The 121,896-nt window shown below is 37.2% G+C and overlaps 1 long non-coding RNA gene across 1 annotated transcript; it reads left to right on the forward strand.

Moving 5' to 3' along the window:
• The first annotated feature begins 61,758 nt into the window (after positions 1-61,758).
• LOC308620001 lies at positions 61,759-118,051 on the forward strand. The gene is made up of 3 exons (XR_014016286.1): positions 61,759-62,186; positions 114,776-114,823; positions 117,989-118,051. It is a non-coding gene; the product is annotated as an uncharacterized lncRNA (long non-coding RNA).
• The last annotated feature ends 3,845 nt before the right edge of the window (positions 118,052-121,896 follow it).

Genomic DNA, 121,896 nt, shown 5'->3' on the forward strand with positions numbered 1-121,896 from the left:
CAATATTGAGATTAAAAAAAAAAACACCTGTTTCACAATGTTCAAATAAATTCATATAATATATCAAGGAAATGATTTTTGGTGAAAATGGATTAATTTGAAATGTGCCTCCTAAAATTGTCATTAATGGAAATTAATTTATAGTCTGCTTATATAAGCTTGTTGAAATATTTTTATCTTACTTTCCCAATATGATGAATACTGATTAAAAATATAATATATAAAAATTACAAATAATTTATGCTGTCTCCATTACTCATTTCTTACAAACAGATTGACTGAGCAGACCTTGATAAGTAGTCCTTTTTATTAATAATTGCATATACAGGTTACACAGCAGTTGAAGTCAGTGATACTTTCCATAGGGTCCCAGGTACTTAAGCTCTCTGTGGGCCTTGGTTTTCTCTTTCATAATAACTGATGTTTTTCTCATTGAGCTGCTTTAAGGGTTAAATAAAGCAGTACATGGAAAGTTTAGGCTCTGGCACACACTAAATACTCAATAAATAATGTTCATTATTATCTTCATTATTTGTACTATTGCTTGCTCCGTTCAAGTTCACCTCTGCACTGACCTCATGTAGATTGTGCTTATGCTTCCACACCTTGCATCTTCCTCTCTTGTCTTTGGAACAGTATCTTCATTTCAAGGTTCTTCCCTGAGTCCTGAAACCTTCCCTGAGCCAAGGTTCCCCTCTTATGGTTCTGCAGGTTTCACTTTACACAATTCTAGGTGGCTCCCTTTACATTGTGTTCATCATATTTGGAGAATTACTATGACAGTATTCAAGCAAATATCACAAAGTGTCTTGAGGAAAGCTGTTTATGCCAATTTGTACAAAGTCAACATTTGGGCTAATGGAGTTACAATTTATTATTCATCATTAAGTTTTATTAGTTTCCAAATATAGTGCAGCAGCTGGAAAGTTAGACTTGGCATGTATGCTCCTTGAGAACGGGGAATGTAGGTGGCCAAGAAATGTTTGTTGAGTGGTTAAGATTAACTGAGCCTTAATATAAGATCCAAGTTGCATCAATTTTAGTATGAATTTTAGGATAGAAGACCGTAAATCTTATTGGTTGTCTTGCTCAAAGCTATGCCTGAGCACTTGGTCTGCAGTCACAGGAATTAAATGGCTCCCACAAAACATTGAAACCTATGCCACTTCTGAGTGTCAGCTTTCTTATTTTAAAATTGGGCTAAGAGCACTTGTCTCACCTGCCTAATTCTGAAAATCAAAAAATATCTTGTTTGGGAAAGTGATGCATAAACGTAAAAATATTATATTTTGTTCCACATGTCTTGGCAGAAAATTTTCCAATTTCTTTTTCTTATCATGACCTGCTTTGCCTCTGCCCTCCTTCCACTTCTTTCTTGAACTCCTACATGGAGCACAAGTTGGGCAGGTAACAGCTCTTGCTTGCTGTTCATGGTGATAAAGAGGCTGTTACTAAAAAGCTGCATCTTGGGAAGGGCTTGATCAAATTTTCAGTCTATTGGAAACCCCCACTGAGAGGACGTTTGGGGTAGGTGAGGCCTCCAAACAAATAGAACAGAGAAGCCCAATGTGAAAGCAGGTTTTATCTATGAAACAGAAACAGACTAACAGACATAGAGAACAGACCTGTGGTTGACAAGGGGGAAGGGTCATGGGGGAGGGATGGATTGGGAGTTTGGGGTTAGCAGATGTAAACTATTGTATATAGAATTGGTAAACAACAAGGTCTTACTGCATAGCACAGGGAACAATATTCAATATCCTATGATGAATCATAATGGGAAAGAATATAAAAAGAATGTATATATATGTATAACTGAATCACTTTGCTGTACAGCAGAAATTAACATAACATTGTAAATCAGCTATACTTCAATTTAAAAAAAGTAAAGCAGGTTTGAGGAGGTCAGTGGGAAGTGGGCCCTGGAGTTATCAGAAGAAGCCACCCTTGTTGGGGCCATTTTTCTGGTTATCTGGCCTTTCTCATGACCATAGACTTGTACTGGGAGTTCCTGGAGGCATAGCCCTGAGCAGAGACAATCCATGCAATTTAAAATCATGAACACTACAATTCAAACTGGCACTTGAGGAATCTTAACACTTGGCTCTTGGATTAAAAGAGACAGCTTGTTCTTTTCACAAACACATGGTTTCCTAGACTGAAGACTGAGCAGCTCTGGATTTGGTAGGCAAGGCCAAAGTGGAACATAAGCTGATGCTTTAATAGAATGAGAACGGATGCTCCCAGTTCCCAGAAACATTCAGTTTTTTCCAGCTCATGTGCACCTTTTCTTGGGGATGAAATCAATCTTTTTGAAATGAGGAAATGAACTGTGTTACTAGCCCTCAGAGTTATGAGTGAAAAATATGGTAGATGTTCAGCCTTTCACAGGGACAGAGAATAATTCAGCACACTGAAGATGTCATGTCTATTCCTCAGATGATTTTAGCCAACATTTACCAAAAATCTAGTAAATCTGAATTCTTTAAAAGTTTTTAGATTATCCTGCCTGTTTTTTCTTTTTAAAAATGTGGGAATAGTTAGTGATTACTATGCTTTTTCTTTTTTAAATAAAAACAAAATCATAGATCTTTATAGCCAGAAGGATCCTTAGACACCCTGTAGTTAAATCTTTTCAACTTAAAGATGAGATACTGAGGCTCAGAGTGGTGAAATGATTGCCCAAGGTCACAGAGCAGAAAGTTGTAGAGCTGGGACTCAACTCAAGCTTTCCTCCTTCTCCTTCCTCTACACTGTGAAAAGAAAAAGAATAAATAGGCATTTTCTTCTCATCAATGACAACCTAAAGGTTGGGTTAAAAACCTTTTGGTTGGAACTCAGCTACAAATAACAATAGTTAAGGGGGTGGGTTGATATCTGACTTATCTCCATTGTGGCTCTTTCATCTCTGGGACTTTGGGGAAATTAGTTAATCTTTCTAAGTTTTAGTTTCCTCCTTCCTAAAAAGTGGAAAATGACAGTACATAATCACTTAATCCCCACAATTATATGATGAAGTAATTCATGTAAAGTGTGCAACATCGAGCCAGACACAGGGTGAATGCTTAATAAATATTAGCTATTATTTTTTTGGTTACATCTGACAAAATTTTTTGAGGATGCTTTTTGTGGTTAGATCCTTCTGCAATGGAAAAATGTTACAGTCAATGTTCCTTGGACTCTAAGTAATATTGGAATCCTGATGAGCAAATTGAAGTATTTAAAAGTCCAACACTCCTTTTGCATATTCAGTATCCTTCAGAAAGATCTGCCCTCCCAGGATTTTTGACATCAGACAATCAATTTCAGTTATTTTCCAAGTGAATAGCAAGTGTAAGAGCTTTACCAAAGAGGAGAAAATAGTTAAGTCAGCTTCCTTGCCTTTGTCTGTGGTGTTCCCTCAGCTTGGATTGCTGTTCTCTTTTCCTCCTGTCCAAATTCTACTAATCCTTCGTAGTCTTGCCTCATATGTAGCAGAGATCGTGCACTAGCTTCACGTGCTTGCTTCTTGAAAAGAATTTATCACTGTTATTTACAAGTTTCAAAATAGATGTTGCTTTTTCCATGTAGCTTTTGGCATGCCTTCCACCCCTCGGTTAGATCTCATCTTTGCACCACAGCACCCTGCCTTTTCCCATCCCAGAACTTGGAGAGGTGATGTGACACCTTAGAGCACTAGTTCTGCTGCCAGATCACCTGGGTTCAAATTCTGGCTCTGCCATTTCCTTAAATTTGATTTTGAATAGGCTACACACCTTCTCTGTACTTGTTCTCCCCTTTCTAAGATGAGGCTTAAACAGTGCCTATCTCAGGAGTTCAGAATGAGGATTAAATGAGCTAATTCATTTAAGCACATAGTCAAAGTTAGTTAGCCATTATTATTATCTCATATTATCACCATCGTCCACTTACTTGTCAATATGTCCTTCCAGATTATAAATTCCATGAAATCTGTACTACTGTTGGTCTCACCATTATATTCTCTAAGGCCAAGGAAAAATATTCATTGATGATGGAAATGAAGCTGTGTGATCTTGAAAGGCAGGGATTATATTTTATTCACCTGTATATAGTCAGTGTCTAATACTGGCCTAATATATTGATAGTCAACAAATGTTTGATGAACGAATGAATAAATGAATGAGTGCATATTAGCCTCTCCAACATCTCTCTGCCAAGCTTGGAATTAATTGCTAATTCCTTTGTGCCCCTGGATTCTCACAGCACTTAGCTGGTTCCTTTCCTATACCACTTGTGCATGACCTCCCTGCATTATACTGTTTGTACTTCCGTTTCCCTGACTCAGTTTTGAACTCTTTCAAGATGAGGCCCTGTGTTCATATGAATTCTTTCAGCACTTATCATGGTGTAGGTGCCCAAGGCATGTTTGCTTCAAAATGAAACTAAACAACAGTGACTTTGGTCAAAGGTGATTTGAAACATGTTGAGAATCTTATTCATTGCTGAGTCCCTGGTTCCATCATGATTTCCCTCCAAAAAGTTTTTTAAGATGAATTTCCTAAAAAAAAAAAAAAAAAGAACTTATTTTTAAAAAGTGCCAAGTAGTCATTCTCAGAAAACATTCCAGGAGAAGTTGTTTTTTATTTACTCCTAACTCTGAATTCAATTATTCAGAACTACATATTGTATCTGTTTTTTCAAAAATTGTCTTCTTTACACTGTGTTATGCTTTGGATCTTATTTAAAAGACAACATGTACTTCATCTTAATTTAAGCTACTGAAATCTCATAGTATTCTCTGGAGGCAAGAGGCCAGCTCTTTATAATATGGACATTGAGATCAAGTTGAATCAGCAACATCTCAGAAATGCATGTTGTAGCTGAACACAGCATCCGGTGTTGTCTGTGTTTTTATTTCAATAGCACTCACGTCAGGATTAGAGCACACATTCTTTCCCTGGTTTGTTAATTCTGCCAAAATGTCATTCTTGTCAAAGTGCCTACAGAGGCCCACAACAGATGTTAAAAATGTAACCTTGTGGAAAATTGCTGTTAATATGATTTAGCTTTTGAAGTCAAGATGCTTTTCTATATAAGTATTTTGGTTTTTGTCGTACCTCAGCATGAATACGTCTATGTTTGTTTGACTTTCATAAAGGAACCAATTTGTTGAAGTATAGTCACATAACTGGTAATTAGGCATTAGGATTATCCCCAAATTCTGCCAGGGCACTGAGGGTCATATAGGCTTGTAGATGTCTAGCTGATGAGTTGGACCCATTTAAAAAAAAATCATTTGTCATGCTTATTAGAATTAACTTATATTCCTTTATTACCCAGTACAAATTCCTTCCATATCAAGCCCAGAGCATAAAATTAAAATTGCATGAAACATTGATCTCTTTCTTCATTAATCACACTAGTTAATTATATACAGGTGTCAGTCTCTATCTAATGGCAGATGCTTTCTGACCACCAATATAATGCTGAATATTTGCTGTGTACATTTTAAAGGGAACTGAGATGTGTATAATACAAACCATTCTCCTTTCATTATACCATGAGTTGAGAATTTTACCCGCGTTATACTTAGGGATAACTTTAATTAGGAATATCTGACAGCTAATCCAAGGATAATGAATTTGAGGGCTTAAATGAAGAAAAGGATAAAATAGTGTAAAAGTAGGTCAAATTAATTTTTACAAAATTAAATATTCATTTCGATAGCATTTTGAGAACATTTTTTGAATTTCTTTGTTTAGCTTACTTAATATGTTACCTGAAATAAGTAACCAAATGATCACTCCATAATTCTATAATCACATGGTACAGCATCTAGAAAAACATGCAGCATGCAGTGCCCTTTGAAAAGTGTTATACAGTGACCATTAACAACGTCTTGTGCAATTGAGGATAGTGTGATAGAATAAGTCTTCAATCTATTGACATCCTTTCGTTATAACTTTAAATGTCTATTCTCATTTAACTTTCAATCAGCTGCCCCTCAAAGGGTAAGATTATATTAAGTTACAGAGTAACATATAAATTATATCTATACGCATTTCTTACTCTGTTTTTTTTTTTTCTAGGAACACCAAAAAATAGAACCTTGTTACTTATATCAGAGATGAATCAAGAACTCCAGGTATTAGGCTAATATGAGAGCATTTTTCTTAGGGAAAAAAAAAATCAAATGTTAACCTAGTCAGTGAGTTTAGAATTGGTCAGCAAAGCTTATTATTATTATTTTAATTTACTTGACACAGCTATCCAGTGTGCTAGATATTTAATGTTGAAATGAGCCTTATCTTATTAGCATAAATTGTATGATTACTCAGTAGTTCAAGAATTGTTTTCTGAACATTAACTATCTGTACATCACTGTGCTAGGTCCGGGGGATACAGAGGTGAAAGAATTCCTGATTTCATGGAGCTCACAGACTATTGGGAAAGAGAGATTAGCAAACCAACGATTATAATAATGTGGTTTATATGGAGTGTTATAGGTACTCAGGGAAGAGGTTCCTAATCACAGAGAGGGAGGTCAAGAAACTCCCTGGGAGAGTGATCCCAGAGGACAGTCTGAAAGGAAAGTTAGTTCCACATGAGAAGACTGGAGGGAATGGAGTCCAGAAAAAGAGAACAGCATGGACAACAGCAGGAAGACTTGGAAGAGAACAGCATATTCTAGCCTGGTTATGGCTCTGGGGTTCAGTATGTACTGAGGAACAGCAAGAGATGAGGCTGGAGAAGCAAGGACCACATCATGAAGTCTCCCATGACATGCTCAGGCATTTGGATTAATTCTTGAAAGCAACCCAGAGACTCTGAACCATTTCCAAAATGCTTAGTGACATGGTAAGATTTGATGTTTATATTACCAAACCCACGCTGGTAACAGTGAGGAAGTTAGACCAGGGAGGCTGGGCTAGGTGGTTTTTACAGTATTTCAAATGAGAAATGATAATGTCCTGGGCCAACATAGTGACAAGGGAATGAAAAGGAGGGAAGAGATGAGACACAGGAAGACTCAACAGAACTTGGTTATATGTACACATATTAATAGGAAATTTGACCAAAGTCAGTTTGGGTCAATATGTGAGATGTTTTCTCCCTGTTTCTCATTATCCTTTTCCCTTGTTTCTTATCAAGCAGGTTTTGTTATGTCCTAGTTGCCTCAGGGAGGTATGAGGCAAAGAGAGTAGAAGTAGCCAACATATTTTTGGTTATTGTTTTTCAAAAGCCTAAGGTTTAGGAGAGTGAAGGGGAGTTTGCAGAGTCTATAGAAAGAAGTAGAATGCATGGGAGCAATGATTTGTTATTTGCAAAATATAAAGAAATCCTCTGGATTAAAAAGAGATTCCCTTGTCACTAGAAGGGAGAGATCAGAAGAGATCAGTGGCTCTGGCTCTGGATCCTTTGTGATGTGGCATCAGTCATATGATGGCTTGACTGAAGTGGAGGATCGGCTTCTCATGGCAGTGGCGAGACCAGAGACAGAAGTGGTTACAGGATTCATTCTGGCATGTGGAACTGAGAACAGTTTTGAGACAAGAAGTTTGTGCCTCGGGGTGGCCCAGAAGCAGCAGAGATCCATAGGCTCTGAGGGGATCACGTGACAGGATCAGCAAATGCTCTAGCAGAAACGGTTAAACAGGTGCCCCAATAATTAGAGAGTATCTACCACCATGTTGTTTAACAATGCTTAAGCCCTTAGGAACCTTGAGAGGATCTTGAGGGAAACCTCCAAAATGAATAAGGTTAAGTTTAACACTTGCTCTGAGAAGCAGGTATGGAAGCTCCAATTACAGACTGGATTGCTTTCTAGAAAATAAAGGGAAGTTTTGTTTCTTCCACATCTGAGTTAGTAAACTGGGCTTTATATTTACTACACATATTCTGGGGCTTTGAAAAATTATACTCCTCACATTCTTTTTTGGATTCCTCTGGAAAAGAAAGTAGCAAGAAACTTGAGTAAATGGAGAAAAGAGTAGACAATATTAGTAAAATATAAGAACAATGAGAAGGAAATAAGATTATTAAAAAGATTCTTTAGCAAGGACCAAGGGTATTATAAGAAAGTTTTCTCATCTGGCAATTTTTTTTGGGTCTTTCTCTGAAGAATCCACCAGATCTGTAAAATGCTTTGTGTTTTATCTGCTCCAGAGGTTTTTGAAATAATAGCACTTTTTGTGTGTGTATGTCTCTGTCTGGAACTTTTTCTTTGAAAGTGAACACTTTATGATAAAAAGAAAAGCTTATTGTCTATCTGTCTTCTTTCTTAAAGATGCTCTCTGCTCTGGGTGGGGCCATCTGTCACTAAGTGGGCACAGGGAAGGAGGTAGCACTCCCATTACCTAGCAGTGACTAGAGCTTCCTGGGATAGCTGAAACTGTGGGGTCACAAGCAGTGCTTTGGGGGATCCTATTACATGTTTTTTGGTGTTATCATTGCCTTCTCACAGTCTGACTTTGCTGCAAATGATAACCCCAGATTTGCATAAACCCTTTAAAACAGAACTCTTGTCATCTCTTTCTCCCCAGTTTTTCTTTAAAGGTAGGTTCTTTACCATCAAAATCACTTATGAAGATTTCATTTTGTCTGTGATACTCCCAAAGGCACTGTGGAAGGCACTATCACAGTTCTGGAATGCCTATAAGCTTGTGGCTTTGGTTGTATTCTTCATAGAGAAGGTCTGGGAGACAGCCAGGTTTGTTGACATCCACATATACTGAGCATCTTATTTGCAAGAACTGTGGGCATAGGGGGTGCTTCTTCAATCAATTTCCAGAAAGCTTTTCATACTGAAATGCAGTTCTTCTGTCCACTGTTGTTACATGACCCTGGTTTCTCATTACATACTTGATTATCTTTGTTTAAGAACTCTCCTTTTACCCACCTAGGAGCATATGATAAACAACAATAAAAACATTTTTCAGTTAGTTTGAAGTGTAAATTCACTATTGATTCAGATCTTACAGTTGATGAAAAACTTTTACAGCTTTATAGACTTTAAAAAATATATAATTTAAAACCTATTTGTGTCTTCAGCATCTTCAATGGTTATACATATTTCTCTCTAGAATCCTGAAGTTCCTTCTGGAGACCCCAAGTACCAAGTTCAAAGAAGGAGATGGTCGTTCATTCATTCATTCTGAGAATGAATATTTATTGAGCACCTTCTGTGTGCCAGGTGCTGTGGTAGGAACCTAGGATACATGTTGGTGCTGAACAGACCCTCCCTCTGAGAACTCCCCCCTTGGAACTTGTGAGGGAGTTAGATAATGTGCAGTGGGATTAAGTGATATAACATGCAAAAAGCACTTACCACAGGGCCTAGCGTGTAGTTAAGTACTACTCAATAAACATTATTACTATTTATTATTACTTCTATTATCATCTGATGGGTGCCGTTGGACTAACTCTTTAAGCTTCACTGTCTGGGGTTGGGCTTCCGATAGTTGTTGCACTAAGGTCACTAAGTTCATCAACCACAGAAACTATCTTTGTGTCTGACATTAGGAGAGAATCTGTTTTGAAGGAAGTGCTGGCCTGCTTGTGTGCCTTGAGTCTAAATTGAAGGAGATATAGCCAGTAACCACTTCCCATTGCCCTGAAGCCACATTTCCAACTTCTAGAATGTATGATTAAAACTTTTTCCTTCACTCTTTCCCTCCATCATTAGTGTGATATGTCAAAACAAGATGCAGCATATCAATCATTTCTTGGAGGAATTCAATAGCAGTTTTTGTGAGTAATGAAAATGATTACCAGGTTGTTAGGGAATTTACTATTGACAATCTGTTATAATAGTTGTCTCACATAGTAGAAAGTGTCAAACAAAGCGGAAAAGAAAACCGAGATACCAGTAGAAGTAACAAAGATGAGATAGAGTTTACTCAGAAAACTATAACTTATGATTAAACATTTCTCACCATGGTTAAGGATCTAGATGGGAAATTATCGATTAAGAATTTCTAGAACACAGACTAGAACCCATAGCCTAATCTCTAGTCATGGATATTCACATTAAGGTAAGATAACTTGTAGACTTTATCTGATATCTCAACTTTCATCTCTATTTTGTATTTAATTTAATTTAGTTGTTTGTTCAATGAATAAGATCTTTAAATTTAAAAACAAGTGTGGACTTCCTAACACCATATACAAAAATAAACTCAAAATGGATTAAAAACCTAAATATAAAGCCAGATACTATAAAACTCTTAGAGGAAAACATAGGCAGGATACTCTATGACATAAATCACAGCAAGATCCTTTTTGACCCACATCCTAGAGTAATGGAAATAAAAACATAAATAAACAAATGGGACCTAATGAAACTTAAAAGCTTTTGCACAGCAAAGGAAACCATAAACAAGATGGAAAGACAACCCTCAGAATGGGAGAAAATACTTGCAAATGAAGCAACTGACAAAAGATTAATGTCCAAAATATACAAGCAGCTCATGCAGCTCAATATCAAAAAGACAAAAAAACCCAGTCCAAAAATGAGTGGAAGACCTAAATAGACATTTCTCTAAAGAAGACATACAAATTGCCAATAAACACATGAAAAAATGCTCAACATCATTAATCATTAGAGAAATACACATCAAAACCACAATGAGGTATCACCTCACACCAGTCAGAATGGCCATCATCAAAAAATCTAGAAACAATAAATGCTGGAGAGGGTGTGGAGTAAAGAGAACCCTCCTGCACTCTTGGTGGGAATGTAAATTGATACAGCAACTATGGAGAACAGTATGGAGATTCCTTAAAAAACTAAAAATAGAACTACCATATGACCCAGCAATCCCACTACTGTGCATATACCCCGAGGAAACCATAATTCAAAAAGAGATATGTACCACAATGTCCATTGCAGCACTATTTACAATAGCCAGGATGTGGAAGCAACCTAAATGTCCATCAAAAGATGAATGGATAAAGAAGATGTGGCACATATATACGATGGAATATTACTCAGCATAAAAAGGAACAAAATTGAGTTATTTGTAGTGAGGTAGATGGACCTAGAGTCTGTCATACAGAGTGAAGTAAGTCAGAAAGAGAAAAACAAATACCGTATGCTAACACATATATATGGAATCTAAAAAAATGGTACAGTTGAACCAAGTGATAGGGCAGGAATAAAGACACAGACGTACAGAACAGACTTGAGGACATGGAGAAGGGGTAGGGGAAGGTGGGATGAAATGAGAGAGTAGCAATGACATATATACACTACCAAATGTAAAATAGATGGCTAGTGAGAACCTGCTGCATAGCACAGGGAGATCATCTCCATGCTTTATGATGACCTAGAAGGGTGGGAGAGAGGTTCCAGAGGGAGGGGATATGGGGATCTATATATACATATAGCTGATTCATTTTGTTGTACAGCAGAAACTAATACAACATTGTAAATCAATTATACTCCAATAAAGCTGTAAATAAAATAAAATAAAATGCCATGTGAAGAATGGGAAAAAATAGAAAATAAAAATAATAAAAACAAGTGTGGAGATCATTGTAAGTTTGCTACTTTTATATAGTCAAGAAGGAACATTTAAAAATATTTTTATCTATTATCACTTAATAAAAGAAAAGGTATTTTAAATACCAAAAGTGTAAGAAGGGCATAATCTCAGAATAAAGAATAGTTCTACAAATGAATAAATTAATTTAATAAAAAAATCTGTACACTGTCTTTAATTTTCTCATTTTCTAAAGCACAGTAGGACAAGGTGTCACAGACTGATACTATTCAACTATTATTCTTTAGTGATTTTGTTTGAACCTGTTGTGCTTTCCTAGCATGCTTCATTAGGGCCAATACTACAGCAAACCCTTCTCATTCTCCCTGAGAGCACCCACCTGCACTGGACTCAGAATAAAGTCTCAGTGAGATTGTAATAGATTAGCTCACTGTAAGAATATTCTACTTATGAGGGCTATGTGAAACTGGAAAGGATTATTTGTGTGTCAATAAGTTGTATGTCATTTGAGGTCATCAAGCAGAGGCTGAAAGACTTGTCTGGGAGAGTTATAAAGGGCAGTTTTTCTTAATCTGAATATTCTAGAAAAAGATCCTGAGGCAAGATATAAAGTGCTAATGATTTATTTGGGAGATGCCAAACCTAGGGCAGAGAGTGAGTAAAAAGGCAAGTGAAGAAGGCAGGCTGTGAAACAATGAGAAATCAGGTACTATTTCACAACAGACTACGAAAAGACATAGGAGGGCGCTTAGTAAGTGACTCTTTTTTGCATAAGGACATTTTCAGGATGGGCTTTAAAGAGAAATTTTGCCTAGATTCATTTGTGGAAGCAAAAAATAGGGGAATTATAGTCAACATTTGCTTTGTGGATTAACTCCTCTGCACTTCCGAGTTTTATCATCTGACACCTTCATAAGCTGCTCTCTGTCACATCCCATGCCTTGTATGTGTAGTGTTTTGTCTAATCTGGAAGTGATGGGAAGAGCCAGAAACTCCATGTGAGGGATTTGTCAGCCACATTGCTTTGAGGTGGCCAAAGGTGAGAAGGAGCTGGACCTAGTGCAGGTAGCTTATTGGTCTCAGGGGGAGGAACACTGTGGGCAAAGTGTTGATGGCTGAGGTGGACAGAGCAGTTGAGGGTCCAGGGAACAGCTGCCTCTAAGGAAACCTGAGAAGTATATAAAATTTGTTTCCAAGATAGTATTCATATATAGAAAGTTGAACTAGACCACTGTTCCCAATATCTATTACAAGTACCACTTGTGATACACAAGATGATTTTAGGTGGACTGTGAGTAAATAAATTTTAAATATGTGTCTGTTTTAATGTGTATCAGGATAAAATAACTAGTACTTTAATATAATACTGTTATATACTATAACATATTCAAAACAACAGCATAAGTTTTCTCTTGAGCATAAATGTTTTAAAACAAAAATGAGTTAATTTAAAGAATAGTAAGTAAATCTGAATATAGATTGTATGCATATGTGACAGAAGTTGCTGTATAATAACTGAAGTTTAGAAATACCAGACCAGATGATTCTTCCACCTCAAGTGTCCATGATGTGATGAATGAACAACTACATAAACTTTGTCCTCATGATAATAAAAGCTGCTAAGATGTTGAAAAGCCAGGGGCCCTCTTCTCCAGTGTGTGAATTGCTTTGGCTTGGATTTGATTTTAGGATCCTATGCTTTTTCTCAATAAAGTTCTGCTAAGCCTCCCAGTTTGGTTTTATAGAGTCCTATTTTTTCTTTCATTAAATATTTATTTATTCCAGTGCCTTAAAGTGGGAAAAAAAGTAAACCTAATAGTCATTTGTAGGGGTACTTATTCTCTCTCGTCACGCTGAAGCATTAGCACTAACCAAGACGATTCATCTTCATCCTTCATTAGAGTGTGTTACTCCCTGAAGTGGTTTATGGTCAAATAGAGTTGCTGGCCTTGCAGATTTTCTTTGGGGTGGTACTGAATCAAATGTGTTCTTCATGTATAGATAACTCATTCCTTAGTTTTTCTTGGTTGAATTTGTGTTAATTTCCAAAACTAACTGGCAAAACTGATAAAACCTTACTAAAAAGCATTCTAGTGTGTGGACACTCTAATTCAAATGGTTTCTCATGCAATGCACCTTATCTTAAATACATACTTAAATGAATAATTAAGATATTTTGTATTTTCCAATGAAACTAAAATCTAAAATATATGAAAAGATGAGGGCACATTTTTGATGACAGCACATATAAAACTTTTTATAGGAGAGCAAAATAAAGGCAGAGCAGCACTGCCAGGATAGACCTGTTAAAAATCAACAGGAACTGGATCTGGGACCTTTTTTGTCAAGATGAACACTTCTCTACAGACTATAGCAAGTGCTTCTCTTTTTTTTTTTTTTTTTTTTTTTTTTTTGCGGTATGCGGGCCTCTCACTGTTGTGGCCTCTCCCGTTGCGGAGCACAGGCTCCGGATGCGCAGGCCCAGCGGCCATGGCTCACGGGTCCAGCCGCTCCGCAGCATGTGGGATCCTCCCGGACCGGGGCACAAACCCGCATCCCCTGCATCGGCAAGCGGACTCTCAACCACTGCACCACCAGGGAAGCCCAGAAAGTGCTTCCTGATGGAACATAAAAAATGATTACAGGGATCCTGTCCCTGTAACTTCTTTACAGGTGATTCTCACTTATTCCTTATTGAAATTTTGACAAAAAGTTCTTTTGATGACAATGCTGTAAGGCTATCAATAATAATAGCTGCTATATTAAAACACCATATAATAATCGCCAATACATTATATTCATTATTTCATTTAGTTCTCATGACCCCATGAAATGGAAATTAGTATTTCCATTTTACCATTAGTATTAATATTAGTACTTCCATTTTAAGTGGAAAAAAAAAAGTAATTAACTTGTCCAAGATGGCACAATTGGGATTTGAATTTGGTTTGTCTGTTTGTAAAGTCTGCATTTTTAACCATTAGTCTGTTCCTACAAAGGCTACAGCCAGAGAAAAGCAAAAGCAGAATAGATCAACTTGAGATGTATCACCCCGGTTATTGCCAAATTAAGAGATTGGAATGGTGAATAATGAATAAATAAAATTATAAGAAATGGATGTCCAGGGTGAACTTCTCTTTGAAAAATGACCTGGACAAGGGTTCTGTGGTCTGAACTCTTGTAATAACCTTTCTCTTTCTGCTCATCTTGAATTGGAAAAAGTATTTAAGAAATCACTAATAATGCACCCATAGATACTTTCTATTTATAAATAGCCAAATCTGTCATGCTGGATAAAATGTTAGGAAGATACAGCCCTGAAAAAAACATGGATCTGGAAATTAATGATGAAGCTCATTTTTCTCCACCTCTTTGCCCAGGAATGTATGAATAACTTGAAGTACTAAGATTTCTTGAGAATGAATGGAGATTATTTCAATTTGATGAAAGATATAGGATGAGAGTCTTAAGGAGGAGAGATGGAAGAAACAGTTACTCTGATAATGAATCCTGAGAAAAGATAGTGACATTAATAGACTCAAATTAAGATCAGGAGACCCTGATTTTTTAGCACTTTAGTTGTAATAATGGGAAAGGTAAATGGAAGTAATTACTGCTCAGGATGAAACTGGAAAAACTGAGGTATTTTGGTAAAAGTGAATTAGAAAGATGAAATGCAGGAATATATAATCATCACTTTGTTTCTATACCTTGGGTTAGTTGGCTTATCTGAAGCTCTGAGCACACTAGCTTATGAATGGATATAGAGGAGACCAACAATAAGTAATAATGTGCAAATTTTGATGCTGGAATTCTTCCATGTGAGAAGGTGGCTCTGTTATTGGACCAGAAGAAACATGGTTATAGAAGGCAGAGGAAATATGGGATTAGTCTGATGCTCAAGCAGACCACATTCTTCTGGGAAAGTGATGGGCTGAATCAACACCACAACTAGGACTTCACCGCACTTTTCTCCTGGAGGATGAATGCAAAGGTATGGAGGAAGCTCCATGGATTCTGGTGACAGAATTCCAGATACTTTCCTTTTGCAATACTAGGTTATAGCTCATCCATGTCTTGGGCTTACTGAATGCACTGTTTCTCAAAGTATGGTCCTTGACTCTACTGTATCAGAATCTCCTTTGGTGTTTATTAAAATTATAGATTTCTTGGTCTCACCTTTGGAGGTTTGGCCAGAAATTTGCAGTTGTAGGAGTGTCTTAGGTCAGATTCCTCAGCAAACAGACTCTGAAGCAGAGTTTTGTATTAGAATATTTACTGGGAGATTGCTCTCAGGTACAACATTTGTAAGGGAGTGAGAGAAGTAGAATTGGCTATTGTAACAGAAAGCTCAGCCAATCCTACAGGGGATTTTGGAGCTAGGGCCTTCAGATTTGTCATGAACTGAGGCAAATTGACCAGGCCTTTGTGTTTTTGCATTGAACAATTATTTATTATAGGCATGGAGGGAGTGTAACTTTGGGTGATGCAGTTGCCCTTAGCTAAGCACAGCTGTAATCATCCATATCAGTAGCCAACACTCTGGGTTTCTGGAGGAATGAGTGCCTCCGTCTACAGAAGCCACTATCGTCCATTCGTTCCACCACTTGGGTATATTTGTAGCATTTAGTAAGTTCATCCCGTTTGGTAAAACTTGCCCCAGGATTCCAGTTGGTCTGTTTTCTGGGGAAACATAAGAAGAAAGTTAGTGAGGTGAAGTATAGCTTCAGCTACTGAAACTAATCTTGAGACTGCAATGAGTACTCATTGTCTCCATTCTCAACATCCATTCTAGATTCCTCTCACCTTGACTAACATCTCTGTTGCTCTAGGAGAATAACTTGGTGGAGTGACTTAGACTCTCATCTCAGAGAGGTCTGAGTCTCTGATCACTGTGCTCTTCTAGGGCTGTGATTGCCGCACTTGTCCATTTACCATCAACATTAAGAAGGAAAGTGCCACAAGATGCACTGATGGATCATCTGGGTATCAAATAATTCTTCCCTGCCAGCACTGTGTATGAGCAGTCCTACTTTTTCCTGAGGATCAGGGTCAATTATACCTGCAGATATGGCGACTCATTTCTATGTTACTCATTTCTATGCCCAATTCATGTATATTCTTAACTTGGTCATTTTTATTCCAACAAAGTGGTTGACTAGGTACATCCTCAGATCCTCAAAGCTTTACCCATTGAGAGGATTCCCCTTACTGCTATCTTTCAGACCACTCCTGAGTGGGGCTGTAATGAAGCATCCATCTTCATCTTGTACACACATACTGACAGACCCATGTGTAAAACAAACTCAGGCTTTCCTTCTCCATCAGCTGGTCATAAAGGCACCTCTTCCACATTCCCTCCACAGCGATGGGTGTGAGCTGATGGAGAGGTACAAATAAAATATTGATAAATGACACGGAAGTCTGGACCACCTGCCTATGCCATTTACTTTCACCCTGTGGCCTTACTCATGATCAGTATGCTCCCTAAATGTATTGTTCCCTCTTATAATATATTACTGTTTCTTCCACCTGTGACTTGGTGGAAGTGATGGGTAGTGATGGGTAGCTCTAGCTACATGTTCTCTTGAACTTTCAAGGTCAGATACTACATTTCTACTAAAGTTTAGTAACATGCCAGAGTTTTTGAAAACTGTGTAGTTCCTTGCTGAAAATGGTATGGCCTTGCACCAGATCTCTAGAGGATGTACGCTATTATTCTTCTATCTGAACTTGCCATAAGCTTTACAAAGCATCTTCTCCCACTGTAGATACTTTTAGTGCCATAGGATCTGCCATGAATTGTGCACCACATCCTGAACCTGACACAGAGCTATGTGTCACTTGGAAAATAGGTCAGAACAGTATTCCCAAGTGTGAAATATGTTGTCTCTGGAACATGCAGAGACCTGCCAGATGGTTGTGTTTCCCGCCTGGTGATGGGAGTTCTGAGGTATAATGATTTTTTCTTTATTCTTGAGGCAATGTCTCAGCATCCCCCAGACTACTGGATCTCTGAAAATTTCACAGATGTATGCCCGTAGATCTTCACAGAGTTTATTTTCCATACCTTACTTTATGATTCTTACCAAGGCCTCTATCATATTTGCTGCTTCTTGTTCATCTGGTCTGATTATCATGATATCATCAACAGAATGCACTATTTAAATATTCTATGGAATGTTCAAATGATCCAGATCCCTTTGAACTGTACTATGACAGAAGGTGGGAGAGTTACCATAGCTTAGGCACCACCATAAAGGTATTTTGTTGTTCATCTCATAAGAATATGAAGTGCCTCTGATCCTTCTTCTTGATGAGAATGGAGAAAATGGCATTGGCCAAATTAAGGGCAACATACAATGTCACAGGGGCTATGCTGATCTTCCAAAGCAGAAATACCACAGTTGGCAGAGCAGCTGCAATTGAGACTAAAGTTTTTGAGTTTATATTAGTTTACTGCCATTTGCTAGCATTGAAGGATATAACCTTGGGTCAGGCAACTCCCTTTGGCTTAGGGAAATGCCTGGAGAGGAACTCGGCTGTGAGTCATCAGCAGCCAATAATCCTAGCAGCTGGAAGAGAGAGTGCATCAGTCCAGAAGGTGGGGTCTGGGCAGCACACCACAACATGCAAAACAGACTCTTTTAGTGAATCTTATACACAATGACATTTGAGTACACTCTTCAGGGAAAGCACCCTATATTCCTCAGCTATGAATTTTAAATGTTCCCTTTGGACCATTGGAAAATACCCAATTTTGATTTATATTCCCCTTTCAGTTTATTTTAGCCATTAGTTTATGTCTTTGTGTTTTTTGAAAAAGTATTAAATTGTCACTTTAGAATTACTTTCTATTTTTCAAACTTCAATCATAAAATTCACTAAAATTAATCCAGGCATTAAGAGTACAATTGAAATAGACAAATTGGTATTTCCTATTTTCAGAAGAGATATAGTGATTCTCACCCTTAAAACACACACAGGCCACACTTACACACTTACCAGATACACACATACACACACATACCAGTTTTGGGTGATTATGAGTAAACTTGCTATAAACATTTGTGTATGGCATTTTGTGTGAACATAAGTTTTTATTTACTTAGGTGTATACTAAGGGATGGGCTTGTAGGATCATACGGTAAGTGAAGACTTAACTTTATAAAAAACTGCCCAACTGTTTTGCAAAGTGACTATATCATTTTGCACTCTGTCCCTGGCTCCAGCAGTGTATGAGAATTATAGCTGTTTTGTGTCCTTGCCATCATTTGGTAGATTTTTTATTTTACAATTTTTTCATTCTAATAGGTGTGTAGAGGTGTCTAACTTTGGTTTTCATTTGCATTTTTTCTAACAGCTAATAATGTTTGAGAATCTGACTCAGAAACCCTGTTCTGCCACTTTTCTGGTTGAGTCACCATCCATATGTTACACAAACTCTCTAAGCTTCAGTTTCCTCAGATAGGCAAAAATGCTCTTATCTCATAGGACTGAAATACAGTTAAATGTGAGAATGTATGTAAAGGACAATAAACTGTGAGGTTTATAATAGATGTTCAATAAATGCGAATACTCACGAGTCTTCTCAACTTGTTTCATTGTTCTCAAAATTCCATGCTTAAAAAAAACCCTTCAGATATTGAAAAATACACTTGGACCTAGGTAGGCCCAGCCAGCCATGTGTAATCATGCCCTGATGAGTTTTCCAGGCCACTAGTTACACAGGTACATGTTGCCTAATAGACTTCCAAAATTTCAAGCTTAAAAGAAGGCACTTGTAGCCAGTATGAGTGCATTTATGTTTTACCTGAAGCATTGCGTGTTCTCTGTTCTTGCCTTGCTAGATAATGAAAGATGCATTAATGGTCCCGATTACAAAATATGAATTTGATTTATAGCTCTTTGCTACTTTCTCTGGCAATAAGCATGCAGTAGGAAAATCCACACACAGCAATCTAAAGACTGAAATTGTTCTTTGCAATTTAGGCATTTAATTAGGGGTTTTAAAGCTTAATTAAAAAGTTAAATCATTTGTCTTTATTTCTGAAACAATGCTATTGTGGATGGTTCAATTATGTAAGATAAAACATAACAAGATAGGTATGTCCATGTCTGAAGTTATAGCATCATTCACACATACAGCACAGTCCCATAAAATGTATTTGAGAAGATAGAACAAAATTGAAATACAGAGTCATTAAATAGGTATTAAAAGTAACTTCTGGTCTATGAAGTTGTTTTTCTCTCTTTTGTTTCATGGTCTTAGCAAAATATGACTTCTTTTTCTAAAAATGTAAATGATGAGAAAAAAGATTTTATGTGTATTACCTATAATTCCATCCAAAATGTGCACACACAGAAAAAACTAGAATGAAACTTCTCATCAATCTTCAGTTATTTAGCATTAGGAAAGAAACTGCATGGTTTGTTTCTGAGTAATCAGAAATATTCCTTAGGTGTATAAATGTACTTTCTAATTTTTAAGGAACTATATCTAGGCCTCCACTAACCTAGCTCCTGAACCTCTCCATTTTTGGAAGATTCTTGGTGCCTCCCTACATTTCCACATGTTCTAGGAATTCAGTCTCTTGTTCTTTCTTCTATAACTGCCTTGATTTTGTGGAGTGATGTCTTTTGCTTCAAGATAGGCTGTGAAGTATGTGAAAATGCACATGAGATTATATACCTGGGTTATAAGACTCTTGCTATTGTATAAAATTAGGATATATTAGATTTGTGGTATTTAAATGTTCTTGAATTTGGTGGCTCATATGATAAGGAATGATTATATCATGTTATTCCTGGATAAGACCAAGATAGCAGATAACAGCTGACAGTCTACTGGAGAAGGGCTGGATGCAGCCAGTAGTGAGGAGAGTGTTCTGAGATGACTTAGATTCTATATGTGTGGTCTGCACCTATGCTCCTAGGATATTCACCCTCAACCTTGTCTGTACATGTTGGGGGCTAATGGAGCAAGAATATAAAGAAAATGCTTTGTAAATCTTTCTTATTGGGTTACTTTGATATTAGGATTTCAGGAATGATATAGAAAATATCTGTGAATTGTGGAAGTCGATTTTGATGGGAATAAACAGGGATACTGCAACTTGATAAGACTAGCCCCACCTTATGGCTGTGGAAGAGGTTGGTTCCTACAGTGATGTGAATGTCCTCAGGTAAATTAAAGTGATCACAATCTAAGATTGTGTTGACTGGCTTACAATAGATGTTACCTGGGCCTTAGTGTCTGCACTATAGAGCGGGAGTGCCTGGGGGAGGGCTAATGGTAAAGCATAGTTTCTTTACCTTACCATTTCTAAGGAACCCTGAAAACAGGCACTGTGTGTTTGTAGTGGATCCTACGGTGAGCCATGCAGAGTCCTTCAGGACCGAGCCACTCATCCTCCCAGCTTTTGAGATTGTAAGTGGCTGATGTGTCTCAGCTGACTCCAAACTGGGTCTTGCTGTCAGTGGAATAGATCCCCCTCACTCAAGGTCACAGCCCTCCTGGGGGACAATCTGCATCCAAAGACTGGTCAACGCAGGGTATACAGTCCTGTTCTCCCGTCTCCATTCATGACAACCATGAAGGATCATCCCAACTTTAGAGTGCCCATGGTATCGGCTGAGGTTACACAATTTGGGGTTTGGTAAATTTTGCTAAAGAATGGAGTCTTAAGTAAGAATAAGAATATGACACCTACTAGCTCTAATAAGGCCTTGAGCTAGTGTCCACCTTTTGGACATAGAGAACTATTTCAGAATAATAATACACACCTTTTTTTTGAGTACTTATGATTGCTTGTCATGTATTAATTCATGTAATCTCATAATATCACTATAAAATAGGTACTAGTATTTAAGTATGAAGTGATTTCTGCTCTACTGTGTTTATCTTCTTATCTTTGGTGATACCTATTATCAAAACTGTTTTAAAAAAAATCTTAGAATGTGAAAGTAGAATTATAAGAATTATACCAAAATAAGTGTTAATCTACATTTTTGGTTTGGTAATCATTCATAATTACAAAGCTAGAAAGTAACAGAATCACAATAAAATATTATCTGGTTGTTTTAGGGAAAATCCCCATGACCTGGTTATTCTTAGTCATAGTCTGAAATGGATAATGCTTCTTCAAGGCTGGTCTGGCCAAATATCCCACCAGTGCTATATCCCATCAGTGCTATTATGCTAGACACCCTGCAGGTATCCTCCTTTTGGTGCAGACATTCTTAAAGTTTTTCTTGAGACATTCCTTCAAATGGAATTCATAAATTTATTGTTGTGGATGTTTGCTGAACAATGATTTCTCTCTTGCTTTTAATATTGTGCTCCTTTCTACTTTCTCTTTCCTCCTTTCCTTCTTCATCATCCTCACTTTCTGTTCTCACCTCCTTCCCGTCTTACATGCAATGGTACTATCTTCATCTTGGCCTCCTTCAGCTTACCTTTTCTGATTTTTCATGTTTTTCTACAAATTTTCTTTTTTTACTTGCTTTGATCATTTCATCATGCATTCATTTTAATTTTTAAAATTAAAAATATTTTAATTTTCAGTATCACTGTCCTCCAAGTCAACCTGGAAAGAAAACGCAGAACTGTTGCTGATCCCTTTCTTTCCTTTGTACTGAGAGATAAGACTTTGTAATCAGTTCTGGATTCAAATGTCAATTCTGATCCTTCTACTGATTCTTATAGCAAGTGCTTTATTAAGAGATCAAGTTAGAGAGACAGAGCTAATATCAATGGCCTCAAATGCCCAAACGAAGACTAAAAACTTTAGTTTGCAAGTATAATTAATTTGGTCATCAAAGCACTAATTTCCTTACCAATACAAATTCTTTGAGGATATAGTCAGTATCCTATTCCCTTTGTGTAATTGTACCTCCAGTGCCCTGCACTCTGCCTAATAAATATTTGCTGAATGAAAGTAGTAGGAATCCATTGGGAATTTTTAAATAAAGGGGTGACATGATCAGATGTATACTTGGAAAGTTAATCTGTGGGTTGTATTTAGGTTGGAGTGGGGTAGGAAGAGTCTGAAGTTTAGGTTAGAGAAGCCACAAAGTGGAGAAAATGGGCACAAATTATTTTATTAGAGAACTTATTAATTCTGAATAATGGATGACAAAAATGTAATGTTGCTGTTGTTGACTTGTTGATGGTAGCAGAAATTTTATAAAATAGAAGAGACATATATATTTGAAAGCAGTGGGGAGATTGTTTAAACATGCACAACAGTGTAATTGAAGATATGAAAGAGTGTGGAAAAAGGTATCAAGTTCTTAGAGGAGGTAGGATGCAGTGGAGTCAAGGTTAGTCTTGAAAATGAATAGGCATATTTCTTCTGTGAAAGAAGAAAGTTTAAATTAGGTTAGAAAAAAATGTTAGCATATGTGTGTGTGTTTGTGTGTGTGTGTAGAGGATGGGGTGGTCCTGTTGGAAGTTGAGATTATTGGTGTCAAATGACCAGATCAGTGGTTTTTACCATTGGCTGCAGGTTAGAATCACTTGGGGAGTTTTTTTAAGAAAAATAATACTGCTGTGTAGATTTCATGCCAGTCCAATTAAATCATAGTCTCTAGGGGTGGACCCCAGACCCCAGAATTTTTAAACACTCCCTAGGTGAGTCTATTGTGCAGCCACAGTTGAAAGCTGCTGGCCTATATCTTCTTAGTAACATGGCGACAATGCTTCCTCCTGGGAGAAAATTGGAGTGAGAATAAGACAAAGTTTAGACAAGAGATAATAATAATGACTGGGGAAACTCAATGAAAAGTCAATAAACTATACTAAAAATGTTCTGAGCACTTGGGGGGGCTCAAATGATATTAAGTCATTTGAAATTTACAGCAAACAACCAGTGTGGCACTGTGATGTTATCTAGCAATGTATGACAACAAAGGAGTGGGGAAAACAAACATTAAGGTCATTCACAGTAGAGAACTGGCATTGTTAATTGTTTCCAAATCATGCTGAGCATCAGAATAATCCAAAAACATTTAGAAAAAAAAGCAAACTCCAGGACCTCACCTCCAATGATCTTCTTTCAATAGATCACTGCATCTGGATTGGGGCTGGCAATCTGTGTGTGTGTGTTTTTTTTTTTTTTTTTTTTTTTTTTTTGCAGTACGCAGGCCTCTCACTGTTGTGGCCTCTTCCGTTGTGGAGCACAGGCTCTGGACGTGCAAGCTCAGCGGCCATGGCTCATGGGCCCAGCTGCTCTGCGGCATGTGGGATCCTCCTGGGCCAGTGCACGAACCCGTGTCCCCTGCATTAGCAGGCGTACTCTCAACCACTGCGCCACCAGGAAAGCCCCACTCTGTGTTTTTAAGCAGCACCCTTAGTAAGTGGGGCAACCAGTGCAGACTGGAATGTGGTAACCACTGAAATAAAGGGTAGAAAGAATGTCAAGGAAGAGGCAGGGGTGATTCTCTGATTACAGTGAAAGCATGACTAAAATATTAGACCCTGAGATTTAGCTGGGTAGGAAGGCAAATAGAATCATAAAGTCATGGAAGAATAAAAAGCTGAGGAGGAGGTAAAATGGTAAGTTACAATGGGGCACTGCCATGGACTGAATGTTTTGTGTCCTCCCAAAATTTGTATGTTGAAACCTTAACCCTAATGTAATGGTATTAGGAGGTCGAGAATTTGGGAGGCTATTAGGTCATGAAGATGGATCTCCCATGAATGGGATTAGCGCCCATATAAAAGGGACCCCAGAGAGCTCTCTCATCCTCTCTGTCATGAGCATACCATGAGAAGTGAGCAGTCTGCAATCTGGATGATGGTCCTTATCAGAACCTGGCCATGCTGGCACCCTGTTCTCAGACTTCCAGCCTCCAGAATTGTGAGAAATACATTTCTGTGCTTTGTAAGCCACTCAGTCTATAGTATTTTGTTGTAGCAGCCAGAACTGACTGAGAAAGGCATAGAACAGGATTTCTGGCAGAGGGGAAGGGAAGATTTAGAAGTAATGAGGTATTCTGGCAAAAATAGTGTATTGAAATTATGGTCAGAGAGGAAAATCTCAAAGTGTCTCATCTTGGATTTTATCTTGTATCTCCTTATTTCAAAACTTCCCCCTCCTGCCTGAGACAGAAAAGGGAACTGAAGAAAACAGAGGAGGGCACTGTGTTAGTTTTCTAGAGCTGTTGTAACACATACCACAGACTGGATACCACAGAAATTTATTTCTGCACAATTGTGGAGGGTGGATGTCCAAGATCAAGGCGTCAGCAGGGTTGGTTTCTTATAAGGTCTCTCTCCTTGGTTTGTAGATGCCTATCTTCTCTCTATGTTTTTGCACAGTCTTCTATCTGTGTGTGTCTGTATCCTAATTTCCTCTTCTTATAAGGACACAGTCTTATTGGATTGGAGCCCACACATATGACCTCATTCTCAATTACCTGTTCAAAGGCCTTATATCCAAATATAGTCACATTTTGAAGTACTGGCGGTTAGGACTTCAACATATGGATTTTGTGATTTATTAGTCTGCTGGGGATGCTATAACAAAATACCACATATTTGGAGGCTTAAACAATAGAAATTTTATTTCTCACAGTCCTGGAGGCTGGGAAGTTCAAGATCAAGGTGTCTAATTTTGTTTCTGGTGAGAACTCTCCTCCTGGCTTGTAGACAGCTACCTTCCTGCTGTATCCTCACATGGTTGGTGGGAGGGGAGAGAGAGAGTGCTCCTTGGTGTCTTTTCTTATAAGGACACTAATCCTATCAAATCAGGGCCCCATGCTTATGATCTCATTAACCGTAGTTACTTCCTTAGAAGCTCCAAATATGGTCATCTGGGGATTAGGACTTCAACATGTAAATTTTAGGGGTACAAACATTCAGTCCATGACATGGGTTGTGTGGGGGGACACAATTCAGCCCATAGTAGGCATGAAAGCTAGTCATATGGTGCTAAAATTCTGCTGAAAGAAAAGAAAAACACAAATATATTTTTCTGTTGGTTGTTTAGAAATCAAGACAACTCTTTGAAGAATAATCTCATGGCTCAATCCTAGGTTAAAGATGTTGTGAGTGTGTACTAAATAAGATTTCCCAAATAGTTCTGTCATCATTGCTGGTTCTTGGTCTAAGGTACTAGGTCCTTCTCAAGCATGGGCTGCTGTCTGTGCACACTGCCTCTTAACTGCATTAGGAATGATGGGCCTGGCTTGATAATACAAAACAATTTCCATTTTGAACCTGTATGGGGAAATAAATTTGGGTCATTAACATCATGTTTAGAATCAAAATGGGAATTTTTCTTTCTTTTTTTTTTTTTTTTTTTTTTTTTTAAATGGGAATTTTTATAGAGAAATTCTAACGTGTTACCTATTGATTATATATTCATATAAAAACTGCTTAACAATCAATGTAAGAGATTTCAGGGGTCTGAGCTGTTGATGGTATTTTAGTGATTTGGGTTTGGTGTTAGTTATTCTCTTGTTTCCTGAATACCACAGGAAAGGAACATTCTTATTATCACCTTGCAGAGTTTATCTCAGAAACATCCTGGAACCACAGTGTGTGGAAATTTGATGTAGGCCCAGAGGTGCCATGGTTTTATCTTAAAAGTTTTCTTTAAACAAACAAAAAACCCCAAAAAACTCTGTTGAGGTTTAATCTGCTTGCCATAAAATTCACTCATTTTAATTGTAAAATTTAGTGATTATTAGTAATTTTACTGAGTTGTGCAACCATCATCACGATGCAGTTTTAGAACATATCCATCAACCCAATAAGATCCCTCCTGCCCTTTTATAGTTAATCCCCATTCCGGTCCCCAGCCCTAGGCAACCACTAATCTATTTTGTGTCTCTACAGATTTACCTAAAGGCTTTTGTTGTTGTTCCTCTCCAGGTCCTTAGTTGCAGCTCTAATGACTGAAGGCTAAATTTTCCTAGAATTGTTTTTCAGCCTGAGACATTTGTCTCTTAATCTCTCTATGTGTCTTCTATTCCAAGCAAGGTGCCATGGAGGATACATGTGGTACAGAGATCCCTCTCGATTGGAATCTAAACTGTTTTCCACTGGGATTCAGACAAATCTGATGGGTACAGGCCTGCCAGGCATCTTCTATAAGAAATGCATATTTATCCTCAGAAAAAAGAGATTCTGTGACCATCACAATGTCTGCCTCTCACATTTGTCTCTTGTCTCAGTTTTCCCATGCACCCTCCTGAAAATAGTTTACCTCAATTATTTGAATAACATAAGAGGAGTATTAAAATATAAAATTATGAACATTCTACATATTCCATCTAACCCCCCAGTCCCCTTATCTTGCCACGTGCCGTGCAATCCAAAAGTTCTTTTTCTGAGATATACTACAGTAAAATAAAAGCTATGGTGATTTTTCTTCAAATCTCATAAGTTAGGTTTCTAGGTTAATTCTAATTGTAGTAGTATTTAAAGTGACTTCAGTCATCAGGCCAATATAATAATATTGGAAGAAAGTCTAATAGTCAACTTTGTTCTGATATACTCCTCCTTTTGCTAAAGGTTGTCATGCTTTTACTTAACTTTCTGGTTTGTCCATTGTTTTATAGATAATTATTACTTTATAGATCCTCAATGCAGTCAAGACCATCAAATGTAAAGAAAGTGTGGCAAGTCTATTTGTTAAAAGTGAATTATCACTTCTTATTTCTAAGGATTGACAACCATTTATTATTTCTAACATTTACAACGGGACAAATGTGTTTTCTAAGAAAATTGATTTTATTACTTTGGAAATGGAAGCCTATTATTTTCATTTCAGTAATTTCACCAAACGGCCATCACATTTATATATTTCTTTCTAAGTGAGACTTTTCTGTCTATCCCTTTATGTTCTTCACTGAAAGAGAAAGATGTAGTTTATTGCAAATATGATATGTGAGAAGGCAGAGATAATGCTGTGGTTCAAAAGGACATGAGTTTTTCCTTACTGTATAATTAAAACATGAAATAGTAAACATGAATCATATGTTGAATTGTGTGCTGTCAAAATGAGACTGAAAATGTTATTTAAAATATTCCTTCATCTATGCTCAAAGTACTTCTAAGGGACTGAGGCAAACACAGTTTATAATATGTCCTTTTTCTTTTGCTACTTTACATACAGGTTAATTACATTCATGTACCTTTTCTACATTATTTATTAGACTGTTTCTGATTATACCATCCACATAGCATTCATAACTCACAAGGTCAAGATAAGTACAATACTTACAGGTGGGAGAAAGAAGAAACCTCATGGGACGATGAATGCGGATATTGGGGTAATGCATCTACAAGCCAAGGAATGCCAAAGATTGCCAGAAAATGATCAGAAGCTAGGAGAGAGGTGTCGAACAATCCTCCCTTGTAGCTCTCAGAAAGAGCCAGTCCTGCTGACACCTTGATCTCAAACTTTTAGCCTCCAGAACTGTGAGACACTAAAATTCTGTTAAGCCACTCAGTCGCGGTACTTTGTTATGGCAGCCCTAAAAAAATAATAATACACAATACTTTTATTTATCTCTCTGTGCCACAGTTTTCTCATATACAAAGTGATAGTGATAATAATATTTACCTTCTAGGGTTTTGTGAAGATTAAGTGAGTTAATGAATATAAAGTACTTAGAATTGTGTCTGCCACATAGAGGCATAGGGCCGACATTTCTTGGTTGAATCGACAACGATTCTTGTTTCCTTCTCTTTTGCTAAATGCTAAATGGCATCCTATTGGTAAGAGGGATTTTCTACTTACTTGAGGATCAATAATCTCCTACTGATACAAGGGAACAGAAAACAGATTTTTGTTTTGTTTCATTTTGTTTTGTTTAGCATGGTGGAAGTCACAGGTTATAAGAAAGAAGATAGAGCAAATCAAAGTGGCTAGTTTCAGAGGGTTAAAGTTTTTGTTTTTTCCCCAGGAAGTTAAGAGTTTTAAAAGAAATAATAATGATTCAAATGGTGTAAGAAGCCAAATGTCAATATTTTTAGAAAAAGTGAGCAGAATTGTTAGTCTGTTAGACACATAGATGTGAGCCAAAGGATGGAATAATTTAGATACCTTCCTTCATCCGCTATGATCACGGTGCCGTTGATCAAGGCATTTGTCTTAATAAAGCTGTTTTAAAGTGAAAATGTTACATTAATGTGCTTTAACTCTTTTTGAATTATCATAGAAGTTTGTCTTATTGACAGAAAGTTGAGCAAGCCTTGGGGAATAAAATGTTCATTTTTTAAAAATATTTTATTTGTTTATTTTTTATTGGGGTATAGTTGTTTTACAATGCTGTGTTAGTTTCTACTGTACAGTGAAGTGGAGTTCCCTGTGCTATACAGCAGGTTCTCACTAGTTATCTGTTTTATACATATTAGTGTATATATGTCAATCCCAATCTTCCAATTTATCCCACCCCCCTTACCCCCCTTGGTGTCCATACATTTGTTCTCTACATTTGTGTCTCTATTTCTGCCTTGCAAACCAGTTTATGTGTACCATTTTTCTAGATTCCACAAATATGTATTAATATATGATATTTGTTTTTCTCTTTCTGATTTACTTCACTCTGTATGACAGTTTCTAGGTCCATCCACATCTCTATGAATGACCCAATTTCATTTCTTTTTATGGCTGAGTGATATTCCATTGTATATATGTACCACATCTTCTTTATCCACTGCAACGTCATTTGGGACTTGTTCCTCCTGTAATCTTGACTGCTAACCTCCCTCTTGTCAAAATGAACATTTTAGGTCATGGCAGCAACTAGGAGGGAGATTAGCAGTCAAGATTATGGGAGGAACAAGTCCCAAATGATGTTGCAGTTGGTAGAAATAGGGGAAGGGTTAGGCAACCTGGGGAAAAACTAGAAGGTTAGGGATTGGAGGTAGAGTGAGGTCATGAAGGTTGGAAGAAAACGAAAGGAGAGAAAACATTATTTAATATAGTATATGCTTCTTAGAGTTCTGTTATCTAGGCTAACTTAATATCTCTGAGCCTTGGTGTATTAGGTTCTATAGGGCTGCTGTAGCAAATTAACACACACTAGGTGGCTTAAAACAACAGAAATTTATGCTTTTACAATTCTGGAGGCCAGAAGTCCAAAATCAAGGTGTTAGCAGGGCCATGCTCTCTGTAAAGACTCTAGGGAGGATTCCTTCTTGCCTCTACCTAGCTTCTGGTGGTTGCTGGCAATCCTTGGCATTCCTTGGCTTGTAGACACATTACTCCAATCTTGACCCTCATTGTCACATGGCATTCTCCCTCTCAGTGTGTCTGAATGCAAATTTCCTTCTCTTTGTAAGCACACCAATCATTGGGTTATAGTTCCCTTTAATCCAGTAAGATGTCATCTTAACATGATTATATCTGTGAAGACCTTATTTCCAAATAAGGTCACATTCACATATTCTGGATACATATGAGTTTTGGGGGAAGACAACATTCAACAGAGTACAGTCATCTTCTTTACTATAAAAGTAAGGATTATATCATGCCTCAGTTTCCTCATCTGTAAAATGGGAAGTTAATATTATCTACTCTGAAGGTTGTTGTGAGATGTTTGTTGTTCTTTGACTTCCCATTTTATCTTCCTTGCAATACCCTGACTTCCTTTGGAGAAATTGTTGTTTCCTCTGTGAATTGAGTTTAGTGGCCTGGTAATCATGGGTTCACTTTTCCCTAGCTGATGGGCATATATATGACCCAACAAATACCAAATGGATGAATTCTTTGGAGGTCTAATCTTGACCACTAGAATGAAAGGACTAAAAATGGATGAAATCTGTATGTTGGTTAAGGGCACAGTTTCTAGAGACAGGCCATATGTATTTGAATCCTAACCCCATCACTCACCAACTGTATGACTTTGAGGTATATTTAGCTTCCCTGTGGCTCAGTTTCCTCATGTATAAAATGAGAATAATAGTACCTATTTCATCCAGTGCCAACTACTGTCCTTGGCATTAGATATGTATCCGTGAATAAAACACACATGGTTTCTGCTTACACAAGGCTTGCAAACTTTGAGAGAGATAGGTACCAAACCAAGAAAATAAATATTTATTACAAATTTTGATATGCATATATATTAAGTAAAATGCTTAAAATAGCACCTAGCACAGAGTCAGTAACATGTAAGTGTGAGCATTTATTCAGTTATTTTAGTAGCAGTGTTCTGACCACACATTATCCATGTAGTTTCTGATTCTTAGCTCTGTGGAGATAGCTTAGATCCTGCTCATTTCTGAGCTTGGTTTTCTTCCTTTCACAATGATGCTGAGAACTCCAAGATACTTCCACTAAATTTCCTTTCACTTAATTTAGTGGGAGTTGGTTTCCATTGCTTGCAACCTGAGAACTCTGATACAGTACTTCACAGGGTAGTTGTAAGGATTAAATAAGATTGTGTATATTAAGTGTGTACAGGCTCAATCAACATTAATTCTGGGAGGGGCAACCTAGGTATATTGAAAGTGGAAAGGACAGAGTCAGAAAAAAACATTAACAAATGAATTTAGTAGAAGGGAGACACAGAAGACTGTCATGGTGATAAAGGAGGGCTAGCTTTCATTTCTAGGGCCAAAAGTCTGAGAGTGGTTGACAGGTCAATCAGAGAAACTCACAGAATTGAGGAATTGAATGGATTACACTAAAGGTATTGTTTTACTGTTGATAATATTGTTCCAGAAGATTTCACCTAGTTTATGCTGTCCTATACGGAAACAAAACCTTTCTTCTTTTTTAGTATCATCTGAGAAAGCATTCTATAAAAACAACCTTTGAAGAAAGTGGTCTTTGTTTTTGGCATAAAGGACTACAAAAGGAAAACTAGTAAAGAATGGTAGAGTCATTTGTTTGACACCAACCCATGCAGACGCATTATTCTAAGGTGCAGAGTTATACATTCTAAATCCAGGAGGAAGGGTAATATTGTGCTGATGGATGCAATATCATAAATATGCACGTGCATATTCATATGATGCCAATTATTCTTTTGAAACTGTATAAGTAAAACTCTTGAAAACTCAGAACTGAAAATATAATACATATGGAAAACTCATCAGCATTCTAATATAAAAACTGAATGAAAGAGGATTACTGTAAAAGCTCTTTTCCTGTCAAGTTCCTTCTATTCCATTTGTAATCACCAAATCCTACTCAGTCTTTTTAACTACACACATAACACAATTATCCTTTAGGCATCAGGATACAGGAAGTGTTCCAACCTTTATTTGTTCCCAGTACCAAGCTCAAACTTAGCTTTTGAAGATAAGCTCCTATCTTGAATCAAAGGACCAAGCCAAAACAATGGTCAGCTCCAATCCTTTCCAGCATGTCATTAGCTAAAATATTCATTCATTCACTCCACAAGTCTTTATGAAGTCTATAGAACTTGATACTGGGTAAATATGGTAAATAAATACTGTTATTGTCCATACAGAGCTTTTAAGCTCATGAGGAAGATAGACAGTAAAAAGAGAAAAAAGGGAATATATATTTTCAAGTAGTGGTGTGTGCTATGAAGAAAATGAACAGGAGGTGAGGAGAGATGTTGAACAAAGGGTGGGATCATGCTGGAGAGGGTAGACCTGTTTAGAGGTAAGACCTTGTTTATAAAGTGAAGAATGCAACTATGAGTGAGACCTGGTCCCAGGCCTCAGGAAGATTATTCTCTGGTGTTGAAAAGGCAACTAGGGTGATGTGGCAGGGGTGCTGAGGTTGGAGTGTCTGCATGTGTGGGGGCTGCTTTTGTGGCACCTGCTGCTAGAGCTGGAGCATTTCCCAGCTTGTTGGCTCCTGCATTTTTTTTTTTTTTTTTTTTTTACAATTATCAGTCCTCCTATTTCAATGAGGAGATGACTTGAGGCTAGCAGAGTCAGGAGAGGGTTGGTGCTTAGTTTCTCTCGTCCTTGAATGACTATGTTTCTTGGGGTAGCCCCCATCCTGAGTGGAGTCCCTGTGGCCAATTTTTCAGATTCTCTAAGGGCTTTGACACCTTGCTCATCTTCCCTTTTTAGTGTCATTAGTCTTCTGGCTTCTTCTCACCCCGTCCTGGGCTCCAGAGATTAAAAAAAAAAAATTCCTGTGGATTTTTCTTACCTGTGCCAGGCACCATCTTATTCCCTGTGCTCACACATCCAATTAATCTCTTTCCCATGCCAGGGCACTGTTGGCCTTATTTTTCCCTGTTAGGAAAAAAAAGGCAATTATCATTAGATAGAAAGTGCCAACTTAGTTATTAATGAAAAATTATGGCAGAGAACACAGAAAGCACCTCCAGTAATGGAGTCAAGGCTATAATGTACAATTCTTGCACCTGGGGGCAAAAGCATCAAGAAGCATTCTCTTCAGTGCACTCCCACCATCTGCACCTTGAATGAGGGATCCTACCTGATAGGCCCCTTATGCTTGATCTTGGGCCTCTGATTTGATTCCACAGGCTAGCAGTGAACTTATTTAGGGTAAACAACAAGACTACAGGTGATGCTGATGGGTGGCAGGAAGAGGAGTGGGGACACGGTTATGAAATATCTTTGGTTGCATGCCATAGAAGCAGAGGTTCAGGTGTGGGACTTATTGTTGGGGAGCTCTTCAAGAAGGACCTGTTGGCTGTGGAGTGCATGAATGGACAGCGAATCATCCCAAATTGAGGAAGTGGACTTTGAGGACAAGATTTAAGACTTTCCCCCCTTTTCCTCTTTTTACAACGAATTATCCCAAATTAAGGAGGTGGACTTAGAGATCAAGATTTCAGACTTCTCGCCCTTTTCCTTTTTTTACAACGAATTATCCCAAATTGAGGAGGTGGACTTGGAGAGCAAGATTTTTGATTTTTCCCCCTGCTCTCTTTTTGTGAATGTGTATGTGTAATCTTCTGTGTAAGACTCTCTCTGTATAGCTTTGCTTCCAGCATATGTCCCAGGGTTCTATCGGTCCGTTTTTTTTTTTCAATAATTACTTTTTAATTTTAATAACATTACTATATTTCATACTTTATTCTATTTTACTTTACCTGCTCTATCTTTTTTTCCTACCTTCCCTTCCTCCCTCCCTCCCTCCGCTCCTCCTTTCCTTCTTTCTTTTTCCTTCCTCCCTCCCTCCCTCCTACCCTTCTTCTTTCCACTTTCTTTTTCTTTCCTTCCTCCCTCCCTCCCTCCTGTCTTTCTATCCTTCCACCCTCCCTCCCTCCCTTCTTCCATTCACTCTTCCTTTTGCTTTCATTCCTCCCTCCCTTCCTCCCTCCTTTCTTTCCTTCTTTCTTTCCATCCTTCCTCCCTCCCTCCATCCTTTCTTTCTTTCTTCCTTCCTTTCTTCCCTTCTTCCTTTCTTTCCTTCTCTCTTTCTTTCTTCCACTAATTCTTTCTTTCTGCTTTTTCTCCCTGTTATTCTGAGCCGGGTGGATGAAAGGTTCTTGGTGCTACAGCCAGGAGTCAGTGCTGTGCCTCTGAAGTGGGAGAGCCAACTTCAGGACACGGGTCCACAAGAGACCTCCCAGCTCCACATAATATCAGGCAGCGAAAATCTCCCAGAGATCTCCATCTCAACACCAGCACCCAGCTTCAGTCAACAACCAACAAGCTACAGTGCTGGTCACCCTATGCCAAGCAACTAGCAAGACAGGAACACAAACCCACCCATTAGCAGAGAGGCTACCTAAAAACATAATAAGACCATAGGCACCCCAAATCAAACCACCAGACGTGGACCTCTCCACCAGAAAGACAAGATCGAGCCTCAACCACCAGAACACAGGCATTAGTCCCCCCCACCAGGAAGCCTACACAACCTACTGAAACAACCTTAGCCACTGGGGACAGACACCAAAAACAACGGGAACTACAAATCTGCAGCCTGCAAAAAGAAGACCCCAAACACAGTAAGATAAGCAAAATGAGAAGACAGAAAAACACACAGCAGGTGAAGGAGCAAGATAAAAACCTACCAGACCTAACAAATGAAGAGGTAATAGGCAGTCTACCTGAAAAAGAATTCAGAATAATGATGGTAAAGATGATCCAAGATTCTATTTCCAAGATCCAAAATCTTGGAAATAGAATAGACAGAATGCAAGAAACAGTTAACAAGGACCTAGAAGAACTAAAGATGAATGAAGCATCGATTAAAAACACAATAAAAAATAAAAAATACTCTAGATGGGATCAATAGCAAAATAACTGAGGCAGAAGAACGGATAAGTGAGGTGGAAGATAAAATAGTGGAAATAACTGCTGCAGAGCAAAATAAAGAAAAAAGAATGAAAAGAACAGAGGACAGTTTCAGAGACTTCTGGGACAACATTAAACGCACCAACATTCGAATTATAGGGGTTCCAGAAGAAGAAGAGAAAAAGAAAGGGACTGAGAAAATATTTGAAGAGATTATAGTTGAAAACTTCCCTAATATGGGAAAGGAAATAGTTAATCAAGTCCAGGAGGCACAGAGAGTCCCATACAGAATAAATCCAAGGAGAAATATGCCAAGACACATATTAATCAAACTGTCAAAAATTAAACACAAAGAAATCATATTAAAAGCAGCAAGGGAAAAACAACAAATAACACACAAGGGAATCCCCATCAGGATAACAGCTGATGTCTCAGAAGAAACTCTACAAGCCAGAAGGGAGTGGCAGGACATAATTAAAGTGATGAAGGAGAAAAACCTGGAACCAAGATTACTCTACCCAGCAAGGATCTCATTCAGATTTGATGGAGAAATTAAAACATTTACAGACAAGCAAAAGCTGAGAGAGATCAGCACCACCAAACCAGCCTTACAACAAATGCTAAAGGAACTTCTCTAGGCAAGAAACACAACAGAAGTAAAAGACCGACAATAATTGACCCAAAGCAATTAAGGAAATGGGAATGGGAACATACATATCAATAATAACCTTAAATGTAAATGGACTAAATGCTCCCACCAAAAGACACAGGTAGGCTGAATGGATACAAAAACAAGACCCATATATATGCTGTCTACAAGAGACCCACTTCAGACCTAGAGACACATACAGATTGAAAGTAAGGGGATGGAAAAAGATATTCCATGCAAATGGAAATCAAAAGAAAGCTGGAGTAGCAATTCTTATATCAGACAAAATAGACTTTAAAATAAAGACTATTAGAAGAGACAAAGAAGGACACTACATAACGATAAAGGGATCGATCTAAGAAGAAGATATAACAATTGTAAGTATTTATGCACCCAACATAGGAGCACCTCAATACATAAGGCAAATACTAACAGCCATAAAAGGGGAAATCGACAGTAACACAATGATAGTAGGGGACTTTAACACCCCACTTTCACCAATGGACAGATCATCCAAAATGAAAATAAATAAGGAAACACAAGCTTTAAATGATACATTAAACAAGATGGACTTAGTTGATATTTATAGGACATTCCATCCAAAAACAACAGAATACACATTTTTCTCAAGTGCTCATGGAACATTCTCCAGGATAGATCATATCTTGGGTCACAAATCAAGCCTTGGTAAATTTAAGAAAATTGAAATTGTATCAAGTATCTTTTCTGACCACAATGCTATGAGACTAGACATCAATTACAGGAAAAGAGCTGTAAAAAATACAAACACATGGAGGCTAAACAATACACTACTCAATAACGAAGTGATCACTGAAGAAATCAAAGAGGAAATTAAATAATACCTAGAAACAAATGACAATGGAGACACGACGACCCAAAACCTATGGGACGCAGCCAAAGCAGTTCGAAGGGGGAATTTTATAGCAATATAATCCCACCTTAAGAAACAGGAAACATCTCGAGTAAACAAACTGACCCTGCACCTAAAGCAATAAGAGAAAGAAGAACAAAAAAACCCCAAAGTGAGCAGAAGGAAAGAAATCATAAAGATCAGATCAGAAATAAATGAAAAAGAAATGAAGGAAACGATAGCAAAGATCAACCAAACTAAAAGCTGGTTCTTTGAGAAGATAAACAAAATTGGCAAACCATTAGCCAGACTCATCAAGAAAAGAAGGGAGAAGACTCAAATCAATAAAATTAGAAATGAAAAAGGAGAAGTAACACTGACACTGCAGAAATACAAAAGATCATGAGAGGGGCTTCCCTGGTGGCGCAGTGGTTGAGAGTCCGCCTGCCGATGCAGGGGACACGGGTTCGTGCCCCGGTCTGGGAGGAACCCACATGCCGCAGAGCGGCTGGGCCCGTGAGCCATGGCTGCTGAGCCTGCGCGTCCGGAGCCTGTGCTCTGCAGGGGGAGAGGCCACAACAGTGAGAGGCCCGCCTACCGCAAAAAAAAAAAAAAGATCATGAGAGATTACTATAAGCAACTCTATGCCAATAAAATGGACAACCTGGGAGAAATGGACAAATTCTTACAAATGCACAACATGCCAAGACTGACTCAGGAAGAAATAGAAAATATGAGTAGACCAATCACAAGCACTGAAATTGAAACTGTGATTTAAAATCTTCCAAAAAACAAAAGCCCAGGACCACATGGCTTCACAGGCGAATTATATCAAACATTTAGAGAAGAGCTAACACCCATCCTTCTCAAACTCTTCCAAAAAATATCAGAGGAAGGAACACTCCCAAACTCATTCTATGAGGCCACCATCACCTTGATACCAAAACCAGGCAAGGATGTCACAAAGAAAGAAAACTACAAGCCAATATCACTGATGAACATAGATGCAAAAATCCTCAACAAAATACTAGCAAACAGAATCCAACAGCACATTAAAAGGATCATACACCATGATCAAGTGGGGTTTATTCCAGGAATGCAAGGATTCTTCAATATATGCAAATCAATCAATGTGATACACCATATTAACACTTTGAAGGAGAAAAACCATATGATCATCTCAATAGATGCAGAGAAAGCTTTCGACAAAATTCAACACCCATTTATGATAAAAACCCTGCAGAAAGTAGGCATAGAGGGAACTTTCCTCAACATAATAAAGGCCATATATGACAAACCCACAGCCAGCATCGTCCTCAATGGTGAAGAACTGAAACCATTTCCACTAAGATCAGGAACAAGACAAGGCTGCTCACTCTCACCACTCTTATTCAACCTAGTTTTGGAAGTTTTAGCCACAGCAATCAGAGAAGAAAAGGAAATAAAAGGAATCCAAATTGGAAAAGAAGAAGTAAAGCTGTCACTGTTTGCAGATGACATGATACTATACATAGAGAATCCTAAAGATGCTACCGAAAAACTACTAGAGCTAATCAATGAATTTGGTAAAGTAGCAGGATATAAAATTAATGTACAGAAATCTGTGGCATTCCTGTACACTAATGATGAAAAATCTGAAAATGAAATCAAGAAAACACTCCTATTTACCATTGCAACATAAAAATAAAATATCTAGGAATAAACCTACCTAAGGAGACAAAAGACCTGTATGCAGAAAATTATAAGACACTGATGAAAGAAATTAAAGATGATACAAATAGATGGAGAGATATACCATGCTCCTGGGTTGGAAGAATCAATATTGTGAAAATGACTCTACTACCCAAAGCAATCTACAGATTCAATGCAATCCCTATCAAACTACCACTGGCATTTTTCACAGAACTAGAACAAAAAATTTCAAAATTTGTTTGGAAAAACAAAAGACCCCGAATGGCCAAAGCAATCTTGAGAACGAAAAACAGAGCTGGAGGAATCAGGCTCCCTGACTTCAGACTATACTACAAAGCTACAGTAATTAAGACAGTGTGGTAGTGGCATAAAAACAGAAAGATAGATCAGTGGGTCAGGATAGAAAGCCCAGAGATAAACCCACACACATATGGTCAACTTATCTTTGATAAAGGAGGCAGGAATGTACAGTGGAGAAAGGACAGCCTCTTCAATAAGTGGTGCTGGGAAAACTGGACAGGGACATGTAAAAGTTTGAGATTAGATCATTCCCTAACACCATACACAAAAATAAGCTCAAAATGGATAAAGACTTAAATGTAAGGCTAGAAACTATCAGACTCTTAGAGGAAAACATAGGTAGAACATTCTATGACATAAATAACAGCAAGATCCTTTTGGACCCACCTCCTAGAGAAATGGAAATAAAAACAAAGATAAACAAATGGGACCTAATGAAACTTCAAAGCTTTTGCACAGCAAAGGAAACCATAAAGAAGACCAAAAGACAACCCTCAGAATGGGAGAAAATATTTGCAAATGAAGCAACTGACAAAGGATTAATCTCCAAAATTTATAAACAGCTCATGCAGCTCAATAGCAAAAAAAAACAAACAACCCAATCCAAAAATGGGCAGAAGACTTAAATAGGCATTTTTCCAAAGAAGATATACAGACTGCCAACAAACACATGAAAGAATACTCAACATCATTAATCATTAGAGAAATGCAAATCAAAACTACAATGAGATATCATCTCACACCAGTCAGAATGGCCATCATCAAGAAATCTAGAAACAAGAAATGCTGGAGAGGGTGTGGAGAAAAGGGAACACTCTTGCACTGCTGGTGGGAATGTGAATTGGTACAGCCAGTATGGAGAACAGTATGGAGGTTCCTTAAAAAGCTAAAAATAGAACTACCATATGACCCAGCAATCCCACTACTAGGCATATACCCTGAGAAAACCATAATTCAAAAAGAGACATGTACCAAAATGTTCATTGCAGCTCTATTCACAATAGCCCGGAGCTGGAAACAACCTAAGTGTCCATCATCGGATGAATAGATAAAGAAGATGTGGCACATATATACAATGGAATATTACTCAGCCATAAAAAGAAACGAAACTGAGCTATTTGTAATGAGGTGGATGGACCTAGAGTCTGTCATACAGAGTAAAGTAAGTCAGAAAGAGAAAGACAAATACCGTATGCTAACACATATATACGGAATTAAAAAAAAAAATGTCATGAAGAACCTAGGGGTAAAACAGGAATAAAGACACAGACCTACTTGAGAGTGGACTTGAGGATATTGGGAGGGGGAAGCGTAAGCTGTGACAAAGCGAAAGAGAGGCATGGACATATATACACTACCAAACGTAAGGTAGATAGATAGTGGGAAGCAGCCGCAGAGCACAGGGAGATCAGCTCGGTGCTTTGTGACCGCCTGGAGGGGTGGGATGGGGAGGGTGGGAGGGAGGGAGATGCATGAGGGAAGGGATGTGGGAACCGATGTATATGTATGACTGATTCACTTTGTTATAAAGCAGAAACTAATAAAAAAATTAAAAATAAATAAATAAATAAATAAAGTGAGGAATTAAAAAAAAAAAAAAAAAAAGAAGGACCTGTTGGGGGAGAGCAGAGGAGAAAATGTGAGGGTAAAGATTGGAGTAAGGATGAGGTCTCAAGTCAAGTCTAGATTTGAACCAGGGTTTGGGGATGGGGACTGTGGTACATAAACATCACTGAAGTACTGACCTTTTTGAGGCATAGAGCTGGCTTTTGTACTCCCTACATAAGTCAATCATTGGCTGTGGGATAACCCCATATACTGTGGGTTAGGTATGTTAAATTCTTAGTGTGGCAGTTCCATCAGCTGGGGGTGATTACTCAATAATTATATCAGCTAGGGATGGAAATACAGGTCTGGTAAAGGGCTCTGAGGGGAATGGGTCACCCAACATTGCGCTCATGGAGGTTAAAAAGTTGGTACAGGTAGAATCTTTAAAAATAATTGTAGGGCCACAACTTATTTTTGCATTCATCTGTCGATGGACACTTATGTTGCTTCCATGTCCTGGCTACTGTAAACCGAGCTGCAATGAACATTGTGGAACATGATTCTTTTTGAATTATGTTTTTCTCAGGGTATATACCTAGTAGTGGGATTGCTGGGTCATATGGTAGCTCTATTTTTAGATTTTTAAGGAACCTCCATACTGATCTCAAGAGTGGCTGTATCAATTTACATTTTGACCAACAGTGCAGGAGGGTTCCCTTTTCTCCACACCCTCTCCAGCATTTATTGTTTGTAGACTTTTTGATGATGGCCATTCTGACTGGTGTGAGGTAATACCTCATTGTAGTTTGATTAGCATTTGTCTAATGATTAATGACATTGAGCTTCCTTTCATGTGTTTGTTGGCAATCTGTATATCTTCTCTGGAGAAATGTCTATTTAGGTCTTCTGCCCATTTTTGGATTGGGTTTTTTGTTTTTTTGATATTGAGCTGCATGAGCTGCTTGTAAATTTTGAAGATTAAACCTTTGTCAGTTGCTTCATTTGCAAATATTTTCTCCCAATCTGAGGGTTGTTTTTTCATCTTGTTTATGGTTTCCTTTGGTGTGCAAAAGCTTTGAAGTTTCATTAGGTCCCATTTCTTAATTTTTGTTTTTATTTCCCTTTCTCTAGGAGATGGGTCAAAAAGGATCTTGCTGTGATTTATGTCATAGAGTGTTCTGCCTATAATTTCCTCTAAGAGTTTTATAGTGTCCATTCTTACATTTAGGTCTCTAATCCATTTTGAGTTTATTTTTGTGTATGGTGTTAGGGAGTGTTCTAATTTCATTCTTTTACATGGAGCTGTCCAGTTTTCCCAGCACCCCTTATTGAAGAGGCTGTCTTTGCTTCACTGTATATTCTTGCCTCCTTTGTCAAAGATAAGTTGACCATGTGTGCATGGGTTTACCTCTGGGCTTTCTATCCTGTTCCATGAATCTATATTTCTGTTTTTGTGCCAGTACCATACTGTCTTGATTGCTGTAGCTTTGAACTATAGTCCAAATTCAAGGAGCCTGATTTCTGCAACTCCGTTTTTCTTTCTCCAGATTGCTTTGGCTATTCGGGGTCTTTTGTGTTTCCACACAAATTGTGAAATTTTTTGTTCTAGTTCTGTGAAAAATGCCATTGGTACTTTGATAGGGATTGCATTGAATCTGTAGACTGCTTTTCAGTAGTACAGTCGTTTTCACAATGTTGATTCTTCCAATCCAAGAACATGGTATATCTATCCATCTGTTTGTATCATCTTTAATTTCTTTCATCAGTGTCGTTCATCAGTATAGTTTTTAATCTCTTTCATCAGTACAGTTTTCTGCATACAGGTCTTTTGTCTCCTTAGGTAGGTTTATTCCTAGGTATTTTATTCTTTTTTTTGCAATGGTAAATGGGAGTGTTTCCTTAATTTCTCTTTCAGATTTTTTATCATTAGTGTATAGGAAAGCAAGAGATTTCTGTGCATTAATTTTGTATCCTGATACTTTACCAAATTCATTGATTAGCTCTAGTAGTTTTCTGATAGCATCTTAAGGATTCTCTGCGTGTAGTATAATGTCATCTGCAAGCAGTGACAGTTTTACTTCTTCTTTTTCAATTTGGATTCCTTTTATTTCCTTTTCTCCTCTGCTTGCTGTGGCTAAAAGTTCCAAAACTATTTTGAAAAACAGTGGTGAGTGTGGGCAAGTTGTCTTGTTCCTGATCTTAGTGGAAATGGTTTCAGTTTTTCACCATTGAGAATGATGTTGATTGTGGCTTCAACATAGTTTTGGAATAAACTGTTAGGTTAGGTTTTTCATTTGAGATTTTTCTTGTTTCTTGAGGGAATATTGTATTGCTCTAAATTTCCCTTTTAGAACTGCTTTTGCTGCATCCTATAGGTTTTGGGTCATCATGTTTTCATTGTCATTTGTTTCTAGGTATTTTTTGATTTCTTATTTTATTTCTTCAGTGATCTTGGTTATTTAGTAGTATATTGTTTAGCTTCCATGTGTTTGTGTATTTTGCAGTTTTTTTCCTGTAATTGATATCTAGTCTTATAGCATTGTGGTCAGAAAAGATACTTGATACAATTTCAATTTTCTTAAATTTACCAAGGCTTGATTTGTGACCCAAGATATGATCTATCCTGGAGAATGTTCCATGAACACTTGGTAAGAAAGTGAATTATGTTGTTTTTGGATGGAATGTCCTATAAATATCAATTAAGTCCATCTTGTTTAATGTGTCATTTAAAGCTTGTGTTTCCTTTTTTATCTTCATTTTTGTTGATCTGTCCATTGGTGAAAGTGGGGTATTAAAATCTCCTACTATTATTGTGTTACTGTCAATTTCCCCTTTTATGGCTGTTAGTATTTGCCTTATGTATTGAGGTGCTCCTATGTTAGATGCATAAATATTTACAATTGTTATATCTTCTTCTTGAATTATCCCTTGATCATTATGTAGTGTCCTTCTTTGTCTCTCATAATAGTCTTTATTTTAAAGTCTATTTTGTCTGATATGAGAATTGCTACTCCAGCTTTCTTTTGATTTCCATCTGCATCAATATCTTTTTCCATCCCCTCACTTTCAGTCTGTATGTGTCCCTAGGTCTGAAGTAGACAGGATATATATGGGTCTTATTTTTGTATCCATTCAACCAGTCTATGTCTTTTGGTTTGAGCATTTAATTCATTTACATTTAAGGTAATTATCAATATGTATGCTCCTATTACCATTTTCTTAGTTGATTTTGGTTTCCCCTTGTAGGTCTTTTCTTTCTCTTATGTTTCCTGCGTCGAGAAGTTCCTTAAGCATTTGTTTTAAAGCTGGTTTAGTTGTGCTGAATTCTGTTAGCTTTTGCTTGTCTGTAAAGGTTTTAATTTCTCTATCGAATCTGAATGCGATCCTTGCTGGGTAGAGTAATCTTGGCTGTAGCTGTTTCCCTTTCATCCCTTTAAACATGTCCTGGCGCACCCTTCTGGCTTGCAGAGTTTCTGCTGAAAGATCGTCTGTTAACCTTATGGGGATTCCCTTGTATGTCATTTGTTGATTTTCCATTGCTGCTTTCCATAATTTTTCTTTGTATTTAATTTTTGTTAGTTTGATTAATATGTGTTTTGACATGTTTCTCCTTGGATTTATCCTGTATGGGACTCTCTGCCCTTTGGACTTGATTGACTATTTCCTTTCCCATACTAGGGAAGTTTTCATCTATAATCTCTTCAAACATTTTCTGAGACCATTTGTTTTTCTCTTCTTCTTCTGGGACTCCTATAATTCTAATGTTGGTGCATTTAATGTTGTCCCAGAGGTCTCTGAGACTGTCCTAAATTCTTTTCATTCTTTTTTCTTTATTCTGCTCTGTGGTAGTTATTTCTATTATTTTATCTTCCTGGTCACTTATCCATTCTGCCTCAGTTATTCTGCTATTTATTCCTTCTAGAGAATTTTTAATTTAATTTATTGTATTGTTCGTCATTTTTTTTTTTTTTTTTTTTGCTCTTTAGTTCTTCTAGGTCCTTGTTAATTGTTTTTTTTTTTTTTTGTATTTTCTCCATTCTATTTTCAAGATTTTGGATCATCTTTACTATCATTACTCTGAATTTTTTTTCAGGTAGACTGCCTATTTCCTCTTCATTTGTTTTGTCTGGGCGGTTTTACTTTGCTCCTTCATCTGCTGTGTATTTCTCTGTCTTCTCATTTTACTTAAGTTACTGTGTTTGGTGTCTGCTTTTCACAGGCTGCATGTCTGTAGTTTCCATTTTTTTTGGTGTCTGCCTTCAGTGGGGTAGGTTGGTTTAGTCGTCTGTGTAGGCTTCCTGGTGGAAGGGACTCGTGCCTGTGTTCTGATCAATGAGGCTGGATCTTGCCTTTCTGGTGGGCAGGACCATGTCTGGTGGTGTGTCTTGAGGTGTCTGTGAACTTATTATGATTTTATGCAGCCTCTCTGCTAACGGGTGTGTTTGTGTTCCTGTCTTGCTAGTTGTTTGGCATGGGGTGTCCAGGACTGGTGCTTGTTGGTCATTGAGTGGAGCTGGGTCTTAACGTTGAGATGGAGAACTCTTAGAGAGCTCTCACCAATTGATATTATGAGTGGCCGTGATGTGTCTGGTGGACCAATGTCCTGAACTTGGCTCTCCCAACTCCAAGGCTCAGGCCTGACACCTGGCCGGAGCACCAAGACCCTGTCAGCCACACAGCTTCTGTTGATTCATAAGGAGTGCCTAATTTTTTTTCATTCACAAACATGCTGTGCTAGGACCTATGGAAGCCTGAGCTCTGGAATCCTGAGTTTCCACCACTGTCCACCATTACAAACTCTGAGACCTGACATGTTTCGTATCATTCTAAGCTTTGGATTCCTTTTTGACCAATGGTGAATTGCCACCCCCCCACCCATTTTTTGACTGGGTTGTTTGTTTTTATGGTATTGAGCTGCATGAGCTGTTTGTACATTTTGGAGACTAATTCTTTGTCAGTTGCATCATTTGCAAATATTTTCTCCTATTTTTGTGTTGTCTTTTCATTTTTTTATGGTTTCTTTTGCTGTGCAAAAGGTTTTGAATTTAATTAGGTCTCATTTGTTTATTTTTGTTTTTATTTCCATTACTCTGGGAGATATATTGAAAAAGATATTGCTGTGATTTATGTCAGAGAATGTTCTTCTTATGTTTTCCTCTAAGACTTTTATAATATCTCTTCTTACATTAAGGTCTTTAACCGATTTTGAGTTTATTTTTGAAGGTGGTGTTCAAGTCGGTTCCAATTTCATTTTTTTACATGTAGATGTCCAGTTTTCCCAGCACCATTTATTGAAGAGACTGTCTTTCCTCCATTGTATAGTCTTGCCTTCTTTGTTGTAGATTAATTGACCATAGGTGCATGGGTTCATTTCTGGGCTTTCTATCCTGTTTCATTGATCTATATTTCTGTTTTTGTGTCACTGCCATACTGTTTTGGTGACTGTAGCTTTGTAGTATAGTTTGAAGTCAGGGATCCTGATTCCTCCAGCTCTGTTTTTCTTTCTCAATGTTGCTTTAGCTATTCAGGGTCTTTTTTGTCTCCATACAAATTTTAAGACCTTTTGTTCTAGTTCTGTGAAAAATGCCATTGCTAATTTAGTAGGGATTGCATTCAATCTGTAGATATCCTTTGGTAGTATAATCATTTTGACAATATGAATTCTACATCTAAGAACATGGTATATCTTTCCATCTGTTTGTGTCATCTTTGATTTCTTTCATCAGCATCTTATAGTTTTTGGAGTACAGATATTTTGTCTACTTAGGTATGTTTATTCCTAGGTATTTTGTTATTTTTTGATGCAATGATAAATGAGATTGTTTCTTTAATTTTTCTTTCTGAAAAATCTTTTGTTGTTAGTATAGAGAATTGCAACAGTTTTCTGCGTATAAATTTTGAATCCTGCCACTTTACCAAATTCATTGATGTGATTTAGTAGTTTTCTGGTAGCATCTTTAGGATTTTCTATGTATAGTATCATGTAATTTGCAAACAGTGACAGTTTTACTCCTTTTTTTCCAATTTGGATTCCTTTTCTTTCTTTTTCTTCTCTGATTACTGTGGCTAGGACTTCTAAAATTATGTTGAATAAAAGTGGTGAGAGCGGACATCCTTGCCTGTTCCTCATCTTAGAGCAAATACTTTCAGGTTTTCACCATTGAGTATGATCTTTGCTGTAGGTTTGTCATATATAGCATTTATTATATTGAGGTATGTTTCTTCTATGACCACTTTCTGGAGAGTTATTTTCATAAATGAGTGCTGAATTTTGTCAGAAGTTTTTTTCTACATCTGTTGAGATCATCATATTGTTTTTATTCTTCAATTTGTTGATCTGGTGTTTCACACCGATTGATTTGTGTATATTGAAAAATCCTTGCATCCCTGGGATAATTCTTACTTGATCAGGGTGTGTAATACTTTTAATGTATTGTTGGATTTGCATTGCTAGTAATCTGTTGAGGATTTTTTTTGCATCTATGTTCACCAGTGATATTGGCTTGTAATTTTCTTTTTCTCTGGTATCTTTGTTTGGTTCTGGTATCAGGGTGATTGTGGCCCCATAGAATGACTTCAGGTCTATTCCTTCCTCTGCAATTTTTGGGAATATTTTCATAAGGATAGGTGTTAACTCTTTTCTAAATGTTTGATAGAATTCACCTGTGAAGCCATGTGGTCCTGTATTATTTTTTTGTTAGGAGTTTTAAAATTACTGATTCCATTTCAGTGCTTGTGATTGGTCTGTTCATATTTGATTTGAGCCATCTCCCTTTTCTTGTTGATGAGTCTGGATAAAGCTTTATCAATATTTTTTATCTTTTCAAAAAAAACCAGTCTTAAGTTTCATTGATCTTTTCTATTGTTTTCCTTGTTTTTATTTCATTTATTTCTGCTCTCATCTTTATGATTTCTTTCCTTCTGCTAACTTTGGGTTTGTTGTTCTTTCTCTAGTTGCATTAGGTATAAGGTTAGGTTGTTTCTTTGTGATGTTTCTTGTTTCTTGAGGTAAGATTTTATTGGAATAAACTTCCCTCTTAGGACTGCTTTTGCTAAATACAATAGGTTTTGGATCATTGTGCTCTCATTTTCATTTGTCTCTAGCTATTTTTTTTGTTGTTGCTTCCTCTTTGATTTCTTCATTACCCATTTGTTCTTTAGTAGCATATTGCTAAGCCTCCATGAGTTTGTGTTTTTTAGAATTTTTTCTTGTAGTTGATTTCTACTCTCATAGTGTTGTGGTCAGAAAAGATGCTTGGTATGATTTCAATTTTCTTAAATTTACTGAAGCTTGCTGTGTGGCCCAGCATGTGGTCAATCCTGGAGAATGTTCCAGGGGCACAAGAGAAGAATGTGTTTTCTGCTGCTTTTGGATGGGATGTTCTATAAATATCAGTTAAGTTCATCTGATCTAATGTGTAATTTAAGGCCTGTGTTTCCTTATTGATTTTCTGTCTGGATGATCTGTTCATTGACAAAAGTGGGATGTTAAAGTCCCCACTATTATTGTGTTACTGTCAGTTTCTTCCTTTATGGCTGTTAGTATTTGCCTTATATATTGAGGTGCTCCTATGTTGGGTGCATATATATTTATAATTGTTTTATCTTCTTCTTGGATTGATTCCTTGATGATTATTCAGTGTCCTTCTTTGTCTCTGTAACAGTCTTTATTTTAAAGTCTATTTTGCCTGATATGAGTATTTGTTACTACAGTTTTCTTTTGATTTCCATTTGCATGGAATTCCTTTCTCTATCCCCTCACTTTCAGTCTATATGTGTCCTTACGTCTGAAATGGGTCTCTTGTAGACAGCATATATATGGGTCTTGTTTTTGTACCCATTCAGCCAGTCTTTGTCTTTTGGTTAGAGCATTTAATTCATTTATGTTTATGGTAATTATCAATATGTATGTTCCTATTATCATTTTGTCAATGGTTTTGGATTTGTTTTTGTAGGTCTTTTTTCTTCCCTTCCTCTTTTTTTCTCTTCTCTTGTGATTTGATGACTAATTTTAGTGTTGTGTTTGGATTCTTTTTCTTTGTGTGTGTGTGTATCCATTGTAGAATTTCCATTTGTTGTTACCCTGAGGTTTTGATATAGCAGTCTATATATAAGTAAGATTGTTTTAAATTGCTGATCTTTTAATTTCAAATGCATTTCTGATATCCAGCATTGTGTTCTCACAGTTGATGGTTTTGATATCATATTTGTGTGTGGATGACTTCCTACCATTACTGTGTGTTTGCCTTTACCAGTGAGCTTTTTCATTCATAATTTTCTTGTTTCTAGTTGTGACCTTTTCTTTTCCACTTAGAGAAGTTCCTTTAGGATTTGTTTCAAATCTGGTTTGTGGTGCTGAATTCTCTTAGCTTTTGCTTGCCTGTAAATCTTTTGATTTCTCCATCAAATCTGAATGAGAACCTTGCTGGGTAGAGTATTCTTTTTTGTAGGTTCTTCCCTTTCATCACTTTAAATATAGTTCACCACTCCCTTCTGACCTTCAGAGTTTCTGCTGAGAAATCAGTTGATAATTTTATGGGAGTTTCCTTTTATGTTATTTGTTGCTTTTTGCTTGTTGTTTTTAATATTTTTTCTTTGTCTTTAATTTTTGCCATTTTGATGACCATGTGTCTTGGCATGTTCCTCCTTGGGTTTATCCTATCTAAGACTCTTTGTGCTTACTGGAATTGGGTGACTGTTTCCTTTCCCATGTTAGGGAAATTTTCAGCTATTATCTCTTCAAATATTTTCTCAGGTCCTTTCTCTTATCCTTCTGGGACCCCTATAATGCAAATGTTTGTGCATTTAATGTTGTAACAGAGGTCTGTTAGACTGTCTTCATTTCTTTTCATTCTTTATTCTGTTCTGTGGCAGTGATTTCCACCATTCTATCTTCCATACACAGTTCACTTACCTGTTCTTCTGCATCAGTTATTCTGCTATTGATTCCTTCCATTGTATTTTTTACTTCAGATATTTGATTGTTCATCTCTGTTTGTTCTTTAGTTCTTCTAGGTCTTTGTTAAACATTTCTTGCATCTTCTCAATCCTTGCCTCCATTCTTTTTCCGATATCCTGGATCATCTTCACTATCATTACTCAATTCTTTTTCCATAAGGTTGCCTATCTCCACTTCACTTAGTTGCTCTTCTCAGGTTTTATTTGTGTTCCTTCATCTGGGACATATTCCTGTGCTGTTTCATTTTGTCTAACTTTCTGTGATTGTGGTTCCTGTTGTGCAGGCTGCAGGACTGTAGTTCTTCTTGCTTCTGGTGGCTGTCCTCTGACAGATAAGGCCATCAAAGAGGCTTGTGCAGGTTTCCTGATTTGAGAGACTGGTGGTGGGTGGAGCTGTGTCTTATCCCATTGGTGGGCACGGCCGTGCTCAGTAAGACTTTAAGTCACTTGTCTGCTGCTTGGTGGGGTTGCATTCCTGCCCTATTGGTTGTTTGGCCTGAGGCTTCCCAGCACTGGAGCCTATAGGCTGTTGGCTGGAGCTAATGACAGCCTCTAGGAGGGCTCACACCAATGAGTACACACCAGAACTGTTTCTGCCAGTGACTTTGTCCCCATAGTGAACCACAGACCTCCCTGCCTCTGCAAGAGATCCTCCAATAATAGTGGCTAGGTCTGGCCCAGTCTTTTTTTTTTTTTTTTTTTTTTGTGGTATGTGGGCCTCTCACTGTTGTGGCCTCTCCTGTTATGGAGCACAGGCTCCGGACACATAGGCTTAGCAGCCATGGCCCACGGGCCCAGCTGCTCCATGGCACATGGGATCTTCCCAGACTGGGGCACGAACCCATGTCCCCTGCATTGGCAGGTGGACTCTCAACCACTGTGCCACCAGGGAAGCCCTGGCCCAGTCTTTTATGGGATCACTACATTTTCCCTCTGTGTCCTGGTGCACACAAGACTTTGTGCATGCCCTCCAAGCATGGAGTTTCTGTTTTCCCAAGTCCTGTGTAATACCTGTGCTGACCTTCAAAACCAGATTCTCTGGGGGGTCCTCCTTGCATCACTGGACCCCCAGGCTGGGAAGCCTGACATGGGGCTCAGAACTTTCACTCCAGTGGGAAAACTTCTATGGTATAATTGTTTTCCAGTCTGTGGTTCCAGGTATGGGATTTGATTTTATCGTGATTGAGCCCCTCTTGCTGTCTTGTTGTGGTTTCTTCTTTGTCTTTGGATGTAGAGTATCTTCTTTGTCTTTGGATGTAGAGTATCTTGTCTTTGGATGTAGAGTATTTTTTGGTAGGTTCCAGCATTTTTATTGTTGTTGTTGACAGTTGTTAAGCAGTTAATTTTGATTTTGGTGTTTCATAAGAAGGACTGAGCACACATCCTTCTACTCTGCCATCTTGAGGTAATCTCTAGCTTGTTATATTTTTATCAAGAAACTCATTTTAGATCTAAAGACACACACAGATTGAAACTGAATGGTTGGCAAAAGGTATTCCATGCAACTGGAAATTAAAGGAAAACCAGGATAACAATACTTATATGAGACAAAATAGACTTTAAAACAAAGACTGTAACAAGAGACAGAGAAGGACATTACATAATGATCGAGGTATCAAGCCAAGAAGAAGATATAACTTTTATAAATACAGATGCATCCAACATAGAAGCACCTAAATACATAAACCAAATATTAACAGACATGAAATTAAAAAAAATTGACAGTAACACAATAATAGTATGAGACTTTATCAGACCACTTAGATTAATGGGCAGATCATCCAGACAGAAAAGCAATAGAAATGCTTGCTTTAAGTGACACATTAGACCAAATGAACTTAATCAATATGTATAAAACATTCCATCAAAAAGCTACTGAATATTCTTTTCCAGTGCACATGGAGCATTCTCCAGGATAGATCATATGCTAGTATACAAAAGAAGTCTCAGTAAAGAAAATTGAAATCATATCTAGCATCTTTTTCAACCACAACACTACGAGATTAGAAAACATCTACAAGAAAAAGCTGCAAAAAAGGCAAACACATGGAGGCTAAATGATATGCTACTCTTTAGTAGCCAGTGGATCACTGGAGAAATCAAGGAAGAAATTAAAAAAAAAAACCTTCAGACAAATGAAAAAGAAAACACAACATTCCAAAATCTATGGGACACAACAAAAGCAGTTCTAAGACAGATGTTTATTGTGATAAAACCTACCTCAGGAAATAAGAAAAATATCAAAAAAAATAATCCAAACTTACTCCTAAAAGAAGTAGAAAAAGAAAAATAAAGAAAATCCATAGCAGAAGGAAGTAAATCATAAAAATTAGAGCAGAAATAAATGAAATAGAGACTAAAAGAAAAAATCAATGAAATTGGTTCTTTGAAAAGATAAACAAAATTGGTAAACCTTTAGCCAGACTCATCACGAAAAAGGAGAGAGGCTCAAATCAACCAAATCAGAAATGAAAAAGGAGAACTTAAAACCAACACCATAGAAATAGAAAGGATCATAAGAAATTATATGAACAATTATATGCCAATAAAATGGAAAACCTGAAAGAAATGGACATATTTCTAGAAATTTAAAATCTCCCAAGACTGAACCAGGAAGAAATGGAAAATAAAAACAGAAATATTTCCAGTCATGAAATTGAATCAGTAATTAAAAACTCCAAACAAACAAAAGTACAGGACCAGATGGCTTCATAGGTGAATTCTATGAAACATTTAGAGAAGAGTTAAAAACTCTCCTTCTCAAACTATTCCAAAAAAATTCTGAGGAAATAACACTTCTGAACTCATTTATGAGGTCCTGATACCAAAATCAGACAAAGATACCACAAAAAAGAAAATTACAGGCCTATATCAGTGATGAACATCAATGCAAAAATCCTCGAGAAAATACTAGGAAACTGTACTTACCAATACATTGGAATCATCATACATCATGATCAAGTGGTATTTATCCCAAGGATGCAAGGATGGTTCAGTATCTGCAAATCAATCAATGTAATATGCTACATTAACAAAATGAAGGATAAAAATCACATGATCATCTTAATATGGGCAGAGAAAACATGTGGCAAAATTCAAGATCCGTTTGGGATAAAAACTCTTAACAGGTGTGTATAAAAGAATAATAGCTCAACATAATAAAGGACATATATGATGAGCATACATCTATGTATGCTAAAATCTAAATCTAAAGTCATTTTCTCCGAGATCAGGAGCCAGAGAAGGATGTTCACTATTAACATTTTTATTCAACACAGTATTGGATGGCTTAGCCACAACAATCAGAAAATAAAATATAAATAATTAAATAATTAGTATCCAAATTGGAAAAGAAGAAGTATAACTCACTCTTTTCAGATGACAAGGTACTATACATTGAAAAATCCTAAAGATGCCACCAAAAAACTCTAGAGCTATCAGTGAATTTGGAAAAGTGCAGGATACAAAATTAATATACAAAATAAATCTGTTGCATTTCTACATACTAATAATGAACTATCATAAAGATAAATTAATAAATCAATTTCATTTACTATCACATCAAAAAGAATAAAATACCTAAGAATAAGCCTAAGGAGGTAAAAGATCTGTACATGAAAAAATATAAGACACTGATGAAAGAAATTGAAGATTACACAAACAGATGGAATAATATGTCATGTTCATGGATTTTTATAATTAATATTGTTAAAATGATCATACTACCCAAGGCAATCTATAGTTTCAATGCAGTCTCTAGCAAAATACCAATAGCATTCTTCACAGAACTAGAACAAATAATTCTAAACAATGTACAAAACACAAAAGACTCCCAACTAGCCAAAACAATTATGAGAAGAACAGGTTGAAATTATCTAGCTCCCTGTTTTCAAACTATACCACGAATCTACAGTAATCACAACAGTACAGTACTGGTATAAAAGCAGACACATAGATCACCAAAAGAGGACAGAGAGCCCAGAACTAAACCCACACTTATATGGGCAACATAGTCTATGACAAAGGAGACAAGAATATACAATGGGGAAAAGACAGCTTCTTCAATAAACGGTGTTGAGAAAACTTGACAGCTTTATGTAAAAGAATCAAAGTGAACCACTCTCTCATGCCATGCACAAAAACATTAAAAATAGATGAAAGAGTTAAATATAATACCTCAAACCATAAAAATTCATAAAACATAGACAGTATACTCTTTGACATCAGTGTTAGTAATATTTGTTTGGATGTGTCTCTTCAGGTAAGGCAAATGAGCAAAAGATAAACAAATGTGACTATGTCACCCAAAAGGTTTTCCACAGTGAGAGAAACTATCAACAAAGCAAAAAATCAACCTCCTTAATGGGAGAAGATATTTGTAAACAATATATCCAATAAGGGGTTAATACCTAAAATATACAAAGAACTCATATAACTCAATAACAAAGAAACAAGCAACCTAAGTAAAAAATGGGCAGAGGACCCAAATAGACATATTTCCAAGGAAGACATACAAATGGCCAACAGGCACATGAAAAGATGCTCAACGTTCACAATCATCAGGGAAATACAAATCAAAACTACAAGGAGATATCACCTCATACCTGTGAGAATGGCTATTATCAAAAAGACAACATATAATAAGTGTTGGTGAGGATATGGAGAAAAGGGAAGACTTGTGCACTGTTGGTGGGAGTGTGAATTGGTGCAGCCACTGTGGAAAACAGAATGAAGGTTCCTCAAAAGTCTAAAAATACAACTGCCATATAACCCAGCAATTCCAGTCTTGTGTATTTATCCAAAGAAAAGAAACACACTAAATAGAAAAGATATATGCTCCCTTATGTTCATTGCAGCATTATTTATAATAGCCAAGGTATGGAAACAACCTAAATGCCCATAAATAGATGAATGAAAGAAGATGTGGGGTGTATACATACATACTTGAATATCAGCCATAAAAAAGAGTGAAATCTTGCCATTTGTGACAATGTGGATGGACCTAGGGAGTATTATACTTCATGAAATAAGTCAGACAGAGAAAGACTGATCCTGTATGATTTCACTTATATGTGGATTCTAAAAAACAAAGCAAATGAACAAATAAAACAAAACAGAAACAGAGTTATAGATACAGAGAATCAACATGTAGTTGCCAGAGTGGAGGGATAGGAGGAGAAAAGAAATAGGTGAGGGTGATTAAGAGATATAAACTTAAAAAAAAAGAGATATAAACTTTCAGTTGCAAAATAAGTGAGCCATGGGTATGAAATATATAGTGTGGGGTACATAGTCAATAACTACACAATATCTCTGTATGGTATAACATAAATAGATTATTGTGATCATTTTGAAATGTCTAGAAATGTTGAATCACTATGATTTGTAACAGGAACTAACAGAGTGTTGTAGGGCAATTATACTTCAAAAACAAGCAATCTCATAGAAAAAGAGATCAGATTTGTGGATACCAGAGGCAGAAGGGTGGGGCTGGGGAGAAGGGGAATTGGATGGAGGCAGTGAAAATGTAGTTATAAATAGGTATTAAGGATGTAATGTACAGGACCAATCAAATTACACTATGTGTTTTGTAAATGAAAGTTGTTAAGAAAGTAAATCCTAAGAGTTCTCATCAAAAGGAAAAATGTTTTTCTATTTCTTCAATTTTGTACCTATATTGGATGATGGATGTTCACTAAACTTCTTGCGATAATCACTTCATGCTGTATATAAGTCAAATCATCATGCTGTACATCCTAAGTTATACAGTACTGTATGTCAATTATGTCTCAATAAAAATGGAAGAAAAATATAATTGTAATTTCTTAAATTGCAGTATATTGAAGGCGAGCCTTTGCAAATCTTCCATACTCTCTCTCTCCTTTTATGGCTCTGATGAGAATTAAACATTAGATAGAGATAAATTAGATAGATACAAAAGGAACTTTAAGTCTAAAACATTGTTGGAAGAGGTCATGAGGATGTGACTGCAAGGTGATCTGCAGGCTGGAGCCAGACAGAGACTCCTCACCCCCTCACCAGTCCTTGCATGTATGTTGTGTTCACAGTGCCCACAGCCAGAGTCATTTTCAAGGATGCAGCCTTGAGAGAACAATGTTTTGTTGAGATCATCTGGACTGAACGCGTGACTGAGCCCCATTAAGACCTCTGTATAAACTTTTAAGATTACGGCAGGCTGGTGCAGATTTCTACTCATCTTGTGGTTGCTCAAGACAAACCTGGTATGTGAATTCCTTTGCTTATTAAACCTACCAACTACCAATCTTGAGTGGCTTGCCTCTTTCTTTGGTTTCTCCTTGCCCTTGTGTATGGGGGCCAATTTCACATTTCAGCCAGGAATTTCTGAAGTTTTGGACCAACACATATGAAGTCTGTCCCTCTACTGAATTTAAGTTCAAGGTCTAATATCTGAAGTGCAGTGAGGAGGAAGGTCCCATGAGAAAGTAGATAGATGGGCAACAATAGAGCATAAGCAAGCAAAAGTATTCTCTGGGGAATGTTGCCCTATACCAAGAATTTGATTTGTCTCCTGTGGTGGGTAAATTCATAAAGTGAGAAGGATCCATAAGCTCTCCTACTCTGATTCCACCCATAAATATTGGCCTCACTTAACCAACTCCATTAGCTCCAATTCCATGCTCACCAAGAAATCTTGGGTCTGTAATTTTGTTTCTCAAATAGATCTGCTTGTGGCAAAAGGATGTATTGTCATACTGACAAACACATTTCAGATGAACATAAGAGTTATCTTTCTCACTGAAAATGAACAAATTGGGTCCCTGTTTATACTTCAGTCAATTGTGAGTTTGGTTTGCTGGAGTCATTTTCCCTGCACCTAATCAACCCTGCAACAAGGTTGTAATAAATGTACTGCACTTTCAAAGCGGAGGATTAGAACTGGAGTCATGGTAACCTCTCTGTTTCCTTGGTTTCCTTGTAGTCAATTTTTTTTTTTTTAACTTTAACACATAGATACTCAGAGGATGATGGTGAAGTCTTTAGATTTTGGGGTGTTTGTGACATAGAATTTTATTTTGGTCTTTATGAATGTACATGTCAGGGAAGAGCTTCAACCTCACAGGGGATGGTAAGGAATGAACCTGTCACCACTCCATAAATTATGAGAGCAAGACAGCTTAAATCTCACAGCATGGGAAAGAATTATCCTGTTCCCCTGTCTCCAAGTCCCATATGGAGAGGCAATGAGCCCAGATAGATGTTATGCATGTGGTAGGTTGCATTGTCCTTGAAGTTTGGTACACTCATAAATAGTGCACATGGACTCTCAGGGCCTGTGGAGGACTGCCTTTCACAACAGTGCATACTCCAGAAGAATGGAAGGCAGGAAAGAATTCCAAGAAGGGAAATAGGTGTGCAAATCCGGTGAAGTAGAGTCAGCATCTGCCAGTGTAGTTGCAGTAGAGGGTTACTCAGTAGAGTTAGAAAGATACAGCCAGAGAAGAAATTTGGGATCAGTTTTTATAGAATTATAACCAGCTAAAGTGTTTGACTTTTCCAAAGAATGCTAGAGGATCACTCTATGGAATCTTAAAAGCAGATTCTAGAGGTCTTCTACTTCAGTCTCTTTATATATAGAGGAAACTTATGGGGAGATGCATGATATTGTTTTGATAATACAGTCAATTGATTAGTGGCAGAATAGGAAGCAAATCTAATTGCTGAAACATAACTATTGTTTAATTCATAGTAACTATGATTTTCAATCACATGACTTTTCCATAATGCATGTTCAAAGTCCACTTTGTTAAAGATTTATAATTTAGAATCTACAGAGATTCTGGGAAATGGAGATGTTTATTCCCCTTCAACTCGACTGTAATTATAATTTCTGTGACTGGCTACATGTCTCTCCTGAGGCAGGCAGAACTCAGACTTGCAGTGACCTTATGTGGTTGAAGCTTCAGGCTATGTTGAAGTCTGCGCAAAGAGAATTGGGTAGGCTTCCCAAACTCTAATCTTCTGTGGGCCGAAGACCAGGTGGAAAGCAATGATGGAACTTAAGGATGAGGACTGGGAAAGCAGAGGATGAATATGCTGGGTCTCCTGACCCCAAGAGGCAGTTGGCCTCTTTACCCTCTTGGCTCACACGATGAAAAGCCACTTTGCCAAGTCTCACCACCTATAAGATTCTAAGACCTGAGTCCTAATGAGAATAATGCCTGCCCATCTGAATGGCATCCCAACTGGACAGGGCAGAATTAGAGTCAATGATCAGAACATGACAGAGAAAAAGGAGCTCAGAGACACAATCTTCTAGTATTTTCTTCATGTCCACTGGAATGTGAGCAATCTGATCACAAGAAATGTCTAACCAGCAGTAGCATTACTTTCTTTCCTGTCTGCCCCAATGGAATGTAATCTCCATTAGGTCAGGAACCTGTCTATATGGTTACCACTATATCCTCCAAGCATCAAATGTAATGCCTGGCACATAGTAGACAATCAATAAAAGTTGTTGAGTAAATAAACAAAGAGTCACTACTTTCCCTTTTTTTCCCTAGTTTTATAGAGATATAATTGACATATATCACTGTATAAATTTAAGGTATAAAGAATGGTTTGACTTACATATACTGTGAAATTACTATAGTAGTAAGTTTAGTTAGCATCCATCCTCTCATACAGATAAAATAAAAAGAAAAATTAAAAGAAATTTTTCTCATGATGAGAAATCTCAGAATTTACTATCATATGGCAGTGTTAACTATAATTGTCATGTTGTTCATTACATCCCTAGTACTTATTTATCTGATAACTGGTAGTTTGTACTTTTTGACTGCCTTCCTCCAATTCCCCCACTTCTCATCTCCACCTCTGGTAACCACAAATCTGATCTCTTTTTCTATGTTTTCTTTTTAAGATTTCACATATAAGTGAGATCATACAGTATTTATCCTTCTTTGTCTGACTTACTTCACTTAGCATAATGCTCTCAAGGTCCATCCATATTGTTGTAAATGGCAGGATTTTCTCATTTTATGTGACTGCATAATATACCTTGTGTGTGTGAGAGAGAGAGAGAGAGACAGAGAGACAGAGAGACAGAGAGAGAGAGAAAGAGTGTATCTCAAAATTTCTGTATCTATTTATCCATCAGTGGACATTTAGGTTATTTCTATGTCTTGGCTATAAAAATGTGGATGCAGATATCTTTTTTTTTTAAACCCCTTAAACTTTTTTTTTTTTTAATTAAACTTATTTATTTATTTATGGCTGTGTTGGGTCTTCGTTTCTGTGCGAGGGCTTTCTCTAGTTGCGGCAACTGGGGGCCACTCCTCATTGCGGTGCGCGGGCCTCTCACTATCGCGGCCCCTCTTGTTGCGGAGCACAGGCTCCAGATGCGCAGGCTCAGCAATTGTGGCTCACGGGGCTAGTTGTTCCGCGGCATGTGGGATCCTCCCAGACCAGGGCTCGAACCCGTGTCCCGTGCATCGGCAGGCAGACTCTCAACCACTGCATCACCAAGGAAGCCCCAGATATCTTTTTGACTTAGTGTTTTCATTCCCTTTGGATATATTCCCAGATGTGGAATTGCCAAATCATATGGTAGTTTTATTTTTAATTTTTTGAGCATCCTCCATACTATTTTCCGTAATGGCTGTACTGGTTTACAATCACACAAAGAGTGCACAAGTGTTCCCCTTTCTCCACATCCTTGTCTGCATTTGTTATTGATAATTTTTGATAATGGGCATTCTAACAGGCATGAGGTATTATCTCACTGTAGATTTGATTTGCATTTCCCTAATGACTAGTGATGTTGAACACATTTTCATATACCTGTTGGCCATTTGTATATCTTCTTTGGAAAATTCCTATCCAGGTATTTTGACTATTTTTAAATTGGATTGTTTACTTTTATGTTATTGAGTTGTATGAGTTCTTTATATATTTTGGATATTAACCCCTTATCAGATATAGTTTGTAAATGTTTTCTCTCATTTCATAGATTGTCTGTTCATTTTGCTGATTGATTCTTTTGCTGTGCAGGAGCTTTTTAGCTTGATATAATCCCTCTTGTTTATTTTTGGTTTTGTCACTTGTGCTTTAGGTGTCATATCCAGAAAATCCTTGCCAAGACCCATGTCAGGGAGGATTTTTCCTATGTTTTCTTCTAGGAGTTTCATGGTTTCAGATCTTACATTTAAGTCTCTAATCCATTTTGAGGTAATCTTCACGTATCTACCACTTTCTCTTGGCAACACTCTCTGTTGTCTTTTGTGTCTCCTTGTATTTCATTTAAAACATCCACACCCTATCCTCTGAGAGCTTGCTCTTCTCCAGAAAGTTTTCCTAGAAAAAATAATTCTAACACTTTAGAATTCACTGCTACTATTCATGGTTTCTTAAATAAATTCTAAGAAACATTGAAATTCCACTCCTCAACCTGAATGCCCCAAGGTTATCCTTTTGTGGAAGAGATTAGTAAAGTTTGTGAAATCTGTGCAAAATCTCCATTACAAATGATCCAGGTCTGGCCAAAGGGACCAAAAAAGCCCAGGAGGAACCCACAGGAATTTTTTAAAAGTTTAACTGTCATATCTGTTTTCTAAGCAGACAAGGCAAATAGACATTGAGTTATTTTCACAACATGCCTTAGAAAGAGCAGAATATATCCTAGTTTGACCAAATCAATAATCACATTTGAAATTATATAGAAAGTTAACATTTTGTTTCAAGGAAAAACTTTAAGAAGGTACTAAATGTTAGCTTTTGAGAAAGAAATGAGAAACAAATAAAGCTACAGGCCTTGGCAGTCAGAGCCCTTGGATATTTAAATAAAAGCATTTATCTGTGTCAACTTTACTACCCTTCAGATATTTCTATCTTTTTACCAGGTGTTCAATCTTTTCGGGGGTCTGGTTCTCCATTATTATTTTTTGATTCGGCAACAGTCTCTATTAAAAGTCTTTATGACCTATAATTTAAAGTCAGGGTGAATTAAACTTAAATCCAGGATTTGTTTTTTGAGTAATTTCAGAACACGAGACTTAGATCCATCTAACATTTATTGAGTTTCTACTAAGTGCCAGCCATCTGCTTAGAACTGGGAATAAAAAGGTAAATAAGACAGACATGATTCTTGCCCTCCCAGAATTTATAATTTAGCATTACAATTTGTAATGAATTTTACAAACTCATAACTGTAAGCAGATAAAGTGGTGTCCCCAGAGAATGAGAACCAGGCATGGTTTTCTTGACATAAGAGAAGCCATTTTTGGCCTAAGCCATTTTGGGATCTAAGCATGGCCATAATGCTTTCTCTTGAATAAGTCTCAGTAATAATGACCTTAAGGGAACAAAAGAAGAAGAAGTGTTATCAGGCAAGAGAAGTAACAATAGTAAAGATAATAAATCAGTTGTAAAGACTCCCAGTTCTGTTTCAATGGTAAAGATTAGCCTGAAGCACTTTCTTGAGCTGTTTTGCAGAATTTAAATCCATCTCTCAGCACTCAACCACCAGATCAACTGGAACCTAAGGAATGATGATGTTGACCTTTTCTGACCCTTGTGACTTCAATCAACTAAAGCTTGGACGGAATCTGTCTGTCACCCTTTGCCCCAATTCTATGCTGAATTCTCCTGCTCAGGCACCCTCATGAATATGCATGTACCCTTAGCTTAAAAATTCCCCAATTTTGCTGTTCAGGGAAACACTGCTTTGGGAATGATCCAGTGTTCTCCTTACTTGTTGCAAGTAGTAAATCTTTCCTTCTCCTTATCTTTGACTTACTTGTGTCTTCTAGCTCAACAACATCTACCAAGAGGTGAACCAAGTTTTTAGGTGACATAGTGACACAACTCTGATTCAGCTGGTAGTGGTGAAAGTGCAGGGTTCCATGAGAACGTACTAAAGGGAAAGGATGACTGCCTAGAGAAAATGGATTATGAATTGAGGTGAAGAGGATTTACCTGGAGGAGGTGGGACATTAAAGAGGGGTGCTATGCACAAAAATGAAGAAGAAAAAGTGGCACATCTGGAGAATGAGTCCAGGAGATTAGGCAACTAGGCCATCACATGCTATGGAGGCTGGCTCTGTACAAAAACACCGGGTGGACATGAATTTATAAATCCAACCTATACTTCCCTCACCAAGCCTTGCACCCTGGCAAGAGGCTGCCTCTACTCTGATAAAGGAATGTCTTTTCTAATTTGTATTAATGTGTCATTCTTTGGGTTACCTATGGACCTGTGAAGTGCTAGGTTGGGGTCAGATTATGAAGGACTTTGTAAATTTTGGACCTGAGTCCTGAGAGCAGGGAAGGGGGGACAGATCCACTATTGTAAGCAGGAAAGTGACAAATCAGATATGGATCTTAGAAAAATGGCTAATTAGAACATGGAAGGCAATTTCAATAGGAGGCGGGGAGATGGGTAGGGAAACTATAGTAATAATCCTGAGGGGGCCTAAACTAGGGTGGTGTGGTATGGAGAAAAGTGACTGGTGTTTGCTTGAAATCTGGAGGACCGGGAGAGGTGAAGGGCTAAGTACTATGTCCAGGATAGAGCCTCGAGCAACTGAGTTGGCAGTGCTGTATCTAGAGGTAGGAGGCTGGTGAAGCAATATTGACTTCAATTTTGGACAAGATTGAATTTTAGGTGTCCATGGTGCAGCCAAGTGGAGATGCTTACAGGTAGTCAGATAGGTGAGTCTGTAGCTCAGGAAAAGATTGAGCTGCAGATATGTACTAGGGCGTTATCAAAATATGGGAATAGATAAGATTACCCAGGGGAAGTGTGTAGAGTTAAAAAGACAAGTGGAAACAGAATGAAATTCTTCAGACTCTAATACCTAAAAGATGGAAAGAGAAAGAATTGCCTGTAGGGCTTCCCTGGTGGCACAGTGGTTGAGAGTCCGCCTGCCGATGCAGGGGACATGGGTTAGTGCCCCGGTCTGGGAGGATCCCACATGCTGCGGAGTTGCTAGGCCTGTGAGCCATGGCCGCTGAGCCTGTGCGTCTGGAGCCTGTACTCCGCAACGGGAGAGGCCACAACAGTGAGAGGCCCGTGTACCGAAAAAAAAAAAAAAAAAAAAAAAAAGAATTGCCTGTAAAGGAAACTTAAAAATAGCCACCAGAGATGCCAGGAGATTTCCAGGAGAGTGTGTTGTTACTGAAGTCAAGAAACCACAAGGTTTAAGGAGGAGGAAATTTAATGAGATAAAGACCAAAGCAGGTTTATAAAAGTTATTAGTCAGTGGAATTTTGGAAACAGTGGTAAGTGGGGAGGATTGGAATGGGAAAATGTGAAGCAAGAAAAGTCAGGAGGGCATGGCAAATGCAGTGTAATGGGAAGTCAGTAGTTAGACTATTTTACTGTGGAAACTTAACTATTGGATTTTTTTTCCTTTTTCTTCTACATTAGAATGAAAGAAGGCTTCCAAAACACTAAAAGGAAGAGGACATAACTCCTTCCAAAAAAAAAAAAGAATGAAAATATTTTCTCTCTTCCAAGGAATTTTTGAAGATTAAGTCATCCAGGCCCTCAATGAAAAGGTAAGAGAGTTTTTGGTTTCCAGTAAGTTTTGCTTTGATTTTCATGGGTTACTAGTTGAAGAAAAAGAAAGGACTAAGGCTTTTCTTTGGGATGAGGATAGAAGAGAATGTAGGCAAGAGAAGGAGGAAGTAGAAAGGTGATGGGCAGATGGATCCAGGAAACCAGTTTTAAGGGGTCTCTTTTCCTTTGGTGAATCAGGTGAATGACCCTAGAGGATCCTGCCAGGGCCATTGTTCTGGTGTCTTAGAGTCTCAGGTTGCTGACTCATCACCAGCAGTATCACCCAAGAGCCTGTGACTGCTGCTCCTCAGTTTCCTTGCAGAGGAAAGACCATCCTCATAGGTTGCAGCAGCACTGCAGCCTGCCCAGGTGGGGGAAATTTTGCCCAGCCTCATACGACAATGCCCACCATTCATATCCCAAGAAACCTGTAAACCCAAAAGGGGTACCTGCTTATCTGGCGCGCATGTGATGGGGATACATTCCTGAACTTATATTAGGCAAAGGTGGAGGGCAGCTGCTGTAGATAAATTGGAGACACCTGAGCTGGGACATAGTTCAGTGACACCCCCATCACCACAGTGTGAAGTAAACATGAGGTAGGGAAGGGCCACCTAGAGACGTTGTGAGAGAACTAAAAAGGTCAGGATAGATTAGAGATAAATTATGAAGGAAGGACAGGGCATGATGACTGTTAGGACATGTGGGCTGAGGGAGAGAGCTTCCTAGATTTCAATCTTATGTGATTAGAAAGATATTTTAGAAAATCCAAAGCTGAACATTTCTCTTTGTGCATCCTTCTGGGAAGTAGGTTGTCAGGGCCAAAGAGGAAATGTGTGCTCCCTTGGAACCCAGCTATTTGGAGCATCTTTCTTATTATTTAGACAGAACACTCTGGGCAGCACATTGTTGTAAGCCTTTATATTTAACATTTGCCCTAGCTTCCCTCCACTTTATCAGTTGCAGCTTAAAAGAGATGAGGATGGGCTTCCTGCACCCACTTGCACACTTGTATACTTCCTTGTCAATAAAGTGACTGGGTACATGCTTGTACAAGGAGAATCAGACTTGAAACCCCAATGGGGATGCAACAACTTACATTTACAGAGGCAGAATAAAGTAGTAATTAGTAGTGGTGAAGAGTGGAGCTTCCTCGACGGAATTAAAGTCAGACTCCACTCTGCCGCTGAACTGGCTTGAGGCATCAACAAAGCATTTAATGTCTCTGTTCCCTTCTTTGTAAATAAAGCTGTTGGGAGGATTAAATATGATAGTGTATGTAAGGTGCTTAAAACTCTGCCTGGCTAATAGCAAAGGCTTAGTAAATATTAGTTGTTATCGATTGTGGAGCTGTTTTAATATAATACTTATTAATAGTCTGGGGCCCCCATCCCGTTAAAATCTCCAAGCCCATTATACCAGTATTTGGCTTTGGATTTCCCCACCGTCTTTTCTCTTTTCTCAGATTTAAGGTATTTTTTTAAGTGACCTATTCAATAATATTTGTTGAGTACTTATCCTATATTATAACTAGATAATGTACTGAGGAGTATTCTAGAATGTTATATTTACTTTATCTGATTCAAACTTCAAACTACCCCCTGTAGTTGGCACTATCATGGGCATCTTACACCTGATAATCATAAACACTTAGAGAAGTTAAATGGCTTGCCCAAGGTTATGCAGATGATAACTGGCAGAGCTGGGATTCGATACAGTTTGTCTGATATCAAGTCCCCTATATGAAGCTGACTTTTCTGTTGTCACTGTAGGAGATCAGTGAGGAGAAACTTAAGTTTCTCCTTAAGTTTGACTAAATGGTGATGTGAATACTTAAAAAAATTCCAGGTTATTTTGACATTGTGTGGTGATAGTCTAAGTCACAAAGAGTGTGTTTGAAAACCAGCCTTCACATTTTGACTTTGGTTCTTTAGATTCAATTACTATAGTGAGAATAGTTTCTTTGTCCACATCTCATGGATACTCAACTTTGTCCATGTGTCTATCCTGGTTCCATAAAACCATATGCTTTGAGGAAAGCTGACTCTGCCCCAACTCCACAGTTGGCCTGGTTGGTCTATAAAGAGAAACAGTGAATGCTAGTGAGTGGTTCAGGAGTCAGGGGATATGACTCCATTCATGCTGAGACGTGAGGAGAGATTTGGCTGCCCAAGAACCAGAAAATAAATTTTTAAAAAATATGTAAATAAAAAGAAAAAAATTCATTATGAAGAAATAGGGTTTAAAGAAAAACTTGGCAAAAATTATAAATGGCAATGTATGAAAATTTTACAGGGTGCTTGTAGTGGATCACAATTTTTTATTAGATAAAAATCACCACAGGTATCATTTGTAAATTAAAATACAATTGACATGTTGAACATGAATCTATTATAGAAAATAATTCCAAACTTTGCCATCAGTTTGGAATTTGTTCTCTATTTTTCTCCTTTTAATGGGAATTTGTTGAAAGGTTAAAGTAAGTGCTCACCCCTCATCTCATCTGTACTGTGTTCTCCGCTTTTAGGTCAAGCATGGCTGTTGCTCGGGCTCATAATTAGAGATTTTGTCAGATGTAGACTGTTTTTCTGGTCCAGGGAATCATAATTGTGAGGGCTCTGTTAATAAAACTCTCCAGTTTAGCCTGTTATTGCACAATGATTTTTTCATGGAGTACTTATTCTCAACATTCAAGAAATCAGTAACATTGTCATTTTAATAGCTTCTTTTTATGGCAGATGCCATAAGCATTATTTCCTTCCTCTTCTAGCACACTGCCAATTATTCAGATATAACTTTAACCAAGAAAAAGTTGTAAGAGACATAAATAAATAATTTTGCATTTTCTTCATAGGACAAATGACTAAATGTTAATTTACTATCTGGCAAACTTGGCTTGCTTGTTAGAAAATTTTAGAATAATGTGCCCCTTGCTGCAATTCATGCCATATATTCTATTTTATGTGGCAAATTCCCAAATGAATAAATGAATTGTTCTTCTCCTAATGCTGTTTTCTAGAAGACAGGAAACTTATGCATGACAGAGGCAGAAATTTAGTGTTGCTTTCACTGACTGAATCCTATTTTTCATTTATATATTCCTACCATCCTAGGTTGAAATGATGTTATTTCTACAAGTTTGTCTCTATGAAGACCAAGATATCACCTGTGATGTTTCATGAACTACTTTATTCCATAAGATTTAAAGTGCCTCATTTTTAGCAAACACAGATAGACATGGGTATTGGTGGATGCTGAGAATTTTGTGTATACTAGAATACCCAAATTAAATTCATTCCTTTCCAAAGTAAGAGGAACTATGTTATTCACTGATTCATTTACAATTATTTCAAATATTGAAGGACTAATTCACATTCAGAAGCTAAATAGTACAAAGTGGAAATCTGGTAATTTCATTTCTAAAACTCCTACTTTTGGTCCAACATTATTTTTCAACAAAGATTTTCTGAGCACCAATTATGTATCAGCCACCGATCTAGGCACTGGATAGCAGGGGAAAAAAACAAAGCCCATGTTCTCATGTAGATTTTATTCTAGTAAGAAGAGAAAGATAATATACCAGTAAACTCATAAATGTATTATATGTCAGGTGTGCTTTAGAAAAAGGTAAACAATTAGAGAGTGGCCATTATGGGAGGTGTTGTTAATTTATATGGACTAGTCAGAGAAGGCCTGTCTGATAAAGGGATATATAAGAGGAGTGACAAGAAGTGGATTTGGCAACTGAGAGGCCAGGTGACTGCAAGAACTGTCTATGTGCAGAACTGATAGTCAGCTAGTATACACAGGTGTTGGGCTGCCCCCCACAGGCCTGCAAGCCCTGTCCTTGCCCAGCCTCAAGACTGAAGAAACAGCCCAGATTCGGCGACAGAGACATCGATGGTTTAATGGACAGGGGGATCTTATATGTCTGAAGCAACGTCCTGGAGCAACACTCCTCAGTGTGTGGCAGATGGTGGGCAGTACATGGCAGCAGTCTTTGCTCCAGCATTGGGGCAGGGTGAGGTGTTACCAGTTATAGAGAGGATTGACAATTGATGTCAGGTTGGCTTTTGGTTACCAGGGAAACCAGCAGAGGAGCATGCGGAAGCTGAGCACACCCCTCACCACTCCCTTTGATAAACTCTCATGGTGGAGAAGTTCTGATCTAAAGTTTAGAACAATCATTAGCTGGGGCCGGGGGCAAGTAAGTAGGCATTTACTGATTAAGCTCTATGATTAAGAGGGAAGATCAGTCAGGTGAGTAGGGTGTGGGTGAAGCAGGAACTGGTCAAACAGGAGATGTATCAAGAGCAAGAGAACAGCCATCTTGTGGGGGGCCTGACCATACAACAGGTGTACCAGTCTTTTACTGCTGATTGGTCCATTTCCATACTAGTTAAATATTTTGAAAATTCTCCTTGTTCATGATAATATTAAAAAAGGAGCAAAAGGTATTAAAAAGGTATTAAATACTTTTGATAAGAATATTTCTGTAGAAGGACACAGTAAGACAGGTGCTAAATCCTTCAGTGAGCAAGGAGATGAGCTGGAAGTGTGGATGTGAATGCAACAAGGAAGGAAAAGTGGTGCCATAGTTTAATGGATTGAGCTTCAAATAGCTGAAGTGTGTTAGGGAGGGGCAGAGATAATGATTCTTGAGTGGCAACAGGGAATAAAGTGGACGGTCTCACCACCTCCAGACCCAGTAAGATAAGTAGTGTAGGGGAGGAAAGATGCCACTTGAATTGGCTACATGCAAAGCAGCATCCTTAGAGGATGGCAGATTTTATTTAGATGGGTGTGTAGAGGAGGGAATATTCAGAGAAATAGTTAAGGGTAAAGTATGTTTTGTCAATGACAGGTGAAGAGCCTCAGAGGATATAGTAGAAGGTCAGAGAGGTCAGCAAGTGGTGAAACCTTCTTTCAGGTTAAAGGGATATACAGACTAAGATGGGAAGAAGAGCTCAGGTGTTGGGAGACCAACTAAGGAGTGGTCAGTGATGTCAGTCAAGATGTGATGTTTCCTGAAGGCTCATCATGGTGGGTGTGGGAAGATGGAAAGTGGTATCTTTCTGGGCTAGGCATAACCCCCTGGCTTCCTGGTTCAGTCGTGGTAATGGTGAAGTGAAGGCAGTGGACACACTGTGGCATTTATAGGCTGTGTGACTCTATGGGCACTTTCTGTGAGCAGTACCTAATGCCATAAGTGGGCACTTCATAAGCAATTAATCAGGTAAGTACCATAGCTCTGCTTCAACTATATGCATACTATCAAAACATCTGAGTCAAAATGGGAAACCTCAACTAATTATCCAAATGGTTTTGAAATATTCAGTTGGTTTCATTATGTTGGACAAAACATTTGTATGGCTATCTGAAAATTTAAATTTTGATATTATATGCCTGATATTTTAAAGACATGCCTTTGCCTGTTTTGGCTAAAATTACATATGCCTGCTATTCTGTAGATGTTAGATTACTACTTTACAAAGGAGAGGAGGCAGACCCTATATGAACTTAATTCCTGGATATGAGTAAAACTCTTCAGTGTATTTAAATTGTTTTCAAATTGATCAACATAGAAATTCTAAGAGTTTATTGTCAGGAACGACCCTTTCTGGACAAGTGAAGTTGATCATTTAGCACCTTTGCTTTATACATCAGGTTCAAGAGCATTTGGGCAAAACAAGAAAGAGCATCAAATAGTAGAAGAGTCACTGGATTGGATTTTAACCCCAGTGGTGCAGGGTGATGGCTTCTCAGGCTAGCCAATCATTTCACAGATGAGGAAATGTGTGACTAAGGCCACAAGTCATACTAACAGCATGTGTGGGTCCAGATATTGGAGTCTTGGACAATTGAATTTTGCGTTTCCTTGACATTTGGAGCAGTAATCTCTTCGGAGCCTGGTAATCTCTTCAGAGCCTGGTATCTTCCATTTGCCTGTTGGTTCAAAACCTCAAGAATTTGCCTTATGAAATCTGAAACTGACCCCCTACACAGAAGGCAAGGAGAGACTGAAGAAAGAGGCAAATCACTCCAGATTGGTGAGTGGCAGGTTTAATAAGCAAGGGAACTTACATTATAAGCTTGTGTTAGGTGGCTGCAAGATGAGTAGATATCTGCACCCACCTACAAGAATCTTAAAAGTTTATATAGAGGCCTTAATGGGGTTCAGACACATATTCAGTCCAGACGGTCTCAACAACACATTGGTCTCTCAAGGCTTCATTTATGAAAAAAGGCTCCCACTGTGGGAACAGAGAGAAGAATGTATATTTCAAGGACAAGGGAGGGAGTGAGGGATTGTCTGGGTCCAGTTTGAGGGTCAACCTGTGGTCACGTCCTCTTAAAGATCTCCTACAGCATTGCCTTCAAGCTATTTCTATTACCACACAAGGGTGCAACCACAGGGGTTGAGAAGGGCAAGCCTCGGGCACTCTATGAAGAGCCTGTAAACAGATCTGAGTCCCTTGCCTCCTAACCAAACTGTGCTCTGAGCACTGAAATAAGAGTCAGCAAATTGAGGAATAAATTGGCATTTGCTTAGTAGAGATTATATTTGTTTCCTCCTTAGTTTCCTCAAGTGTCAAATGAATGGATAGTAGCAGATAATCTCCAAGGGTTCTTTTAACCCAAACTGTAGATAAACCTATAAAAATCTTGTGAGTCCAGAAAAGATCTTCACTGTTACAGATGGTGGACCAATAAGCATCTCTGAAATATTTTAGTGAAAATGGGTCTTTAGTTGCAGCCTGTGCAGAAAATAATTGTCAAACTCTTACACACATTTATTGGAATTTTATTGATACATAAGTATCAACACAAGTTCAGATGCACTTTAAGAATAAGAAATGACACATCCCTCTAGGTTTAACTTTTTAAGCTTTATTCCGTGAAGGAGACAGTGGCAGTTTACTTATTTAGCAGTTATCGTAGGTGGAAAGCTATCAATAAAATCCTATTCTTTCCCCAGTGGTTATGCAATCCTAATAATTAAATCTACACTCTGCTAAATAACAGCAGATTCAAAGTCTAGCAATTTACATGGAAGGGAACAGATGTCACTCTGGTATAATCTCTTCCCTTTCACCATGAGTGCTGTGAACGCTGCACACCCCACAGTGATTAATCTATCAAGATACTCTACTCCATTTACATCATTTTATTACATCCTGTGTCACAGGAGATAGAGCAGCTGTTTCTGGATAGAAAGCAAACAACTGGTACAAAATAAAGCATTATCTGAATAGGTGCAGCAAACCAATGTTCCTGAATTATTAGAAAAGGGAGATCAAGTGCCTACAATGGGGTGATTTTTCAGAAGTTCCAGTGGAACTACTGTCTCAATCAACAGCATAAGTCGTGAGTGATGTGAAACATACAATGCATAGTTCATTCTCCCTTCACAGAAAAATACTGAAGTTCAAAACTCAAGTTCATATCCTTTGTTAAACACAGCAATTTGATATAAAGAGTAGGTTCTTTCCAGATTAAGTTGCCATGAAAAAAAACCCTTACCTTAAGGGGAAAAAATACAACATGTGAGATTATCCCAAATTCTGGAAAATGTCATTGAGAGGTTTAAATAGGAAAAAAGTAGGGTTTATTATTCAAGTGAAATTTATTTAGTTATGGAAAATTACAAAACAGAATATTATTTAGAATATTTATTTAGTTACAAAAGAGAATATTACAAATTTGTTGGGCTGAGTTGTCAAGTGGATTATCATCCATTGCAATGAGATATATGAAGGACAAAAGGTGGAGAAGTTTTAACAATTATATGTATTTTAATTGCATTTTAGGAGGAAAAACCATATTTCACTAGATGAGTAACTCAGATTTTGGTGGGCATAAGAATCACCCCCACAGAGTGATTCAGTGAGTCTAGGATAAAGTTCAGGAATCTGAAATTTTAAGATGACTACTGGTTAATTCTGATGCAGGTTGTCCTAGGATTATTCTGAGAAACACCGTCTAGATAACTGTGCAGATAGACATTTATCTGTACTATGTACCATATACATAGTAGGCACTCATGTATGAATACATGGACCAAGTAAGAACTATATCCTTGGAATTAGACATCTGTGTTTAGATCTCAGTTTTTCCTTTCTAGCTTTTTCATTTGGGGCTGAATCTTTATATTCTCTCAACTTTGGTTTCCAAACCTGTAAGATGAATACACACTATTACCTTCCAGGGTTGTTTGGAGGGTTTATGATTAATAAACTCCTGGAAATATTTGTCTACACTTGCTGCCTTCAACTCCTTACTTCTCATTCTCTCTTAACTCACCCGTATCAGACTCTGTCCCCACGACGCCATCAAAACTGCTCTTGTTGGGGTCACACATGACCTCCACATTGCTGAATCCAATGGTCAGTCACAGTCTTCATCTTACTTGACCTACTAACAGAATTTATACAATTGCTTGTGCCTTCCTCTTCAATAGAATTTCTTTACATATGTTCTAAGAATCACATTTTCATGGCATTTCTAGTACTTCACTTTTTGTTCCTTCTTAGTGAAGGGACACTTTTTGCTTTGATCTGTCCTTCTCTTGTTCCTGATCTATCAGTGTTGGAGGGCTTTAGGGCTCAGTCCTTGGTCATCTTCTTTGTCTATATTCACTCTCTGGCAGTAGATACCACATCTGATGACTACCAAATTTGTATCTGTTAAACATACCAGGATTATATCAGACTGTCGAATCTCCACTTTGATATATACTAGCCATTTTGAATTTAGCATGCATGACTAAAACTGAATAGCTGATCTCTCCTGCATTCCCCCAAACCTGCTCCACCTATGACCTCTGTCAATGAAAATAATAAATATCCAATCTATAATAACAATAGAAGAGAGTTTTATTTGAGCCAAACTGAGGATGATAGCCTGGGACACACAGATTCAAGAAGTACTTGAGTTGTGTTCTACAAGACTACAAAATGAGCAGGCTTATAAAGGCAGAAACTGCAAAATTACACAAGTTCATTTGTCAAGAATTAAGATTGGGACTGGCAAGAAGTAAGGATGCTTGTTAAGCAAGGATTGGTTGGGGTCTGAAATGGTTGCATAGTTATAATGGGAGACCTTGAGACCATAAGGTTGCAGCTGGTAGCTGCTAGCAGATATTGTTTTGAGAATGGATGGTGGTGTCCTTAAGTTTGATAGAGTTCAGAAAATTCAGGTTTTCAGTGATGCAGGAACATGTCTGAAACCATATCCTCAGTGGCCGTCTGGCTCCATTTTGAATGCCTGAACCATAGTTACTCCGTTTTGATTTTTTTTAAATGCATTTTTTCTTCAAAGGTTAAAGCAGATGTACAATGTATGTTTAATATGTCACTAAACAGGCTGTTCTAGTTAGCACAAAGTTTAAGTTAAATCATGTATAAGCCAGAATGACTTCACCATACCTCAATATGTGAAAATTTCTTTCATCATCTTCTTAATTTCAGCTGATGACAAATTTACCTTTCAAACTGCTAAGGACAGAAAACCTGTCTTGCTTGATGCCTCTCTTTATCTCATACTCCAAATTCAATCCATCAGAAAATACTTATGGCTCTTAAATTTCTCACTACCTCCACTGTTATCATTGTGACGTGAGCTACCATGATCTTTTGCCTGAAATACTACAAAAACCTGACTAATTTCCCTGCTTCCACCTTTGCTTCACTACAGTCTATTCTTATAATTTATTTATTTATTTTTGGCTGTGTTGGGTCTTCGTTTCTGTGCGAGGGCCTTCTCCAGCTGCAGCGAGCGGAGGCCACTCTTCATCGCGGTGCGCGGGCCTCTCACCGTCACGGCCTCTCCCGTTGTGGAGCACAGGCTCCAGACATGCAGGCTCAGTAGTTGTGGCTCATGGGCCTAGTCGCTCCACGGCACGTGGGATCCTCCCAGACCAGGGCCCGAACCCGTGTCCCCCGCATTGACAGGCAGATTCTTAACCACTGTGCCACCAGGGAAGCCCCCTACAGTCTATTCTTTACAAAACGACCAGAATCCTTTTAAAATGTGAGTCTGATTATATTATTCCTCTGCTTGAAACCATTTAGTGGCTTCCCATCTCACTTAGGGAAAAAAACAAGTTCTCACCATGATCTCCCAGGCTGTATGACATGGTCCCTTTTTCCCCCTCTAACCTTATCGCCCCTTCTCTAGCCCCCTCCATCTAAACTGGCCTCTTTGCTGTTCCTGGAACTAATATGACAGCACTGACTATTCCATCTATCTGGAACACTCTTTCTCCGGGTATTTTTATGGCTTTCTCCATAACCTTCTTCAAGTCTTTGCTCAAAAGTGAAACATCCCCTGACCACCCTACTTAAAACTATGACCTCTACCTTCTCCCTGACTTGCCTTATCTCCTTCCCTATTTTATTTTTATATATAGCATGTATCACTTCCTATACTATATACTTTACTCTTTATTTCTATTATTGGTTGATTGTAGAAACTGAGATGATCTTTGTAAAATAAAGACAATTTGAAAATAATTCCATCGATGTATAACCAATGTATTTCTTTCTTCAAATTGATCATAATAGTTGGCATGTAGAAAGGGCTTACAATGTGCTAAGCATTGTGCTTTATATATACTACCTTGTTTAGTACTTATAAATGATCATGAAGAAATTATTGTAATTATTATTATCTGTATTTTGTAGGTGAGGAACATAATGAATAGAGAGGTAGAGTGACTTGTTCAAGGTCACACAGCTATTAAGCTTTGACACTGGGGCTCAAGAGCAGGGAGCCTTCTCCAGCCTCTGCTTTGACAATGCCCTGGGTAAATAACCACTTGGAGTCACACAATCAATCAGTGAATGGTTGTGTTCAAAATATTGGTGGCTTGATGGCTTAAAATTACTTTTAAACAGATGCAGTCAGTCCTTTTCACTTTTCAGATAAACTTTACCACACCTCCTATTTCCTCTGTTTCTAAGACTTATCTCTTGGACTGTTAAGTATTTATCGCTATTCCTTACATTTTTGACTGCTAGAGATAATCAAGTGCATGCCCTATATGAGAAAAATTTTATAATTGTGTGTTATAGGCCTTCGGGTGCTTCCAGCTTAGTCCATTTTCTTTTCTTCTATAGAAATAATAGCTTGGCCTCAAACAAGTTTCAAGGAGACCCAGATGGTGAATAGTAATTTTAATAGATCCCTTGTTCAATTTTTAAAAGATTTCAGTCTGGTCATTAATGAAAGCCAGGAAATTGCTTTACTATAGTGAAATACTATCAAAAGACCATTTATAAATTGTAAGGATATTACTTTTTCAATTAAATTTAAGTATGATAATGAATGAAGAAAAAGGTGCACCAGCTCATAATTATAGGAACTTGTATAAACACAAAGATGAGAAAAAAGCATGAAGATTATCAAAGTACTTATAATTTCAGTGAGCTGGAGCCTCAAGAGCTCAATGTAAAGGGTCAGTGTAAATGATGGCCATTATATTTTAACCTAGTTTACTTGGGTTATTTATTTATTTATTTATTTAAACATCTTTATTGGAGTATAATTGCTTTACAATGGTGTGTTAGTTTCGGCTTTATAACAAAGTGAATCAGTTACACATATACATATGTCCCCATATTCCCTCCCTCTTGTGTCTCCCTCCCACCCTCCCTATCCCACCCCTCTAGGTGGACACAAAGCACCGAGCTGATCTCCCTGTGCTATGCGGCTGCTTCCCACTAGCTATCTATTTTACATTTGGTAGTATATATATATCCATGCCACTCTCTCACTTTGTCACTTGGGTTATTTTTAATCTTTTGACTTATCCTGTGAAGGTGTATTATCTACTCGAGACCAAATCTTTTATTGAGTTCAAATTCCGATTGAGGTCATCAGTGATTACAGGTGAGCTCATAAATAATATTCCCTATATTCTGGGTTGAGATTAGGATTTTGAGAGTCCATTAATAATGGTTATATTTTATATTCACTATAGTTGGATAAAAGCAAGGTTAGACTGTCCTGAGGAAGACAGAAAAAAAAAAAAGTACATACACTGACTTTGGGATAACCTGGAGAAATTTAACTGAAAAACTATGATCAGAGGTGCTGAAAACAGCAAATAATTTATTATAAACACCATAGACTTCTTCTGATATTCAACTTAACACTTATATGTGTAACAATGTTTTAATTTCTAGAAATTATTTTGGAACTTGAAGTCACTTATGTGAACATGTAATTATATTCTGTGGTGTAACATGATATTTTGATGGCTCTTTTTATTGATATATTAATATCTGTAAACTTTTTAGGCAGTTATTTTCTTTTGGCAAATTATTCAATATTGCCTGCAAAATGGAAGCCCTAGTGAACTCCAGAACATGAATTCATAGATAAGACTGGGCTCTAATAAGAGTTGCATATACTACTGTGCAGTAGATAATGTTATTGCCCACCAGGCATTTATTCACCCATTTCCCACTTCTAATAGAACCTTAGTTTGGGTATCCACCTCAGTCTTCTAGTTCAGGGAAAGCCGACTCCATTCCAGGGAAGGTGAGTTCTCATTACTCTAAGCTATTTAACATATAGACTTCCTTTGAAGACTACCAGTGACTCAAGGGTTGATACATGACTTATTTTGACCAATCAGATTGTAGGAAAGAACATTTATTCTGCAAGTGTAGGAGAGGTCCTTCCCTTTCTTGTTCAATATGAACAAAGAAAGCATGGGGGCATCCCTGTTGGCGCAGCGGTTGAGAGTCTGCCTGCTGATGCAGGGGACACGGGTTCATGCCCCAGTCCGGGAGGATCCCGTATGCCGTGGTGTGGCTGGGCCTGTGAGCCATGGCCACTGAGCCTGCGCGTCTGGAGCCTGTGCTCCGCAACGGGAGAGGCCACAACAGTGAGAGGGCCGCGTACCGCAAAAAAAAAAAAAAAAGAAAAGAAAGCATGAAGTACTAATGGCCAAAGATGGCCAACTTGAACTCATGAGAGACAGCTTTTAGGATGAAGCTGATGTTGAGGATGGTTGAGTAGAGGGACAGAAAGAACCTGGATCCTTGATAACAGAATTGAGCTGATTGAACTGAACAAATATTACCCATACCTCTAGGTTTCCATTAATGGGAGATAATCAATATCCTAATTGTTTCAACCAGTTTGAGGTTATACTTCATGCTATATGCAACTTGTCTTAGCTTGGGCTACTATAACAGAACACCACAGACTGGGAGGTTTAAACAACAAATATTTATTTCTAACAGTTCTGGAGGCTGGGAAATCCAAGATCAAGATACTGGCAGATTTGGTTCTTTAGGAGTAGGGCCCTCTTTTTGGCTTGTGGATGGCTGTCTTCTTACTGTAGCCTCACATGGTGGAAGAGGAAGCTCGGCTGTCTCTTTCTCATCCCATCATATGGGATCCACTCTTCATTATTTCATCTAAACCTAATTACCTCCCAGAGGCCACCTACTAACAGCGTCACACTGTGGGTTAAGGTTTTAGTATATAAATTTTGGAGGCACACATTCAGTCTGTCACATTTTGACCTGACCCCCCAAAATTCATGTCCTTCTCACATACAAAGTATATTTATTCCACCTCAACAGTTCTAAAATTCTAAATTTGTTCCATCATCAACTCTAAAGTCCAAAGTCCAAAGTGTCACACAAACAGTCATCCATCCATATCCAAGTGTATTGGTTCCAGGACCCCCCTCAAATAGCAAAATCCAAGTACCTTATATAAAATGGTGTAGTGTTGGTATATAACCTACACATATATACTTTAAATCATCTCTAGATTACTTATAATACCTAATACAATGTAAATGCTATGTAAAAAGTTGTAAATACTGTGTAAATGGCATGTACATAATTGCTGGCCCACAGTAAATTGAAGTTTTACATTTTGAAGATTTCTGCAAAATGTTCTTTGAATATTTTTGATCTTCAGTTTGTTAAATCTGTGGACACAGAACCCATAGATGCAGAGGGCTGATTGTATATGTAAATCAGATATGAGTGAGACTCCAGGGTTAATTCATCCTGAGGGAAAATTCCTCTCCAGCTTATGAAAGCGGGTAAGTTATGCACTTCAAAAACACAATGCATCCAAAATACAGTGATGGGACAGGAATAGAATAGACTTTATTATTCCAAAAAGGAGAAATCAGAAGGAGGAAAGGGGTGACAGATCCCAAGAGAGGCTAAAACCTAGCAATGCAAATACCACTAGATCTTTTTTTTATTTTTTAATTTTTTATAATAACTTTTTAAAAACATCTTTATTGGAGTATAATTGCTTTAAAATGGTGTGTTAATTTCTGCTGTATAACAAAGTGAATCAGCTATACACATACATATATCCCCATATCTCCTCTCTCTTGCATCTCCCTCCTACCCTCCCTATCCCACCCCTCTAGGTGGCCACAAAGCACCAAGCTGATCTCCCTGTGCTATGCGGCTACTTCCCACTAGCTATCTATTTTACATTTGGTAGTGTATATATGTCCATGTCACTCTCTCACTTCGTCCCAGCCTACCCTTCCCCCTCCCCGTGTCCTCAAGTCCATTCTCTACATCTGTGTCTTTATTCCTGTCCTGCCCTTGGGTTCTTCTAAAAAATATATATGGAACCATTAGATCTTAAGGCTGGAGAACAATCATCTTGGGTTCAATGCTCTGCCTTAGGGACCTGCTGAAGTGGCCTGGTGGGGGTCATGCCTCCAGGACTCTGCTGGGTTGGGGTCAAGCCTACAAAACTTCAGGCAGCCCAACCTCTACAGCTCCAGGGTGGCTGCTTTCTGACCTGTTGAAATTGTGGTGATGTCTCTACCCTTAGAAACACAGGAGAGAGTCCTGATAAGCTTTGGGTTGCTTTTGGTGTTTCTTCCAGTGTTTTGAAGAATAGTGCATGCTTGCAGTTGAACTGCTCTCTGATCTTGTCCTTTAGGACCTAATAAGTCTGATAGCTTTCCTTTATGCTCTACACTGAATATTTGTATCTCCCCAAAATTCATATATTGAAACTTAATCCCCAATGTGATCGTATATTTGGAGGTGAAGCCTTTGGGAGGTAATTAGGTCATGATGGTGGAGCCCTCATGATGAGATTAGTGTCCTTATAAAAGAAACCCCACAGAGGGCTCCCTCACCCCTTCTGCCATATGAGGTTACAGTGAAAAGACAGCTGTCTGTGAATCAGGAAGTGGGTCTTCACCAGACACTGAATGTGCCAGTGGCTTGATCTTAAGCTTCCTAGCCTCTAGAACCATGAGAAATAAATTTGTGTTGTTTATAAGACATCCAGTCTATGGTATTCTGTTCTAGCAGCCCAAACTGATTAGGACACTTTATTTTGTCCTATTTACATTCCCTGCAGTTCAAATTGGCAGGGTTTCCACTGGAGTGGCTGATTAGGTCTGTGGTTCATACCCATACTAAACTTTATATCAAATGGTTGTTCAGCCACATTCTTTTTTTTTTGTTTTTGCAGTACGCGGGCCTCTCATTGCTGTGGCCTCTCCCGTTGCGGAGCACAGGCTCCGGATGCACAGGCTCAGCAGCCATGGCTCACGGGCCCAGCCGCTCCACCGCATGTGGGATCTTCCCGGACTGGGGCATGAACCCGTGTCCCCTGCATCGGCAGGCGGACTCTCAACCACTGCGCCACCAGGGAAGCCCCCACATTCTTGATATTCTCTGCAATATGGATAGTCTGAGAATTTTCCAAATCTTTATGTACTGGTCCTTTTCACTTAACATTTCCTTATTAAATTCATTTCTCCATTCTCACATTTTACTGTGAGCAGTCAGGAGGAAATAAACTACTCATTTAAGACTTTTCTTGAAATCTCCTCAGATAAATTATATTTTTCATCACTCAAAAGTTCTGCCTCTTCTATCTGACTTACCTCATTCAGAGTGACAATCTCTAGGTCCTCCCATGTTGCTTCAAATGGCTTATTTTATTCTTTTTTATGGCTGAGTAATATTCCATTGTGTATATGTACCACATATTCTTTTTGCTTATATGTGGAATCTAAAAAAATGGTACAAATGAACTTATTTACAAAATAGAAATAGGGTCACAGATATAAAAAACAAACTTATAGTTCCAGGGTGGGGGATGGGAGGGAAAAATTGGGAGCTTGGGATTGACATATACACAGTACTATAAATAAAATAGATAACTAATAAGAACCTACTGTATAGAACAGAGAACTCTTCCCAGTACTCTGTAATGACCTATATGGGAGAAGAATCTAAAAAAGAGTGGATATGTATATTTGTGTAACTGATTCACTTTGTTGTACAACAGAAACTAACACAACATTGTAAAGCAAGTATACTCCAATAAAAATTAATTTTAAAAAGTTCTGCCTTCAGTAAAACACTGGGACATGAATACAATTCAGCCAAGTTGTTTGCCACCTTGTAACAATGATTGCCTTCCCTTCATTGAAAAATAACATGTTCCTCATTTCCATCTGAGAGTTTACCAGAATGGCTTTTTACCATATTTCTCCCAACATTTTATTCATGGTTATTTATGTATTCCCTAAGAAGATGGAAGTCTTCTCTACAGATCTGCTCTTTTCTTAGCTCTCACCAGAATCACCTTTAGCAGTCCCTTGACAGCAATCTCTACATTTTCTAGTATGTCTCTCAAAACTCTTTCAGCCTCTACCCACCACAAGTTCTAAAGCCACATCTACATTTATAGATATTTGTTACAGCACCACCCCACTTCTTAGTTCCAGTTTCTATCTTATTCTGCTTGGGCTGCGAGAACAAAATACTATAGACTGGAGACCTTAACCAACAGGCATTTTTTTCTCACAATTCTGGAGATTGGAAGCCTGAGGTCAGGGTGCCAGCAAAGTTGGGTTGTGCTGAAGGCTTTCTTTTTATCTTTCAGATACCACCTTCATCCTGTGTGCTCACATGGCCTTTCCTCTGTGTGTTCACATGGGGAGGGGAGAGAAAGAGAGAGAGAGAGAGAGAGAGAGAGAGAGAGAGAGAGAGAGCAATCTTTTTATAAGAGTATTGATCTTATCAGGGAAGCTCCATCCTCATGACCTCATCTAAACCTAATTACCTCCCAAAGGCCCTATCTCCCAATATCATTACTTTGGGGGGTAGGGCTTCCAACATATGAATTTTGGAAGGACACAAACATTCAATCTATAACACAGCTAAAACATACTGTTACATAATAAAACTTATTTGTGAAAGTTGTAATTAATATTCCCCTGGCCAACAGAGATACATTTATAGTTGGTTTAGATTCTTATTCTGCAGTTTATGGTAGCTCAAAGCCTTCCCTCTAGCTTTCTGCAAATATCCAGAGGCCTAATATTGTTTGGCTAAAAAGACTTCTGGTTAAGTAAATGCATAATATTTATCACACCATATTGATCCACATGTGGAAAGTTATGCCTCTTTGAGCTTTCCCCAAAAGAATTCTTTTATCCCAAGTATTCATGAGCAATATAGATTTTAATAAAGCTTTAATAACAGGGATGGAGAAGGAGGTTACATTCCAACAATGGAAACTAGTTTAATACATATTTTACAGTTTTTGACAAGTAGTATTTTTTCTTGGGAGATTTATGGTAAACAAGTGCGGGTATATGGTTTGAGTACATGTGAGTGTGTGAGTGTGTATGTGTTTGTGTGTGAGCATATGTAAATATGTAATGCTTGGTCCAGTAGTTACACACTAGAAAAAATCTGGCAGATTAAACAAGTTCATATGCAGTTCACTAGTAGAGAGCTTGAGAATGTGACCTGATTTGGAAGGTGTCTTAGCTTGGGCTGTCATACAAAATACCACAAACTGGGTGGCTTAAACAACAGACATTTCTTACAGTTCTGAAAGCTGAGAAGTCTAAGATCAGGGTGCAAGCTGATTCAATAGTTGACAAGAGCTCTTTTCGTGGCTTGTAGACAGCCATCTTCTCACTGTGTCTTCACATGGTGGAGAGAGAGAGCTCTGGTCTCTCTTTCTCTTCTTACAAGGACACTAATCCCATTCTGGTAGCCCCTCTGCATGACCTCAGCCAAATCCAATCACCTCCCAAAGGCCTAGCCTCCAAATACCATCACAGTGAGGATTAGGGCTTTAACGTAATGAGTTTGGGGTGGACACAAATGTTCAGTCCATAACAGAGGTCTTATGATTTGCTTTGAGACTTGGAGTTCCAAAGCTACCCATCTTTCTACATGAACTGAGATGTCATGGCTATCATCAGTGATCTTGTTGGAATGCCCTTCACACCCCCACATTGGTACAGACTGCATTAAAAAGGCTTAGAGAAGTGTTCTGTACAGGTGTAAAGGAAGGGGACAGGGAATGCATCCTGGAGCAAGACAAATCCTTGTTTTCAAGGAATGAAGTTTCCTAGAAGGTGGAGGGATCTCTGCATGGGAGGGTTTAGATGAAGGATAAACTTGGGAGAGAAGCAAAAAGCTAAGAGTAGGAAATACTTTATATCTTTATAGGATTGCCTAGTGGTTTTGTGGAGAATAAAAGGGCAGAGTGCTACACACTGACCTCTAGCCAGCACTTTCAGAGAAGAAGTTGTGTCCAAATAGGAGTCAGCGTCCAAGAGTTCCAAATAAAGAGCAGCAGTAGATGAGTGGTTGTCCATGGCCAAGCCACGAGAAATTCTGCCCCAGAGGAGCTTCTGAGTGGACACTTTGGGAGACCCTTAAGAGAAGCTTCACTTTTCAGAGTATTTTAGAGGAGGTTGACCCTTGAAGTGGGAAGTGAGGGTGGACATGGACATCAATGCTTGTGTTACATTTATATGTCACCTAGGTATGACAGGGTTCCCTTGTATTTTTATTCCTGAAGGAAAGAATCTTTGCTACCACATATAGGGTAATTTTTACTGGGATAAACATTCAGAGTCTTTGTACCCGTCAAAGAAAGGAGGGTGTACTTCAAGTCACTGCAACCTTTCCTTGGAAAATTTCACATGCAAATCCTTTCCTTGGAAAATTTCACATGTCTTCACAGGAGAGATTTCAAACTTGAGTGCCACCTGGGCTGTGCTGAGAAGCATACTGAAGATCTCTCCACTAGACCAGAGTTTGCAAACCTTTTTAGAAAAGGGCCAAATAGTAAATATTTTAGGCATTGCTAGCTATACAGTCTTCACTGCAACTCTACTCAGCTCTGCCAATGTAGCAGGAAGCAGCCATAGATAATACCTAACTAAAAGACTATTTCTGCATTCCAACAAAACTCTATTTATGGACACTGACATCTGAATTGCATGTAATTTTCATGTCACATAACATTTTCCTTAAATTTTTTTCAACTATTTAAAAATGTAAAAACTATTTTTAGCTTGTGAGCCACACAAAAATAGATGGTGGGCTGGATTTGGCCTGCAGACCATAGTTGGCTGACTCCTGCACTAGACCTAGCAGGGAACAAAGGACATCTACCTCTCTCCTGTGAACAAAGGTGAGTGCTAGTCTCTTAATACTCGTTCAGCCTCTTCACCTTTGAGAGCAGGTTCTCTTAATTAAATCACCTGTAGGGTACATCCATCTCACAAAGAGAAGGATTAATTTTCTTCTGAGAAAATGCAGGCTGGTTTGGGTGTGAGGAAAGGACATTTTTCCTATCAGCTTGGGTTTTTGTGTTTTGTCCCTTGTCAAAAACAGACTGCCCCATTATTATGCTGAGAAGCATTTTGCTCTTCCTCGCCAGACCTGAATCTTGGCTGAATCACAAGAACAACCACGCTGGTTGTCAATGACTATTCTTTTTGGTGCCAGGAAGAATGGTGCCAACTATGATTAAATAATTTTGATTCTAGGCCTCCCAAATGATGGGGACAATAATGGGTGGTTTTTGCCAATTCATCTCACCACATATATAAAATTGTTTTTAACAAAATAGCCTTATTTTGAACATGTTGCTTTGTAGTCTAAGGAAAAAAAAATTTTGACAGCATAACTGACATGTTCCCATATTATCAATAACATTATTTTAAATGGCCATGCACTGTTTTATCATAAGTTGCAAAGAATTTGACCAAATTCTTCATTGTTGCCTTTTAAGTAGTTGCCAGTCTTAATATTATAAAAATTTGTGTAATGAAACTCCTTTTAGATAAATTTTTGTGTAGCTTCATGATTTTTTTTTTAGGATGAATTCCCAGGAATGGAATTACTTGAGTAAGCATTGAAGGCTTTTGATAAGAATCACAAAAATACTCTCTAAAAAATTTTATCTTTGTCAATTTGTATTCTCATCAGCAATCCATGAAAGTTTCAATTTCTGTGTACACTTGCCAATAAAAATTTAATTTCTTAGGAAAGCACAAAGATTTAAATAAAACTTTATATATATATATCTATATATATATATCTATATATATATCTATATCTATCCCAATATTGTGAATATTAATGGGACAGGAACACTGTCTTCTTTGTTGCTTATTCTCATTTCCTAGCACAGTGCCTAGCATATAGTAGATATTCAATAAATACAGGTTGAATTAAAAAACAAGAAAAATAGACAATATTGACAATACCTAGATATATACTTTATATATTTTCCTCAATTTTTCAGAGTGGTTAATTGGTTACAAAATATGATCTGATTAATTTTATGAGATCTGCTTTTCCAAAGCTATGCTTTCTAGAGCCCTCTTTTCTAAATATGGCTTAAAGGTAGGAGAAAAACAAAATGATTAGTGTATAATATAGTTTTGAATCTCTGATTTTGATATTTAGAGAAAACCTTTTGTTTCTATGAACTTTATACTGCTGATAACCTCTCTTTCTCTTTCTCTCTCTCTGTTTAAAATCCAATTATTGTTCATTGGATCAGGGATATACATCTTTAATTTGGAGTGTGTTTATATCCAAAGACTTTAAAACATTTTCATTTTTTGGATACTTACACCGGCTGGATAGCAGCAAAAATAAATGAACTTGGACAAGCAATAATGGAAATACCCTTGTTGTTGATAGAGTGCAATTAGGATTTTGCTTTCATGATAGTAGTTGCAGCTGTGCATTCAGTTGAAGAAATGCCTGCAAGGGCAAGATTCTCTCTTTAGATTGATACCCTACTGCTACTTGATTGTCTTAGTTGACTTATAGACCCTGTAGTGTTGAGTGAAATAATTGTCTATTTACACAGACAAAGCAATTTCTGACTCCAAGGTCACTTGCAGTTTACAAGAAAATTTTTGAACTTTTATAGAAACAGCATTCAGATGAGAGCCGTGGGAAAGAATTACAGATTCTCTAGGCAGAATACTTTCAGGTGGCCCTCCACCTCTATTATGAGTTTTGTAGACTTAAAAAGTTTGCTAAGGAAGGCATTATTGTTTTATTCACTGATGTATTGCAAGCATAAAAAAAAAATACCTGGACTCTTCTGGTCACAATGGTATAAAATTAGAATCAATCAAAAAAAAAAAGCTGAAAAATTCACAAACATATTGAAATTAAACCACACACTCCTGAACAACCAATGGGTCAAAGAAGAAATCAAAAGAGAAATAAAAAAATATCTTTAAACAAACAGCAATGGCAACACAACATACCAAACTTATGGTATGCTGTAGAAGCAGTTTAAAGAGAGAAGTTTATAGCTATGAAAGCTTACATTAAGGAAAAAGAAAGATCTGAAACAACCTAACTATACACCTTGAGGAAATAGAAAAAATGAACACACTAGCCCAAAGTTAGGATAAGGAAGGAAATAACAGAGATCAGAGCTGAAATAAATGAAATAGAGAGCAAAAAAAAAAAAAAATAATGAAACTCAGAGCACTTTTTAAAAATATATAAACCAAATTGATAAATATGTAGGTAGACTAAGAAAAAAAGAGAGAAGACTTTAAATATAATCATAAATAAGTGAGGAACCATTAGAGCTGATACCACAGAAATACAAAGGATCATAAGAAACTACTATAAACAGTTATATGCCAACAAATTGGTTAACCTAGAGGAAGTGGATAAATTCTCAGAAACATCCAACCCACCAAGTCTGAATCAAGACAGAGAAAATCTAAATACCCAATAAACAATAATCAAACACTGCCGAACAAAGAAAGGTTCAGGACCAGATGGTTTCACTGATGAATTATAACCAATATTTAAGAAGAATTAAAGTCAATTCTTCTCAAACTCTTCCCAAAAGCTGAAGAGAAGGGAGGACTTGGAAACTCATTTTATGAGGTCAGCATCACCCTGATGCCGAAGCCAAAAAAAGGACATTATAAGAAAAGAAAATTGCAGGCCAATATCCCTGATGAATATAGATGCAAAAATTCTTAATACTAACAAACTGAATTCAGTAGCACATTAAAAGGATCATACACCATGATCAAATAGGATTTATCCTTGGGACGCAAGGATGGTTCAATATATGTAAATCATTAATAGAATAAAAGATAAAAATCATATAATCATCTCAATAGATGCATAAAAAGCATTTGACAAAATACAACCTTCTTTCAGGATGAAAAATTCTCAATAAATTGGGTAAAGAAGGAATGTACTTAAACATAATAAAGACTATATAAAACAAGTCCACAGCTAACATCATATTCAACAGTAAAATGTTGAATGCTTTTCATCTAAGAACAGGAACAAGACAAAGATGCCCATCCTCACCACTCCTATTCAACATAGTACTGGAAGTTCTAGCCAGAACAATTTGGCAAAAAAGACATCCAGGGCTTCCCTGATGGTGCAGTGGTTGAGAGTCTGCCTGCTGATGCAGGGGACACGGGTTTGTACCCCGGTCCGGGAAGATCCCACATGCCGCGGAAAGGCTGGGCCTGTGAGCCATGGCCACTGAGCCTGCGCGTCCAGAGCCTGTGCTCCGCAACGGGAGAGGCCACAGCAGTGAGAGACCCGCATATCACACACTTACAGAAAAAGACATCCAAATTGGAAAAGAAGAAGTAAAATTGTCTGTGTTGGCAGATGCTACAATTTTATATATAGAAAACCCTAGAGTCCACCAAAAACTGTTAGAACTAATCAACAGATTCAGGAAAGTTGCAAGGTACAAAATCAACCTATATAAATTAGTATCATTTCTATACACTAGCAGTGAAATATCTGAAAAAGAAATAAATAAAACAATCCCATTCCCAATAACACAAAAAACAATAAATTTAACCAAGAAGGTGAAAGAACTATACACTGACAACTATAGGACATTGTTGGAAGAAGACACAAATAAATGGAAAGATATCTGTGTTCATGAATTGGAAGAATGTATATTGTTAAAATATCCATATTACTCAAAGTCATCTGTAAATGTAATGCAATCCCTATCAAAATTACAATGACATTTTCCACAGAAATAGAAAAAACTATCCTAAATTTGCATGACACCGCAAAAGACCCCAAATAGCCAGAGCAATTTTCAGAAAGAAGAGCAAAGTGAGATGCATCACACTTCCTGCTTTCAAACTGAACTACAAGACAGTAGTGTTCAAAACAGTAGGGTAGGGCTTCCCTGGTGGCACAGTGGCTAAGAATCTGCCTGCCAATGCAGGGGACATGGGTTCGATCCCTGGTCCGGGAAGATCCCACATGCCGCAGAGCAGCTAAGCCCGTGTGCCACAACTGCTGAGCCTGTGCTCTAGAGCCCACAAACCACAACTACTGAATCCTGCACGCCTAAAGCCCATGCTCCACAACAAGAGAACCGATGACAATGAGAAGCCCGTGCACAGCAACAAAGACCCAACACAGCCATAAAATAAAATAAATAAATAAATTTATACAACAAACAAACAAACAAAAAACAGTAAGGTACTGGCATGAAAATAGATACAGATGAATAGAATAAAATTGAGAGCACAGAAATAAATCCTGGAATATATGGTCAACTAATATTTGACAGGGGTCAAGAATACTCAATGGGGAATGGATAGTATTTTTAGTAAATCATTCTGGGAAAATTTGATATCCACATAGGAAGATGTTGTTCAAAGGGTACAAGCCTCCAATTATAAGATTAGTAAGTTTTGGGGATTCTATGTATAACATGGTGATTATAGTAAAAAATACCATATTATATCCTTGAAAGTTGCTAAAAGAGTTGATATTAAATGTTCTCATCAACAAAGAAATGATAATTATGTGAAGCGATGGAGGTGTTAGCTAATAGTATGGTCGTAATCATTTTACAATATATATCAAATCAAGGTATCATATACCTTAAACCTATACAATGTTATATCTCATTATATCTCAATAATAATAATAATAATAAAAAGAATAGGCCTGGCACATATCAAAACTCAAATATTTGTTGACTGAAGAGGAGTCCGATGTGATTTGCCTTCTTTAATCTGCCAATCAGTAAATATTTCCTGGACATTTACAAAATACTTGCTGCTATAGAGTTACACAATTTCTGTTTCAAGGAGCTTCTAGTCTAATTGGAGAGACAAAAACCTAACACACATGAAAGTTTATTATTTGAAATTATATCAGTATTTTAGAAGCCACAAATAATCATTTTTACAATCAAAACAATGGAGTGGGTTTTAATCCCCCCAGCCCCCTTTCCCCAAGAAATCACTTAAAAATACAAAGTAAAAATTCTGTGGTAATGAGTGTCTGGGATTCATTCCTTCCTTCAATTTTCTTCCCCTTCATTTCCTATTTCATACTGCCGCAACTGATTCTAATATGTCTTTCCCTAGATTACAGTCTTTCAGTAGCTGTCAGGCACTACAGGACACAATTCAAATTCCATAGCATGGCTGTGATTGATCAATGATGGTCACAAAAGCTCTGGCATCTCTCTCTTACAGAGGTGGGGGTCTATGTCTCTTCCCCTTGAATCTGGGCAGGATTCATAACTGCTTTGACAAATAGAGATGGCAGAAGTGATGTTTGCCAGTTTATAGGCCGAGGCCCTAAGAGATTGCCAGTTTCTGCTTCTTGTCTTTTGGAGCACCCACTCTTGGCACCTGAGCTGCAGGAGTTTAAACTATCCTGTTGTAGACAGTATGCGGAAAAACTATAAAACAACCAAGAGAGGGAAAGTGGCCCAACAGAGCCTTGATTTCCATCCTTCCCCACCAAGGCAACAGATATATAAAAGAAGCTGCCTTGGATTCTCTATTCCAGCCCAGCTACCAGCTGAATGTTACCAAGTGACCTCATTCAACACCACATGGAACAGGAGAATCAACCAGCTGAGGCTGGCCCATTTTGTAACTTACAGATTGTGAACATTATGAAATGACTTTGTTTTTAAGCCATCAAGTTTGGAGTGGCTGGTTACACAGAAATAGATGGCCATAACAATAGTTTATCAAGTTTCTTATAAATTAACACCAGTCTCTTTCTTCATCAAATTTTCCTCTACTTTAAAAAAAGTAATAGGCTTTATTAATCTTTTGAGCAGTTTTTGGTTAACAAAAAAAAATTGAGCTAAAAATACAGGAACCTCCCATACACCCCTTACCCCCTACCAATTTCCCCATTTTTAATATGTTGCATTTATGTGGTATATTTGTTACAACTGATGAGCCAATATTGTTACATTATTATTAAGTAAATTCCATAGTTTACGTTAGCGTTCACTCTTTGTGTTGTACAGTCTATGGGTTTTAACTAATGTATAATAACATGTATCCACCATTACAGTGTTATAATAAATAATAGTTTCATTTCTCTAAAAACCCCTGTGAACATGCTTCCCAGAACCCTGTCAATCACTGATATTTTTATTGTCTCTATAGTTTTGCCTTTTCTAGAATGTCATACCGTTGGAATAATACAGTATGTAATATTTTTAGATTGGCTTCTTTCACTTAGAAATATGTATTTAAAGTTCTTCCATGTCTTTTGGTGGCTTATTCATTCCTTTTTATCATACATATAATATTCCAGTGTATGGTTATACAACCATTTGTTTATCCATTTCCTTATAGAAGTACTTCTTGATTGGTTCTAAGTTTTGGCAATTATGAATAAAGTTGCTATAAACATTCACACATAGGCTTTTGTGTGAATGTAAGTTTTCAACTCATTTGGATAAATACCAAGGAGAATGATTGCTGGATCATATGGTAAGATTATGTTTAGTTTTGTAAGAAACTGCTCTAGTGTCTCCCAAAATGGCTGTATCATTTTACCTTTCCACCAGCAATTAATGAGAGTTCCTTTTGCTTTTCATCCTCACCAACACTTGGTGTTGTCAGCGTTCTGGATTTTGGCTATTCTAATAGGTGTGTAGTGGTATCTCACTGTTGTTTCAATTTGAATTTTTTAATGATGTTGAGTATCTTTTTCATTAGATGAAAAAGATATTACTTTATTTGCTCTCTGTATATCTTCTTTGGTGAGGTGTCTTTTCAGATATTTTGTCCATTTTTTAATTTGGGTTGCTTGTTTACTTAATGTTGAATTTTGAGCATTCTTTGTATATTTTAAATACCAATTCTTTAGTTGAAATTTATGTGTTTTGCAAAGATTTTATCCTATTTCCCTCCATTTTTAACCTTCATATTCCTTCAAACACACATCTGGTATGCTCAAATCACACACACAAAAAAATGACTTGCTTCCTCTGCATACCATGCTCTCTCTTATTTTCATATCTTTGTACAGGCTATTCTGCTATCTTCATTCAAGTCAATGGAAACTTATACTTGAAGTATAAAGAGTATTAGAGAAGTATATCATATCCTGTGTGAAACCATCATGTGTCCCAGACAGATTTAGTGTCTCCGTTCTCTGTGCTCACAAATCACTTTGTGTACACTGTAATTAAAACACTTAGCACAGAGACTTCCCTGGTGGTTCAGTGATTAAGAATCCACCTGCTAATTCAGGGGGCACGGGTTCGATTCTGGTCTGGGAAGATCCCACATGCGGCGGAGCAACTAAGCCTGTGTGCCACAACTACTGAGCCTGCGCTCTAGAGTCCATGAGTCACAACTACCGAGCCCTCGTGCCACAACTACTGAAGCCCGTGTGCTTAGAGCCCATGCTCTGCAACAAGAGAAGCCACCGCAATGAGAAGCCCACGTGCTGCAATGAAGAGTAGCACCTGCTCACCACAATTAGAGAAAGCCTGCACGCAGCAATGAAGACCCAACACAGCCAAAAATAAAATAAATAAAATAAATTTATTAAAAAAAACAAAAGAAAATACTTAGCACATTATATTTTAACTCTGGTTTATGATCCTGCCAACAATACTGATCATGAGCCTCTCAAGGACAGGGGCCATATCTTTTACATCTTTATACGATTCTCCAGTCCTCCATGTAAGAAAAAAAATGCATAATAGATACAAATTATATGAAGGAATCCCAGAATAAATCTAGGTGTTGAGGTGTGGGAGGAGAGATCATGAGTTACTTCACTGAGCATTTCATGATAAAAGTCATAGGCTTTGGGATGGAAGAATTAATAATAACATTTGACTAGAAATGAATGATAAAGTTTTGAAAGACAGTAGAAGCAAATCTATTTGTGGCTTTTATCTCAGGTACATTCTCTCTCACATTCTTGGGTCCCTAGCTCTGAGGGAAGCCAGCTGCTATGTTGTGAGGCAACTGTGTGAGAGGTCCAGGTGGTGAGGGATCAAAGCCTGCCAATAACTATGTGAGTGAGCTTGGAAGTAGCTTGATGTGATCATGCTTTCCATACTGTTTACCAACATGTTATTTTCTTTTAACCTTACATTATTGTTCGAGTGAGCTCTTGGTGTCATGGTAGTAATTAAATGCTCTGACTAAAGAGAAGGGAAAAGTGATCTGGTTAGAAGTGTTAGGTGGTATAGGTCACCTCCTGAGAGAGTACATCTAACCAACTCACCAGAGGCCACTCTTTCAGGTAGCTAGCCCCATTTAGGAATTCTTATATTTTAATATTGGTCTCCTGGAGGTCCTAACTTTCCACTAGATCACTTGCTTTGGTTTAGGCTCAAGGAATAATGGAAAGAGTTCACAATTCAAATACAAAACTAAAAGTTTTAAGTGTGTGGCAAATTTGTTTTATGTTAAAACTGTTCCATTCTGATATGGAACTATTTATAGTATTTATTATTCTACTTTGCTTGAATATTTATATACTTTACTGCAAAAATATTAATGTGCTTGATTATGAAACTCCCAAACCCTGTTGGGATGTTACATAATTACAGTAAAAGCATCACATTATATTCCTAATAGCTGAGAAAATATGTAAATTCTGAAAAACATCTACTCATAAGTTCTTGGACATGGATTGTGGACCTCTATTGGCTTCCTTGGGATATCATCTCTCAGAAGACAATGCAACACTGAGAACTAGAATCATAAAAAGATAGAAGGATCCAACTTTCAGGAATAGAAAATGCTTATTTGCTCTCCCACTCCAATTTATCACTCCTATGCTCCAAATGTAGACATACTGATTGCTCATAATAATAATAGGATTTTTAGAACATATGGTGTTGATATTGGCTTCTTCTGAACTGAAGCTGTGCTTAACATCTGGGGGATCTGGGGGAAGTGAGGTTAAGTTTAGGGCATCATCCAGAGCAAATTTTGTCATTGGAACAAAACACTGCATGCCTGGAGTCTGTCCCAGACTGTTTTTATGTAGTATTTTTTTTCTCTTTCTGCTTCCAGAAGCAGGAATATGCTACTTGCTAGTTGATCATCCCCAAAGTTAATTCATTATAATTCAAGGAAAATTCCTCGCTTTCATGTACTCATGTGGCCCAGGCATTAGAAATGTAATATCACTGCTAATTGGCTGAATGATTAATTCAATTCTTGAAACATTACATCTGAAATAATATCTGGGCACTCTCTAATTTAATGACTCAGAATCATGGATGGGAAATATTATCAGCTTAATACCTAGTATTTCAAAGAGATACTGACAAAGGGATGATGAGAGAAATTTTTTAAAAGTTATTTCATTTTCTGAACATCAGTTTTCCCATCTATACAATGGTGCAAATATAATTACAATCTTCCTTCAAGTTATTGCAAAGATTAAATTAATTATTATATGTAAGATACTTGGAATAATGTCTTGCACATGTAAATGATGATGAATCTCCTTTCTTACACCTTCCAAACTTGTTAGATTTGTCCTTAGCCTGAATTTCCTTCTACCTTCTCCTTACACCATGGAATGACTCTCCATCATTGCTATTATGGTTACAATAAATAACTTCTTCCCTTTGTCCAACTGAATATTCTCTTGTTAATTTTTTCTTGCTTTAGTTCTGTGTTTCTTATATTTAAATACACTTACCTTGTCTTTTCCAGGGTGTCCTGGATTCAACATAATTACCAAAAAAAAATCCATTTTGATTCTTAGCTCTAATGGTAGAATAAAGGCTTTTTTGTTCCTATTTTTTTAAAATAAAGGGCTTTCATAAAAAGAACGATATTGAGTTTTTTGTAGTGAGGTGGATGGACTTAGAAACTGTCATACAGAGTGAAGTTAGTCAGAAAGAGAAAAACAAATACCATATACTAACACATATATATGGAATCTAAAAAAAAAAAAAAGGTTCTGATGACCTAGGGGCAGGACAGGAATAAAGACACAGACATAGAGAATGGACTTGAGGACAAGGGGAGGGGGAAGGGTAAGCTGAGACGAAGGACAGAGTAACATTGACATATACACATTACCAAATGTAAAATAGATAGCTAGTGGGAAGCAACCGCATAGCACAGGGAGATCAGCTCGGTGCTTTGTGACCACCTAGAAGGGTGGGATAAGGAGGGTGGGAGGGAGACACAAGAGGGAGGGCATATGGGGATATATGTATACAAATAGCTGATTCACTTTATTATACAGCAGAAACTAACACAACATTGTAAAGCAATTTTACTCCAATAAAGATGTTTAAAAAATAAAGGGCTTTATATCATTAGTAAGCAGAAATTTGTCAGTAATATTTTTTCAGTAAAAAGACTTTTTGAGGTCCCTGAAGTTATATCTTATTTTGCCTATGGGTAAGATAATCTCTGACTAGGGAATTACACTGGGTTTTTGACCATTTACCTCAGATGACTGCTCCTGATATTTGTATACTAATGTTCTTTCTATAGGGTCGCATACATGTAATCACATGTGATCCTTATGACATGGGAAAGTGGCTGTTGTCATCATCTCTGCTTTTTGGATGAAAGAACTGAGGAGTGGACAAGCTAAGTAATTTGTTTAAACTAAGCTGCTAATACATAGAATGTGGAGCCTCCCAGCCTTACGACTCCAAGTCCAGGGTCATGCATCTCTTTCTCAATTTACTCTTTCTAATAAAGGATGAGTGTTGATAAATGCCGATTACTTAAAGCATAAAGAGGTTGTGGTGTACTATGTACCTTGGAATAGATTTCTAAATACTTTCCTAATAATCATCTTAAGCAAATTCTTATATTAGAAAAATATAGTAATTCCCACCCCATTAAAGCTATCATGGGAGGCAGGAATTTTTTTGGTTTTGAAAAATGAAACCTTCAAGACAACATAAAGCAAGCTGATAAAACACATATCTGAGTGGGAAGCAGCCGCAGAGCACAGGGAGATCAGCTCGGTGCTTTGTGACCGCCTGGAGGGGTGGGATGGGGAGGGTGGGAGGGAGGGAGATGCATGAGGGAAGGGATGTGGGAACAGATGTATATGTATGACTGATTCACTTTGTTATAAAGCAGAAACTAATTAAAAAAATAAATAAATAAACTTTAAAAAAAAAATGGATAACCAGTGGACCTACTATATAGCACAGGGGACTCTGCTCAATGTTATGTGGCAGCCTGGATGGGAGGGGAGTTTGGGGGAGAATGGGTACATGCATATGTATAGCCGAGTCCCTTTGCTGTGCATCTGAAACTATCACAACATTGTTAATCGGCTATACTCCAATATAAAATAAAAAGTAAAAAAAAAAAAAAAAACAAAACACATATCTGATAGCTCTATTCATCAACCTCAGTTGGTGTTTTCTGGAAAACATTTTTTTTTTTAATCTGAGGGGAAGAAGAATTTTATTTTTCTTAAAGAATCATTTTTGGAATTTATATTATTGACATTTTTTCTAGTCACAAAACAAGTCTAAGAAACATATCATATGACAGAATTTATGTACGTAGATATACTATGGAGAGGCAGAGGTGGTCAGAGGCAAAGCTATCTTAAAACTGTTAACAAAAGTTTACAGAACTCCTGTCCTGGGCAACGCCATCTAGTGGTCCAGCCCAACAGTGCGTCATCTGGTGAAATAAGGTAGCTGGCCAATGGAGCACTTTACACCCAGCTAGTGTTTTCCTGAGAATGGTTCAAATAAACTACTTTTCCTGTTACCATGTTATAAGATCTTTACTGAAGGACACTCAAAATTCCATTTAGGGTGGAACTTTGGAAACAGGGAATGAAGGTTTTACCCAATGTAGGGAGACTTGATGTTGTGGATATAACCTCAAAACGAACTAATTGAAATGTATAAAACTCACGTGTTTTTTGGTGTCACACTGCTGAAATTTTTGCTTACTAAGCTCGCTCCCCAATTCAATTATTAATTCTTTGAGGACAGGTAGTGGGTCTCATTGATCTCTGTATTCACAGAGCCTGGCACAGAGTGAATACTTAGGAAACACTTATTGAATAGATATAGCTAAAAAAAAAACCAAAAAACAAAAAACAAAAAACTACAGGAGTTGATAAACCTTCTTCTTTTTATTCCTTTTATTTTATTATTAAAAGTGATTGTAGGGGCTTCCCTGGTGGCGCAGTGGTTGAGAATCCGCCTGCCGATGCAGGGGACACGGGTTTGTGCCCCAGTCTGGGAAGATCCCACATGCCATGGAGTGGCTAGGCCCGTGAGCCATGGTCGCTGAGCCTGTGCATCCGGAGCCTGTGCTCCACAACGGGAGAGGCCACAACAGTGAGAGGCCCACGTGCAGCAAAAAAAAAAAAAAAAAAAGTGATTGTAATATTACTTCTATGTATAGCAAAGAATTCAAAATCAGGGTCAGAGGAGAGCAAGGCAAGAGACAGAAATATTGATCTGAGGTATACACAGGATTCTGTTGGGTCATAGAGAAATATTTAACCCAACATGGGTGGAAAGGTGTGTGTGTGTGTGTGTGTGTGTGTGTGTATGTGTGTGTGTTTTGCCTCCTGAAGAAAGTGATTCCTGAGATGAGTTTGAAAGGATATAAAGTCATAGCCAAGTACAGAAGATAAAAAAGTATTTCTCATGGCACACAAAGAGGTGTGATATAGCACAATAAATGGGAGGTGTCCTCTGTCTCATTGCATGCTTACCTGTGGTTTATCTCCTTCCCCTCCCCTTTATATTATTTTCTAATCTATTTATATATCTTCAAGCCTTTTGTACGTACTTTATCTCAAATATTTTCCCAATCTTCATTAATCTTATAGTTTTATTATCATAATTTATGTTTCTAATCTTTAATTCCCTCTGTTACACTTTACTTTTCATTTTATGGATTTTAGCTTTTAACAATAACCTTTTATGTTCTTTACTTTTACAGCTTTTGATCTACTAATTCTGTTGACCTTTATCTTTAATTTCACCTATTTTATTTTATTATTTAAAAATTCTTAATCTCATCTTTATTTGCAATCATGTGCTCATTCTTAATTTTTAACTTCTATTTTTCTCCTAGCCCACTCTCTCAATTTCAGTTTTACTCTTTCCTAAGTTTTTAATCTACTACTACTAATATTTTTAAAAATAGTGTTTCTCCTTATCTCTTATTATCCTCCTTTTGTTTTGTTTGCTTTCATAATGGCAGCAGGAAACATGGCCACAAAGGTGGCCGAAAGGATGGACCCATTACTGGGAAGGTTGACAGCTTTCTTGCCAGCTGTGGTGACCCCATCTCAAACCCTCCTGCACTTTCTCTCACCTCCACTTTCCTCTGTCCTGTGCATCTTCCTGTTAAATTCAGACACCTCACTTTTTTTGCAAGTTATCAGAATGAAGTCCTAAACCTGCTGATGTTCATTCACTAATAACTTCACTTGAAGTGGTTCTTTTTCCGTGAACTCAAATGTCTGTGAACACTATCAGTTTAGTATCTCTAAGTGCAAACTTCTTTTTCACCTAGCCAGCAGTAAAACTCTCATGTACTGTGGGCTGTAGACCTGTGCTAAAATGTGAAGCCATCCTTTGAGTAGGAGAATGGAGTATATATTCTAGGGGTGTGTTCTTTTGGCTTCAGAGAAGGATATCCAGGGTAGAACACAGCTGTGTCAACTGATAGCTATAGAAGGAAGTCTTATATCCTACTGCTTCTGTGCTCTGCATTTGCTCACACTCTAATGCCTTCATGTGTTGGGGGTTGGAACAGGGAGAGAAATAAAATAAAAGAGAAAACAAATGAACTTCTTTCTACCTACAGGAATCTTAACTTCTTATGCCTCTACCAGATTTTTTTTTTAATAAAAGGCCTTTTCTTTTTAAAGTCAATTTTCTTTGAATTACTTGAGTCTTAAGATGTTCTAGGTTGAAACTAAACAAAGCCCAAACTGTTATTGGTATTGTGCATCCAAAGTTCAGTAAGTCTAGTCTAAAAAAGTGGTCTATACCTCTTTCCTCGTACAAATTCATATTAATAATATCATCTTTATACTTGTCTACATATTCATGTTAATGATAAAATGCTGTTTATACTAATGCTGACATAAATAATAAACTCATTAAACATGAATAAAGGACAGATATCCAATCACCAGTGGCTTATCTAAAATACTGTCTGTATTAATTTCCTAGGGCTATGGTAACAAATCGTCACAAACTGGGGGACTTTATTCATTGTCCCAGAGCTCATGAGGGCAGAAGTTGAAATTGAGTGGTGGCAAGGTGATTCCTTCTGGAAGCTCTAGGAGAGAATCCATTCCATGCCTCTCTTCTAGCTTCTGGTAGCCTCTGATATTCCTTGGCTCATACAACACAACCCCAGTCTGCTGTGTCCTTACGTGGCCTTCTTGTCTGTGTGTCTCTGTGTCTCAAATCTCCCTCTCCTTTCTCTTATAAGGACACCAGTCATTGTGTTTAGGGCCCCCCTAAATCCAGGATGACCTCATCTCAGGATCCTTAATTATAGTGGCAAAGACCCTTTTACCAAATAAGGCACCTTCACATTTTCTGGGGGCTTAATATCTTTTTGAGGGGCCAGTGTTCAACTCACTACACTGTCAGTCATAACTTTCTTCACTTTTTCTTTTCTGATGTTCTAAGTAGGGGTGAATAAATGGTGCACAGGATACGCTCTCAAATAATATTTCTTAATATTGGTCTAGACAAGGATTTTTATTATAAGGAAGTAAAACCCAAGCAAGTTGGCTTAAATGAAAAAGATTTATTGTAGTGAAATGAGAGGCTATTTGATGGACAACTAAGGATAGAAAAGAACCACTAGCCTCAAACGTACTAGAAATAGAAAGTAAGCAACTGAGGTGCCGCCTTCCTTGTCTCTGGGGCTGAATGGTCACTCACTCTAATACAGTTTCTATCTGCTTTTCTCATGTGTGTCTTAGTTGGCTCAGGCTGCCATACCGAAATACCACACACTTGGTGGCTTAAACAACAAACATCTATTTCTCACAGTTCTGAACTTTAGAAAGTCCAAGATCAAGGTACTGGAAGATTCAATTATTCAGAAAGAGGACTTTCTTTCTGGCTTGCAGATGGTCACCTTCTCACTGTATCCTCATACATGGAGATGGGGGTCTCTACTCTCTTTTCCATCTTAAAATAACACTAATCCCATTATGTAAGGCTGCATAGTATAAAATTCCTAGAGGAAAACATAGATGGAATAATCTTTGATGTAAATTGCAGCATTTTTTGGATGCTTCTCCTAAAGTAAAAGAAATAAAAGTGAAAAGTTTTTAAAAAAGGGACCTGATTAAAGTTAAAAGATTTTGCACAGCATAGGAAACCACTGACAAAATGAAAAGACAACATATGGAATGGGAGAAAATATTTGCAAATGGTTTGACTGATAAAGGATTAATATCCAACATATACCAACAACTCATATAACTCAACATCAAAAAACCAAACAATTCAATTAAAAACTGGCAGAAGAACTGAAGAGACATTTTTTCAAAGGGGAAATGAAGATGGCCAACATGTTAATGAAAAGTTATCAAATCAAAAGCAAATCAAAACTACAATGAGATATCACCTTACACCTGTCAGAATGGCTGTCATCAAAAAGGACACAAATAGCAAATGTTGGCAAGGCTGTTGAGAAAAGGGAACCCTCTTATGCTGTTGGTAGAAGAGTAATTGGTGCAGTCACTGTGAAAAACAGTATGGAGGTTTCTCAAAAAAATGAAAATAGAACTACCATATGACCCAGCAATTCCAGTCTTGTGTATTTATCCAAAGAAAAGGAAAACACAAATGAGAAAAGATATATGTACCTCAATGTTCACAGCAGCAATATTTACAATTGTCAATATATGGAAGAAACCTAAGTGTCCTTGACAGATGAATAGATAAGGAAGATGTGGTATATATACAGAATGGAATACTATTCAGCCATAAAGAAGAATGAAGTTTTGCATTTGCAGCAACATGAATGGACATGGAGGGCAATATGCTCAGTGAAACAAGTCAGACAGAGAAAGACAAATACTGTATGATATCATTTATATGTGGAATCTAAAAAATACAGCAAATTAGTGAACATAACAAAAAAGAAACAGACTTACAGATACAGAGAAAAAACTAGTGGTTCCCAGTGGGGAGATGGGGGTGTCCGGGGAGAGGTAATATAGAAGTCGGGAAGTGGGAGATACAAACTACTGGGTGTGAGCTAGGCTACAAGAATGTATTGCATACACAGGGAATATAGGCAATATTTTGTAATAACTGTAAATAGAGTATAACCTTTAAACGTTGTATTAGAAAAAGATAAACAAAATTAATAAACCTTTACCCAACTCATCAAGAAAAAAAAAAGAGAGAGGGCCCAAATCAATAAAATTAGAGATTAGAAAGAAGTTACAATGGACACCACAGAAATACATAGCATCAGAAGAGACTACTATGAACAACTATATGCCAATAAAATGGACAACCTAGAAGAGATGGACAAATTCCTAGAAGTGTGCTATGTCCAAGGCTGAACCAGAAAGAAATAGAAAATATGAATAGATCAATTACCAGTATTGAAATTGAATCAGTAATTTAAAAACTCCCCAAAATTGTCCAGGACCTTCTAGTTCTTCTTACCCCCATTAGTTACAACAGTTTCTTCTGTGTCTCAATATTCTTTAAGGGAAATATGATTGTCCCTATGAATTTTTCAAAATTATACAAACTAAGGATGCTGCCCAGCTTTTATATGGGCACCCTTCAGATTAGATGTTCAATTATGGCATCATAAGCAATGGCTGGGGATATAGGGAGAGGGCAGCATCATGTGTCATGTGGTCAGCTGGACAGCGCAGACAATTTGTGTAGGCTTAGCTTTCCTGAGAAAGTGACCAAAGACAGGATATATCCAATATAGTTAGTTTCCAATTTAAAAAGGATATCAAGCTCAGATAAGAAAACTTGGAAAATGTAACAAATGCAAAGAAAAAATAAAATTGCCACAGCTCCACCTTTTAGTGATAGCTACTACTAACAATTTAATCACGTACTTTCCATTTTTTTCTATTTGTGCATATTTATATATACTTTAAATATTTTATTGTGAAATATCATACAGAACAGTATATAACATATGCACAATTAAAGAATAATAATTTAAAGACTACCTGCTACCTTACTTAAAAAAATAGAATGCTTGCAATATCTTTGAAGTTTCCTATTCACTTTCTCCATCCCTCAGAAATAATCATTATCCTGAATTTCATGACAAATACTCCCTTTTTTTGGTTTTGTTTTTAGTTTAATTGAGATATTATTGACATATGACATGTAAGTTTAAGGTGTACAATGTGATGATTTGATACACACATCTGATACATATATATATTCCCTTATTTTCTTTAGTCTCACCATATTTGTGTGATTACTCAAGGAAAATTTTATTTTGTCTGTCTTTGAACTTTCTATCATGGAATATACTATATGTAATTTTCTGTAACCTGTTTTTCTCAGTCATCAGAATAATTTTTCATTTTTTATTTTGAAATTCACCAGTACATTAAAAAAATCATTAATGTTCATAGGTATAGCTGTAGTTTATTTCTGTTTGCTACTATAGAGTATTCCATTTCCTTATTTATTTACTCAATCTTCTGTCCATGGTCATTCAACTATTCCTACTATTTTGCTATTATAAACAATACTGCTAGAAACATCCGAGTACATGTTTCCTGCTTCACATGTTTAAATGTCTACCAGTATTTCTCAAACACTGTTGGCTATGATCCATAGTAGGAAATACATACTGCAGATTGACTCAGTACAAACACACACATACACACACACACACACTTATGCACACCCATACCTAAGTACATGTATACGTAAAACAATACTTTAATGAAACAGTTATTACCCTTCTTCCTTGCAATAAAAAATCTAATATTTTCTTTTCTAATTTGTCCTCTTCTAGTGAAAACTAGTATACTTTATTCTTTTTAAAAGCTGGTTTTAACTCATTAGATCTGTGTTGTTTTCAATACTTTAGCACTTATCAGAATCACCTGAAGCTCTTATTAAAACACAAATTTCAGGGAGTTTCTCCAAAGTTTCTATTCCAGCAGCTGAAGAATTTGTATTTCTAACAAGGATCCAGGTGATGCTAATGCTGCTGATCTGGAGACCACAGAGAAGGAAACACTGAACGAGACTGATTTCACAGTTTATTAAGTAACCCATGATCTTCAAGGGTACATATTTTAAAGTGAAATTGCTGGGTCATAGTGTAGATACATCTTGACACTTGGTACAGTTAATTTTCAAAGTAGTTGTACCAATAAACTCTCCCATCAGTGCAATATAGGAATTTTCATTGATCCATATCCTTTCCAACATTTGATATTGTCAGATATTGTAATTTTGCTAATTTGATGAGTGTGAAATTCTATTACATTATGATTTTATTTTTGCATTTCCTTGATTATTACTGACATTGAGCGTCTTTTAAATGTTTACTGGCCATTCATGTTTCCAGTTATGTTAAATGCTTGTTCATAGTTTCACTCATTTTTCTATTGTCTTAGTGATTGGTACATATATTCTAAATATTAATCCTTTTGGGGTATATATATTGCAAATACCTTAAGCCAGTTTGTAATTTGATTTTAAATTATCATATTGTGTTTTCAAGAACAAAAGATCTTAAATTTAAATTAGTTATTCCATGGTTATTTATTTGTGTCATTTTAAGAAATCTAAACCTAATCATAGAGGAAATCTATATTTTCTTCTAGAAGTTGTAGATTTGTAAGATGGCAGAACTTCAGAGAAGGCTTTTTATACCAAAATCAGATAAACTTGATAAAACCTGATAGGGAAAAAGTGGGACTTGACAATTAGAATATTGGAATAGGTGCATTTGAAGATATTGAATCCCTAAATTCTCCTGAATCCTTTGACCTGCAAAAGTGGCCCACCCATCCCTGTGGAAGAAACAGCCCCCTTCCTTGCTTGAAGACTATGCATGTGCCTCAAAGGAGGCCAATACCTTGTATGACAGTCCCGCTTCTCCTCAGGAACTGACCACTTCTCATGGCCACCAGACCACCAGTAATGCCAAATCTTAGCACAAACTAATTAGATAGGTGCTGGAACTGCTAAGGGAGAGAGATTATACACCAAAAGAACTACAGTACCTGGTTAATATAAACTGGTGTGAATAGGGGTTAACCCTGAGGGTGCTGGATCATTGGGGCAGAATGTAAAGCTGGCTAAGGGGAAAATGTCAACATAGAGGCACTCTGCTGTAAAATAGGATTTAACATCCTGGCTTGGGCCTTGGGTGATTGCTTTAGCATGTTTCTGATATGGCTGTTGAATGCTTAAACACAGTAATAATTCTCATAAATGAAATAGAGATGCCATAACTGCCATGGATAACTGAGGAGGAATCAATCAAAAGGCTCAGAGCAATGGGTCTGCTCAATTGGGCTTATTAGTTGACAGTTTTCCTTGAGAGGGACCAAAGTCAACTCCATTTTCCAAGGTGACAAGGAATGTGCTAGTGAGAGGGCTAGTGCATTGTTGAAAGGCTCAGGAATGGATCATTTCATAGGAGATGCTATTACAGTAGTGGGCTCCTTAGTAAAAAGGGGGTTGATAGGACCTTAGAATAGTAGAGGACAGGTGGCAACAATTTATTTTCATAACAAAGGTGGATGGACCTAATTACCAAAATGGGAAACAAGTTTAGAATGAGAGTTAGGGGGTCCTGACATGAGGGATATATGATGACTCAGAGAACATGGTTTTCCTAGAGGCAAGGTAGATGCACAGCCAACAAAGGTACTGCTTAATGTATATAATCATGTGTATAATCATGACTCCTTGAACACTTTCCAGACATGAGCCAGTTTTCACTCTCAGAACCATAGAGTGAGTGATCACATCCCATGAAGAAAGACTGTAGGACATCACGGCAAGTGTATATGGTTGTGATTCTCCCAGTCTCTACTAAAGAGATCTAGTTATCTTCTTAGGTAACTCTACACTGGGGAAAGGGAAATTGTTTTGAGACCTGTTGTATTTAGGGTCTTAGTTGATATTAAAAGACCCAAGGATTCAAATCAGTCCCATGACACTCTTGTTAGAATAGAGGCACCGTGTTTTGTTTCTCATAGATGGATTTTAGCTAGACTTTAAACATATCTCATAATTTTGTGTTTTAACTCTTGAGTCTAGTACATATATATTTATTATGATTCAATATATTTATATTAATTTTTACCATTTTGTTTTGTACTTTAGTTATGCTTTTTTTCTTCTGATTTTCTACTTTTTTCTTCTTTTTCTTGACTTTTAAAAAAATCAAGTAGTTGTTCCTTCCTTATCCCATTTTTTTCCTAAACTATTTTGGAAGCTATAAATTTTGTATATTGTTCCATTGATTAGCTTAGACATTTTAGTATGCATGTATTAAAATCTCTAATATTTTTACCTTCTTCCCCAAAGGACTTACAACATTGTAACTCATCTTTTTTTTCCAAATTGTACATTTTTTTCCATGAGGATTTTAATTCTATTGTTTTCAGACCCACTATCAATGTTCATGTGGATATATCCACATACTTAAAATTTTACTTTTTTACCATTGCTTTTCTAAATTAGACTTCCTTTTTAGAATTATAGAAGTATAGATTTTAAAGTTTTTAAACTCTTAAAAAAGTTTTAAAGTTTTACTCTCTTTTAGAAGTACACGTTTAAAAAGTTTCTTAGAGACGGTCTGTTGGTAGTAAATTCTCAGTTTTGCACAGAAATGTTGGTTCTTGTTCTTGAACCATATATTTTCTGGGTGTCCAATTCTGGGCATATGTGCATGCACACACATGTGCACACACAGACTTTTTTAATCCTGTATTTTCCCTTAGAATAATAATGTGATATGAATATTACATAAGCTCCCAAATAATCTCAAATATGATTTAGTGGCTGTTTAATACTTTATTATATGGACAAACTATAATTTATTTAAATCATCTCCAAATATTTATCATGTAGGTAGTTTCCAACCTTTTACTATTGTAATTAATACTGCAGCAAACGTTCTTGAACATAAATCTTTGTCCTCATTTCTGAATGTTCCTTTAGAGAATATTACTAGAAGTAGAATTTCTGGGTCAGAACATCTTAGCCTTATAAATTTAATTTAATTTTATTCGCCCCCAATCACACATCTGCCACTGAGTCTCTGGAATCACTATTTAGATTAAAATTTTAACTTACATCAAAGTAAAACCTGCACATGACTAAAAAATCGAATAGTATGGAAGGATTAAAAATGAGAAGGAACAGTTCCCTATACCTATCCCTTCTATGTCCACTTGAATTGTTTAAATTTTTTTTTAGTTACAGTTCTGCTAGTTACATCAACATTTCAAAATAGTTTGCCTGTTTTGTTTCACCACTATTTCATTTCTTTCCACTTTGTAAGTGAAGATATTAGCACTCTCACACTTTTCTCTCTCCTTTTCCTGACCATTTCTGCTTGCTATAAATCTACATTTATAATACTTTCAAGATTAATAAGCTATACATTTTATTTTGGAGCCATAGCCAAAATATTCTAGAAGCTGATTCTAAATGTGGACAACAACAAGATTTACATGATCAGGAGTGTGTAAAAGTTGCTTGCTGTAGTGCTAACCAGTGTGCTATGATTACACTGCTTCCTCTTGGTTTTCTGCCTCTTTCACTGTCCCTTTCTTCTCTCTCTCTCTCTGTCTTTTTTTTTTTTTTTTGTCATTGTTGCCTTTATCCTATGTCTAAATATGGGAGGACTCTAGAGTTCATTGCTGAGCCTTCCATCCATTCTCCTCTTCATCTGACTTTCTCTCTAGGCAATTCTATCTAGAACTATAAATTTAATCCAGTCCAAATGCTAATGAATCCCAAGTGTATCTCTTTAGCCATAATCGCATCCTGAACTGTAGACCTGGATTTTTACTAGTCATTTTCAACTTAATGTGTATAAATGCAGTTTTTAATTTTATTCTGAAACTATTCCTCACCCTCTCTTTCCCTCTTTAGTAAATGGTATCTGTCTTCACTTAATTGAGCAAGAAAAAACCTGCGAGTAATGATCTTTGATGTCGCCTTTTTCATCATCTACATATCTATTACAGCAACAAAATATACAGTTTGTCTATATCTCCTTCTTTCCACTGTAACCACTATCATTTATTGCCTGGACTATTGCAATAGCCTTCTAACTGTCAAAGGCTTTTAAAAATCCAAATTTCCATATAGCAGAGTTCTTTTTTAAAAATATAAATCAGATCATGTAACACTCTTGAATTAAAACCTTCATTGGTTTCTTAGGCTAATTCCCAAAACCCTTATGAGGGTGGACAGGATCTTCCCTCCCTGTCTGCCTCCCTGGCCACATCTTTTGCCACCTACCCTAAGCTGTATTTCCTATCTGAATATTCTTCTAAACAAATGTCAATTGAAAATTCTAAGAAAAAATATTTGAGATATCTCTTCCAGAAAGGCAAAGCGATGGTAGGAAATGGTTAACAGGAAACTGGTCAACCGTTTACTTTATTATACTTCCTCGTTAGTACTTAATATATTGTGTTTCTCTAAAGATGAACTGGGCAGAACCTTAGGAAGTTTTCATCATCTGGTATGGAAGACAGAAAATTAAAACATTTATAGAATATTGTGAAAATTGCTAAAACTGGGCATGAACTTCTAAAAAGGTGAAGAAAATATAATATTATTTTTTTGCATATTGGTTTTAAAGATAATTAGAAAAAAGGGAAAAAGGGGGGAAATCAGCAGGTATATTTTGAGCAATTGATTGCTTATGATATCCATGGGATCCCTATGTTAGAGAGGAGGAAAATTTGAGGTAGACCTGGAAGTATAGGTAGGAGCTCACTGGCAAGACAAGGAAGGGAATCCCATTTCATGGAGGAGAACTAGCAGGTATCAATGTGAAGAAATTTGAATATTTTTAAGTACTGGAAATTGTTGATAATGCTGAGTTAGTTTAGAAAGACTCAGAGTTCTGGTCCTTAGAGTAACTGGCTAGATAGCAAAGTCATCAAATGGGATAAGGAAGGCAAGGGAAAGGGTAAGTTTGGTGGGAAAAATAATTTTTGATGTATAGAATTTGAAGTAGTTGAGTGCCGGATCTACATGTTTGGCGAGGGAAATATGAGTCTGGAGCTCAAGAGTTTTCAATTGAAGAAACAGATTTGTGAAACCTCAACATATTTTAATGCTTTATTGTTATTCAAAATTGGAATAAAATCACCGTACATGGAATGATTTTCTAATATATAAGTATTCTGGAAAAGTTACTATTTTATTTTATTTTTTCATTTCATTTTCATTAGATTTTTGGAGAGAGAGAGAGAACTGTTGAGACACATCATAGATTTTTCTTTCTTAGGCATGGTATTTCATACCTTTGGCTAAGGGATGTTCTGTGTTATTGAAAAATAGCTTCCAATTTATGCTTAGAAGTTACCCATCTCAGAGTTTTATTCCAGTGACAGGTAATTGTAGGACACTTTTCAGTTTAACTGTAAATGCTGTAGCTAACTAAAATTGCTAAATCACTATAAAAGTGATTTAAAAATGTAGTGAAACAGTTTGACTTTCATTGGACCTGGACTCCTTAAAAAAAAAATCACAGAAATTATAGAACTACAGAACACTAGAACATTCAAGTATCTTAGAAATAAATCTTACTAAAGGCTTCCAATTATACCTAGAATCAAATTCAAAATTTCTCACTACAGTTTATATGACCCTACATGATCTAAATCCTACTTAACTTTTTTGATTTCATTTCCTGCCAAGGTTATCATAAGTCACAATGCTATTTTTTCCCCTTGAATATATCAAGCTTGTTCCCGACTTAGAGCCTTTGTACTTGAAGTTCCTCTTGTTTGGAATGCTTTCCCTTGACTCTTTACCATGACCTAGATCCTTAGTCTCAGATCAAATGTCACCTCCTCACAGCAGATTTCTTTCACCTTGTATCTAAACAATATCTTCCTTATCTTGCTCTCACACAGTGCTCTAGTTTATTACACTTGTCACTCTCCAAAAAAATTATTTATTGAATTATGCACTTGTTTACTTTTGTGTTGTCTAAGCACAAAGATATTTGCCTGGTTAATGCTTAATTAATATTTGTAAATTTATTAAATGGATAAATGAATGAGTGAATCCTGGGGATGCTGGTTCACCTGAAAAAATTCTAGGTAGATCCTGAGCCTGTCTTATGATCAGGAGAATGGGGCTAGCTAGACAGTGTTTGGAAGAACTCTTACAATGACAGGAAACTTAGAAACACAAACCTCTCTCTTCATCCATGCACAGTGGGATCACAAGAGTTGATCAAGGAACTGAATGAAAACTTATACAACCAAAGGAAAAACTGATACAACTTACAGGCAACCTCTGAGTGCTCACCACATACCTGGCTCTGTACCAAGTGCTTCACATGCAGTGTATTATCTCTTTTCAACCTCACACCATGAGGTAAGATAAGGACTTTAAGAATGCAAAACTAGCTTAGGAGGTTCAGTAATTTGCCAAATGCTACCCGTTTCTAATTGAGGTAGAACTAGGAATTCAACTCAGTTGGGTTATAATCCACAGCTTTAATTCATAACACTAGAGTATTCTGCATTAAATTTACTGAGAAAGCCTAAGGCAGAAATTGGACTACTAGGCTTACAAAGATCTAATGCCCTTGAATTATACCTTTTAGAAAATAATTTTTGCATCAGTTTATTGTCTGAGTCTTTGGCTCCTAAGCTCTAAAATGAGTATGAGTTTTTTTGAAGAACAATAAAAGTTGCTTCTTAGGTAGCTAATTAGTAAAAATTTAGACCCATCCTTATATTATGGTGCACCAAATTTAATCTTAAGTTTAAATCTCTTAAATTTATTCTGAATATCCTTACAAACCAGGTTTCAGGTATTGCAGTGGGGGAGACCTGGGTTCCGGTCTCTGCTCACCCAGTAACTGCATCTGACTCCATCCTCTGGGCAGTGTTTATACGTTGCCCTTTGCTGCTGGCCTAGAAGACTCTTCAGATAGTGTTGTAGTGAGTTTCTACAGCTTTATTTCACTTTTAGACTGTAAGCTCCATGAAAGTAGGGACTTCAAGACTAGATATATCTCTGACATTCCAGATATAGAAAAGATAACAAAAAGCGATAGATGGGCTTTTGACCATGAGGCCTGCTGGAGATATCTCTATTATAAAGGGAGAAAATAAGATTAGATTTTTAGATTAGTCTCAGAGTTCTTTCAACTTAACATTTTTATATAATTCTGCTGGGTAAGAAAATATAGATTTTAAAAATTTAGGAGTTGAATTTTTGTGATATTTAGCTTGAGTGTCATTAATTTCCCTCATTTTACATTTGACATGTGAGCCCACCATTGAGACATGCAATGTGGAAGTACTGCTGCTGTGTACTGTGGGTTAAAGAAGAAAGTCAGATTCATACACTTGGATTTAAAACCAGGCTTTACTTTTACAGCTTTATGTCTCTGGGCAAGACATTTAATGTCTTTAACCCTTAGTTTCCTTATCTATAAAGTGGGGATAATAATAATTGTTATGGTAGTTAGGTATAAGCACCCAGCATGTAAATATTGTCATATCTCACTTTATTGTGCTTCGCTTTATTGTGCTTCTCAGATATTGCATTTTTTGCAAATTGAAGGTGTGTGGCACCCTTCATCAAGTAAGTCTATTGGTGCTATTTTTCAAAAAGTATTTGCCACTTCGTGTTTCTGTGCCACTTTTTGGTAATTCTCATAATACTTCAAAACTTTTCATTATTATTATATTTTTTACGGTGATCTTAGATCTTTGATGTTACTGTTGTAATTGTTTTGGACACCATGTCCTGCCAATTAATAACCCTACAATGACCTCTAAGTGTTCAAGTGAAAGGGAGAGTCATGACTCTCACTTTGAATCAAAAGCTGGAAATGATTAAGCTTAGTGAGGAAGGCACGTTGAAAGCTAAGATGGGCTGAAAACTATATCTCTTGCACAAAACTGCCACATTGTGAAAGCAAAGGAAAAGTTCTTGAAGGAAATTAAAAGTGTTATACTCCAGTGAACACATGAATGATAAGAAAGTGAAAGTCTTATTGCTGACATGGAGGAAGTTTTAGCAGTCTGGATAGATCAAACCAGCCAGAAAATTCCCTTAAGCCAAAGCCTATTCCAGAGCAAGTCCCTAACTCCCTTCAATTTTATGAAGGTTGAGAGAGGTGAGGAAGCTGTAGAAGAAAAGTTTGAAGCTAGCAGATGTTGGCTTATGTGGTTTAAGGAAAGAAGCCATCTCCATAACATCAAAGTGCAAGGTGAAGCAGCAAGTGCTGATGTAGAAGCTGCAGCAAGTTATCCAGAAGATCTAGCTGAGATAATTAGTGAAGATGGTTTTATGAAACAGCAGATTTTCAATGTAGACAAAACAGTCTTATAGTGAAAGAAGATGCCATCTAGGACTTTCATAGCTAGAGAGGAGAAATAAATGCCTGGCTTCAAATCTTCAACAGGCAGACTGACTGACTCTCTTGTTAGGGGCTAAGGCAGCTGGTGACTTTCAGTTGAAACCAATGCTCATTTACCATTCTGAAAATCCTAGGACCCTTAAGAATTATGCTAAATCTACACGTCTTGTGCTCCATAAATGGAACAACAACGCCTGGATGACAACACATCTGTTTACAACATGGTTCACTGAATATTTATAACCCACTGTTGAAATCTACTGCTCAGAGAAAAAGGTTCCTTTCAAAATATTACTGCTCATTGACAATGTACATGGTCAACCAAGAGCTCTCATGGAGACATACAATGAGATTCATGTTGTTTTCATGCCAGCTAACACATTCATTCTGAAGCCCATGGATCAAGTAGTAATTTTGACTTTCAAGTCATTATTTCAGGAACATATTTAAAAATTTTTTAATTGATATTGGAGTTGAGTTGATTAACAATGTTGTGTTAGTTTCAGGTGTGCAACAAAGTGATTCAGTTACCCATATCCATGTATCAATTCTTTTTCAAATTCTTTTCCCATTTAGGTTATTACAGAATGCTGAGCAGAGTTTCCTGTGCTATATCGTGGGTCCTTGTTGTTGGTTATCTATTTTATTATTTTTAAAAATTTATTTATTTATTTATTTATTTATTTTTGGCTGCATTGTGTCTTCGTTGTTGCCCACGGGCTTCCTCTAGTTGTGGAGAGCGGGGGCTACTCTTCATTGCAGTGTGCAGTCTTCTCATTGCGGTGGCTTCTCTTGTTGCACAACACAGGCTCTAGGTGCACAGGCTTCAGTAGTTGTGGCTCGGTGGGCTCTAGAGCATAGGCTCACTAGTTGTGGTGCATGGGCTGTGTTGCTCTGCAGCATGTGGGATCTTCCCGGACCAGGCTCGAACATGTGTCCACTGCATTGGCAGGCAGATCCTTAACCACTGAGCCACCAAGGAATTCCCTGGTTATCTATTTTAAATATAGCAGTGTGTATATGTCAATCCCAAACTCCCTTTGTAAGGCTATAGTTGCCAGAGATAGTGATTCCTCTGCTAGATCTGGGTAAAGTAAAGTGAAAACCTTCTGGAAAGGATGCACCATTCTAGATGCCATTAAGCACATTTGTGATTCATGGGAAAAAGTCAAAATATCAATATTAATAGGTGTTTAGAAGAAGTTGATTCAAACCCTCATGGCTGACTTTGAGGGATTCAGGAACTTACTATTACTAACTTATTAGAAGTGTAGGTTGTAGGTGTGACTGAATTCCTGCAATCTCATGATAAAACTTTAACTAATGGGAAGTTGCTTCTTATGGATGAGCAAAAAATGTGGTTTCTTGAGATGGAATCTACTTCAGTTGAAAATACTGTGAAGATTGTTGAAATCATAACAAAAGATTGAGAATATTACATAACTTTCATTGATAAAGCAGCAAGAGGTTTTGAAAAGATTGAGTCCAATTTTGAAAGAAGTTCTATGGGTAATTTGCTATCAACCAGCAGTGCATGCTACAGAGAAATAATTCGTGAAAGGAAGAGTCAATCAATGTGACAAACTTCACTGTCTTATTTTAAGTAATTGCCATAGCCACTCCAGGCTTCAGCAACCACCATCTCTATCAGTAGGCAGACATCAAGATTGAGGCAAGACTCTCCACCAGCGAAAAGATTATGACTCACTGAAGGCACAGAAAATTGTTAGCATTTTTCAGCAGTAAAGCATATTTTAACTAAGGTATGTACATTGTTTAGACAGAATGTTACTGCACACTTAATAGACTACAGTACAGTGTAAACATAAACATTGTATATGCACCGGGAAACTAAAAAATACCTGTGACTTGCTTATTGTGATATTTGTTTGTTGTGGTGGTCTGGAACTAAACCCACAATATCTCTGAAGTGTGCCTGTATGCTTTTAATATATTTTGTTTCCCTTTTATTTCTTCTGAGTTTTAAATTGACTCCACCGGTACCCTCAGTTGCAGTTTTTCTAGTACCAGGGCACAATAGAAGCTATTAATTGTCCTCCACTATCCATTTTCCCTTCTTCCATTTACTAGTAGAACCCTTGTTTCCAACATTGCTTACAACCAGGTGTTTCATGTGACTTCTCAGAGTCAGCAGTATGAGAGTGGAACTGATGTGAAAAACTTCTGGGTCATGCCCTCAAAATAAACCTCCACTTCCTCTTTCCCCTTCCCACAGGCTAGAATGCAGGCATGGTGACAGCTTTGACCTGTGGAGATGGGAATGGCATAGAAACAAGATAGTCGGAACCTGGGTTTCTGGGTGACTGCATGAAGCAGGGCCTCTCTATCCCTTTGACTGTCTATCAGCTTAGAGTTTTGTGTGGGGAAAAGGTATATTTTGTTCTTAATTAATCAACATATTTTGTTCTTTGCTAAAGCAGTCAAACCAATATCTTAATTTGCATTAGTATTAACCATATGAAATTGCTGGTGTAATAGGTTAAAGGCATGTTAAGTAGATGACCATCCCAGGCCCCAAATACTATAGACACTGGAATTTGAGGTAAAAGTCAAACTTCTAAGAAGAAAGTTAAGTACAACTAGTAGAAGAGAAACTCTTTCACATTAATTGATAGAAGTTGCTATGGAAATTAGGATAAAGTATCATTAAGGATAGAAAATATGTGTATAATCTTTGAACTATTATAGAATCTTGAGTCCCTGTCTTCTGTTCATGTCTACAAACATTATATATATAAAATATTTAAAATAATAATAAAAATTTTTGAGATAAATACAAGATTATAAGCATCAGGCCTAGCACTATTATTAGACTATTTGAAAGGAAGCCTTTCTCTTTACATAGGAATTGCTAAATCAGTAGATGTACTATAGATTAAGTGGTGCCTGAGGTCACCACTTGAAAAAAGAGGCGATTTTGCCCTGCAGGGGACATTTGGCAGTGTCTGGAGACATTTTTGTTGTCACAGTTTGGGAGCAGGTGTCACTGGTATCTAGTGGGTAGAGGTAAGGGATGCTGCTAAACATCCTGAACAAGACAACTCCCACAATAAAGAATTATCCACACCAAACTGTCAGTAGCACTGAGGTTGAGACCTTGGAATAAAGCCATCACAGAAAATTGTAGGGAAAAGAGATGGAGGAGAGTCCTAACAGCGGCTGCTCAACTCCCCTATCTAGCTGTTCTCAATTCTGGATGTTTTAATTACACAAACCATTTAATATCATCACTCCCCTTTCATTTCCCCACATAAGTCAGTGTAAATTTGGTTTCTGTTGCTTGAAATCAGAAGAGTTCTGCCTAATTTTTTTCCCATAATCCTTTGTAAGTGTTTTTCTCATCTCTAGCTTTGTTTGCTCTAAGGGCTTTCTTCTCAAGTAGAAAATTTTGCTGGTTGGATAGTCAAGTGCGTTCCTCTGGAGAATTTCTAATAAGTGGGTTTTTACTATGATTTGTGGATGAGTCTCTGTTGATTGTCTTAAACATGAGTCTATTCACTAACTATTAATTGTTACTGGTGGGTCAATCAAATATGAACCCTATGAGAGAACATAGCTTGAGAGGCTTAATTTCTGTGGAAATTGCTGGCTTTAAGGTATAAGGAGAATGTTGTGGATTGAATTGTGTAACCCCATAAAGATGTTGAAATCCTAACCCCCAGTACCTGAGAATGTGACCATATTTGGAAATAGAGCCTTTGCAGATGATCAAGTTACGGTGAGGGCATTAGGATGGATTCTAATCCAGTGGTGACTGTATTCTTGTGGAAAGGGGCAATTTGGACACAGAGATAGATACACACCTAGGGGGAATGCCATGTGAAGATGAGGGCAGGATGGAGTTATGCATGTACCAGTCAAGAAATGTCAAAAGTTGTCAGTAAAACACCAGAAGCTAGGAGAGAGGCATGGAACAGATTGTTCCTCACAGTACTCAAAAGAAACCAACTCTACTGATACCTTGATCTTGAATTTGTAGCCTTCAGGACTGTGAGACAACAAATTTTGTTGTACAAGCCACCCAGTTTGTGGTACTTTGTTACAGCAGCGCTAGCAAACTAATACAGAGAAAGTTTAGGGAGAAATACTATTTTCTCACTGCCATGAAGATACTAGCATTTATCTCCTCTGAGAATATGGAGTTCAGTTATGCTGAATACTAAGTGAACTTGAACCAGCTCTGGAGAACATTACATTTATAGTTCTAAGGAAGGTTTATTACAACCATACATTAGAAATAGATATTTTAATTAATTCTTTGAATATTTAGATATATTTATTAAGTTTCAACACACAAAAGTCATTACATATTTTTCATCTCTGTTATAATTCTATGCTGTACTTTATTGATTGAAAATTTTATCTACTAGATGAGAATCATTCCACAAGAAATTGTTAATTTAATTCAGATTGTGTTTGTATTTGGAAATACCATAAAATATCCAGAAAGAAATTATCATGTTTATTAGATTTGTAGATTTCCTTTGCAGGTTAAAAAAAATCTGAAATGAGATTAAAAACTACAGTTATTATTGAAATAATTTTTTTGTTTGGGAAGTGTTGAATCCTCCTTCACAGTGAGTGTTTAAGCTTTGGTTGGTACGCCAGTTATCAATTTTTGTCTCTCATCTCCACATTCAACTTTCTTGCTCTGAAACTTGCTCTGAGATAATGAATGGAATTCCTTAAACCAGCTCTTCTTTACAGTGAATATGATGTTAGCTTCCTCAATAGAGGGTGCTACAGGGATATTGCAGGAAGATGGGGCATCTCTCACTGGATCCAGAGGCTGCATGGCATGGATGGTCGGCCATGTGAGTGTGAAGATATCTGGTGGTACCCTGCCCCAGCCATGAAGTAGGAAGACATGGTTCCTCTGACACTGTAGACCTGATGCTGCCTGGCAATCAATCACCTTCCTGTGGCTTTCCCAACATGTTACCATGGGCTCTGGGCCACCTGCTCAGAGTGGCACCTTGACTCTCTGTGTCCTGGAAAGTTACTTCCTATTTGACCAGTTACTGTGGACCACATCTGGTTTAAGTACCACAATATACTTTTCTGCCATCCAGTGGACAACCACACCTTCTGTAACAAAGTCTGAATCCTCTCCTTGGGGAGGTAACTCCATTCAGGTTTGTCCTTTCTAGGGTGTTTTATATCAGTCCTAGGGTGTCCTATGGGGTTTCTTTGCATCTCAGAGTATCTCTTTTAACATTGCTTAATGATTTTTACAATAAAATTCTCTATATCATGTTATGGTTTCTATCTCCTGTTTGGACTCAGATTGAAACAGTTGAAAAACAAAAATTTGAGCATACTGTGGAGGATTCAAGCACTACATTCTTTGGGGAAAGAGTTGATTTGAATAATCATTTCTAATTTCTTCTCAAACCAAGCCTGTGTGTTTTTCTGAGCCTTCCTTTTTAAACAGTGGAAACAAAATCTTGCTTTGAGAGAAGTACGGCTGGCAGTTGATAATAGCTTTATTTACTGTGACCACAGCAATCATCTATACTAATGATAATTAATTTGAAAGAATTAGAGGATTGATTTATTTAATGAACCTACAGGTAATTGTGAATTTCTTTACTAATGACATAAGGGAAATGAGGCCTGTTAACATTTAAAATAATTTGTAATGGACATGTACATCCTTTAAAAGAATAAAAGCTTATATTCTCATCAATTCCCATACATTTGAAATGAATGGTTTAGTTGATCACTTTCTTCTAATTACTAGAGCTGTATCTACACATGTGATGTGAGTACATTGGCATAGGGTTTATTTGTTCACTTCAGCCTCCTTTAAAACATAGTCATGTTCAAAGTGAGAGAGTGGCATGGACATATATACACTACCAAATGTAAAATAGATAGCTAGTGGGAAGCAGCTGCATAGCACAGGGAGATCAGCTCAGTGCTGCTTTGTGACCACATAGAGGGGTGGGATAGGGAGGGTGGGAGGGAGGGAGATGCAAGAGGGAAGGGATATGGGAACATATGTATATGTATAACTGATTCACTTTGTTATAAAGCAGAAACCAACACATCATTGTAAAGCAATTATACTCCAATAAAGATGTTAAAAAAAAGTCATGTAAAAGCCTAATTTAAATTAAATGAGTTGCTACTGCATACCATGTGACTGTCTACCATATTTGATGCTTGTAGCAGTTATCTATTGCTGTAATGATACTGTATAACATGTTCGCCCCAAAGCAGTAGTTTAAAACAATAATCAAATATTTAGGTCATAGGTCTATAGGTGTTTTTGGCTGGATTCAGCACGGTGTGGTATTGACTTATCTTGGTCATCCATCTGGGAGTTAACTAGTTATTGGATGATTATCTATGGTCACTCAGCTCTGTTCCATTTGTTTTTCATTCTTCTAGAAGCTACCGACCATGTTCTTAGGATGATGGAAAAGAATGGGAATGAGGGTAAGTAGAAAGACACGTGTTTTTTCCAGTTTCTGTTTGTGTTACATGTACTAATATCCTTTTTGTCAAAGCAAGTAACATGGCGTACTTGTCATTTGCTAGGGCTTCCATCACAAAATACCATTACTGGGTACCTTAAAAAACAGAAACTAATTTTCTCACAATGCTGGAGACCAAAAGTCCAAGGTCAAGGTGTCGGCAGCTTTAGCTTCTCCTGAGGTCTCTCTCATTAACTTGCAGACAGCTGCCTTCTCGCCGTGTCCTCACATGGTCTTGCCTCTCTGAATTTGTCTCTCTGTGTGTCCAAATTTCCTCTTCACACAAGGATACCAGTCCGATTGGATAAGGCCTACTCTAACAACCTCATTTAATTTAATTACCTTTAAGAGGGCCTATCTCCAGATACAGTCACATTCTGAGTTTTGTTTAAAATATGAAGGTCTTCAGGAAGGACACAATTCCACCCATAACACATGAACCAGACCAGAATCAACAAGAGAAGTCATGGTATAATAAGATATATAAAGAACTGGGGCTATGATTTCCCTCTATCTACCATAATGCTAACAAAAGCCCCTCAGGGACATGGTTATTATTTTCGTCATTTTACAGATGAGGGAAAAAAAGGCTCAACTGGATGTGAGTCCTCACATGTTTATGTTTTTTCTTATAGGAAAACATTGATTAACTGAAATAAGAGGCCAAGAGAAATCTTTTTACCTTTAATTTTCCCTTATTTGAATAAGAGGCAATCTAGTAGAGTGGCTAGGAGTGTGAGCTCTTGGCAATAGCCTGCTTGAATCCAAATCTCACCTTTAACACTTACTGGCTACTGTACTTTGGGCAAGTTAGTTAACTTTTGTGTATCTTACCTTCCTGAAACGTGAGAATAATAGTAGTACCTACATAGTGTTATTAAAGGGTTAATCTCTTTATGTAAAAAACTGAGAACAATAACCACAACAACAATTATTACAACCTTTTCTTATATAAGATGTGAGATCTAACAAATAGAATTCTTCTTTGAACAAGGTGATATTACCTGACAGTCAGGGAGATGAGCAAGCTAAACTGTTCAGTTAACACCATATCACTTCCTAACTGGTACTCTGTTGCAGTATATCAAATACTCCACTAAGAAATTCTCCACTCTTGATTAATTTGTATTTTTTATAAAGTTGTAATATTTCAAATCTCAATTTTCTGTAACTATATGTTCATGAGTGGACAGGCCTGTATTGTCAATCAACTACTTTTACTAGTTCCATAGCTTCAAACTGATTTTTCAGCTTTTAGTTTCTCTCCTTCCCAAACCAGTTAACATACTGAGGTCAGATTCAGATCTGAAAAACATCAATTTCATCAAGTTACTCCTCTACTCAAGCCTTCAGTGGTTCTCTAGGGCCTAAAGGGAAATATTTCCAACTCCTTATTCTGGCATGCAAGACCATCCACAGAATGATTGCCTCATTTACCACAATTCCCTCTCATGACTTGCACTTCCCACCACCATTACTTTGTCTACATTTATCTCACAATATGCATTCCTCCTTTCATTTTTTTTCACTTAATAATTCTTTCCCTCATGTTAGCATATGGATCTGGTGTCTGTGGGTATTTTGATTTGTCCGTTTTCCACATTATCTACTGATCTTCTGTTAAGGAGGATGGAAATGTATTTTCCTATATAGTTTTGTTACAATTATTGGTTAAATTAGTAATCAGTTTTTAAGTCTTTATACTATGCTTATACAAATGCAACTCTCAGCTGAGTGTTACGGTGCACTATGGTTATGTTTCCTTTCCCTGAAGGTAATAATAATTTTCTTCCTTATTCATTTGAAGTTTTCTTTATACCCATCACTAATTCTTCTCACACCTTTCAAGAGCTTCTTGGTATAGTTTTCCACAAAGTCAATCACTTTCAATCCTTGATTGGTTCCAGTTTCTTTTTCCCTCTGAAACAAGCCCTCAGTTTTCTAGTCTAGGTGCATTGTTTCCCTATGCCTGCTGAATAGTTTTCATCTTAGGACCTCTCTTTGTTGAATTCTTTTTTTTTTAAACTTTTTATTTGAGGCTTATTGACTACAAGTAATTTCTAAATATATTTCCCTTAATTTTACAGTAATTGGTGGATGGGTCCCAAAATCTCTAGTTTTTTTTTGGCTGTACGCGGGCCTCTCACTGCTGTGGCCTCCCCCGTTGCGGAGCACAGGCTCCAGACGCGCAGGCCCAGTGGCCATGGCTCATGGGCCCAGCCGCTTCGCGGCATGTGGGATCTTCCCAGACCGGGGCACGAACCCGTGTCCCCTGCATCGGCAGGTGGACTATCAACCACTGCGCCACCAGGGAAGCCCCAAAATCTCTAGTTTTGACCAATAAATATTGACCATTTTAAGCCATCTTCTTTTTTTATTTTAAATTGAAGTATAGTTGATTTACAATGTTGTGTTTGTTTCAGGTGTACAACACAGTGATTCAGATACATATATAAGTATATATTTTTATATGTATATATATTCTCTTTCAGATTCTTTTCCCTTATAGGTTATTACAAAATTTGGGTATAGTTCCTTATGCTATACAGTAGGTCCTTTTTTGCTTATCTATTTTATATATAGCAATACGTATATGTTAATACCATTCTCCTAATTTATTCCTCCTTCCTTCCCCTTTGGTAACCATAGATTTGTTTTTTGTGTCTGTGGATCTATTTCTGTTTGGTAAATAAGTTCAATTGTACCTTTTTTTCTTTTTCAGATTCCACATATAAATGATATCATATAACATTTGTCTTTCTCTGTCTGGCTTACTTCACTTAGTGTGATAATCTCTAGGTCCATGCATGTGGCTGCAAATGGTCACAGACATATAGATCAATGGAACAGAGTAGAGAGCCCAGAAATAAACCAATGCACCTATGGTCAATTAATCTATGACAAAGGAGGCAAGAATATACAATGGAGAAAAGACAGTATCTTCAATAAGCAGTGCTGGCAAAACTGGAAAACTACATATAAAATAATGAAACTGAACATTCTCTAACATCATATATAGAAATAAACTCTCTTTGTTGCATTCTTGAAATTCCCTTTGCTATTCTCCTAGGTTGAGCCCTGGTCACCAAGATTTGGAGTAACTTTTTTGTTTCTCTATTCTTTTTAGCATGAGGCTTGGAGATGAACACAATTTCCTGTAATACTGAGGATCCTCGGTTGCTAAATTCTGGTAAAAAAAAAAAGATTTTACTGCAAATTTTAGTATTTTTAGTATTTTTAAAAAGTTGTGAACATACCTGCACTTAACAAAAGGATATTAACTGAAACTGAGTTTTAAACGTTTCATTAAAAAATGGTAGCACACATATACAATGGAATATTACTCAGCCATAAAAAGAAATGAAATTGAGCTTTTTGTAATGAGGTTGATAGACCTAGAGTCTGTCATACAGAGTGAAGTAAGTCAGAAAGAGAAAGACAAATACCATATGCTAACACATATATATGGAATTTAAGAAAAAAAAATGTCATGAAGAACCTAGGGGTAAGACAGGAATAAAGACACAGACCTACTAGAGAATGGACTTGAGGATATGGGGAGAGGGAAGAGAAAGCTGTGACAAAGCGAGACAGTGGCATGGACATATATACAGTACCAAATGTAAAATAGTTAGCTAGTGGGAAGCAGCGTCATAGCATAGGGAGATCAGCTCGGTGCTTTGTGACCACCTAGAGAGGTGGGATAGGGAGGGTGGGAGGGAGGGAGATGCAAGAGGAAAGAGATATGGGAACATATGTATATGTATGACTGATTCACTTTGTTATAAAGCAGAAACTAACACACCATTGTAAAGCAATTATACTCCAATAAAGATGTAAAAAAAAAGGCATTTGGAACTTGAATTTTTCAGAGTTTTTAGATGAAAGTAGAATTTCTGTTTTCTATAACCCTTTGTCCTCACATTGCATAACTTTCCTCATGGTAGAAGGTGAGGTAGGTTCTGTATTTACCTTAATGACTAGTGGCTAAAAGAAGCAATCATAAAATCCAATGAACAAAGGAAAGATTATTGTAGGACAATTTCCTTTCCAAATCATTTAAGCAGATTAATAAAAAGAATATTTACTACCTACAGTTGTATCACCTTAGTCAAGGATGGGCTGACTTTAACTTTTTATGATAGTATAAAATTCATTTTTCACCTTTAAGTCCCCTCAAGTTGTCCCCATTGTATGATGAAATAGCTGAGGGGTGAAATGTGTTCAGAATTAGTGTTGGTGTGTGTATATGAGGAAAGAGGAAATAAGTGAGGTGCTTCTAAATGGTTTACGTGCCTGACGTTATTTCTCACCTTGTCAGTTCTCAGCAACTGGCCTCTGGTGGTGATGTGGGTCTGGAAAGAAATCATGGAAAACAAATTAGTTTCTGATTCTGAATCAATCAGTGTTATTTTTTGTTTTGTGTGATGTTTCCAGAGATACTTTTATCTTATAAAGAGATCTTTAAACCAGAACTTTGAAGAAGCATTTTCTGTTTTCCCTGTCTCATAGTCTGCTGCAAATCTGTAGCATTTTGCAGATTTTTCTCTCCATTCTTGTCTCCCACCCTCCCTCCCTGCCTTCCATCCCTCCCCATTTTGCCTTTTCTTTGTACTTAACAAATATTTGTTGAGGTTCTGCTATATAGCAGGTGTTATTCTATGTGTTAGGGATATAATGGAGAAGAAAACAAAGTCACTGACTGCAGGATGTTTATATTCAGTTAGAAGTAAGGTGGAAGATTAGGGTGGTCAAGTTTGACAGAGTCCACCAGTTTCCTTTATAACAAAAATACTAATGCCATCAACTGGGCACCTCAAAAATGTATGGACCTGAAAGTATTCATCTGACAATTGAGAAGTTCTTTGTAGTTACTCTTCCCTTGTCTTAGATTATATTATAATATCCCCATTCTCTTGTGGACTCTTAAAGGAAAATGCTGGGCCTTCTGATCTCTTGCTCTGTATGATTTTGGATGGATCATCTCATACTCAATATAATTATATATGGGCTTATCATAATTCCCCTTAACTAGCATTTATTTCTAGAGTTCCCTACTTTTGCCAAGTCTTCCTATCGCAAAGATTTGAAATTCCTGGCATTCCACTGGGATCATCCTTTATTTTCTATTTGCCTTTTACTATTCATTTCCTTTCAGTCACTAAATCCTGATTTTTTTCTTCTTTCACTTGTCTATTCCTTATGAATCTCATCACATCTACAGTTATCTCTGTAGTAACCTTTTAGTTGGTATGTCTCTGCATCCACTTGGCCTCCTCCTACCAATGAGTGCTGGCACAAATCCTCCTGTCTAAAGAAATTATTCAAGTTGACTCATGTTTAATCTCACGATCTCATCACTGGGTTGTATTCCTTCAGTTTTGACTTCAAACAGTCCCAGAGATTTTGTCTCTTTAATATTTGTCAACTCAAATATTGGCATGTGTTACCTATATTCCCAGCAACCAAACTCAGGCCATGTGCCCAAGATCAGCCTAATCTCCCAACTTCCTGAATTTCTGGCATGCCTAAGGATTTCACCTTGGTACCTGCTTTATTGGCTTAGCATTAAGTACATATCAACTCTAACTTTATCCTATGAAGTACAAGCTGCATGCAGGTAGCTATGCTTTTTGATCCTGTAGAGCATAGAGCATACACTCGAAGGGCTTGCCATTCTGGTAGGTTGAGGAGTAATTTTGTATGGCTCAGTCCTTGATGAATTGAAGAGCTGAAATAATAAGTATGAGTGTTGTAGTGGTAGCTGCAACTTGAACAGTCTTCTCCTAGGTATAGTGTAGAAGGCACTGATGGCTGTGACCTGATCTTTACAATGTGCCTGCACCACAGAGAAAAACGATTTACTCATAAATTTATTTCCTTACCCAACATAGACTGTGCCAAACAGTATGGTAGAGGCTTGAGTTACAAGATAAATAAGATCTAATCCCTTATTTTAAGCAGGCTAACATCTAGGAGAAGAAAGAAGAGATATGTATATTAAATTATATACATAATTAAAATATATACTTTATAAGATTATTTTGAGGAGTAAATGAATCGATGTATTTAAAGGGCTTAAAACAGTGCCTGGCAAATAGAACACACTATATAAATGTTTGCTTTTAATTTTACAATGAGCTTCAATTATGTTCAAGTGCTAGGGGACCATAAAGTTTCCTTTGCATATAAATGGTGTTTGTCCATTCACAGACTCCTACGAGACACCAACTAGGAGTTTACACTACAGATTCCATGTTCATTCATTCAAAAAATACTTATTTAGCCTCTTTTACATTCTAAGACTGTGCTAGACACAAGGGGAAAAAGAGAAATAAGACAAGGTCCCCAGCTTCAGGTGCTCAGGTTTCTATTTGTCTAGCATTTGAGTAATGAAAGCATTTCAATAATTTGACTCACTAAACTCCCTGAATTTTACTGCCAATGATAAATAAATGTGGGCATTTGGATTTTGTTTGAAATTTAAAAAATGTAATTAAATTATTAGGGAATATCCTGGGCCTGTACACATTTGATTAAGTATTCTGCACTGTCTACATCAACAGGATTGCAGCAGTAAAACCCAAGCATAATCCAAACATAACACTAAGCTTCAAAAGAGCCAGATCATCACAGAGGGTATGTTTTCTATGATCACGTTTCATTATTAAGTATATTTTTCTAAATCCTTGGAAAATTGGTGACCCATAAATGGCTAATTTTAATTAAGTAGAATATCCTAACTTAATTTATAAGATAAAGGGGAGAGTACAAGATCTGAAATCAGAAGATAAAGGGCCGATCCTTGTTTTATCACTTTCTAGCCGTGTGGTTTTGAGTAAATCATTTAACCTCTCTCTTTTTTTTTTTTAATGCATGCTCTTATGTCATTTTTTTTTCTTTTTTTTTTTTTTTTTTTTTGGCTGCAGTGGGTCTTCATTGCTGCGCTTGGGCTTTCTCTAGTTGCGGCAAGCGGGGGCTACTCTTTGCTGTGGTGCACGGGCTTCTCACTACAGTGGCTTCTCTTGTTATGGA

This window comes from Mesoplodon bidens (genome assembly GCF_964165515.1).
Source record: "Mesoplodon bidens genome assembly, chromosome: 7".
NCBI classification, from domain to species: Eukaryota; Metazoa; Chordata; class Mammalia; order Artiodactyla; family Ziphiidae; genus Mesoplodon; species Mesoplodon bidens.